This window comes from Rousettus aegyptiacus, unplaced genomic scaffold, assembly GCF_014176215.1.
Source record: "Rousettus aegyptiacus isolate mRouAeg1 unplaced genomic scaffold, mRouAeg1.p scaffold_m13_p_18, whole genome shotgun sequence".
Classification (NCBI taxonomy): domain Eukaryota; kingdom Metazoa; phylum Chordata; class Mammalia; order Chiroptera; family Pteropodidae; genus Rousettus; species Rousettus aegyptiacus.
Genome location: NW_023416293.1, coordinates 12531314 through 12656272, shown reverse-complemented (window position 1 = coordinate 12656272; position 124959 = coordinate 12531314). Strand labels below are relative to the sequence as shown.

The 124959-nt window shown below is 48.5% G+C and overlaps 4 protein-coding genes, 1 long non-coding RNA gene and 1 other non-coding gene across 20 annotated transcripts; 2 read left to right on the top strand and 4 right to left on the bottom strand.

Moving 5' to 3' along the window:
• Positions 1-14406: 14406 nt before the first annotated feature.
• On the bottom strand, positions 14407-31453 carry BROX (BRO1 domain and CAAX motif containing). Of its 5 annotated transcripts, none has more exons than XM_016165084.2 (14): positions 31311-31432; positions 29675-29868; positions 29279-29395; positions 26516-26622; positions 26097-26193; positions 22976-23071; positions 22621-22693; positions 21723-21828; positions 20946-21035; positions 19348-19433; positions 18920-19001; positions 18455-18605; positions 17451-17610; positions 14407-16638 (listed from the first exon to the last, which is right to left on the bottom strand). In XM_016165084.2, the coding sequence occupies exons 3-14, from the start codon at positions 29377-29379 to the stop codon at positions 16552-16554; spliced, it is 1236 nt and encodes a 411-aa protein (XP_016020570.1). In that variant the 5' UTR covers positions 29380-29395; positions 29675-29868; positions 31311-31432; the 3' UTR covers positions 14407-16551. The 5 variants fall into 5 exon arrangements, with proteins under 5 accessions (XP_016020570.1, XP_016020569.1, XP_016020572.1 ...); XM_016165083.2 differs by having other exon boundaries at positions 29675-29871; positions 31311-31427; XM_016165086.2 differs by lacking the exon at positions 31311-31432 and adding an exon at positions 30821-31304.
• Positions 31454-31694: 241 nt separating this feature from the next.
• AIDA (axin interactor, dorsalization associated) lies at positions 31695-52621 on the top strand. The gene is made up of 10 exons (XM_016165057.2): positions 31695-31974; positions 36011-36080; positions 42169-42222; positions 42648-42702; positions 45325-45388; positions 45623-45729; positions 47968-48090; positions 49945-50067; positions 51211-51328; positions 51455-52621. The coding sequence occupies exons 1-10, from the start codon at positions 31865-31867 to the stop codon at positions 51549-51551; spliced, it is 921 nt and encodes a 306-aa protein (XP_016020543.1). The 5' UTR covers positions 31695-31864; the 3' UTR covers positions 51552-52621.
• A 2383-nt stretch (positions 52622-55004) lies between these two features.
• On the bottom strand, positions 55005-92820 carry MIA3 (MIA SH3 domain ER export factor 3). 5 transcript variants are annotated; one of them, XM_036235464.1, is made up of 29 exons: positions 91903-92073; positions 89062-89195; positions 86176-86262; positions 80919-83352; positions 79097-79324; positions 77817-77962; positions 70664-70795; positions 68271-68292; positions 67463-67551; positions 67140-67217; positions 66950-67060; positions 65874-65945; positions 65582-65686; positions 64782-64904; positions 64573-64684; positions 63738-63793; positions 63556-63646; positions 63299-63437; positions 60557-60658; positions 59845-59905; positions 59702-59737; positions 59560-59627; positions 59339-59439; positions 59041-59172; positions 58334-58402; positions 58133-58212; positions 57954-58025; positions 56504-56654; positions 55005-55813 (listed from the first exon to the last, which is right to left on the bottom strand). In XM_036235464.1, the coding sequence occupies exons 1-29, from the start codon at positions 92033-92035 to the stop codon at positions 55527-55529; spliced, it is 5451 nt and encodes a 1816-aa protein (XP_036091357.1). In that variant the 5' UTR covers positions 92036-92073; the 3' UTR covers positions 55005-55526. The 5 variants fall into 5 exon arrangements, with proteins under 5 accessions (XP_036091357.1, XP_036091359.1, XP_036091358.1 ...); XM_036235466.1 differs by lacking the exon at positions 91903-92073 and adding an exon at positions 92659-92820 and having other exon boundaries at positions 55527-55813; XM_036235465.1 differs by lacking the exon at positions 57954-58025 and having other exon boundaries at positions 55527-55813.
• A 1247-nt stretch (positions 92821-94067) lies between these two features.
• LOC118613367 lies at positions 94068-99933 on the bottom strand. Of its 2 annotated transcripts, none has more exons than XR_004955434.1 (2): positions 97978-99933; positions 94068-96117 (listed from the first exon to the last, which is right to left on the bottom strand). It is a non-coding gene; the product is annotated as an uncharacterized LOC118613367 (long non-coding RNA). The 2 variants fall into 2 exon arrangements; XR_004955435.1 differs by having other exon boundaries at positions 97991-99933.
• A 19-nt stretch (positions 99934-99952) lies between these two features.
• TAF1A (TATA-box binding protein associated factor, RNA polymerase I subunit A) lies at positions 99953-116356 on the top strand. 6 transcript variants are annotated; one of them, XR_004955433.1, is made up of 12 exons: positions 100636-101213; positions 102102-102271; positions 105820-105933; positions 106828-107026; positions 108885-109015; positions 109990-110148; positions 110665-110731; positions 111728-111851; positions 112308-112462; positions 114770-114889; positions 115236-115389; positions 115884-116356. XR_004955433.1 is itself a non-coding variant. In XM_016165055.2 (11 exons), exons 2-11 carry the CDS (start codon positions 101093-101095, stop codon positions 114880-114882), a joined length of 1353 nt encoding a protein of 450 aa, XP_016020541.2. In that variant the 5' UTR covers positions 99953-100036; positions 101080-101092; the 3' UTR covers positions 114883-115212. The 6 variants fall into 6 exon arrangements, 5 of the variants coding, with proteins under 5 accessions (XP_016020541.2, XP_036091360.1, XP_016020542.2 ...); XM_016165055.2 differs by lacking the exons at positions 115236-115389; positions 115884-116356 and adding an exon at positions 99953-100036 and having other exon boundaries at positions 101080-101213; positions 114770-115212; XM_036235467.1 differs by lacking the exons at positions 115236-115389; positions 115884-116356 and adding an exon at positions 99965-100036 and having other exon boundaries at positions 101091-101213; positions 114770-115212.
• A 931-nt stretch (positions 116357-117287) lies between these two features.
• On the bottom strand, positions 117288-117360 carry TRNAT-UGU. Its single transcript has one exon. It is a non-coding gene; the product is annotated as a tRNA-Thr (tRNA).
• Between the last annotated feature and the right edge of the window lie 7599 nt (positions 117361-124959).

Below are 124959 nucleotides of genomic sequence, written 5' to 3'. Positions count from 1 at the left end.
CTGAGATCAGGGGGGCGACAGCACGCACAGCGACAGGGGGCGCCAGACGGGAAGACTTCGGACTCCGCTGACGGGAAATCGGGGGACTGCTCTAGGGGCACAGGCAGCAGAGTGAGTTACGGGGTCGACTGGGATGACCGATCTCGTCGTCGAAGAAAAATAACAGCTCGACAGATCACGGACAGAACACTTTACCCTCTACAGTCTCAACCCGCCACATCCAGATGTAAAAACAATGGCCGACTACTGCAACCCCGTAAAAGTGGGACGCTGAGGCTCGTACCCCTCGGGCTGCTCCATTGGGCAAACCACACCCCGATCAAGCGAGACGCCAAGCGAAGCCACAGAGAACCGTGGACTGGGCCCGGGAGGAGGAAGCGTCACCGCCAGCTACAGGAATGAGGCCGCCGCTTCTCTCCTGCTTGCTGCTGGTGTTTAATAAAGACACCACGCGCCCTTTTTCCTCTTTAAAAAGAAATAGGATAACAACTGTTGCCTTCATTTTCCTTTCCTGTTGCCAGCAGCAGAGTATGTTAGAGGATGCGGTTAGAGTATGCAGAGTAAGGATGGACATCTTGCACCAAGTCTGCGCTTGGAGGGAAAGCTGTCACCTCTGGATGGAGCAGAAGGACACAGCTTTGGGATGTCTCCCATTGGGAAGGGTAGCAGACCATTAGGGGCAGTACGTGAAATAATCAAATCACGCAGTAGAGACGAAGGAATGGGAAGGAGAGTGCGCACATGTGTGAGGGGTGTGTGTGTGCACGCGCGCACACACTAAGCCACCAAGAGGTAGAATGGACCCTCCACGAGGTGTTTCCTCGCCACTCACCACGATTCCTCATTTCGTAGGAATGGCCGCAGTACACAGGGCAATTCCTTAAAGGGCCATCTATGCACGCACAAGTGAACAAGCACCCTGGTTTGCCCAGGATCAAGGGGGATCCCAGGAGTCTGGGTCTTTGCTACTTAAACTGGGATAGTCTGGGGAAACCTGGGACAAGGTGGTCACCCTGCCATGCTCCCTGAATAACATTGATCCAGAGATTGACACACCCCAAACCTGGCTGCTTAGGCTCTTCCCCCAGCAATTTTAAATTTGGCGTAAGGGAACACAGAGAGAAGATCTCCATTAGAGCTGAATCACATAAATGGCTGCGCCTAAGGATGTATTAACAGTCTTTGTCTAGGACCCAGGACCTGCCCTGTTTTCTTTGACTGCAGGAGATAACCCTGTGTACTTCTAAAACACTTCTTTGTTTGAGTAGCCCAAGCAGGCTTCTGCTGCTTGCAAACAAAATCATCTTAAGGAGTATGCCTACATTACATCCTGGTTTAAGACAATTGCTCCCAGTCTCTGCTGAATGGGCGCTGAGCCAAATGACTCATTCTTATACCCACAGCAAACTGGAGCGGATGTAGACAACTCCGATGGGTAAAGAGGGTCTCTCGTACACAGATTTTGGAGTCACATACAGAGCTCCAGCTGGTCCTTCTTCCATGTTGATACTGAAATCTCATGGGTTCGGCATAAGTGAGATGTCCAGAGCTGGTGGATTAAAGCGGGGGAGGAATTCGAGGGAAGAGGAGAAAGACTGGATAAGGAGGAGAGAGAGAAAGAAGGGGAACAAGGAGACAGTCATCTGAGAGGCGGTCATCTTAGTTCCCGTCGTCCCAGTTTTTGATTTCCGGTCCCCTGTGAGGTCCAGCTAAACATCCCGTCATTCAAGCCTATGAAAATTCTATGTCTTTTTAGTAAATTTCCCATTTCACTTGGGTTAATTTCAGTAGGTTTCTATTTCTAACAATGAAACACCAAGACATCAATGCTGGCTCACACTATAGCATTAACCTCTTTTAACCAGAGCCCTAGGCCAGCTTCTCCCCGAAAGCCAATGACAGGAGGATTTGCATGTGTCTAATGCTGTCTGGTCCCATCTGAAAAACTCACAGTTACAACAGGGTTTGTTGGGTGGGGTAAATCATACGACCCATACATGTGTAAATCTGGATGGAGACTTTAGAAAACATGCATTGCAAATTTCTCACTACACAGAGGAGGGGACTGAAGTCCAACTAGACATACTGGTTTTCCTAATCTCGAACAGTTCAACAGTCCTGGAAACCGGACTCGTTCAAAATCTCCTCTCTCCCAGTCCAGTCGCCAGATTTCCTGGTGTGGAGAATGCAATACCCCCGGGAGGCTACAGTGAAATCCTTAAAACTGTGCCCCCGGCCTCCTCCCCCTGGCCCCTGCTCTGTGGAGTTTATCCCTATCTAGGTAATGGCACCAGCCTGTCTGCAGAATCCTGACTGTTCAGAAGACACTTGTGGGTGATAACTGACATGTTACTATGAGCCCGGAGAGAACGTGTTAAGGAAAATGTCCCTACTTTTTTTTTCCAGTCCTCACCAACTGGCTCAGACAGACAGATGATAGGTTTATTAACAAGAGCTACTAAGATTAATTGTTTGCAAAGTTTGTTGACACATTCTGTATCCTCTCTAGTCCACACGTGGGTGTTTTCCTGATTCTTTTCACCATCGGCATAAACATCAACATCATTAGCAGTTATTTCTAACACTATATCTCTTCCCTCTGCACGCGCCGTAATTTAGTGATTTGTGGCAAAAATAAACTAGTCGAGTAGGAGGCGATCGTGACAGCGTGTTCCCCCAATAATAACAGTTTTCTGGAAAATTATATTAAAGATTATGACTTAAGTGATAATTAAGATCGACCACTGCTCTCCAATCAGTCACCCTGACTCTATGGCAGAGTTTTAGAGGCGCGTTTTTTTTCCATGAGGATCTCAGTCTTCTGTGGTCCAATAACACCCCTCAGGCTAAAATGAAAGGTGACTCTACATCTAGGGTGCTGTTTCCTAAAGTGCAGGAGACCCAGAAATGTTTCGATGTGATTGAAATATCTGAGAAGATCACTTCTGATATTTGAGTCTAATTTTTTATTGCGGTAAAGCACATAAAACATAAAATCTACCTTTTAGGCCATGTTTAAACGCAAACCTAAGTGACACGAAGGGCATTCACAGTGTTGTGTAGCCATCGCCACCACCCACCTCCAGAACTTCTGCATCTTCCCCAACTGAAACTTCATGCCCATTAAACAATAACTCCCCATTGCCCCCCCCTCCCCTAAGTCTAATTCTGGTCTAATTTTATAGGTTTGTATATCCCATAAAAACATTTTCAACATGGATGGAAACCCTCTTTGAGTAAACATATTTATAAGTGGAAAAAAAACAATGTCTTATTCGCCTCTTTCGTCCTGTGGAGACACATGAAATGTGAACCCCATAGGGACACGCCGTATCATAACCAGATATTTCTACTTCACCCTCTTTACAGCCTACGTCGATGGAAATTCCCTACGTAGACGAGAAACAGAGCAGGGACACTTGGCATGATACTCATTCACGGGAAGTTGGGGTGGGTGTGTACCCAAGGACTTTCGTACGAGTTGATAATTTTAAACTCCAATCCCTGTTTGTCTTTCTGCAAAAGCGATGGGCATGCCGTCGGTCCGACTGATGCCGAAGCCTCACTTTGTTTTCTTCCCGACAAAATCGAAACCGAGCAGAAACACTCTGAAGAGGAAGCATCACCTGTTAAATTCTGACATGACTCGTAAAACAAGCCTTTCTCTTCAATAAAAATCTCACTCCATCATTTGGCAACCGAAACAGACGCACGACTCTCCTTCTAACTTGAAAATCTCACCACACCCTGTTTAACAGTCATTCCAACAGAGACGGACTGCACAGAGTTTCTGGGACGTGAGAGCTGCCCGGGCCCAGGACCCTATCTATATATGTCATCGAAGCTTCCAGTCCTTGAGGCTTCAGTGGACAGGTATGTCCTCTCCCCACGACAGGTCTGGCTTTATCACCTGAGCACAAAGGGGCACTGCCGAAACTCATCTTGCAAATATCGTTTGTAAAACAACCTCCTTCATTTTCTCCCTGCGGCTCCTCTACCTACATGGAAGAGAGATCGGTAATACCTAAAACAGACGCCAGACTGTCCATGCTGGCCTTTTTAATAGTCTCATTAGCCTTGTGGCCCCAAACACCTTTCTTATTCTTCCTCAGCTAAACACACCCTCATTCATCTGTTCATTCAACAAACATCCAGAGGACGAGAGAGAGAGAGAGAGAGAGAGACAAAAACTCCTACCTTTGTGGAGTTTGCATTCTAATGGCCAGGGACGGAGCTGGAAAATAAGCAATAAAACAATAAACAAATATGTTAACTACGTTAGGATTTAACATGTTTATTTAACACGATGATACATGTTTATTCTGGTTTAACATGTTTATTTAACGTGGTGACAAATGCTTGAGGAAAAAAATAGGGCATGGGGCAGGGGCAATGAGGATCATCAGGAAATGACGCTGGGGCAGAGGTTTGAAAAACAGCGAAATAACGGCATGTCTGGGGAAAAGTGTTTCCAGACGGACGGAACAGCCAGGACAGAGGCCCTGAGGCAGGAGCCCGCAAACCTCATCCTGGCCGCCTAGCTCTTGAGCTGGTAACGTGCTCAGAGAGTCTCTATCGCACTAAGGCTGAGACCGGACTCCCTGCCAGGCTGATCGGTCCGCTCGCTCTCTGTCTGCACCTGTCAGCCCTGCAGACATCTTTGCCATACAGGCGTTGCCTGTAGGAGGAAGCAGAGGGGCAGATGGGAAGCCTGGAGGCAGAGAAGGACCTGCTCCTTCCTGCGGACTTCCTGCTTCCCGTCAGCATCACCTATGGATGGTCCTTCATGCCGGGAATGGCCTTCACCCAGCTCTCAGAACCAGCCTCTGCGGGCCCCTTAGAACGTCTGCTGGGGAAACGCGGCCTCGGCTCGAGGCCCCAGGCCCGCGCTGCCCTTTCTTTCCACGGCTCCGAAGGCACCTGCCTTCCCACGGCGACCGCCTCTCTGTGACCTCAGTGCGCCCCGTGACCTTTCTAGCTGTCCGTTGTCCACTTGCCCAATTCCCAATACCGAATTCTCTCTGTCAAGATAACGAGCGTGGTTGCTTTTTTTTTCTGACTGGGGCTTGACTGATAAGGGAGCTGGAATGTAACTCCCACAGTCACAGACCGTGTTCCATTCCTTTCCAACTCTGAGGACTTAGCGTGAAATCTAGCACATTCGCCGCGCTCAGTCAGGATTTGCTGGGTGAACAGACATCACGTCCATTCGCTGGCACAAGTCGATCGAGACCAATGCCTCGGGACGTGACACGCAAGCCCGACTTTCTCGTTACGTACTCGGAAAGTGGCCTCAGAGCAGAACAAACGCAGGGCCCTCCTGAGACCAGCGGTGCCCACCCCCGGCCCCCGCCCAGCACCCAGGGGGAGTCTGTGCGGAATGACGAGGGCACACGCGGAGACCACTCAGGAACAAGGAGCCCGCAGGCAGGCTGCCATCACCCCGGGCTGGAGGGGGGGGGGCGGAGAGAGTGTTTGGATGAGAATTATTTACTGAGATCATTAGCATCTGGCCTGCTGCCCACCCAAACTCTGCCAAAACGCTGGTCACTTACTGACAGGGATGCAGAGCAAGACACTGAGCGGCTTATTTCAGTGTGGTCGGAAAAACGCAGAAGAACATCTCTCTGGGGACCCCCAGGCGCAGTTTAAAGACTGGGCCATATTCCTGCCAGGGAGCTTCGTTGCCATAAGGATGCAGCACGTGGTTTCCAGAAGTCGAGCGTGCAGTGTAGCGAGCATGAAATAAACAGTTCCTTAAACTCTCCCATCGCCACCCTCCCCAAGTTCTCATCTATGACTAAATCCTCCCGGAGAGAAAAAGGGGCCGGGGAAGCCGGTTAGGGCTCTCTCAGCATGGCCCGGGCACGGGCTCGATGCGAGAAGCTGACAGTCAAGGGAGTTGGAAGAGCGGCTCTGCGGGCCAGGAGGAGCCGCCGGAGCCAGCCGAGCGGCGGATGGCCCTGCGCCTCACTCGCCATCGTATCCGCAGCTCCGAGCCCGATGCCTGGCCCCTGCATCACGCCCAGGAAAACCCTTGTTGAACCAACGACGCAGAGATGGGAGAGCCACCCTCAGGGCAGGCCCTGCAGCTGGCCGGACCTCGGCTGAAATGGGGGGCCTGAAAGAAGGGGAGAGAGGAGGCAAGTCCAAGGACATTTGGTGTCTCACGACTTGACTTGCAAATCCTCTAACTGTAAATTCTGGCCAACACAATGGGCTATTCTTAAAATCAAGTCCAGAAAAATTATCTCAGGGCCTCTACCAAAAATCCAGGCGTTTTGGAGCCAGCGGAAAGGTTAATTGTTATCTTAACAAACAGCGACACCTAGTGACCAGTTCCAAAAACAACATGGGAGCTTTCCAATGCGTTTCTCAGGATTTTCACGGCCGCTCAGACACCTGGGGAAGGAAAGTGACCGATTCCGCTGGTGGGCGCAGGTCCCCGAGGACGTGGAGTCCACGTACGACACTCACTGTCACATTCAGCGTGAAACAGGCTGTGAAGGAAGGCGCGGGCCATGGGGGCTGATTCCTCCACAAGGCGCATTGCCGGGCATGTGATAACCCACTTATCAAACGCGGCTGGAGCACGTGCCCTGGGCTGGGCCCGCCAGGGGCTGAGCGGGCAGCCCTGCCCACGTGGTGCAGACACTGCGGGGTGGGGGTGGGGGGACAGAGAAGTAAACAGGCCATTGCTGCAGAGCGAGGCCGGGCAGGAGGGGAGGGAGGAGAGGCTGGAGGGAGAAGCCGAAGCCGGCTCGTGAAGGGCCTTGAACCCGCAGTCAGCAGGGCGGACTTGGCCTTGGCTCAGGTGTAAACACCCCCCAGACCTGTCAGATCGTTTGGAAAGAAAACCTCTCCCCTGGCTCGCCCTCTCCGGGTTACAGGAAGAATGCGGCGCCCCAGGAGGCCCTCCAGGCCGGCGATCGCCTGTCCATTGTGCCAGCCACGTTCCTTCGGCCCCTCAGCGCCGGCAGGGGGTCTGGGGACATACAGGGATGTACAGTCCTAGCTGTGGGGCTTGGTCCCTTGCATGAGGTAAGGAAGACACACTTCGGTTTAAGTGAAACGCTTATTCTGGGAACGGGAAGTGCTGAGAAATCGACTCAGCACAGGATCAAGAACACCAGAAGCCGGGATGCTTGGGGAAAGTCAGATTCTGCTCTGTATTGGGGAGGTATATTCCTGATTCGGTGTTAACTGTCACAGTTACACAGGAGAACAGCCTCGTTCTTAGGAGGCGGAAGTATTTCGGAGTAAATTATCATGATGTCTACAACTTGATTGGTCTGGATGGATGGATGGATGGATGGATGGATAGACACATAGATAAGTAGATGATAGAGACAAAGCAAACACACGGCAAAATGGTGAGCTAAGGTGGATGAAAGCTACAGAGATGATCCCTGTGGCATTCTTTCAGTTTTTCTGCATGTTTGATGTACTGTGCTCCTGCCACGCACCTGACACGCCAGTGCCCCAGCTGCCTTGATTGACAGGGCTGGTTTGCAAGAAAACAGGGCAGTGTACTTTGCTGCCTTAATTCTAGCGGGAATTTAATTTAATTAGCAGCTGATTTACCCAATGCACTCTGACAGCTGTGTTTGGGGAGCATCGTGGAAGCAAGAAATCACGCTCCATGGAAACCGGCATCAAAGCTAATGAAGCCCCAGCCTACGGCTCCGCGGACTTGTGTGTGCTCACTGCACACTTCCCGGATGTTACAGTAAATAACACTCCAGCAGGGGCACCAAGACTTGGGAAGTGTCTAGTGCAGGCTTGTTCCAGAGCCTTAATAAGATGAATCTGAAAATGAGGCTTTGGAGGTTGGATCAAAGGGCAGGTGTTTTTTAATGGGTTTTAAGGAGTATTAAGGAACTCAAATGAGAGCGAAGGAAAACTTACTTATTACCTGGGCCAAATGAGCAATCGCAGCAGCAGCATCAGGGACCTGCACAGCACACTCCAGAAAAAGAAACTGGTTTAACTCTTAGCAGGGAATCGCGGGGCTCCCGCCCCTGCGAAGAAGGCAGCTAGCTGCAAGAATTAACATGGATTGCAGGACCCATTGGTCCTCGACACTTCGAAGGCACTGGTGGCCCTGGATGTGTGGTCAGTTTGCTTTTGCTGTTGGCATAAAAATAATTACAGCTCATGGTTGGAGGTGGTGCAATCTGGCAGAGGACAGAAACGTTTACAGGAATAATTGAAGGGCATCATCCCGAACAAGCCTGCAGAGATGAAAAGAATGCTTGGCAGGCTGCTCGCTCAGAGAAAGACATTCAAATGATGTCTAAATGGAGACCAAGCGTGTGGGTTCCTGTGTGTGTTTGCCAAAGAGCTTCTCCGATCATTTCGAACTCCCTGCATCTCCACTCTGAAGGTTCAGGTTTAAGTGAGTTCATCGTCAGAAAGAAAAATAATAAAATTAACCTCAATTTACCTTCATTACACACAGTGAAGTGTGGCGATGACCATCGAGAATCAGAAAATCATTTAAATTTACCTCATTGATTCAAAACTTTCTGCTACATAATTCGTTTCATTGGGAGGGGGGATATTTGGGGTTTGGTGAGAACGTAGGGCTTCGGCATCTGGAAGCAGAGGTTAGGTCCCCTTTTCTCCCAATATCACTGGATCTTAGGAGTGCCCATCCATTGCTCGGCATCCACAAACTCACGAAAAGGCAGAGATGCCTGTGGAGAGGAAAAGGGTGAGGACCGGAACTCCTTCTCCAAGTTCAAAGACACAAACACGAGGTCGGATGGACTGGGGTGACACTGACCAGGGCCAGGTGACATGAACGGACAATAAGGCCCACGAGGGAACCCGCTGAATGAGCCCAGGGGTCTGGACGGGCGGCGGGAACGAGGCCGCTGCCTAGCTCGTTGCCTGGCGGTGTTGGGTCCGGTTATAGAGTACGGCTGACGGCGAGACCCTTTCTGCCGAGTCGATTTGGTATCACGATCACGCTTTGGGGAGAACGGCCATGGATATGTGAGCGCGAGAGTTCTGTCACTAAAGGGTTGTGCTCACTGGAAGCCTGAGATGTTTTTCACCAAAACGCTCACGACTAGTACTACAGAGAAGTCTTCCCCGGCACGTCCAGGACCCGGTGGAATCGGCAAGTGAGCAGTACGAGACTCGACAGTGATGGCAAATGAGACTCACACTAAGTTTGCAGGAGACGGTCGGGGACCTGGGCCGCAGCGCCACACAGTAAGGTGGGAGGCACCCAGCCCTCTGAGCCCATTCCCACTCTGAGTCCTTATGAATATTCAAGGAGGAAAAAACGTGTTAGTTATCCATTGCTCTGCAAAAGGTTACCCCAGTATTTAGCTCCGTAAAACAAACGTCTTAGGTCACAGTTTCTCCGAGGGAGGAACCCGGGAGGGGCTCACCTGGGAGCTTCGTGGGGCCAAGTCTCCCCTGAGGCTGCCAGCGGCTGTTGGCTGAGGCCACGGTCATGTGCAGGCCGGAGGAGGACCATGGCCAAGCGCTGGGTCCTGTCGGAACCCACTCGGCAGAGGCTCCAATCCACCCTGAACCCGCACGTCCCGCGAACTCTGCGTGTGGGCTGGTGGGAGCAGAGGCAGGAACGAGGGCCACCTGTCGCCCCCTTCGCGAGCCCAGGCTCAGGCCGCACTCCGAGAGGGTGGACACCTGAGCAGGTAGGCCCCGGCCGGCATCAGAACCCTGGGGGGCCCCGCTGCCCCAGGCACCCCAATGGGTGCGCACCGCCTGAGCGCAGCGCGGGTCAGGGATGTCGGGGCTCCCTACCCATCCAGGGGTCCTGTGCGGGCTCTTGGGGGACCCCACATTTCCGAAAACTTCAGGAGGGAACCTAACAAACGGCCTGTTGCCTTGTGCAGTGGCACCGGGCCGGCGGGTCCTCCAACGAGGGGCAGCTGACGGGACACCTGCCGGGCCAGGCCCGTGCACCTGGGGGGCGGGGGCAGGGGCGGGGTCCGCCGCCCGCAGGTGCCGGGGGTCCTAGATGGGCTGCGACCCGGTACTGGGCCAGGACCTGCTCCCCATCACGGGCTCTTAGGAGAAACCAGGTGTCCGCCAATGCCCGAGGCCACACTGCGCAAAGGCTGCTGTCCCCCACAAAGCCCGACAGCAAGGTCCCCCTGAAGCTAGACAGCAAGGGAGCTCGAGGCCTACTCGGGGAGACCTGGGGACCCTGGTTCCGGGGGAGCCTGGGTCCCCACCAGCAGCTCTTCCGAATCGGAAACGGCTCTCACCAGCGTTGCGGCCACCGTATGAGATCACTTTGGCGGGGCCGGAGGGGACAGCCCCGCCACCCAGGAAAACATGCGGGTGGTCAGGCTGGCCCGAGGCCGCAGGGGCCTGGAGGGCCCGCCCTCCCAAGGCCTGCTGAGGGGTGCATACTGGGAGCTGGGGATACAGGGGCTTCTGTAGCATTCAAAGGTGCTGAGCGGCAGAATTTCTGGCACCCTCTTGGGGCGCCTGAGGCATCTAAACATTTCCAAGCCCTAACCCACCCTACGGGCAAGGTTCTCACCGCCCGCAGATCGCGAGGGCAGGGCTGGCCGACAGATGCTCGGGGGACGGCTGGGAGCCTTGATGGCTGGAGAAGCCCCGGCCCCCTCTCTGCGTGGCCCCTCGCCATTCAGATGTCTGGCTCGAGCACCTTCCCAACGAGGAACTTGTAAGAGGACAAGCTGCCACGTGTAAGTGCTAATCAAGCCTCCACGTGCATCCTATTTGCGACTATTTCATTGGCCAAAGCAAGTCACATGGCCAAGCCCATGTGGGACTCTACAGGGCCGTGAATTCCAGACAGTGTGGTACTTTGGGGACCTCCAATGTAACAGCCTCTAATGGCCGTTGATCACGTATTCACAACTAATGTTCGAGTATTAACAGTTTTAAACGTGTTTTCATTTATTATCTCATTCTGTTTAACAATTATCCTTGAGGAATAAATAAATGTCACCCCTATTTACAAAGAAAGAACCTGGAGCTCGGAAATCTGGACGCCTAAAATCCCGCAATTACGAAATGGTAGAATTGACACTTGAACTTAGATTTTTTTTTTTTTTTTACTGCAAGTCCTGTGTTTTTCTATTATATCACAGAAATCTTGTTTTTGGCCAGTACAGTCTGTGTTCGTATAATATTTCCAAGTTTTGAAAATTTGTTGACAAATTTGTTAACGAAACGTCATTCCAGGACCTGCCTGCATGTGATTTTCAGGTGGAAAAATACCCTTCTAAGGGGCCTGAAGCGGGAGCAACCAGCCTGCCCATCTCGGGGCTCTCGGTGTCCCCAGAAGGGTGTCACATTGCTTATTTCGTTTTCTAGAGTACTCGTCTCACACATACCGACAATTGGATCAATTAAGACCAAAGAAGATAGCAAATCCTCCACCAAGGAATTCACATGCTGAAAAGAAAGAACGAGCCCTTGGGGAAGATGCATTAATACCGGAAGCTCAGCAGCAGCTGAGAGGCCGAGCGGAGACTGCGTGCCGCGGGCCCGGCTGCTTCACGGCCCCTGACTGCGACGGCGGACACAGGTTCCGTTTGCGCTGGACTGTCCTGCCGTCCCCCGCACGCTCACTTCTGTGTCGTTCTGCTTCCCTCCCCTGACCTGATCGCCCGGGGCCTCCTCCCTCCGAATCATCAAGCATCGTACGGCTTCGAACGGCCTCGCCCTGACTGAAGCATAAGGCTTTACACAGTCTGGAGGGCGGGGATACGGGCCTTGCTTATTTTCGAAGCCACCCAGGTGATCCCGACATGCAGGCAAGTTTGGGGACCAGGGCCCTAAGGAGAGTGGGAAAGGACGGAACTTCTAGATGGAAACAGAGAGTCGTGGTTTAGCGATCTGTTTATTTCAAGAATGGTTTCTGCTTTCTGCTTCCTGCACCCTGTTCCCTGCTTCGCCCCAAGCTAAATGCTGGAAGGTTAAGAAGGCCTAACAGTCACGGGACAGTCTACCTACTTCTTCCAAAGCCGTCTCCCAGCTCATACATTCCCAGTCCGGGTGAAGCACCCCAGCCCCCCGCCACCTGGCTCACTCCCATTACCTTACAGGCTAATGGCAGCCATTGGCTCTCGTAAGAAAATACCTTCTTCATGATAATAGTGTTGCACGTTAAACATACACCTTTTAATTCAGAGGGGCTCAAGGGAGGGGAGAGTTGGAGAGAGACTCACAGACAGCGGCCGTGGATTGAGTGGACGTTTTCCGCCACCTACTGGACATTCTAGGATGTGCTATGCACAAGTCACCTGTAATCACAGGGCCTGAACGGTGCGGAATCTCCTTATACTTATTTATAAAAATCTTGGGAGCATTGCCAAATAGCTAGACATGATTGTTTTGCAGGTGACCTTTCAGAAGGCCAGATAGTCCCTACAACGTGCTTTTTACTTTAGTTTCTTATGATCACTGTTTCTTAAAAGCCGAAAATCTAGATTATCGAGAATTGTTCCCAAGCGTATGTTGTGATTCAAAGACCTGCCATCTCCCCGCCCTTTCGACACCGGAGCCCCTCGGGGCTCGGTGATTGGACCGCCTCACCTGGCCACCACCTTCACACTCTCTCCACAGACATTCATGCCCGGCAGGTCTGTCGCCGGGTCAGACTTTCCGCCGAATCGCCGGTTCGCCGACCCTGCTGTGTACGCGGCGTCTCTCCTTGGACGTCGAACAGACACGTGGAGCCTGACCCGGCTCCATCTCCGCTCGTCCTTCCGGTGCACCCCTCCCCTTCCCGCGCCCCCCCCCCCCCACCATTCACGTCTCCTCTGTCTCTCTTCCCACTTCAATAAATGGCGACTCTGTCCTTCCAGTTCTTTCTCCGGGAACACCGGAGCCATCCTTGACTGTTCGGCTTTCATCAGACTGCACGTTAAGCCCATCGGGAAATTCTTCCGGTTTTTCCAGAACCCTAACGGCGCCGCCGCACTGCGACCCCCGGTCTGAGCCTCCCTCCCCCCACCTCATGGTTGTGGCCGCCCCCTAGTGTCCCTCCAACCGTCCACGCCCCCAAAGCAGCCAGGGTCGCTCGGTCCTGGCCCAGAGCACGTCCCTCCTCCTCTGCAAGCCGCGGCCCTTGCGATGGCCGTCGTGGCTGCGGGTCCGGCCCCCAGCGCGTTGCCAACCCCGCCGAGGACACCTCTTCCCCGCTCGTGTTACTCCAAGCCCACACTCTGTCCCCGCGGGGACCTTCCTGCCCCTGGACATCGTCCTCTCACTTTCTTGACCGAGTCTTAACTCGGGTCTCAGCTCCTCTGCAGGCGACTCCCCTTCCCTCCCCGCCTGGCTCCCCCCTCCTGAGCACTTATCGGTTGTCCAACATGCGCCACATTTCACGTACCTGTCACCCACTTCCCGTCCCTCCCCACCCGGCCCTCTGGCCAGAGTGGGCGGGGTTTCACCTGCGTGTCCCTTGCTGTATCGCCCGTCCCTGAACACCAGACCTTAATATTTAATAAATGAATCATACGTTTAGTTCACCTTAATGGATGGCGGAAGGTACTATATGATTGGAAAAATAAGGAGAGAACAGACTTGTAATTATTTCCTGATGTTAAAACGGCTACCTTTAGTCTTTTTCTCATTACATTTGCACACCATCACCTCGTCCTGACTCCTTCAGTGAAATGCACCATTACAATCTGTATCAACAAAATAACACCCTAGTTCTAGTCTTGGCACTTGACTTCAGGAAGGTTACAATACCTAAAACTTCCTTGAGTTCTTTCAGCGACGTTTGCCAACTGAACCCGGTTAAAATGCGGCAAAGAACCAGCAAACACTGGGTTCTACTGAGCGCTGTTCCGGGGGCCGCTGCTCGTCCTTCCTGCTTCCCCTACAGGTCACGGCCTTGGGGAACGCACGGATGGGACGTCCGGAAGCCCACGGAGCAGCGTTTGCCACCACTGACCTGCAAGTTCATTTTTATGCGCATGTTAAAAAAGATAAGGAATGTGGTATTTTCTGGAGCATGACTGCTTTGACAACAGAGTATTTCTGAACGTGCCTTTGTTTCTTCAAACGTTTATGTAGCACTGAAAATGCCACCTCAAGCTGCCCAAGTCCAAAGTCTCCCACAGATGACTGGACAGTGATAATAAGCTCTCTAGCTTAGCTTGTCACAGTACATGACACACATCATGCTGGATAAATACTGTGACTAACGTAGGTACGACACACGAGCCAATGGAAATGCTGCTTTGAGATCAAGAGGTAACAGGTGCTGACTAACAAATAGAAACCGAACAGGTCAAGGCGTGCTGGACATTTAATGATCTCGCAGCGTAAAACGACTGATGAAAATGTGTCATTTTAAAATGTTACTGTGAAGAATTATGATTTTGTCTTAATAAATGTAAAAATGTTCCTCAAAAAGCATATAAAGTCCAATGAAACTAAGTAAAATTACTTTTATTTTTATAAATAGATAATTCATTATACGAACAATTTCTAGCAGAATGTTAGCTGTTCATTATCTGCTTTAAGTATGAAATGTATGCAACAGTTAAGTTACATCTCTCTATAACCTTCATGCAGCTACTCTTGTTAACTTCCCAAAATTCCCAACACTATTGCAAAGACATGATAAGTAGCATATTTGTCATAAAGTGTCACCTTTGCTGCGTCAATAGAATATGATCTGCTTATGTCAAAGCTGCCAGTTATGGATTATAATACGAGAGTTTACTGAATTTTATAGAAGCAGCGAGCATATCCACGTCTTCATTCCCTATGCGGTAGTATGATCCACGGCGATGTCACTGTGAACATCAGTAACTAGGTTCTCAAACACTGGCACCTAAGAGAAACAGACCCCCCGGGCAGAGAGCAAGAGGCTGGCGCCAAGGACTGCTGGACGCTCTGTCAGGAAACGGCATGTAACAGAGAGAGGAACGATTCTGTAATCAAAATACAGTGGCATTTAATTATTATTTTTTTTTCTATAGACAGCAAAGTAAAATTAATGCTATTACTCCACGTATTCTGGAAACTGCAGCTTCAAATATTAAATGTTTTACAGCAAGGAATATTTGCAGATGTTATTTTTAGTAGCATGGCCATATATTTAAAAAATGCTCTGATTCTATGTAGCTTTTCTCAGGAGAGTAAACTATGACTTAATCACTCATTTGGATATAACATCGATTCAGAAGAGCACAATCTGTCCATTCTCCGTGACGAAATGTTCGGTCCGATTCTGACGCTTTAAGCAGATGTCAATCCTCGTGGAGCCGCGGTGCAGATCCGGGTTCATCCGTGTCAGTGCTCGGCACAGGGCCTGGCTCGCGACAAGCTCTCAGCACACGTTACTACTATTATTTCTATGAAGTGCATCAATCCATTTATAATAGGAAAATTAGCTAATGCCCCAAGAGAACGATCAGGAGATAAACCTACAGAGCTACAACTTCTTTTAATGATTACGCAGCCACTACATCCCAAGTTTGCATATGTACTAAACTGTTTCAAATATTACAAACTATTTTTAAGCTCACGCTATACCTGTCTGCTAAGTCTTTGCTATGGCCTCTGACCTAAAGCAATACCACTCTGACAGGATGTGCACATTAGAAAACCATAGAAAAACAGTGCACACCAAGATCGGACCAGGCGTTGAGCGGTCACTGCCCAAGCAAAGCAGCAGAGGGACCAGCGTAATTCAGGACAACTTAGCTCCTTTGGGTTTAAAGGTTTTCCTTTTTCTTTTTCAATTAGAGTAGGTATTCAGTATTACTTTATTAGTTTCCGGTGTACAGCCTAATGGTTTTTTCTTTACATCACGCCTTATTTGACTTCTGCAAAACCTGCCGCCCTGTCTTCTCTCTGAGAGAAACACGAGCTATGACAAGGTTCTGTCCTCTAAGGAAAAAACTCCTTAGAAAGGTTCTTGTAAAAGCCACTGTAGGTTCAGAGAGACTGGAATGAGGTGCTGGGCCACCACTGTAAGAGTGAGTTCTTGAATGGTCTCGGCAAACCAAAAACACTGATTTTTTGAGTAAATTATAGATACGGACGTACGTAAAAGATTTGATGAAGATTTTCTAATGTTTAACTATAAATAACTTTTTTTTTCCCACCAGAAAAGTTGATTGACTCAACATAACAAGTCTGTGCTACAATTAACAATATGATGAAAGAAAAAGTCTGTACAAACAGACCCCTGTCATTCTTTTAGTATCGAATAAGAAGGAAAATAAATTTTTTGTGTGAAGATACACCACACCTGAAACCACATGATTCTGGCCTACAGCATGTTATTCTGTGACTATTACCACCCAGAATTTGGGGTGGGGGGAACCCACCCCTCAAACGCGCCCTTCAGAGGCACAGTGAAGTCTCCCCGCGTTGTCCTGGTTAAAAGGAGTGTGGAGGCGAAGCGCGACCCCTCTCCGCGGAAGTCGAAAACCGAGAACAAGTACCCTGAAGGCAGAGTCCCTCTGAGCGCGCTGTCATTCTACGGGCTTCGGGGAGGTCGCGCCGCGGTGTCGCCCCGTGCGCAGCGGAGGGAGCCCGAGCGCACCCCGGCCCTGTGTTTTAGGAGACGCAGCAGCCCGTGTCCTTCTGGGGCTTGATGTCGGGTTCCTTTACAGGTTTCACCGCCTCTTCTGGCTTGGGTTTGGCCTAGAGAGGAAGAACGACAGGGCGTGAGAACGCCAGCTGAGGTTTGGAAAAGGGGCACTGTGTTTTTCCCGCTTCAGATTTTAAAGATGCACCACGAAACCGCACCGAGACGGGGCCAGCTCTTCCAGCAGCCACACGCGAGTCCCCCCAAGACGCAGCCAGAGGTGACATTTCAGTGAGGGTGGACGCCCGACGGGCAGGCAGAAACCGAGCGACGGTGCTCTACCCCCTTCTGAGGAGGGAGAGCGAGAGGCGAGCCACGCGCGGGGACCCTCATGTCTGGAGCGCACTCGTGAGGGTGACAGGCTACGTGCGCATCTCAGAGGCTGAACGGGACACGGAGAGGCCTGTTCTCGGGAAGACCGGTCCTGGTGTGGGCAGGAAACCGTATCACACCACCCGATCTCAAGGCAGGAGCCGGCTGCAGAGTAACCCCTGCGCCTTCTCCCAGGCCCTCCTTCGTGGAAGTCGAGCCTCGACACTGCCCCTCGCCCCCATCTGCGTTCGCGCACCAAGACGGGCTTCCATAAAAACGAACAGACGCAGCCTCATTTTACCCCTGGATGGCGTGCGTCGCGGGCTGCTGACTTGAGGTCACATCTCCAAGTGCCCTGCACTACGCTAGACGGGAAACAGAAACCCGGGTGAGCCCCCCTCGCAGAGCAGCTCTGACAAGCTGGAAGAGGGCAGGACGGAGTGCTGAGACAGGTCGGTGAGTCAGGGACAAGGTCAGAGGACGGCCGAGGCCCCGGGCCTCACGTCCGACGGCCCTGCGCCGGCTCCGACCCCTCCCCGAGCCCGCGCGCTCGTACGCTGTCATCCTTGGGTCGCTTGGTGAGGTCGAACGCGGCCAGCGCCTCCGGCGTCCACTGCGCGCTCGCGGGCGGAAACGCGAAGGGCACGGGCTCCACCAGGCCGTAGTTGGCTTTGAGCTCCAGCTGCGGGGCGTCGGTCGGGACTTTCTGGAAGTAGCTGCAAAGGAATTGAAACAGCGACTCACTCCTCCGTCCGTCGGCCGCGTGGCCGTCTCACTGCGTCCGAGGCCCTGCGCTAGGAAACGGCCGCTGAGTGACGCAGCGGGGACTTTCGTGCCCCGTGTCGCTTACGGAGGAGGTGACGCGAGTCATGACTCGCCGTGAGCTGCAAGGCAAAGGAGCTGAGGCTCTGGGGGACGCAGCGTCACGGGCGTGGGAAAGGAAGTCCATAACTCGGATTTTGGGGTTCGAGGATGCTTTCCAAAGGAAGTGATGGGAGTTAAACTGGGCACGTGCGAGGGTGCACAGGAGCTCGGCGCGGCCCGCCGAGATCCCAGGGGGAAGAGCCTAGAGGGGAAACGGGGACGAACAGGTTCTACCGACTGACGCGGGGGAGAAGGGCCGTTCGCACGACGCCGGTTAAACCGCCTGACGGGCGCAGCATGCGTTTCTCTGCCTGACAGGCGGCTGGCACCACGGCGCGATGAACGCGCGGGAGGGGCCGCGGCGAGGCACGGTCGGGGCGGCGCGGGCTGCGAGCCACGACTGCAGCGCGACTCTGAGATCCGCGTTCGCACATCGTCACCAGAGGCGGCACAGAAGTCGGGCCCGACACGGGCGAACTTTACGTTATCACCTGAGAGAGCGGATTAACCGCGGTCCACAGCGAAATCTCTGGGAGCAGATCACGCACACAGACCCCCAAGCGCGGAGCAGGAACAGGGCAGGCGTTTCCCGGCAACGGCCCGCGTGGACGTGAGCCTGGGCGGCTCGGACCGGGCCGCGCGCGGGTCAGCGTGCGCTGCCAGCCCGGTTTCTGTGGAGTGCCGGGCGCTACTCACATGAACCCGTTCTCCCGCTGACACTTCTCCAGGGTGTTCTTCACCAGGCTTCCGAGCTTCCTGAAGAACAAGTGTCCCGAGGGCCTGACCGTTGGCCCAGGCCCTTTGGTTTCTCCGTATTCTTTGCACAATGCTTCTGCCTTTGCGTAAACTGCACGTGACAGGGACAAAGTCGTTTGGTTAGGATTCAGGTTTGATTATTTATACTAAAAACGCTTTACACCGGGGATGGTGGAGAATTCTGCTGCTCTTTAGCTAGTGTGACAGCAACACACATAACAGTGGGGGGGGGGGGGAGGGAATTTTCTACAGATTTTAGATTTTCAAAATGTTTTATGTTTTCTCCAATTACCTCAACCCCATTCGCTTTCGTGAACTGAGCCAGAATTCCTTCTAAACGCCTCACCCCTTTATGATAAAACACGCTTTTCAAAAAAGAGTTCCTACTCCGGCACAAACACTCACGTTTCTCGGCTTCCTGGAGGGACCTGATGGCCTCGCCACATTTGTCACTGGCCAGCAGGGTCTGCCCGTGGTAACAGTAAGCCTGGTGGGGGGACGCGCGTCACTCACTCTCCCCTGACCGCTGCCCACCAGCCCCGATCCACCACACGCGCGGCAGAGGAGTGGACGCTCTGTCCACGGTCTGAGGTTTCGGGGTGATCCTTACGTTAATTTACTTGAATAAGTGGAATTATGTCATGGTTTCGAGCCAAACCAGCCTTCCGAGCCCCTGGCAGCTCCCACTCCGGCCCACGGTGGCTGCGCCAGCGGCCAGCGACCGTGGACAGCTGTCCACTGCCTGTGAAACTCAGCCTGGCGAGATGACAGACCCAGCACTCGGCGGGCAGAATGACAGTAATTTACACCGTTTCGGGGTTATAGATACTTACATAAGCTGTGTAGAAACACATTTTCAAGAGAAGATATTTTCTCCATTTAGCAGAGTAGGCAGGCTCCAAACTGGATAAAGTATGATCTAAAGTTACATTTTAAAAAGCAGAATATAATTTCACCCTGATTCACTAGAAGCCTTTAAGTTCATGTGTTCAGATGCTAAAAGCAGAATGCCATTCAAGCCTAAAACCCCAGCATTTACACATTTTTTAAAAACCTCGCTTTATTTAAAGTGATTTGTTTTTCCCATAACTCTATTTGAATTCCGTGAGACTAAATACCACGGCCCCTCTTCAATACGATGATCCACGCAACTTAAGTTTAACACAATGATAAAAACAGGTATGACTAAGAAGTTCAAGGGAAGTACGAATCACACCTCATACCATCAAATTTTAAAACTGGTGTGACAGCGAGGCCCAGAGGAGCCCCGTCGCCCAGGTGAGACGCACACGGGCTGCGCCGGCCCCACGCGCCGCCCCGTCTGGGCCTGGCGAGCCCCGCCGCCCACCTCTCAGGTCTGCGTCTCCCCCTCCATCTCCTACTCTGCTGTCTGCTCAAGCTTCATCGTCCCCTCCAGGGACCATCCTCCTAAGTGCCTGGAGAGCCACACCCATGCCTCATCCAGGGACCACAGGACCCGTGTTAAATGCAAACCCGATCGCGTCACATGACTTCATTCTCTTTTAAGTGGGTCCCCACGGTGTACTGAATAAAGGCCAAACCTCTCAGAGAGGCTTGCAAGCCACTGTGGGACCTCGCACCTCGCACGCTCACCTCCCACGCTCACCTCCCCGAGCGTTCCTCCTCTCTCGCCCTGTTTCAGCTGAGCATCTGGGTCCCGGACGAGCTGCGTCCCTCCCTCTCTCTGCACAGACTACGGGACACGCGCTCCTCCTTACGCTAACGCTTCCCAGCAAACAGAACTTCTACTTCTACTTCTACTTCGGAATACGGCTCCCACACCACACCGCCTGCCGGGGGAAAGCCTTCTCTGGCACGCCCGGGCCCTGCGGGGTTTTATCTCCCGGCCATCGCGGTGCGGTTCCGAGCCTGTCTCCTTCTCTGGACCGTGGCTCTGTTCTGATCTCTCGTTTAACCAACAACTAAAACAGTAACCATGCCATGAACTGAAGCGTGTGCATGTTTTTGAAATAAGTGAATGAAGAGAAAAATAGGCTAATGAGAAAATCTGAGTTTTAGTCCCAGCTTCCCACCTGCTAGCAGTTCAATTGTGGGCCAGTTATGTTAATTCTCTGGATTTCGGTGTCTTGTCTAAAGATAGCAACTACGAGGTTGTTGCAAAGACCAAAAAAATTTCAAAAGCAAAAGAGCTGTAAAATGATTAGACGTAACTGGTTAAAAAACATAGCATTCTCCTTTCCATTAGAAGCTATGCAGCATGTTAACTGTGAATAGCTCTAATTCTTTTATTTTCTTTTAAACAAAATTAATAAAAATATGGCAGATATTACTCCAGTTTTGCAAATAATGAAACATCTGAGAATCGTTACGGTTTGCTTGTTCCCTGTGGAGCCGAGGGGATGATCTGAACATCTGAAGGCTAACAATACAACAGGAAGAGCGCACTGACCCGCTTTCTGATAGAAATTGGCCGTTTCGAAGGCCAGCGCCGCGATCAGGCCGGGGGCATGTTTCAGCTCAATAGCTCGGGCGATTGTCACTGTAACCAGAACATGACACAATGACTATGTTGTTCCATTCACCTGCAGTCACTCTACGTTCAATTATCACAACAAAGCTTAGTCTGACAATTTGAGGTTTGAATAGTTTGTCAGAGGTTTTAACATGAAAAGCTACAGAAAATGCAAACAAACAGAATACTGAGCTTGTTGGTTTGGATACCATTTCTTTAAATAAATCACTAGCCAATATCCAGCTAATTGCAGAAAATTACCACTACAAAAGAGCATGATGTAAGAGGAAATGAATACTTTGAGGGCACTGGAGTCTGAAATAAAGAAAAACAAAAGCCTACAAAGTTTCTTGTTTTCACCTTAAGTCTTCATTTATTTCCTGCTATTGAAAGCTGAAGATTTCAAGCCAAGCTACATAATGGAAGAGGAAAAAGGAAGAGCCCGGCATGGTGGGGGTGGAAAAGATGAGTTAGGAATAAATTCTCCGCTGTCAGAAACAGCACGAAATCAAAGTCCTCTCTAAAAGAGCCATTAAACTGTGAGGCCTTTTCTTAACAAAAATTGAGGCAAATTCTAAAGGCAAAGTTATTCCTTTCTATAAATGTCTTAAACTCTGAACCTCAATTCCAGCTTATTCTGATTTTGGAAAAAGAAGAATAAAGGCTGAGAAAGACTCCTTCAAAAAACAAAAACTCTTCCAACAGGTAGGATACCTTCTTGAGCTTCAGCCTGACACTGGATAATATAAGCTTCTATCAGCCGCGCTTCTAAATCTCTCCCCTTTTCTGCAGGTGTGATAAGCTTTGGGATGTGAGCTTCCTGAGAAAGAAAATCAGAAAAGCCATATTTAGTCTAACCCAGTTGTGAAAAAAAGAAAATGGAAGCTGACACATTCAGTTTGAAGATTTATCAGAAATTTAGGGTACTAACAGAAAAATGTGACAAAAAAGGAAAACAAAACTAAGCTTACAGAGAATAAAAGCTGCTGTATACTGAAACTTTTCCAGCTTTTTAAAAAGCTTTTGTAAAAATAAGAAATCCAAGAGCAAAATCTGGGTCAGAATAGACTGGTTTGATATATGTCCTATCTTCATCTCAGAAAACGTTCAACTGAAACAGTAACCAAAGTTCCTTCTCCATGACAGCCAGAACTGTCCGTTTGCATTAATAACTGCAGATATGAAGAAGACTACATTTCTATAGCTAAGCCAGGGTCACAGCCTCTGAAGTGCTGTAAAAGCACTTTATTTTATCACGAGACAATCCAGCATCGGCCTCCAGGAGGATTTACCCCCAAGCTTAGTTTTGCAGAAGCACCAGGTAGAGGATAACGGGAAACGGTGAGAACCATCGATCGTGCTGTTTTCTCCTATCTTTTCAGAGGAGACAGAAAAATAAGCAGTGAACCACGACTTGAATTTTCTAATTGTAAAATTCACTGCTGATCTCCTGAAATGGAGACACTTAATATCTATAATTGGCCACATTCATTAACCTAAGGAAAACATACTAGTTTTTTCCATGTAATGAAATAATCTCCTCCCCCATCCTAAATAAAAATTATTCAAGAATGATAAGCATTAAGAACATATTTCATTATTATTATTTTACCTTTAAGTGTTTAAAAATCCCAGCTGCAGTTTTCAGGCTTCGATGCACCTCTTTGGCTTCGTCTTCTGTTACGCTTAAAGACAGGAGGACATCACTCAGAGGAGGAGGCCCGTCTCTGCGGTCCCGGCCCACGGCCACTGCCTCCCACGGTCACTCGCGCTTCTCACCACTACTTTTATTTTTTTCCCTTTTAACACCAGGCTCCGTGACTCTGATAACTCGGATGATGACATTATGAGGCAACCTTTCATTTAGCAGAAGTGGCACCTTTTATCAATAGCCTAGACTGTTTAATGCAGCTCCCTACACTGAAAAAATAACACACATGCACAGAAGCCCTTCCCCTCTAACTTACTTTTCTTTTCCAGCCAGTCTTGAAGCATATTTGGTATACCATAAAGCTACATTAAATCCCATGGAAATTAATTCAAAAACAGCATCCTGCTGGGCACTAGAATTAGAAATACGATCATTAAGTTTTGCCAATTAATGAGATCTCTCTACATGTCTACATGTCTATTGTACATCCAGCTCAAAATTATAAAGACTATCTGTTAACTGTGAACAGAAAATGGTCCTTGTGTTTAATATAGGCAGGGACACACACACACACACACACACACACACACACGTAATTAACAATGAATGACTGACTAAACACAATGGCTCAGGATGTACTTCATAGTAGTAAATGTGAGAATAGCAGTTATCCCCAGAGGTTATCCTGTATAGAGTAGCTTTAAAAACACAGATTTCTGGGACTTAAACCCAGAGTTAGAAAGTCTGGGAGGGGCCTGGAATCTGCATTTTTAACAAGTACCAGTTGATTCTGGAGCAGGTGGTTCTTACGCCACATGCTAAGAAAATGGAATTCAGAGGAGAGGCGGTTACAGGCCAGGATGACTACAGAAGGCCTCATGGTACCCGGTCTGGACTGTCCTTGAAAGGTGGCGCCAAGGGCAGCAGAAGGACGTCTCGGGTGAGGAATGACGCTGTGAACGCACAGGAAGTATAGAAATTTCCCCGACAGCAGGGACCCAACGCGCCTGACTGGAGCAGATGGTCTGTGAAACGAACCGAGGAACAGAAGGGCGAAAAGCCAAGCGGAAGCGGAACCGCAGGTTTTGAACGCCAAGGCGATCAGTGCGCTACGAAGAGAAAGGTCTCAAAAAATGAGCGTATCTGGTATCTGGTTTCCTGCAGATTCTATTACTTAAATATGACACAAAGATGGCAAAAGCTTATTAAGCAAGTAAGATAATACTAATTTTTAACCACTATCGTTCTGGTAAGACCCTGAAAATTCTCCATACCTTACCTCATTTATTGCAAATGATGAAGGAAACAAAAGTAATATCCTTATTCTACACATGTAATCCTGATATTAAAAAAATTTCCCAAAGGGAAGAAACTAGAATGATTTTACTTTGTATTTTTTTATTTAAGGTGCCTCCACCTTAAAAGGAATAGAGACACGTGGAGACATTTAGATTTAAAAAAACTTTTTACAAAAAAATAATTATTCAAAAATAACTTATAAGCTATCTCGTTTAACACGTTATAACATAAAAAATGACAATAACGAACTTTTTAACAGTTTCACCCTGCTGCAAAAATTTCCATGCATAGCTTAACCCTTTCCCCGTTCACCTCGAGAACTCTCGCTGGCGGGCGCTTGCAGAGGCAGCATTCGCCCCAAGACAACTCGCAGATCGCAGCCCTAGCCTCGGCCCCAAAGTCTGCCATGGAGGTTCTTGCTTTCATTATTCTCGCATCGCTCTCGTGTATGGATAGTCTTTGGAAACGACATTTACAGCTTTCTATTTTTAGCAGTTCAATGGCTGAAAACGCCAAATGCCAGAAAACGCGGTGTTCCTACGTGGGATGTTAAATGAACACGGGCAGCAAGTTGCATTGTTTTTTTGTTTTTTGTTTTTTAACGGAAAGGGGTTAATAGCTTATTCTTTTCATCGTTGAGAATTTTCAAATCAATTATATCTGGCGATCTCATAGAGATACCTAATCTGTAACTTCATCTTTAAATAATGACCGTTACGGTAAGTTATGTGAGTTTCATGAATAACTCCCTTTTAATGCGAGTTATTTCAACCTGCCTTGCTCCGAAGACTCCAATCTATTGCACCTAATGTAAATAGCAGTCGGAGTACATAGTGATACCATGCATTGTCTATTAAACAAGCAGCAAGAATAAAGTAACTTAAAAATCTCAGATGTCCAGAACATTCAGTATTATTACTTAAGGCCTTCATCACATTAATTCTTTACTGTGTCGTAAAACTATTCAAAAATGCTATCATGGAATCCAAATTTGGCATGGTGGAAAAAAAGTATCAAATTTATATAATTCAAAAACGCTTTGCATTTTGCCAAAGTTTTATAAAGTAATAATAACTTTGATTATATATAACGGAAAAAAATTTAAAGAAAAACATTCCTTAATTTTAGATGAAGCACAAAGCTGTCATAGAAAGAAAAACAAAATGAGGACTTGAAAAATCTTAGTATCTCTGACTACTAAAATGTGGGAAGGATGCCTCGTTAGTCCCCAGCTTGATAGCTAATTTGTGAATTCTACATCCAAGACTCCCAGGAAAGGAAGAACACTGACATTCGGTCAATGAGCATTCAAGACGCCTGGTGTCCGAGTCACTTTACGCAACTTTTCCTAGTTCGTTCCTCACAAAAGCTCTGTCCTCTGTACCCCAGCACAGTGGAAGCAGCAGGCGTTCGCGGAGGGAAGAGTGACAGCGCCTCTAGGGCGTGGGAAGCCAGGCCTACCCTGGTCTCCAGCGATCTCCATTTCCCTCCCTTCTGACGTTACAAAATGGTGATGCTAAAGCGAATTGAGATAAAGATGCGACCATTTAAACAGCCCGATGGTGTAAAAAAAGAAGCAAACAAAAATTTGGCATCATTATGTTTCCTGTCCTAATCAGATCTCTGTGAATTAGTTTCATAAGAGCGATGAGGAAGTTCGAGGGAAAGTTTTTAATTAGGGCAGAAAGAGTAAAGAGAAATTAGGAAGAGTGAGTCAAAAAGAGTAAGGAGCTAGGAGGAAACTAGGGAGAAAGAGAGAGAGAGACTGACCAAAGACGTCTGAACTTTCCATCAGAAAAGTAGAGGGGGAACCAGAATCCTGCTCTGCTTTGAATGTAGGCAGAGACCGGAAGCCAGCACTGGCTTCTGAACTCCCCAACCGTTCTCTGTACAAAGTCAAGACTGTTCTAGTTAATGTCTCTCGATGATCTCAGAAATAGATCTGGTCTAGGAGAAACAAATTATGCTTTTACTTAACAGAATGTATAAAGAGTTTAGGTAAAACTCTAAAACTTAACTTCCTGCTGGGAAAATGCTGATCGCATCTATATTTTATTTCTTCAAACACAGGGGCTGTGAGTTAACAGTGGCTAATACTGCCAAACTGGCTTCGACTTGTTCCTATTAGCACTGCTCACCTGGGGACCTGTCCTTGTAACGTGTCGGTCCACTTGAAATTCTGAATATATCGTAACTTGCTTTCTTGGCTAGATTCATCCAATGAATTTATGAAACCTATACAAAGATACAAAACATTTCAGTTTTAGAAGAAATATCAAGTGCTCTGCTTAGAAAATTTGTCAGATAATGACTTTTCCAGGTACCTGAACGAAACTTCTAACCCCTTCCCTCCCTGTCTGTATCTCACGCCTCCTCCTAAGGTAACATAATACGAAATACACACACGTTTAATTTTCAAAATGTTAGAAGAACCATCCTGTATTCTCATATTTCTGAATCTCGGGCATACCAAACAATACAGCCTGGAACCAAAAGGAAATGTGAACTTCTGTATAGCTGTCTTTTAGAAACTCTGAAATTCATATACATAACCAACCTTGCAAAAGGGAAAAATATGAATCCGCTGCAGTCTTCATCATTTCTGGATTACAGCTCACATCAGTGAACAGTTCAAGCAGTCGTGCTCGGGATGATCTCAAGTCACTTACGTAAGACAGAAACAGGAGAGCTGAGTGAGCCGTGTTACAGAGAATCTACGTAAAAGTGGCATTCCAAACGTAAAAGCTTTCGAACACCACACACATGTACACATCCCGGCAGGTATGAGTAAGTGCACGGGGATCACTTTGATTAGGACTGACACTGGAGGCGCCTGAAATGTCCAGTAATGATTGTTTGAAAAATTATACTAAGATAAACTGAGTCCAATTAAAGGAGTAAATTATGGATATAATTATGTAATAAAAGTATACAGCAAGTTTTAATTTAAAAAATCAAACACAAGCTCTTAAGATGAAAGGAAGGAATTAAGAGGAAATAAACTAACCGGTTTTATAGAAGAAGTTTTTGAAAAATGGAAATTTAACATCTTTGTGCATGAATTTAGTATCGCCTTAAAATTTCAAAATTTGACCTTATGTCAAAATGTACTTTAAGCAGCAAACAGTATTTTAAAAATAAAATTGTGTTCTATAATTCAATACATAGACACATAAACATTGAAAAACACGTGACCATCAGTCATTTTAAAGTGTCTCCATTCTCCTTTATTCCTCTGCAGCAAGAAATAGTGCAGTCTCATTTCCTCCTTGAAATTCTTTTCTCCCTTGATTCCAGTAACACTAAAATTTCCAAGTTCTCCTCTTATCTCTGAAAGTCCTATGTTTTTTTTCTACCTCTCCTCCTAATTATCACCTCCAAAAACGTTCAGTCTGGCTTCCCCCCGTCTCTCTTTCGAGGTCTCGCCTTTAGTACGACTTTAGATCCAATCCTAGGTCTGCATCTTCTGCTCTAACTTGGTCCTGTTCCAGTCCCACATCTAATTGCAGAAGGCAATCTGCTCAGTGAGGGTTCCAGAAACCTCACTACATGAACAATGACGGAGGACACTTGCGCATAAATGACTAAAGACTCAATTTAAACTGTCAGCACCGAGGGAATCAGGACTGCCTATCTAGAATGTAGTAGGTGCCTAGGACACAGAATGTAGTCGAATTTCTTTGCCGACTGGAAGAATACTAACATCTCCAATGTTGCAAGACTCTGAAGAGCTGTAACGTAGCAGTTGGAAGAGAGCACTGACTTAATCCTACGTGGTCCAGATGGAGTGCTTATTCACTGATACTAGCTCTAAGGAGGCCTACTCCAAGAAAGTAGATGCCAACAATCACATACGGCTGAATGAAAATGGGGCAGGATACCTCAGGAACGTCATTTTTGAGTAACTGAACTAGAAGCTGGGAAGAAGTAATTCCTGGACTAGCAAAAAATCTGAACTTTAAGGCCTTTATAGACTCATATAGTTTGCTAGCTATTTCTAGGATGGTGCTCCAGCGTCACCTGCAACCCTACTTGTATAAAGTTATAGTCATCTTAAAGTTATAGAATTTAAAAAAAATGTACTTTAGAAATATCCAATTTAGGCTGTTCATTTTATTGATTACTAAAAGCTGAGACTTGCTCAATGCTACAGATAAAAGTTAACTGGGACCAACCTCTAAGAGTCGAAGAACAGGACTAGTAAACTATAACCTGTAAATTGTGTTTGCATGGCCCAGGTTTTTATTTTATTTTATTTTATTTTATTTTATTTTATTTTATTTTATTTTGTAAAAATGAACGAAGAAAAATATGCAACATCATCTGTACACAACCCACAAAGCCTAAAATATTTATTATTAAAGAAAAAAATTTGCTCACCTCGTATTGATTTATAAGTCAGTTTTCCTACTTTTGCTTCAATTACTTCTTTCCACAAAAAGCAGCAACTCTCTTGATTTTCATTTACCATCAATGTCCTGATCATCTCATTTCTACATCTCAATACACTGAACACTTTTCGACTTCCGGAGCAAATCAGTCAATCTGGCCAGCTGACTCCTAAATCTCTCTTGCATCTCTCTCTTTTATTCCAAACTGCTCTGTTCACTATCTCTAGAACAAAAGGTTTTCAGTAGAAATGACTTTCTCTTCTCCCTTCTATCTAAATCAGGGAGCAGCAAATTTTCTTCTGTAAAAGCCAGAAGTAAATATTTTAAGCTTTCTGGGTCATAAAGTCTCTATTGGGACTACTCAACTTGCTATATAAAGGAAAGAAGACAAACGTGGCCACAGACGACATGTAAATAAGTGGGGGTGGAGTGGCTGTGTTCCAATAAAATTTTATTTATAAATATAAGTAGTGGCCCAAATCTGTTGGACCTAGTTTGCCAACCCTTGATCTAAGGTATTCGATTTATTTAAACTCCAGCTCAAGTCCTTTCTCCTATACAAATACTAGTCAGGACACGGGTCTCTCCCTCCACATGACTCAATGAATGTACTACCTGGCCAATTAACCACATCCACAAACAATGTTGTGGATCTCTGTACTATTGAAATATATAGCTGAACTCCTTTTTTCTGATTGTTTTAGCTTCTCTGGGACTCACTTACTGATCTAAATTAAGGACCCTGGCCTTGATGGCTGCCAAAGTTGAATAACCTACGATTTAACTCTTCACATCATTTGTAAGTTTATAAGAAGTCTACGGTTAGGGACAGTGTGTTACATACTTCTGTATTGCCCATGGGATCTAAATAAATACCTTGTATCCAAGGGTGGCTCAATCAATACTTGTTGAGCTTGACTGAAACTTACCTGCAAATTTTTGAAGCCGCAGGACCAGTGACTACGCCATAGTAATTAAAAGAAACGGGAGCTGTGGCTTTTAATGGGTTCCTATGAAACCAATGTGTCATTTTCTCCAGATGTTTCCTATAAACAAAAAGGTATGTAACATATAAAACTTAAATGAAATATTTAATAAAATCTGACTCCAGGATATATACACTTTCACATAAGATATATAGAAAACATACACATATAAAAATAAAATACTTCACCGCTGAAAAGACAATCTTGTTTTGTCTATACATAGTAGTCTATGTTTAGATCAGGTCTATTAAAAAATAGCATCTGGAAATTTGCCCACAATAACTGCAATGTTAAATATACTGGAGCAGTCATATTTAAACCTTAAGGCATAAAAATCACCTGGCGAGTAGGTCTTGTTAAAATGCAGGTTCTAATTTGACAGTCTGGGGTAGGACCTGTAATGCTGTTCGTTCCCAAACTACACTTCTGAGCAGCAAAGTACTAGGCTTTGGTTGGCCGGCGTAAGTGAGAAGGGCCCAGGGCCAGATGAATGTAATATCCGAAACGGAGTCCAATGGTGACCCTTGTTTAGTCTGCTAAGGTTGAGAGAAATAGGTTTTAAATTAGCTATATTTCCCACATAATATTGCTGGCTGGTTACAGCATGTTCTATAAATAGACTTTCCACATAATAGTTAATAAACACCAATAATTCATGATTAAAAAAAAACACGACACTTGATCAATAACTTAAAAACCAAAGTAACTGAAAAACTATTAAAGTGAAATGCCAACTTAAAAAAAAAATTAAGGTTAATTTTTTTGGGTTAAAAAAAAAAAGCAGTATGTCACTCTCCTAAAAGTCCTTGAGGTAGTGCAGATTTTACAGGAAGGCACAGCGGAAGACTTAAATATGGCAATTAGATTCCAGGAAGTCATTGACACAAAATCCTGATAGGGTTTAATTTGAAAGCGTTATACAATGTTGTCGATCAACTTTTCTTAATGGGAAAAAAACGTAGGCTCCACAGAATATAAAATAACTACTTTAAAAACCCCTCTTACGCTATTTACTTATTCATGACAAAACCGGTTTTGGAGAGCGCTAGATATTTAATGACAAGAAAAATGTACTGTGTACTCAATAAAAAATTGAGCAAGCTCATTTATGACTCACAACATTTAAGAAGTCCTCCTAAAAAAAATGTGTGTGTATACACACACACACACACACACATTATCCTCTGAACGGGATCCATGTAAACCTCCTGTATAACCGAAGTAAAACGAATACAGCATCTAGAGGCATCTAAGTCGAGCCTTCTAGAGATAATGGCAAACAATATGCGTGATTTTGTGACAGCAAATTTCCCACACATACACTCTCTCCCAAGGCGACCCCCCGCCGCCGAGATGGGCCCCCCCCCCCCCGCGAACCCAGAGGGTCAGCACTGCACTGTCCGCCCGGCCCCGCCCTCCCGCTTCGGGGACCCCGCACCCGCTTTCAGGAACTCGGAGGGTGGGGTCGCGGAACGCCACACCCACCTGCAGGTGCAGGGGGACCTTTGTAGGTGCAGCGCGGCGGTGGGACCGAGGCCGACACCCCACCTGGAGGGGGACCCGGTTGGCGACAGGGTCTCCTGACCCGAGCAGCGCCCCCAAGCCCGGGGCCCTGCTTCCTGTTTACCGGTCTCTCGCACCGTGCGCACCCCGCGCAGGCGCCAACCCCGGCGCCCCTCTTTCCTGGTGGGCGGTTCCGTGAAGAGCAGACACTGACCCCCTGGGAGGGAACGGACCCCCACTCAGCTCCTGAGCCCCCCGAGAATTCCGCGCATCCAGCTTACACCGGCGGTTCACGGGGCCCGCGAGGGTTTCCCTTCGTGGGTTTCAGGGTAGTAGTAGGAGGCTGCCTTTGGGGACAACTATCCGGCAGTCTATGGAGACTGTCAAAGGGGGTGCCCCACCGCTTGGGCCTTCGGGGGGACGACAGCGGCAAGACTAAGGCGGGGAACCCCCGTCCTCCCGACATACTCACCGGGCCTCCGGGGGCTGGACGGCAGGTGCTCGGGGAAGCGAGGCGGCGTCCGCGTCGGCAGGCCACGGAGGGAGGGCGCGGACAGCCGGGCCACCGAGCCTCGGCCTCGCGAGACTGCGCCTGCGCTGCCCGCGGTCACGTGACCGGGCGCCATGACAGCGGCGCGCGCCGCCGGGGGCGTGGCTGCCGCGTCACCGCGGCCGCTCGGGGCGAGGCGCTGGCCCCGCCGCTCCGCCCCGGTGCGTCCCCCCCGAGCCGCGGGCCCGTCTCCGCCGAGCAGGGGCGGGGAGGCCCGGCCGGCCCCGCCGAGGGAGGCGCCGGCGAGCGGGGCGGCCTCAACCTAACTCGGGGCGGGGCGCGGGGCGGGGCCGCGGCGGGGCGGCCGCCCCCGAGCCGCAAAGTTTGGCTGTGGCAGCAAATGGGCTTGGGCGGCTCCTCGGCGGGTGGCGGTGGTGGCCGTCGCGGTTCCTCCGGGCCCTGTTAATGTCGGGGCCAGGCCCGGGGAGGATGGCGCCCTAGAGCCCGGCCTCGCGGGGTCGGGGTGGGGGCCGGCCATGTCGGAGGTGACCCGGAGTCTGCTGCAGCGCTGGGGCGCCAGCTTCAGGAGAGGCGCCGACTTCGACTCCTGGGGCCAGCTGGTGGAGGCGATCGACGAGTACCAGATGTGAGTGCCCGAGCGCGAGCGGGCCGCCCCGGCCGCCGCGCCCGCGTCTGCCGGAGTCGCTGGTCCCGGTGTCTGCAGGGTGGGGCCCCGCGGGCACGGGCTCCGAGGCCGCCCCGGGCCCCCCCCCGGGGCTCCGCGCCCTGCCCGCCCGGCCAGCGCCGCTCCACAGGTGGCCCTTCTCCCGGGGCGCCGGCCGGGCGGGCGGTCCGCCCGGTGCCGTCCCGCGTCCCGCGGGCCCCCGGCTCCGCCGTCCGTTTCCTTTCCTCCTTCCCTCTGCCTCTCAGCGACCGCCCCTCGATTTCTCTTTCGGACTCTCCGAAGCGTACTGGGGTGGTCCCCGCCCACGTCCCAGGGACGATGAGTGGCTCTGTGCGCGGTGCCCTCCTCCTCCTGCCATGTGTGTGTAGCGCAGGGGAGGACTGACTGGTGGCGATCAGGGGGAGGGGGCCCCCCGGCGCAGCGAGGCTGGAGGTGCCTGCCTCGCCAGCCAAAAGAAGGGTCCCCTCTCGCGCCCCTTCTCCACCGCTCCTTCTGGTGAGCCGTGTTTTCCCAAGTCACCTCGATTCCGTTTCGGTTTCTGGGACTGTTATTTGCTAGGCAGTGTGGGTCCCACCCACCCCCTCGCTCGGTTATTTTGGGTGGAGTCCGCGCAGGATGTGAACAGAAGAGCAAAATGTGAATTAAGAGACCACGCGCGGGAGCCGCCACTCCCTCCCGGGGCCCCTCCTCCTTCCTGTGTGTAATGTATAGCCGCCGGGTCCACGTGAGTGAGTGCCAGTCTCTTTGATGGGCCGAAGTCCGATTCCCCTTCGGCTTCCGCCAGAAAACTTACGGGATTTTTTTTTTTTTTCAAATTAAAAGACAAGATTTATGTTCACGTAAAACCTTGCTTTGATTTTTTTTCACATTTTCCTGGAAATAACTGCCTATTAAAATGCTATTGTTTGCAACTGATGCCGTAACTTACTCTTGGTTCAAAGCAAGTTATTGTTCGAGGTTTTACGGAGTGTGAAACCACGTGTGCGTGAAGTCTAGAAAGAATACACAACTGGTATGTGGAAGAGCTAAACTATTTATCCTGTCCCTCCAATAGTTCTTTGTTTTTATCTGACCATTAAGGTAACTCATATGTGTAGATATTGTGGACCCCCATCTTACTGACTTTGAAATTGTAGTTTCAAAACAGCCGGAGAACAACCGTGTCTGGGCCATTTTGCCCCTAAAGCAGCTACTAGCATTTGACTTGCACTTCTATTTGATATCACCTGCTCTTGCAACTACTTAGCGAGAATATTCTCATTTTACAAAATGAGGAAACCAAAGCTCAGGTTAAGCAGAGGAAACCTCGGGTCACAAAGCTAGACCTCTGAAATCTGAGATTTCAAAAAAAAAAAATTCCAGATCCTGTCGGCTCTGCCACACAGTGCTCAAGACACTTTATGTAAGTTGCATTGTGTGTATGACTTGGACAAACCAGATTTCCTCCTGTACTAGAGAACATGTCTTTCCATGCTCCAGCCACAGCCGGTCAGACAGTGAGCACCTCTGTGTACCCATTCTGTGTGTTGACCAACATCGTGCGCTCCCAGATAGACAGCTGCCTCTCCTGGGTGGGACTTAGCTGTGGGCGCTCCCCGGCAGGCCTCTCGATGGAAAGTGAAGACCGTGGTCAATTAAATTACAAAGGAGAATTGAATATGCAAGCTGTTGAGCTGGAACTTCTAGAAACATCTCAATGAGAGTAATAGGCACATGCAAATCTGTTGTTGGACCTCAATACTAACTTTTGAACTTCATAATTCAGAGTAGTTCTCAAATTTAAAAAACTGCCAGTGTCACATCTGGATAGGAATGCGTAATGATTGGCTTAAATGTAAACATACAGGCTACATATAAAATGAGGTTGCAATTTAATACATTTAAAAGCGAAGGCAAATTGTTTTTTTTATTTGAATCATCTGGGAGGAAAGGCTGCGTAAAAGACGGTTTCGGGGGCTACTAAGTGCTGTGGAAGGAATTGCCGGGGTGTTGAGAGTGGAGGAGGCAGGGTCTCGGCTGATGCGAATTCCCAGGGGGGCGGCAGCGGTGTCTCGTGGCACCACAGACGGGAGCGAATTTACGGAGTCGAGGCGTCGAGGGAGGTAACGAGCATGTTCCGGGCGGCCCTAATGTAAGATTCTGTCGCTTAAACAGTTTCGTCAGCCAGCAAGTGAGAGCTGGGGGTGCAAAGACCGGCAAGGTTTGGTCTCCACCCTCAACGCACCGATGGTCTAGCGGAGCGCTTCAGAGTCTACTGCGAGTTGCTGTTGCAGGAGTATTAAGACGTGCTCCCACGTTGCTTGCCGTTTATTGAGATATAATTTATATACCATGAAATTTACATTTTGCATATGTAATTCAACCAGTTTTCTAGTGAATTGACCAAGGCGTGTAACCGTCACCACAATCGGATGCTAGAACATTTCGCTCACCGCAGACAGATCCCTTGGGCTCATTAGCAGTCACTCCATATTCGCTTAGCCCCAGGCAGCCACTCATCTGTATTCTGTCTTTACAGATTTGTCTTTTCTGGACATTTCACGTAAATCGAAGCGTGTAGTACCGGGTCTTTACAGCCCCTTTCATCTAGCGTGATATTTTTGAGGTCCATCCGGGCCGTCGCGTGTGTCAGTACGTCATTCCTCTTTACGGCCGAGTAATATTCCGTTGAATGGATGTTCTCCTTTTCGTTTATCCATTCATCAGTTGATGGACATTTTGGATATTGGTGCTTTGGGCTATTATGCATAATGTTGATGCCGTACAGGTCTTTTTGTATGTGAACATGTTTTCAGTTTTCTTAGGGCTGTACCTAGGATTTTGAAATTGCCAGGTTATGCAGTAACTCTGTTTAATGTTTCGAGGAACTGCCAAAGTGATTTCCACAATGACTGACCCATTTTACGTTCTTACCAGTACTGTCTGAGGGTTCCACTTTTTCCACATCCTTGCCAACATCTGTTATTTTTCCCTCTCTTTTGAAAAAGTATACCCATCCTAGTGGGTGGGTCATGGTTATCTCACTGTGGTTTTGATTTGTATTTCCTAATGACTAATGATATGACATTCATGTGCTCATTGGCTATTTTTATATCTTCTTTGGAGAAATGTCTGTTCAAATCCTTTGCCCATTTTTAAATTGAATTATGTGTCTTTTTATGGTATAGTTGTTAAGAGTCAATCCTTTGGTTTTTGCTGTCTCAGAAATCACTGGATTCTTACTTTTGGGTTGGATTCATAACACAGATATATGTTTGAAAACTCACTAAAGGCCTAACTGCTGTTTTCAGGTATGATGATAATTGGGCAAACAATGATTTTCATTTTTTCTTTTTTCCACGAAAAATGTTTTCAGAAGTATAGTTTTGTTATCACTTTGGCACAGCTGTAATTTGGACTAATCTTATCAGCAAATGAATGATAGATGGGTAAAGCGTCTCTGGTTGGTTCTGTCATTGGTGTGCACTGGACACGTTTAAGCAGAATCTGGACAACTGCTTGTTGGCTTGTCAGAGAGGAAATTCACCCATGCTAAAGGAAGTTGGGCTACGGCCATGCCGCCCTGAACAAGCACCTCATGTCTGATCTCGGAAGCTAAGCAGGGTCGGGCCTGGTTAGTACTTGAGTGAGAGACCACCTAGGAAGACCAGGTGCTGCAGGTGTAAAAAATAATTTTAAAAAAATAAAAGAAGTTGGGTTAGATGCCATTTGAGATTCTTTTCAGCCCTAAGATTTCTTTCTTTCTTTCTTTTTTTTTTTTGCCTGCCTAGAACTGAAATTTGCCCCACCGAAATGGTATGAAAGGATTATATCTTATTGTCATTGCCTTTGTATAAAGACTTTGATTATAAAGATAATATAGATTTGTACTTTGAAAACAGAACAAAGTGTTGCTGTACTTCACCATCTGTTTTTACAAGATTTAAATTGTTTCACCTTGTTGTGTTGAGATAGCTCGCTTTCCTGCAATCCTAAAGAATGCATGTTTTTCTTACAGATTAGCAAGACATCTACAGAAAGAGGCCCAAGCTCAGCACAATAATTCTGAATTCACTGAAGAACAAAAGGTACCATAAAATAATCTCTAGATATATCCGATTCCAGATGAAAAGGGTCCTGTCTTTTTGTGTCTATTAAGCAAAACCAGACAACAAAAACTCTCCTACTTAAGTACAAAGAGTAATACTTATGCTTTGCCAAATATTAAGTGATCAAGTAGAAATACCACATGATTTCCCACTTAATGAATTTCTCATGAATTTCTTTACTCAGCCATTTAGACTTTGCTTAACTGTCGCGGAGATCATCCACTCTGGTTTGAGGGGGTGGGCAAGTTCACAGACAAGAGTTTGATTTTGGGTAATGCGACCCTCCTCAGTACTTACTTTTAACTCTGAACTTTCTTAACTCCTCTACCTCCTCTCAGAACAAACAACCTTCAAAAAGCCACCACTAAAAAAATTAGTTCAAGAACGTGGTGTAAGAATGTGTCAGCAAAATAAATGCGTAAGGTTGCAAAATGTTTCAATGGCGCTCTTTCTCCTTGAATTAAAATTTCAATGTGTCAGGCTGATTCCTTGTTCTGTTTGAGATGCTGAAAAATGGGATACTTCAAGAAGCTTTACTTTAGGAGAGAATAAATGGGAAGAAACAATTCCCAGTTTTTCCTGGCTCAGAGTATCTAGTGCTAAATTAAATTTTAATCCTGTAGATAATGAAAAAAAATCAATGCGTCCGATTTTCCGTTGTCTCTTAAAGAAAGACATTGTGGAAACTATGGTGACTTAACCTGTTTTAATTCTTTTTCTTATTGGGCAAGGGGTGGGAGTTGGAGTGGTATATATATTTGCATACTCTTTAAGCCTAAACAAATGAATTTTAGTCCTTAGGTCTGTATTCATTCGACTCTTATTTATAGGAGTATGGAAAGAAAAAAAAAAAACAAAATTAAGGTTAACCATATTTCTTACATAAGTATGTTTGCATTTTAAAAATATTCAGAATTTACATTATCTAATGTACTTTTTTGTATTGAAAAAGAAAACACATCGCTATACTTTAAATGTGTATTTGTCTCTTTTTCTTAATAACTATTAATACCCACATTAGACTTAGAAAATTTAGGATTCGAGCCCTGAAAAATAATTACCACAGAAGAAATAATGGGTTTGCTTAAGGAAAGGAGCAAAGACTATGTCTTATCACCCCTAGAAGATTGTGAAATCTGTCCAGGAATTGATTAGGAAGTGATCAGGTGGCATCACAGTATCGGGAGTTAAAACACCTAAATTTTGAAACAGAAGTTCAAATATCTGAGCCGTGTATTAATAGCTAACAGCGTGTTATGGATGTGGAAACAATGTGAAGCCTTTGGGGATTAAAACTTTAACGACCCTGATATTTTAATCACCTATTTGCTTTGTCTCCAACTTCTGTCCCTTAGGTGTAGGGACTATGAGCAACGTCACATATGAAGTGATCAGACCTAAATAAAACACACTAAATGTTTTTTTAAATGCCATCAAGAAATGAGCTTTGTTATGTGATGATTAGATTAGTGAGAAAAAAATAACGTTTTCTTAATTTTCTTGAGCTTTCTAAGGCGAAGCTGGTGTTTGGCAATCCTCTTTATTTATTCCTTAATTACCGTTGTTTCTTAGCCACCTGGCTGCCGTCTCCTTTCAGCTAACACAGACCCGCAGATCTCACACTTTCCAAGGCCCAGGGGGCAGCGTGGCCCAGATGAGGGAGCCTGTGTCTGGAGTCGGAGGACTCCGTCTCCAGTACTGGCCCTGGCCCTGCGGCTTCATTTCCTTATGTAGAAATGAGGGGTGAAATAACCCTAAACGATGGCAGCAGGGATCTCTAAATCTTCTAATACCTCTACCTTGGAGGTGTCCTGTACCCCTCTGCCCTGGGGGCCCAATTTGTGCGGTATTCGTTGTTTATGATACCTGCCAAAGAGGAGGCACTTGTGGCTGCCAGTTGTGACTACAGAGAGCCTGTGCCCTCCTGCCTGTCCTTGGGCTTGGAGAAGAACCTCCGAATCACCACGTGCTACGTTCTGAATATGAGGCAAGTTGTGTGCATTCACAAATTCAGTTTTCTTTACAGATAACAGGTGAAACATTCCCAGCGGGCCAGAAAACTCATGTTGACAAATCGGCCTTATTTGAATGTCACATAAGGAAGAAATTCGAGGCTCCAAGTTACTAAGTGATTAGAAAACAAAGGCTTCCCTGGTGTGATCTGGAGGACATTTGCTCTGAAAAAGTCCTAGATCTACTTTCACAGAGAGAGTTTGCGGCTTGTGAGGGCTTTTCATGTGCTAATGTATAGGTGGAATCTTTAGAGAGTTTGGGTAATGGAGTAGTTCTTAAATTTGTTTGCCTTTGGCATTTTTTCTTCTCCCTTTATAGAACATTTCATTAGGTCTCCTGTTCTGAAAGAACACATTATGGGAAATTCTGAAACCAACTGTTAGGTCTGCAGAATTAATGGAACGCCAGGCTTGGCACATCAGCCAGAGTAGAGTAAACTCGATTGCATTTTCCTCAAAAGAGGAAAATGGAGAATGTTCTTACATTATTCTCAGCAAAATCGTTCTTTACGTTTCGTATTTGGATTATCTTTATGCTTTTGTCATTTTCAGTGTTTTTGTTAACAGTGACAAATTTGAGAATTATGCCATTCTCTAGTTTGTGGGACTTTGAAAGATTTTTCACAAACCAGCCCTATTTCTAGAGTGCTTGCTTTATGAAGCTTTTTACTGTGTAGCTCACAGTATGCTTTAAAAAATATTACATGCTTTATTGGAGCTTAGGTAATTGATATTTATTTGCATATGATTATTTTAAGACAAGAGAAATCCTAATTCTTGAGAGAATGAAATACATATCTTCACAGTATTTATTTTGTCTACAGAACTCTAAAGTAGGACTGCTGATCTCTCTAAGCTTTACTAATTGGTAATAAAAAATCTTCATATGGATTTTCTGTTCATAGTATTCTTAAGAGATTTTCAGTGGAAAGTAAGAGAATTCGTGATTCTTATTTGATCCTCCCTCGTGATGAGTTGACTTCGCTTTCAGTTCTCAGTAGTTTTGTCATAGTAACGACTGGGCTTAGCAGCCAAAGGACAGCTGCCAAGGCTTTCGTGCCATTGAGCTCCCTCCTTTGGCGACGTAGATTTCCTCATGTAAGTTTCTGGGCGAAACAGAACATCCTGTCTCCTGATGCTTAGAAAGTCTTCCCTGTTCGGAATCAGTGTCGGTAGTGATGAGGATCCCCGAGAATCCCCGCGCTGTGTGCGTGTTCTCTGCGTTACGGTCTCCCCTTTCCACTGCCCCCCCTTTCTCGCCCTTCCCCCTGCCTCCCTTCAGCTAGGGAGTTGATAACTGGCTATTTAAATCTAAAAAATTAAGTTTGGTTTGTGACTAGACTACTTCAACTGTATGAATTTTTGAAACCTATTACTTTGAACGTGTATTAGCAAAATTAATTTAGCTCTTGAGTTGTCTAATTTTTATTTCACCTTTTTCTTCTGTTCTTTTCGAGTTGTCAGTTTTCCTAGCAATGACAAAGTAAAATAGCCAGTATTCTGAATATGAAAATATTTTCCATTTCTATACCATATCAGGCACGAGCAATTAATTTGAATGAAGTGCCAATAATTTAAATGTTTCTAAAATTAAACTTCACTTACCTTCAGTGCTTAGTCTTAATGCACATTAGTTAGTAGTCAGAACTTAGGATCTGGCACAAGTGACCTTGTGCTTCTCAATTAGTTTTCTGAACCATTTGTTTCTAAGAAAGGTGAAACAATTACAGTAGCAAGCACTGGGTTTTGACATCTAAATACTACGTGTTTTAGAAGCCATTGCTACATCTGAAAATGATAGCGTTTCATTTCTTTTTTAATGCTGCTGTTGGGTGTGGTCCCTTAACATAGTTATGAATAATGCCTGTCGGCATTTTGCCATAGTTCAGTAGAGTCTGTGTAAAAAGCTGTCACTTCTGCTTAACTGGAAGAAATGTTTAAGTTTAAAATGCGTTATTAGTGGACTCTGTTGTTAAACTACGTTTTACCTTAAAAGTTAAAAGCATCAATCAAATGGATTTTAGAGTAAAGAAGGAAAAGAAGTTAACTAATGTTTTTAGAGACTTACTCATTGATACATCTCACTTAATACAGACGAAATCCTTTTTAAAAACCATTTTTTAAAGAACATAAAAAGTGTATTATTGCTCTGTTGTATATATTGCTGGTGTGTAGAAGGCATTGATCCTAGGGCACGTTCAATTTTCCTATCTATAGAATGATGGTATCTAATTCATAGGTTATAGTGATGATTAAATGAATTAATGTTTGTATATTCACTTAGGAGAGCCTGTCACTTAGTTAAATGCTCAGTAGTTATTAACCGTTACTATTACCGTATTATTATATTTGCATTTAAAATGATTTACTAGTTTCGTCAGACTTGAGTGTTGTGTTTGAACAACAGTGATTTGGGGCTGATGAGATTTTATGTAGGAAAGGCTCGCTATTTCCTACACAACGGCTATTCGAGAGGGTAAATAAGTCTGAGTATCTCGAACCCTTTTTAAGTTGCTGTATTTAAATGTAATAATTAACTGTAAATTTTCAGAATAAAATCGGGTATTTTCTAAACTCTCATTGAGATAAGAAGCCTTTTCAGATTGTGACGATAGGTGAGTATTGTTTCTGCTCCTTGGCCAGGAGTTGTATCTTGCTGAGTTGTGGTCTGTTTTGTGGACATGATAATGGCATAGCACCCGCCAACCTCCGTGCCAGAGGGCAGGACGGCGCTTGTCACCAGAGGGCAGGACGGCACTTGTCACTCCTCTCTGCCCCTCATTTATCTTGCCAAGAAAATCGACAGAAGAGAAAACCACCACATCCAGTTTACTAAACTTTTGCAAGTCGTCAGCATATTTCGAAATCACGTCATCTGTTTCCAGAATATGTCTTTGTGAAGGGATTGCAAATATTATACCACAATACTTCACTTTTATGGTTTGTATTTACTCCTAATAAGTACTTAAGAAATGTCTGTCCCAGGAGGGCTTGATGGTGTCCTGCAGACAGGTGTTTCTCCTGCCGGTCTCTTTTCCAGCCTGGTCCCTCACGGTTTGTTCTGATCGTCACCTCCCCGGAGAGTTGAAATAGCCTGACTGATCTTCCCTTGATCCTTCGCGCTGTTCTGCTTCAGCCCATGGGTGCTGTTGCCACAACAGTCTTCTCAAAGGACGTCCCTGATGGTCATCCTTTGCCGCCGCAGTGAAACCTTCCTGGGCCAGTCATCGGAGGTCCCCTTCAGAATGACCCCCGTCTCCTTCACACGTCACATGTCAAGCCTGTCTCCCCCGATTTCAGTTTGCAGCTGTAAACAACTGAACCATGACAGTTTCTAAACTCTTTAGTCTTAAAAACCCTCCCGGTCCCTGGAGCTTGATCCCTAACATAGTCATGTCGTGTTCCTTCGGAAGGTGCAGTGGCTCACGTCGCTGAAACTGGTAGAATCAGGTGTCTGCTTTATGTCACAGAGATTCCATACGTGTCTTACGTAATGGGATGTGAGCTTTTTAAGGGACAGGACTACGCTCTGTCACTCATGTCCATTTTATAGCTTACGTTCTGTAAGACAGATCTGACTGCAGTTTGCCACCTTTTGTCACACTACTGAGTTTACTTAGTATTTGCCTGTGTATTTAATCCAATGATCAAGATTAAACACAGTCAACGCTAAATTATACGATTACGCTGACTTTCAGATAGTCTTATTTTAAAATCTTTCAGTGAATTTTAGGTTTTGCGGAGAAAAAGAGAAGACAAAGCTTGGGAGGGAAGACGTCAGAAGTCCTTTTCATGGCCCTTCAAATCGTATCATAAAGCTGCCATCGAAGCAACCTTGATTTAAAATCGGTTGTGGGACGTGAGGTGGCCCCTTCTCTCCCTTATCTCAGCCTTTGCTTCCTGTTTCTCTTCTTTAGAATCTGCAAGATGCTAAAAAGAACTAAAATTTAACTTGTTTTTTAAAATTGTACATCTTTTATCCATAAAAATTACCTTGCTGATTTTGAGAGCTCACAGTTATATACGGTATTTATAGCTTTCTCTTTTTCCTACAGAAAACCATAGGCAAGATTGCAACGTGCTTGGAATTACGAAGTGCAGCTTTACAGGTAAACAGGTTTATCCCTATTTTTCTGGCATAAACCAATTGCAAAAGCTGCAAAATTAAGGAAAAGAAATTATTATAAACTATTCAGATAAAACATTAGTCATGCCTTCTAAAAGCAGTATTGTCTCTAAGGGTCTATAACACTAGGAATTTATGGGTTAAGCTCATATTAAAAGATTTAGTTCATATTTTATAAACTATAGAAATAAAAGGTATGCCTTTCATTATTTTTTCTGTTATTTTTAGCCTGAATGTTCCCCAAAGTCAAGAACAAAAACCACTTTGGGACTTCTCTTTCCTATTTTGAAAGCAGGAAATAGATGCATTTAATTTGGCTACGTTTTGAATATTTTTGCCACTTAAAAGACACAGAGTGTAGTGAAATCTTTATAACAAAAAGATGTAACGTGCATGTTTTAAATTCAGTCCACACAGTCGCAAGAAGAATTTAAACTGGAGGACCTGAAGAAGCTAGAACCAAGTAAGTTTCATTTGATAGTTTTTAGTGATACGCCTTTCAAAAAAAATTTATTAGAGACATTCATATGACTTAGCATAAATGGTTATTTGATTTATTTCTGTTCATATCCAGCCCTATGTGATTCTTTCATGCTTTTATAATTCCTACAATATTTGTAGTAACTATTATTTGGTTTACCTCTATTTAGAATATGAAAAATTATTAGATTCTGTGTTCTACCTACATCTATATGTTTTAGCCTTTATTTTGTTTTAATTACTTTGAACGAGAATAATTACTTAGGTAAGCATTTACAGTAGCATCTGCTGGAGAACTTTACGCTATAATCATTGATGCCCATTTATACTCTGTCATCCGAAGCTATAGTGCATCTGTTTGTGCTGCTCTGCAAATATTGTAACATATTGCTTCAAATGTTTTGGTGTTTAGGATGCTGCCAAATAAAGCTTTTTTGGTGATTTAAATGAAAGGTCTCTTAGAGGGAATGTTTGCGATATCGGCAAAAGCACAAGTATGGAATATCGCCACGGTGTTAGGACGGTTTTTCTTCACCCCAGAAAGAAACCCGGTGCTGGTCGGCACTCCCCCAGCTACCCCAGCTCCCTAACAACTCCCAGCCAAGGCAACTGCGAATCTAATTTCTGCCTCCGTAAATTAGCCTGCTGTGGACATTTCCTATAAATGCGATGATATATGTGGTCTTGTGCAATTGGCTATATGTACCGTTATTTTAAGAAAAGCACACTGGTGGCTGTGATGGTTATTTAATGGTTATATAATGGTTCTAAAGGAAATTATAATGCCCAATTTTTTTAAAAAATAATAATTAGGATTTTGGTTCCTTATTTAGGTACTGGTTTCCATTAAGTTTTTTTTTTTTTCAGTTTGTTTTCTAATAAAATTTAGAACCTTAGATATGTGGAATGACTATAAACCATTTATCCCCAGATATTTGTTACCTCTTCTGTAAACATGCTCGCTTATCCTGCTCCTTCCAGGGTCTCTGGTGGTGACAATGGCTACCATTTTTTAGAGTAGCAGCTGTACACCTGTTCTCTTCCTAGCGCCAGCCAAGCCGGGGCCCGCCTCGGGGCCTGTGTTGTTGCTCAGGCCGGGCCCCTGAACTCGGAAATCCCTGGCCCCAGGGCTGCTCCGGACAGCCCTCGCCATGCCGGGTCAGGGCTCCGGTGTTGCCTGCACGGTCCCCCCGAGCTCACGTCCTCCCCGTCCTCCTCCTGCACCACCATCCCGTCCGTGGCCTTCACGGCACGGAGCGTGGTCCCGCGCTGTCTTGTTAGTTCGTCAGCACATTCACAGTGTGAGTTTCCAGACTCGGGTCTCAGACTCGCCTGCGAAGGCAGGAGCTCCTGGCTTGGCCACCACCATGTCTTTAGCACCTAAAGCACTATGGGACATGATGGGCACTCACTGCACATTTGTTGAGAAGAAGAAAGACAGAGGAGGGATGAGGGTGAGAGCTGGCGGGAGGGAGAGAGAGAATTAGAATCATGAAATCTAGACACAAGGCTTGGACTTGGCCTTCGCTCTCACCGATGCGCTCAGTGGGGGAGCGTGTATTTCAAGACATGTGGTAAACAAGCCTTACACCCATGGGAGTAAGCCGTGCGATGTCACCTGCGCACTGGGGTGACAGCGTGGAGCCCAAAACCAGGCCGCGGGGCTGAGTGTGGAATCATCGCAACCCGTTGCATCTCCCAGTCACCGCCACTGCCGCACCTTCGGGTGGTCGCAGCCGGTCACTGGGAAGCCGGAGGCTGCGTGAGGAGCCCTGGATGCCGGGCCCGGAGCTCCGCAAGGCGTCTGCACTACGGCGCCTCTGCAGGTGCGGGCAGAACTCTTACCTCTCTCTCTAAGTTCACGCGCCACGATGTAATCGTCGACCACAGCCGTGAGACCGGAGGTGGGGCCATGTCGTTAGGACTTCCCTTGGGGATAGATCTCTCCTGTGTATGTGTGTATGTGTGTACGTGTGTACGTGTGTATGCAACAACTTTTACATAAGTGATGTGCGTAGATAAGTTACACGTGTGTGTAATGAACGTTGTATATGAGAATTATAACCAGATTTAGCAAACGTTACCAGTTTCATGGAGTTGAGGGAAAATCTGATCAGGGCACAGAATAAGACAAGGTCATGTACCTCCGACCGATCAACTTTGATGTCTTTTAGTTGACATGCTGCAGGAAGGAGGCGTTCTTATCTCCGGGCCTCGTCTCACCTGGGCCCTTGCACTCGTAACTATTTTGGGGATCATTTCCCACGAGGTTCATTTTCCATGAGGGCTCTGAGACTCGAACTTACTTTCCTTAGATATCCGTAGTGTATTCTAGGTACCAGTATCAGAGATAGTGCTCTAAGTTACTAGAGATCTGATAGTGCTCTAAGTTACTGGTACTTAGAATACACTACGGATATCTTCATTCTATTAAGACTTGCAAGTCAATGGACAAGTGCATTGTGATTTTGGATGATGCTAAGACTAGGAATTTTTAAAAAGTTAATTTTTAAATGCATAGTAAAATTGATTTAAAGTCATTTATGGTAAAATTTTCAATTTTGGTTTATGAAAGAATTCATGTGTCTTTCTCTTTTTCTTCTAGTCTTAAAGAATATTCTTACATATAATAAAGAATTCCCATTCGATGTTCAGCCTGTTCCCTTAAGGTAAAATAAATAAGCACTAGTATTTGTCCCCTTATTTTGTCGTCTTCTTTTACACCCATTTCAGATATTCCTAGATTTTTCATATCAACGCTGATATCATTAACATCAATATGGCAACATATTTATGTCAGTGTTTTTTACGTCAACATCTGACCCGGGAAGGGAGCAGCTCGCGGCTTCTCTAGCATATTTAGTTTTGCAGCTTGCTGTTTTTTTCTGTCCTTTTGCCTGTAGAAGAATTTTAGCACCTGGCGAAGAAGAACACTTGGAATTTGAGGAAGATGAAGAGGAGGGCGGAGCTGGAGCAGGGTCTCCCGACTCCTTTCCCGCCAGAGTCCCTGGTGGGTACCACTGTCCGCGGACGTGCGTCGCGTAACACAGTCCCGGGCAGGGTGCCGGGGTGCATTGTGGTGCTCGCTCGCAGGAAGTGCGTCCTCCCCGGGGCTCTGCCGGTCTGCAGCCGGTTTCGTGGCCGTGTTTCGGCAGAGGCCGTCGGAGAAGTGTGGTCTGAAAGCGTCTCACGGTCAGCGTCGGGGCTCCACCCTCCCGCTCGCTGACGCACTAGGAGCACCCGGCACGCGGGGTCCTCCCCGTCACCGCAAGAGAACGCGAGCAGTCAGTGAAGGGGAAAGGCACACGAGCGGGGAAGCCAGCAGCGGCTTCCAGGAGCCCTTTCCCCAGGGCTCACACGCTTGTGCTTAACTCCGCCAGCAGCAAAGCGCGGCAACACGTGTGCACTGTTGTCCTCTGGCGACGCCCCTTGGAGACTCAGTGCCCAGGGCTGTCACTGGGCCTGATCACGTGGCCCCTCCGCCTAGCACTGGCCCAGACTCCAGACGAGCAGGGGAGGGCAGATACTCAGCATAATCCATCCTGGTGCTTGGCAGCCTAGGCCTAGTGACCTCCTTACCGGAGGCGGGTGGGAGCCCGGCTGGGAGCCCTCCCCAAACCCAGGTTCCCCGACTGGCCTCGGCCAGGCAGGTCTTCCGGAGAGCAGCAGTGAGCACCGCTCTAATGGATCAAGTTGTCATCAAAGCAGGACCCAGGGGAATGGCACTGCGCAAATGCCCTTTATTTTTCCCCTCTTGCTTTGGGAAAGCGAATCACGGGCGGCCAGCCTGTGTTACTTAGGAGATCGGCGAGGCTCTCCGTGTAGATAATCCAGGGCAGGCACCTTTCTCGGCTTCTTGCCGATCCCCGTTGCTGCTTTACTCCGTACTGTTCGGGCTTTCGTTTCGGATAAACTGGCTCACTTCAGGGAGGGCAGCGATGCGCTGTCCGGTAGACCCCAGAGCGTTAAGGCTGGATGCAGTCGCGTGCCGTCCAGGGCGGTCCGTGGGGAATAAAGTGCAGCACTGCGCAGCGTCTTTAATGCTCCTTCGGGACGAGGCGCTGTGCAGCGCAGACGGCACGGGCTTGACCCAGCCGAGCAGACGCTCCCCGTGCTGCGGTCTGCACTGTTACCAGCTTCCCGGGAACAAGTTACTGGGCAGGACGAGGGGCCACGGACGGGCCAGCTGCACGCGGGACGGCGTTGACTGCGGGCGGCTGCGGCAGCCCGCAGGGGCCTCGGCGCCTGCCCTGCCCACGCGGCAGAGGCCCTCACGCCCACCGCGGGGCTGCTCTCTGCTTGGTCAGCGTTTTCACCCAGTTTCCAGAACATTCTGGAGTGAACTGCTGTTTCATAAGCTTCGCCATTTTTGTGGTGTCGTCCAGAACGTTCCATTTTCTCTGCAAGTGTTTTGACACTAACCTCTCTGTGAAGAGGGCCGTGAGCTGTGACGGGGTCAGGGTTTTCTGTCTCGCACGAGGAGAGCCAGCTGTGACGGGCACCTCAGTGCGTCCGCCAGCACAGTGCTCCGGAGCCGGAGGTGAGGACTGGACGTCAGTCCATCTGGGCCTTTGCGCCAGAAAAGTTTCTTGATTTTCACCATCAGTAGATCTTACAAACGCTAGAGAAGCTGTTTTTATAGCTTATCACAAAACCTCGTCAGCATCACCTGCAACGTCATCAGTATATCAACCCGATACCCGTTCATCGCCGCGCACTTCACCCCCCTTTGCCCAGTTTGCCCTCCTCCCTCGCCCCTCCCTTAGTTGGACGCTATTTCGTCCATCCATAGCAACGGAAAGATGTGTTGATCGATTCTGGTATTAAATTTCCTAAACTTTAGGATCATACGACAAAGTCTTACAAAGCTGCTTCTCTCTCTATCCTGTCACTTCGTATTGAGAGAAGTGTGTTGTGTATGAATTTATGTAAAGTGCACGTATTATACGAGCACGTTATCACGCACCTTATTAAGTGTCTCATACTTTGTAATTGGGCTTCCTGGACTGAGTTGAATTTTTAACAAACTCGAATTAGCAGTTTCTGCTTTCGTGTTGAGTATGAGGGGTGAGAGTCCCGATGTATCTCGTGTGTAATTAAATCTTTGAAAAGAGCGTTTGGGAGTTTGAGAAACCAGAATAACGCGGCTCGGCGCTAAGCCGGTGGGGGGCGGGGTCTCCTCTGAGCTGTTAGACGGGGCTCGGGAGCGACGGGCGGGGCCGTGCTCACTGCAGTGTCCCCCGTGCAGGCACCCTGCTGCCGCGGCTGCCGGCGGAGCCGGGGATGACGGCGCTCACCATCAGGGTCGAGAAGATCGGGCTGAAGGACGCGGGGCAGTGCATCGACCCCTACATCACGGTCAGCGTGAAGGGTGAGTGGCGCCGCTGCTCGCCGGGGCGCTGGCGGGTCGGGCTCCGGCGGCCGCGGCGGCTCATTTTAATTCCACAGCGGGGCAGGATTTCTCAGGAGGCCGTCGTTCCGTCACGGAACATTCCCGAGAGATTTACTAAAAATATGTTCCTGTTATAATTTACACTCATGTTGCTGTAGAGTTTTTCACTGTCCTTTTATTCTTACAATGCCGTCGGGGGCGCGCCCTAGACACACACAGCCCTTAGCAGTGGGTACGCCCTCCAGGGAACAGGTTTAAAAACGCCCCCGCCTCCCAGGTGTGCCGTTTTCTTTGCAAAGCCCAGTGTCCCCCGTTTCCCGAGCCCTGCTCGATGCCCTCACTCCTGGCAGGAGGGGTTACACAGGGATGCGCCCTGCACAGGTGTGAGAGGCAGGACGTCAGTGGCTCCTGAGAGGGACGGGGCAGTGGGACACGTCCAGCAACGGCCACACCCCGAGCCTTGACAGGAGCCGAATTTCTCGCCCTGGATTACGTTACCGCGGTTATCGCGCCAGACTGTTCTCAGATTTGCTTTTCTCTGCCATCCAGCTTGGCAAACCCTCGGCAGATCCCTGAAACCAGCCTTTTCAGTCTTCGGTCTATGGGGAGACCACAGGGGTTGAATTCTTTTGTTGCCACTGCCAAGCATCTTATGCAGCACTTCATTGTAAAACACTCAGCGATCTTTTGAAAAAAATTACCGGGTGATTGAGTGTGACGTTCTGACCTGATGGCGCAGCTAACCCTGCCCACGGCGAGCCTGCGGCTGGGGGCGGACCAGAGCAGCACGCGGCCCCGGACGGAGGGAGTTTCACCAGTGACGGAAGTAATTTCAGATCCACTTCGGTTCGTTAGTACCAAATAAAAGAGAAAGGAATTCGGCTGCAGAGAGCAATTTCAACATGAAGAGACCACGATCCACGGCTCGAACTCTGTGCTACTTACGCGATCCGTTATCAAGTCCGCGGCCAGCCGGGGGTGTTCGTGCCGCGCGTGGTTTTGTAGGCGGGTCTGAGTCGGGAATGCACACTGTGGGACTGGAGCCTGGCGCTAGCGTGGTGCCGTGGTGCTTTCACACGCACTTTTACCTGCCTCTGTGTAAATACCGTTAGGAAGTGAAACGGTCAAGCGTCCCGAATCGTTTTGATTTCTCTAAGCTGGGTCTGGGGGTGATCCAGAAACACTGAGAAGTCCTCAGACGAGTCCACGTTGAGTCTGATTAAACTGGGAGAGTCCGGGCGCCAGGCACTTAGAACGACACCCCGTGTGCCGCCTGGTTGTTGTGAGTCAGGTCACATGTGGCAAACACACCCAGATGCAGGCGGCACAGGAGAAAGTACGCGCGTGTGCAAGGGTTTCACGGGCAGCTCTCGCCCCTTGTCTGGCCCTCTGACCCACATACAGCGGGAATTCCGAGCGTGGCAGGTTTCAGGCTTCCCGGGCCACGCGCTCGATCGTGGTGGGGGACCGCTGTGGGCTGCTGCTCGCATTGCAGGTTTTTGTCGCACACGAAGATGCAGTGGCCTGTTCCCTAAGACAGACGCAAAGTCCTCTTCACCTCTTAGTGATAAGCGTCAAGCTGCGTTTGGGGTTTCCCGTGGACCCCGTCACGGAGGGCGCCCTCCTTCTGTCCATGAGGCCTCCCCTCACCCCACCCCCCTCGGAAGCCAGAAGGTCTGCGGGTTCCGGCCAGCACCAGAGGGGACTTCCTGTCAGCCCGCGGGTCTCAGCCTCTGCCAGGCCTCTTTAGCGAACGGGACCCTTCGCAGTGCGTTTGCCGGTTTTGCGCCTGTGAATTTGCACGCTCCTAAGCAGACACTTTCTCCCCTCCAGATCTGAACGGCATAGACTTAACCCCTGTGCAAGATACTCCCGTGGCTTCAAGAAAAGAAGATACGTACGTTCATTTTAATGTGGACATTGAGCTCCAGAAGCACGTTGAAAAATTAACCAAAGGTCAGTGATTGTAAATACGCGGCCTCCTGCGGCCGGAGCCCTCGTCTCACTCGCGTAGTGTGCCCGGCGCCGCGCTCGGGCGGCAGGAGCGGACGGCGCGCAGCGCTCGTTGGTTGGAAGGAAACACAGATGTGGGGGTTAAGGGTCGCCTTACCTAGCTGGGTGATGACTCACACCGTAAAACGTTCGCTGCTGGCGAAGTCTGCCCGTGGCTCACAGCCGTTCCTCCTGTCATGCTACGGGGCCCCCGGGCAAGGCCGCAGAGGCTCACGTCCCTAACAGTCCAAAGAGCCAGTCTGGGCGGCCTTTTTCCCAGCTCACTTCATCGGGTGGGTGGAAAGAGACCGCACCTTGCGGTCAGCCGGCAGGAGGGCGGGAAAGGACAAAACGCTTCCAAGCTGCATGCGTTTCTGTGTTAAACGCGTCTCTGTGCCTTTTGCACAGTGGGAACGTCAGCGTTCTCTGACGGAAAGGCTTCCGGGTCCCTTTGTCACCCGAGATCCAGTCGCAGCTTTTGAAACTGGCAGACTCTGCCGCAAGCCCGCGCAGGGCACGTTGGAGCCGCCGCCGCGTCCTGTGAAACGCGCCTTCTGCACACGCAGGGCAGCGAAACTCCCCCGCTGGGCTCCGTTGCTGGGAAACGGTTCTGGCGCGGGGGTGGGCGGTGCGTCACGGGCTCTTTTCCTGCGTTTCCGTTGGGTCGCCCCATGTTCTTAATGACTTGATTTGCAAGGTGTTGAAAAAGTAGAACTGTATTCAAAATCTGACTCCATTTTCTGCAGCTTTGAATGAATCACGTCCAGTTCTTGGAGTTGGAACTGACGTTAGCGCTAACAGGGATGCTCTCCTCACGTTTACAGGAATTCCAGCTGGTCTTTCTAGGCTGTTCTCATTTCACATTTTGTTCTTGAACCAGTTAGCTCAGGAAGTTCCGCTGGACTTCTAGAACCGGGTGATACGGAGAGCTGCCGCTCCGTTCCGATGCTGAGTCTGGGGGGGCAGCCACAGCCACATCACCGTCTGGCGAGGATGGCTCCGTAGTCACGCCAGGCGTCGCTAACCCAGGCGCTCCCGGCGATCGGGGAGCGGCGCGGGCTGGGACGGCGCTGTCCGTGGCTGACGCGGTCTGCTCTGACCCCGCAGGCGCAGCTGTCTTCTTCGAATTCAAGCACTACAAGCCGAAAAAAAGGTTCACCAGCACCAAGTGCTTCGCTTTCATGGAGATGGACGAAATCAAACCCGGGCCGATTGTCATAGAGCTGTAAGTGACGCGCACATCGCCTCGGTACTAATCGAATGGGGACTAGGATTTCCTTTTAGCATGTGCCCTTGGAACATGTCGGGTATCACAGTATCTTAAACAGTGGTTTTTCTATTGTGGTTATAGATACAAGAAACCCACTGACTTTAAAAGAAAGAAATTGCAATTATTGACCAAGAAACCACTGTATCTTCATCTCCATCAAACTTTGCACAAGGAATGACCGTGACCTGAGGAACCTGGAGCGTCCGTGAGCTGGCCCACTCCCCGGAAACCGCCGCAGCTCTGTGCGGCATCTTCACCCTTCAGCAGGCAGGAGCGAGCCGGCCGGCCCGGGCGCGTCCGCCGCCTGGCGCGGCACCGCCGCCGGCGTGAGACTCCTTGGGGACCAGGCTTGCTGGAGGTTTCGAAACGTTCTCACTTTCCTGTTGATTGTGCAATTAATCGTCTCTCTTCTGATCTACCACCACTCCCGCCCCGCCTCCTGGAACAGCACTGTTTGGGTAGGACGGCTCACCTTCAGACTAAATGCAGCAGTAAGAGTGTGCTAGAGTTTACACGCCTGTTCACTTCTGCTCCAGTATGCTCTGTGGGGTTTTTGGGTTAATGTCAAGCTTCGGGCCGACGTGGGTAGGATAGCATGGAACTGCTTCGAGAGGGGCTGGAACCGGTCGCGCTGTCCGCGAAGGTCATCCTGGGAACTGGCAGGCCGCCGCTCGCAGACCCTGAACTCGCCCCGATCTCGGCGTCCTGCTCGTGTGCCTTGCCCGGGTCAGTATCCCGGCGGGTGTGTTCCTGGCTGTCGCGGTCTTGTCCGGATGGCCAGATCGTTTTTCTGAACGTGAGCATATTTTTAGTCATCTCGATTCACTGTTCTTCTCCATCACATTGTTATTCTTTCTGATGGAGATTCTGGGGTAAACGTGGCACAAACTCAGAATAAGTACAGAGTTTTAGATGGGTTTACAGTGTCATGTAATCAACACATGATTCGAGTCAGACGCTGACATGATTCTGCAGGAGTAACTGCTGTTTCTCTGACAAGTGATTGTGAAACCTGGAAACCTGCATTCACACATCTCTTCCAGTGTGGAGTATGCAAAATTTGGAGCTATTGGGTTTTTTTGTTTGTTTGTTTTTTACATAGATAGATAGGATTGCCATTTATTTTCTATTTAGATGTTATCAACATTCATCCATATGGAAATATGCAGGTCATTACCTTATTATAATTTGACTATTTTACATTACTTTTGACTTAATGGGGCATAAATAAAACTTTCATGGTACACATGAGGTGGCTCTTCAATACAGAACGTTGAGATCCGGGTTTCTGGGGGTTCGATGTGGAGCCCACACATGGAAGAGTCACTTTTTTAAGTGACCAGTGCCGGCACCATGAGAACGCAGTGCTGGTACTTGGCCTATTTTTAAACTAGCACAACAACGCTAGTCATACCACTCAGCGTGTTAGTTTTTTAAAATAAGTAACCGCAGTTAAGTGGGTCTGGCCCTTGTGCTTCACGATACCTAGTCTTTGCTTTTAACTAAGACAGATGTTAAAAACTACACGAACCTGAAAGAATTCTCAACCCAAATGCATCTTGATCAGATTAACTCTAAAGAATGATTGAATTCACAGTAGCCTGGGGGTGGGGAGGGTGAGGAATTTGCCTTAAATGACTTGATTTACTCAGCTCCCCCCCCCCCCGTGGTCCACGTGGGGGGGGGGTTTCTCAGGCCGCAGCACTCTACCCTGTGGGGTGCTCAGTACCTTCCACTTGATGCTGCTAAGACCTAACGTATCATCCCTCAAAACGCCCATTAAAATGGAGCAAAACTGATACTGTTCTCTCTCTCATAGACCATAAGACATAATTGTCAAAGGGGCCATGTGTATGAAGCATCTGCCGTTGTTCACGTACGTCTGGTTTATTTGAACCACAGACGCCTTTCATCAGCATCAAAGCTTAAACTGAGCACTGTGAGGTGAGCTTTAATTCAGACCCGAATGAAATGACAAGTGATTGTCTTGAAGAAACAGAATACTCCGCATCCCACCCAGTGTTTAAATTCACTAAAAAAAAAAAAATCAGCCGTCGAGCGAGCATCGCGCCTGTAGCAGGCGGGCGGGCTTTGAGGCTGAAACGCCGCTTCTTGAGTGAGACGATTTTAACTATGCCTGACACAGTGAGCTGCAGGTGACTTGACACAGGTGTCGCTTTTGAGATGGCCGAGTCCAGTGTAGCTGAGGGGCGGTACAGCCACCCCCTCCACCTCCTGGTTATCGGCAGCTGGCCCGGGCAGCGGCGCCATCACAGGGCTCAGAGGCGGCAGCCACGGCAGTGTCTGTCAGAAGATGGCACCGAGATCCTCTGCGCATGAGCGACTTTCCAGTAATATGAACTAGACTACCCCCCCCCCCCCCCCGCAAAATAAAAAAGCTTTAGAGGGTAAAAAGACTCCAGCTTTGACCTGAAGATAGATTTAATTTCCCTTTCCCATTTGATTATCTTCCTAGCTGGTATAATCTATATTTAAATGCTATTTAAAATTAGAAATTATATTAACGTTACCATTTTGTCCTGCAGGAATTGAAACATTCAGAAGTTACTTGTGACTTAATCTCACTTCACATGGTTAAAAATAACCTGTGCTATTAAGTATGCAGTTTTCCTTTTAAATTTCGTCTGTTCTTGGTACTAAGCTGGAAGACCTGGAGATGGAATTCTCCTCCTGACGAACTTGTCTCCCATGAACTGGGGAGGAGCCGTCTTCTTTCGGAGGTCCTTATCTTTCTAAAATGGTGTCCCTTTTCAGTAGTTTTGTAGAAAGAAAAATTTTTGTTTCACGGTGAAGCTTTTGCTTCTTTTTACAGGTTGTTCTTAGTGGAGTAAAAGTAACAGGTCTGGTAATACTGTTCCATCATGAAGCTTCCAAGAACGGGAGTACAGTCAGGCAGTGAGCGAGAATATCAGCTTTTTAGAATTCTGATTTAATATAAATCTTAAATTTCGTAAAACGTGCTATCAAGTTACTATAAGTTAAAGTATCAGAAGAGTCAGTCCCTAAGGAACATTTTTTAAGACATATTATGTTAATGGCTATAGGAAGACTTTTAGGTATGGTGTAATCTCAGCTTCTCAGATTCACCGATTTTTAAACGTAAGTTCAAATATTAATCGTGGAGTAACAGCAGCCAACAAGAATCAGGTGTAGCCCAGGTTGCTGACCTAGGCAAGTGACGAGCCTTACGACCCCTAACGCATCCTTTCTCATAGCAGTCCACTCTTCTGATCTCTTTTGCCATATTCTTTGAAAATCAGTGGCAAGGCACAGGAGAAATAACAGACCACATTTTTTAATAAAAGAAGTTTCCTTTTATAGTCCTGACACATCGTTTCCATTTTTCTGTTTTGCACCCCCAATGCCGGAATGGTGAGCACAGAGTGTCAGGTCACATGAGTCTTCTGTGCCGTGAACTCGCCCAGGAAACGGACGAGGTGTTACAAGCGCCCGGGAGCGCGCGCGTGCTGTGTGGCCGGGCCCACCGACCTGTCTGGGGGCCCGGGGACTCGGGGCGGGGAACGGCCGCTTCCACTCTGGGAGCCCACGTTTACCTGGTTCCGAACGGCACAGGCCTCGTGAGAACACCGTCCAATGAATCCACAGACACTTGGGAAGTAGTAACCAAAGTTTTATGAACTAGTACTACAAATAACGTCAGCAAGGGGCGACAGTTTAGTGATCTTTTAGTAAACGTTTTTAGCGTAACAGTCTTTGCGACCCATATTTTTTAAAAATCGAGTTTATAAACACCACTGCTCTCCATTCAACTGGTGTACGTACACTAAAAATAGGATAATAAATGGAAATACACGTTCTTAAGCATTTCCACAGGAAATGTTCATATTTTTCACGACAGTCTAAATCACTGAACAGTTACATATGCTGCATTAACTAAAATGCGGGATTTTTTATTGCACATTTCAAAGCTGGAAGGAGGCTCTAGCTGACCAGGATTTTTATTTAGGAGGGAAATGATATTTTTTAATTGCTTGGCTCAAAAATGCACACTGCCAGGGCAGGGCAGCTTAGTTCGAAAAACAAACTCTTTGAAATCGACTTTGGCATTCTGAAGCCTGTAGTGCATAGTGCACGGTCCACTTTCTCCCAGGCTCGGCGTCAGCGGTCACGGTCACGGGCTCTGTTTCAAAGCCGGCGAAGAGTCCTGGCTGCGGCTCTCGGGCGCAGGCGGGGGCGCGTCTCTTGCAGCAGGGGGCGGGGGATACTCCTGGGGGCCGTGAGCCGGCGCTGGCAATCGGGTTCCAGGGAAAAAGTACTCCCTTGGGCCATGAGAGCCGAGAGGTCTAAAATGCGTGTGTCCCGGCAGGAATTCCCGAGGGTCGAGCGGCAGGTCCCGCGCCCCGGGCGGGACGCCTGGTGGGTATTCCCTCAGGCCCAGCGGCGGACGGAAACCTGGACCTGGGAAAACAAATCGCGTCACGCACACAGATGTGAACGTGCCTGAAGTCATGTGACACCGCCCGCGTGTTCATCTTAAACTTCTCACAACCCCAGGAGTCGGGTGCCGCACCCCACTTCACAGATCAGGCAAACGGGCTCAGCGAGCGCAAGCCACGTGGCCGCTGGCGAGATTCGGGCTAACGTGTAGCACAGACGCTCTGCTGAGGGCCCCGCCTGCTGCGTGGCGGCCACACCCCCATGTGGCACCCGGTGTGGCCGCGAGGTGCTGGCCCCCGGGAGGCCTTCGCGCTCCGCCGCCTCACGAGGGTCAGCAGGGGCTCTGATGCTGCGGAAGCCGGCCTGCGCCTTCCCGCCGCCTTCCCTCTCCCCCCAGGAGCGAGCCAGGGGGCCGCGTACCCCTCACGTCTGTGCCCTGCACGACCCTGGAAGCTCCCGGACTTTGGGGAGCTGGTTCTATCTGCTACAGGGCCTGGCGTGTGGCCACGGCCGTTCGGCGAGCGCCTGCAGAGGCGACGTGCCCGGCCTGCTGTCCACGGCCCCGTCCCGTCTGCAGGAGCCCCCACTGCCCGTCTCGACGCAGGCGGAGCAGGCGGCGCCCACTGGGTCCCTACAGAGCGAGTGCTGACATGGCAGCAAAGGACAGAAAAGAGCACGCGCCACGCGTCAGCCCCCACTGCTCACTCGTACCGAACGGCGGAGGAAGTGGCCGAGGCCCGAAAGGCCCGCAGAGCTGCGGCGGCGGTCCGTACCGGATGGGCGGCAGCAGGGGGCCTCCCACGGGGGAGCTCAGGAGGGGCGCCCCTGGGAAAGGAGGCGGGCCCTTTGCCGCCGCGTTCACCTGCAGGGCAGAAACAGGAACGTTCTGAAATGCTCTGTCCCAGCGGCGCCCGCACGAGCGGAGCCCCAGGCGCAGCGGTCGGGCGCCCGCCCGCGCGTCCCCGCGGGCCGCTCGGGCAGCTCAGGAGGGTGGCACGAGGCTGAAGGCTTCCCCTGTCGTCGGAGCCCTGCGGTACCAGCACGGGGACTCTGTCCAAAGACAGGAGCCCCCAGACACAACCACCGCGCCCCACGCCGCCATCTGCGCGCAGGCCGCCGGTCCCCGGTCCCCGCACCCCGCCAGCACCCCAGCTGCGCCCACCCCCACGCCGGGACCGGAGAGCACGGGGGAGGGGAGTCTGCTCTCTACCCACGTGACCAGCTGCTGTTCAGCTCATCTCTCACTCCCAGATCGCTAGATCTGGGTGCGATCGTCTCGTCTTCGATGCAGAACAGCCCCGGAGAGCCGCAGGTAACGTGCCGGAGGCCTCGGCAGCCCGCCAGGGAGTCTGAGCCCGTGCCGCGCCCTCCCAGCTCGGCCGCCCCCCGACGGAGGGGTCCGCTCACTGAAGCCTCCCGCTTCTGCAAGGTTGTGGGTCTGACCCCGGCTGCACACGTTCCACGTACAAGTCAGGCAGACACAGCGCTAACTCCCCCTCGCTCACCAGTGACACTGTGCTGCGTGTCACGAGGCACTAAGCCCTTCCCACAGGGAACCCCAGGGAAATTCTCAATTAAACGACAGGTACTTCGATTTCAACCTAGAGCAGCACTGTGAGGTCGATCAGAGAACTTCTGGCCGTAACGGCAACTCAGTGACAAGAGAGCCACCCTCACGTGGACATAACTTAGGGCCACTGCTGGGAGCTGGCACAAAACAATTACAGATCTCCACCATTCGTCACGTCACTTCTGGCAAACGCTCGTCCACTTCCAAGCTGTGATCTGACTACTCAGGTGGGCTGTGCCTGGCAGACGCTGCAGGTAAATAGCGCACTTCCCAACGAGTACGTAATGACAACAAATTACGGGACGGATGGTAAGTGTACTTTATCCTAGAGCGCTCAACACTGAAGCACACAACATGAAGACAGAACGACACTTGGATTCTTTAGTTAACTGCAACGGATGTTCTAAGCAGGTTAGTCACCTAACCCAACGGACAGAGAAGACCATCACCAACCAGCTGGCCCGACTTCAGTGACCTGGCAATGCTTCCAGGCCCAAGGCGACAGCGAGCTCAGTGTCACCGTCAGTGCGAAGCGAGCAGATCACACACGCCAGCTCAAAGCCCGTCAGCCCTCGCCTGCCGAGTACTCACTGCGACTGGGTGCTCAGCCAGAGACGGGATGCTGCGGACAGATGGGCCTTCAGGCTCGTGGAGCACAATTTGCTTTTTTAAAAAATTAACGAGATAGTACAGATGTAACGAACATACAGGAGGTGGCTGAGGCAAGGAGGGTGCGGAAGAAGGAGGTCAATGTCTCCTGAGGCACTCACCTTGCCCTCGTCCGTCGCCTTGGACGGGGAGGAGCTTCTCGAGCTGCTGTTCGTCATGGGCGCGGCACCCGATGCTGGCTCTGCCGAAGGCCAGAAACGGAGTTAGACTCATCCCAACTTGTGTACTCAGGGCAGAATAAGAAGTCTGCGACCCGCTTCCCCCACCATTCCAGACCCTCTGAAGACACCCGGGCCCCTTACCGGAGGCAGAGGGCTTCCCGGGCGCCTCAGATGACCAGCGGGGACGAGGTAGAGGTCCGTCCGCTGAACCTGGGGAAAGAAAGAACGGGGCCCTTGCATGGCTTTTCCAGAAGACATGAGCCACTGTGGGCAGGTCAGGGGCCACCTCTACCCAGAGAGCTGTCCCCCGGTGCCGAGGGGAAATCCCATTCATAGTGGATGCTGCGCGCTGCGGTGCGGGCCCGGCGCGCGGGCTGCTTGCCTCCAGTTCCCATGCAGTGACGGCCACATCTTACCGAGCGTCATAAACACACCCACGGACACACACAGACGCACGGCGTTTCGTATTATGGCACTGAGGACGGCTGCATGCCGCAGAAATGACAGTCTTAAGGCTACTTTCATAATAGTGAAGTGAGGAATGCCGCAGAAATTTGATTTAAAGACGAAGGTTTATATATATCACGGTAAAAAATTAAAAAAGCGAAACTACTTTTACATATCTACATAAAAACAAATTTTTACGTATTTATATATGTTAATGGATGTGTCTGCTCTAAAGCAGATCTTGCAGTAGAATATTTAAAATAGTCACCAAGAAAAATAAGAAAATATCTTCTCTTCTTTGGACAGACCCAAATTCTGGAATGTCGTTCACATTAGAATTCGCAGATGAAGGGGAGAAAACCTCTCGAAAGAGTTTCCTGCAAAGGAACGTGCGCACTCACCAAGGTCACGTCTGGGCACATCTCCTCGGCCGAGCGTGGCAGACAGCGGCCTCACGGGCAGGTCCGGAGGCGGGGAGCACTCGCCCCCACTCACAGGCGACGGGCCGAAAGAGCCGTTCTGGCTCAGGGGACCTGCAGGCGACAGTCGGCTCTTACTACTTTAGGGCCCCTCTTCTCTTCACAGTAGGTTCCTGGGATCATTTCCAGGGGACTGTAACCCATTACACACAGAAATAAAAAGTAATTTATACATTCTGCACCAAAAGAACAGATCGCTGCCCTCTGAAATGCTCCCCACCTCTCCGCGGGGGGTTCTGGGCGCTGGGTCTCCCTGGCATTGGTTTCACAATCACAGGTTCTTCCTGTAGCATTGCCATCTTCTGGGTTAATTCCAATAATCTGGAATAGACAGGAAGACTGGACTTAAACGTGCAATAGAAAACGAATCCCTCGTTCCTATCTGCGGCACGGCCTAGAAGCCTAAGACGCAGGGACGGGGCAGGCGTCAGAATCACGTACTTGTGCCTCAGGTTGGCAGCTTCCCTTTTCTCTTCAGCCATAGCTCTTTCTGCGGCACGAGCTTTGAGCTGTTGGAGGAAAAAATATCCAAACTCAGCTGCTGTAGACTACGCACAAAATAAAGGGAAGGACAAAATCTTACCCAGTTATCGTGAGCTTTCTTCTCATGAGTAGCAATCTGAAAGAGGCAACACATCGGATTATGTTTAGGGAGTCACCGTAGTAGCCGCTGTCACAGTCTACATTAGACACCAAAGAATTCCGCAGCTGTAGGGCGATGCTTACCTGGTTTTTAAATGCGCGCTCTGTCTTCTGTAGCTCGTCCTCCATTTCTTCGATTCTCCGCCTAAGAATCACACTTTTATCAATTAAAGTTCAACTGAGTAACATTTTAGACAATCTCACAGTATCTCCTTTACTCTAACTGTACCAAACTGGTCCCTTACAGACTTCGTCCATACGTATAAAACATCTCCCGCGGTTCCAGTGAGAATACAACGTGATGAGAACTGACACCCCGTAACTTCCCTCCTTCCTTATAAATGGCTGGCGACTCCGAGTTGATGCATCGTCATTTCCTTAACTGTTCTTCTGTGTGTTCTCACATAATTCTGTATCCTCCTCCATAAAACTTTTTCTTCCTTTAATTACATCCACAAAAATTTTCCCAGAGCTGTGACTCCTGGGCCCATCAATGGCACAGTCATGTTAATGGTACCCCGTACAGCAACCTGCCTTCCTAGCAGACTTACTCCTGTAAAACCCCCAGAACTGTCGGCCTGAACTGAGTTCCCTTCCAGTCTTGCCAGAGTTGGGTGTTAAGAAAATTCCTGTGAAACATTTTTCACTTTAACTCATAATGTATGTTTTTCTTATGTGAATTAAATGTACTCGCGTTCCTGGATGATTTATTTATGCTTCTGTGCTATTTTGTTCTAGGAAGGGTAAAAACGCTCCGAGACCACGAGCCGGCAGCCGCTGCCGACGCTGAGCTCACTTGTAGGTTTTCACTTCCTCCGCCGCCAGGACCGCCTTTTCGTCCGCAGCCGACAGCCGCTGCTCCCGCTCCTGCCGCTCGTATTCTTCTTGGCTCAGCTTCCTAAGGTAGAAATCGGTCGTCAGGGGACAGTGTCTGTCTCGGCCCGCAGTCTGTGTGCACGCCTCTACTTGAACGCTGGCCTTCCGTGCTCTCTAAAATGCACAGACGTACGAAGTCCCAGGAAGGAACTCAAACCTGCCACTCGGGGACAACTGTCATCTCTGGCCTACTGGCAAATCACCCGCTTTTTCTAAATTCTCCTCATAATTCTGTACTAATAAATAAAATAGATGTTTAAAACAAACAAACAAAAAAACCAATGTGCCCGTGGGCAGCTTTCTTGAGCCTGAGACGACGAAAGCTCGTCTGACTCCAGTGGGAAAAGCCAGGGCTCATCGAGCTAACACGCTTAAGCTTATTAGGATAAAGCAGGGGATAATTCTCTCATTTGCACCCTGGGGAGACCGGGAATTACTGCTCTCTGTTCTGGAAGGACTATTTCTCCATCCGGGCCTGGGTCCGCGATACCGACGGCCAGCCACGGGGCCTCTGAAGACCCGTGTTTCCCGCGGGGAGGCGCGGGACACTTCCGCACTCGGCCAGGGGCTCCCGGCAGCTGCGCTCAGCGCCCGGGGTGCCTGCGGCACGCAAAACGACTCCGGCTGTCCCGTGATCGGGGTGTCATCTACTGGGAGCTGACGCTGACTCGATCACCTCCCAGCTCGAGGTGTCAGTCTGCTGTAACAAACTGCAGAGGTGGCAACGCTTAATGGTGTAAAACGCTGTCTTTTTGTTACCCTTGGATCCCTTTGCCCGTAGTTCTGATTCAAAAGATACTTAGCCTGAAACTTAGTTTTCTAAGAGCCAGACTCGAGTAAGGGGGATCAATAATGCCAAAGAGGAAAGGTTTGCGTCTCCTTTCACAGCCGCCATCTGGCGCGGCGCCAGCAGTCTGAGAGGCTCTGCGGCCCTGGGCACCTGGTGAGATGCCGAGGTTACAGGCCGGGCAGGCGCTCTCCCTGCACCAACGGGTCGCGCCTGACGCGAGAGCAGAGCAGCCCCTGACTCGGGCTTGGGCACAGGAGCGAGGACAGTAAAGACCAGAGAGGGCTCTGCTGCCGTAACGCACAGGCCGGCGTGAGGAGACTGAGCGCAGCGGGCGCGCTGGACGCAACATCCCGAACGTGTGGGCGGCGCGGCCGCGCTGGCCTGTGCGCGACAAGGCGACGTGTGAGGCCCAGAGGCAGGAGGAGGACTCCGCATCCCGGCGAGCCTGGCGGCTAAAGCCGCCTCCCCGGGGCTCGTCCAGGCCCTGCAGACGAGGCGGAGACAGAGGAGGCTGAGCAGAGCTCTCAACAGAGCCCGGGTTCAAAGAAAAATGAGAGGCGTTCGAGGCTGTCAGTGAGGGCGACCCCTGGGCACTCAGGCTGCGATGAGAGAGAGCTGTGCTCTGGGAGCGCCAAAGCGGCCACGGTGCCCCTGGAGGGGCTGAGGCCTTTTCAAATGATCCTAATTGCTGACTGGATGAAAGCAGGGGCCACATGCCAGAAATAAACGTGACTCTTTCCTGAATGTCATCCTGGACACCTCCAATTTCCTCTATAGTGAGCACGTACAGTACCCGTCACTCAGTCAAAACTGGTGGGGCACTCTGAAAAACCTGCGGCCGAAATCTGAAAGACAGAAGAAATGGACCTGTCGGGTATCCACACAGTAGAATTATCGCATAGACTTTAAAATAACTGTGCCTTGTATATTTCAGGAAGTAAATGTCAAATTACAAATCTTAGCAGAGAAAAATAAACTATGGAACTGAACCAGTAACTGAAACTCAGAGTTCGACGAATGATTTCGGCAGCAGATCTGATGACTGAAGCGAGTGTTTAGCACACTGGAAGACAGCCGGGCAAATATATCCAGAAGAAAGCAAAGACAGGTAAGAATGTAGAAGACACGGGAAATCCTACACCGAGCAGAAAATCCTTAAGAAATGGAGTCAAAATAAAACTGTTTCCATACAAAGACAGACCGATCAAATGTGTCACTGAAGGACGTTCTTCGAGTAGAATGAAAGGATCCCAAGCAGGAGCTGCCTGACTCCAAAGCTGAGACGCATATTTCGGAAGGTTAATCCCTAAGTATACTGACCAAACAGGTTGTTTCTATGTTAAAAGTCTCGACATTCTCGCCGCAATTACATCACCTGATGTTTACTGTGTCTGACTATGTTAAGTCCTAAACTTATGCTACACCTTCAATAACTAAACATTCCTTTTGAAGTACTTGCTAAAAATCATTCATATACATCACTCGGAATTTTTAAAGGCTATAGTAAAAAACTAGAACAAATACAAGACAAATCAGAGTTACGTAAGTAACCCCGAAGAAAGAAGGTAAATAAGTAGAGCCATAGGAAGGGTATGGACCTGCAAAACAAAACCAACCAAACCCCACTTCTACAGCAAGCAGTGCCTGTAAGTGCCAAGAAACCACTCCCCCCTCAAATGAATTACAGGCAGCAACTTCTGACAATGGGCTAAAATGGAAAGAAAAATGCAAGTTGTGGAAAATGAGGTAGAAAGGAAAAAAGGTAGATGGAAAAACTGAAGTAATCTTTAAGAAGGAGACAAAATCATCCAGAGGAGAACACACGCTCCGTCAAACGGCAACACTGGCAGCCGCCGACCGCGAAAACCGTACTTCTGCAGGGCCATCTCCTTCTGCTGGTAGAGCTCGTTGAGGATCTCCACCTTCTGCCTCAGGGTCTTACACTCGTCTTCCAGCCCAGCTTTGGCGGACTGCAGCGAATCGCGATCGTCTTCCAACTTCTTTATCTGGTCTGTGACGGATAAAACGTGTGAGCTCTGTATGCGCACAGGACTTGAGACCTTGTGACGGGAAAAGCTGCTCCTTCTCTCCCCGCACCATTCTCTGTCTGTCCCGTACTTGGCACCCACCTTCCAGGTTACACTTGGTGGACATGGAGGCTCTGAGCTTTAACTGTAAAAGTTTGAGGTCCTCTTCCACCACCGATATTGCCGTTTGTGTCTAAAAGGGGCAGGAGAGAGAGGCGTTCCTTACAAGTGAGGCACAGTAGGACCTCGCAGGCGCTTCCGGGAGTCTGGGGGAAGGACTGTACCCGAGAAATGTCCATCATCTGCTTAATCTGATTCTTCAGCTTCTCACTCCGGTCAGCTGAAAAACAAAAGGTTTTTATTTTTTTTTCCTCCCTTGCTTTTTAACTATATTTTCTTGACTTCCCCCGAACTAAATAATTACCACATTCAAAGTAAAAACAATAGAACTGATGAGGCTCCTTGACTTTTAAGAACTGCAAAAAGTGAACGTACAGTCAAGACATCTGTACGAGACAGAAACGCTGCCTGTGCTGCTCCTAAACAAAGACGGTGTGAGGTCAGCAACTCCTGCTGTTCCGAACCTTTGCCACCGGCCAAGGGTCTGATTTAGAGACCCGGCCTCCCGTCCTCCCCTGGAATCTGCCACCAGGTGTGGTTTCCGACGCCCGCTCCGCAGGCAATTTCCGACTTGTGAAACTGTGTCCAGAAACAGCTCCCTCAACCAGAAACGTGGCTGTGCTTTGGCCTCTGCTCCGTGACCCTAGTCAGGAGCGGCTCCCACCACCTTGCTACTTTTGAAAACGGCGTGAAACCTTAAAGCCACAGAACTACAGAGGTGATGAGCATCAAATTCGAATGTCACTGAGAAACAAGTCTCTCCTGCTGAGCAGTGTCTGGCACTCAGGGGCCTAAGGCACAACTTGTGCTCCGGGGCTCGCAGCTCGTTCCCACGGCTCACCGCGCGCCCACGGCTGCCCCACGGTGCCCACGGACACGGACGTCTCTGCAAACTCAGTGACGTGCTCTACAATTCGGTCAGCTGAGACACAGTGCCAGTGCACCCACTTAAAGACAGAAAGGCCAGACGAGGTCCAACCGCCCCGAAACCGATCTCACCTCCTACTTCCCCATTTGCTAATTCATCTGACTCGTTTCCTCCTTTATCTTGACCCTCGGATTCGGATTCACAGTCTAACCGATTCAACTGCGTGATGCAATTAGTCAAAGCCTGGGAATGAAGCGAAACGGTATTGGAAAGCAGCTTGCGATGTGGACTGCGTAAGAATTCATGAGGACCGAGCGTGGCACCAGGAGAATGAACTTACGTTAACACTATCGTCTCTGCGAGTCAGAGTGACTTCCAGATCTTTCTGACATGACTCAAACGATCTGATTTGCTCACTGAGCTCTGCATGTGATTTGCTCCAGTCTTTGATTTCCTGCTGCAGCTGAAAAGTTAAAACACGTAACTTTGCAAAGCTTAGGACGTCTATGCTGTGACATCAGGACCACGAGAACGAGCCAGGCAAGCAGAAGCCATGCCCCTCTCTTGCCTGTCACGAAGGGCTAAGGCCTTGGCTTAGGGACGGGGGGAGCGCTTCCAACCCTCGGGACAGCAGTGAGAACATAAGAGCTGAGTTAATCGAGTCTATTGTAGCCTTCAGAAACTGCAGCCGGTTCAAATAACTCACTTCCAGTAGGAAGAGAAAGGCACACCTCACTGTCTCCGAAGTCCAGACTCCAGATTATATAACCGTCCGTTGGTCAGCAATGCAGTAACTGCTCAAAGGAGGGTAATAAACACCCAGCTCTTTGGTCTACGAGGCAAATCCATCGCCCCCTTGAGGTTATTACGGTATTACAGTTGATAACTGGTTGGTGTTTGACAAGACAAAGACGAAACACTCTGGTGGCTACGAGAAATTGTACAGAACTGAAAATCCAGAACAGGTGGAGAATGTGCACGTCCTCAATTTGGGGGGCACGGTTTAAACTTTGCATACCTAAGAATAAAGTCCTGCGTACATATTTCGTTTCCTTAAAAACAGACCTGAGAAAAGACATACACGAGGTATGGCATTCGGTTCTCTAGTTGGCACAACCTGAGACGTTAACTTTTCTTTACCTGCTCCTTCTTCTTCTTAAGCCTGGTGTTTTCTTCTTGAACCCGATGGCATTCAGACTTCACCTTCTCTTCACTGAGTTTGGCTTCATTAAGGGCAATTTGAACCTAACGCAAAAACACTTTTACTAATGAATTAATTGCAAAGATAAACAAAAAAAGTTACACTTTTCCAGTTAGGCGCAATACGGTTTTCATTTTTTGTTTTGCATATTCTAGCACACATCAAATGTTTATTCCTCAATAAAACTAAGATATCATAGTATTATCTTACAGCAATTACAGGCAGCTTTACCTCTGAAAGTTCTGAGGAATTCATTGCAATAACATCCTTTAACTTCTCTAAAGACTTCTTGTTTTCCAGTATCTGCCATGTGGAAAAAGAACATAAAACGTATTAGGATTTCAGTACAAACACTAGGATGTATGCTAAAAAGAAGAAACATTGGCAAAACACATCCCAGAGCCATCCCTACCTAAAATGTAAAAACAGCTAATCCACGTTTAGGGAAAGTCAAGAATGTAAAGAGATGAGGGAAGAAGAAAACAATCGGAGGCATAAACCTTTCATGCCACCCACAGCCTTCCTGGCCATGGGAGAACGCGGTAGATGGCCAGACGGAAGGCGAAGGCAAAGGAAATGAAAACTCTTTCAAGTAAACCAGTTCGAATCAATGGTTCTTCCTAGTGCTCGAGAAAAAAATCCCCAAGGTCACTTTAAAGATGCTCTTGCCTGAACTAGAAATGGTTGGACTTGAGGGAGAACAGACAGGTCTCCCACGCAGACTTCCACTTAAGTTACGAAGATCCTGCCTCCTCAAGGAGGTGGGGCTTCTTCACTCTAACTGAGGGTGGCGCACAGTATCTTCCTCCCAGAGTGCAGCGCGCAGAGGGGGGAAAGGGGTAACTTCACAGTGGAGAGACCACGACCGGCGACGGAGCTTAACGTGCGCCATGCACCATCCGGGAAACACTCTCTATCATTGTTGCGACTTTTGTGTAATTCTAACACTGTTCTAATGGTAAAAGTTTATTTTAAAAAAGAACCGCGCAAACCAGAACATAAGAACTGTTTGAACTGGGCTACAGTTTCTTAGCTGCTCTACACGTTTCAGAGGGTCGAGCCAGGCGATGTGGAAATTATCCAGGGCTGAGGACAAACATACCACCTAGGACCATAAAAATAATACCAACACTAGCATTTAAAATGCTTTAAAAGTGGACAGAGACAGGTGCAATTTGCCTAGCTCCCGATCTTACTCTAGTCACAGCATGGGAAAATGCAGAGTTCGACTCACTCAATCTACAAAGTAGTTTGGGAAAAGAAGTCTGAACTCCTAATGATGGGACCATTAGCAGCAAAACGCTTACCAAGTCCTGATTCTTGGCATTCTGATCTCTCTCAGAGTCTAACATAACACGCAGACTTTTAGCTGTATCATTCAGACTCTCATTAGTTTCTTCTAGTTTCCTGATTTTATCCTATAGAAAATATTAATATTAATATGTTATTTTTTGTTTGTTTTTAGAATGTGATCTCAAAAAGAGAAGGAAGTTTTACCTTAAATTTAATTGCTTCATCAGAGAGAATTATATTTTGTTTCTTGGTTTCCTGAACATGTTTCTTTGATTCCTTGATCTATATAACATAAAGTATTCAGAATACAGAAATATTAATTGTTGTGCCATCAAAACTTATCCCCGAGTAGGTGACCCCCTTAATAAAGAAAGCACTGCATTACACATATGATGACTACTTCAGATTTGGGTGGTTTATAGGAAACAACTGAATGTTAAAATATAATTTAAAAAGTATAAACTATAAAAAGGGGAAATAATTCAAGTTGGAAGCATGGGAGGGGAGAACTAAAAGAATAATTATACCTTCTGTTCATAATCTGACAGTTTCTGTACAAGTTCTGCATTTTCTTTCGTGATATTCTTCAACTTCTCAGAAATTTGCTGTTCAGTGACTGAAAATGGGAAGGACATCCATAATATTATTATGATCACTAAAAAACCCCGAATTACCAAATGTATCAACAGCAAAGACGTCTATGAAAAGAACTTCCGAGTGTGGTAACTATTAGCCTTTAAAAAGCAATCTGTAGTTAGCAGTAAATGTATAATATTAAAATTTAAGAAAACTATAATAAGAACCCACCCTTACTTCAATGTGATTCCAATTTAAATTTATATTAAAGGTAGGAAATACAGTAAAATATTTTAGCTCGATATCCCTCCGCCTTCATGAAGCACCTTTCTCCTTACAAAATTTGATCGTTTCGAATATATGTCATTTGGAAAGCGAAATGAAGTATGAACATATTGATTTACATCTCATATTCTTCCAATCATCAACTCACATATACACAATATTAAACCATTAGCACAGAACACTGTTCACACATAACAAATTTGCATTACATCAACATTTAGTCAATCTGCCCCAAATTAAACTAATCGTCTTCTTATTCCTAAAGTCTGTTCCACCTCATCTTTTATCTCAGTTGGTGGCATCGCCATCTACTCTGTTATCCAAGCCAGCAACCTAGGATTCGTAAAATGTTCAGGAGTTAATAAGTCAATCAGTCATCAGACCTCACTGTATCTACTTTTAGCTTGTAAAACTCATATCGAACACTAATAATGAAATAACAGTATGAACAACGAAATAAGCCTGAATATTTACCTTGGTACACTCTATTCTTTACCTATAAGAGAGAAAAATAAAATTAAATTTGATATCAAAACATTATATTAATAGAAATATTATAGTTCCTAATGTAAGTATCAAATCCTAACTACATGAAAATTTAATGAGTGGGTTTAGCCTCATGATTCATACGATTAAAAAAATAAAAGATCAAAAAGCATTTCAAGTGTAATTGGTAGTGACACTTCATAGTTTCTAATAGATAAAAGCACTAAGGTAAATACGTCATTTTGCACCGAGAGATACATTTACACATCCATTAAATGAGTACCAACTTTATGAAATAAACACCTAAATTTAACAATGGAAATAGATAACGTTTTCATATTAAATATACTAATGCTTCATTTACCCAAAATCACTTGAAAACCCCAAATAATGACTGTTCAAAAAGAGTCTAAGGAAACAAAATTAAAGGTGTAGTTTTTGTACTGAGCTATGCCTCTTTCTCTCACCAGAAGACATCTTAGAAATTTTATTCTGAGTTGACTATTGGCTGAATTTAGAAATCTAAGAAGCTGTATCATCTGATTTTCCCGACCCCCTAAAAGCAGTGGTCACGTAAACCTCAAGGGAAAAGAGACCGTCACAGGAAAGGGCACGAGTAACAAGAGAAAGGGTGGCTAGCGCCTAAGCCGCCTTCTAAAGACAGCACTCACTACAGGATAATAAAATCTAAGCAGTGCTCACTGTAAAAGAAGTGTTACCAAACGTCTCTGTGAGCCAGAATGTACTCCCTTTCAAGTGTCATAAAGGATGACGAAATACTCAGGTCGGCCCACGAGTCGCCCACGCTCCCTCGCCACTACTACAGAGTCTAACAGCGCTCGTACCACTGTCGTTATAGGAAAACGCATTCAGAGCCCCGACATGGAAAGAAAAGACCATGCCTGTAATGACGCGGCCTCGAAAACGAGACAGTGAGCTTCCCTTGCCCTCCTTACGCCCAAGTCAACGGGCAGGAGAACACGGGAAGCAGCGAGAAGCAGACAATGGAGAGCAGAGGCCACGGTCCCAGAAGGCAAGTGCTGAGGCAGGGAAGCAGCAGTCAGGACACAGCCTGCGCAGCCCTGTGACGATCTGAACAGGTGTGAGCGTGTTTTTAAGATGGGAGGAGCAGGAGTCGGGAACAGAAAACGTTTTCCCCTTTTCTCCCTCCACTCGCTCTTCCTAGTCTCCCTTCTTCTTCTTTTATATAAGGAAAAACCCCAAAGGTTAGAGGAGTCTTCACAGGAATCCAGGCCAAAGGCTCTTTGTAAAGTGATTTTACAATCGTGTGCAAGGAGCGAAAGTTCATGAGCAATGATTTGTCTGATAAAAATCAAGAAATCAGAAAGAAAGTAATAATTTCAGAAAGCTATGCATCCAATGCTTTGGCCACTTTAACTGTAAAGCGTCAAGCGAAACTGAAAGCTTCTCATCTGCAGAGCTCACTGACACGGAACAATTTTCCTCAATTGTGTGAGGAAACCACAAAACAGAACATGAAATACAAACCTAGGTGTGAGTATGTATGCTCATTCATGCATTGATAAGCATAAAAGATAAATTCTGCCCAGAGAAAGACTCTAAGGAATAAAAACTTTAATAATGTGTCCTTGGATACCATATAATCTGTATTTCAAAATGAAAAGATGTTTTTCGAGCATAATAGCACATGATAAAATGAGGAAATCTGTAAAACCTATAAGAAAAAGCCTAGAAACTTACCTTATCTCCTAGATATGAGTGTTTACCATTTTGTTGTATTTCCCTGTAACGTTTTTCCTGTGTGTGGTATCTGCTTTTTCCCACTTATTAAATTATGAGAAAATTCTGTACCCCAAAATCTTTGTAATACATAAATTTTAAGAGATGACTAATATCTCATTATATGGATGTATAATCATTTTCCCTTATATGGATCATCCGGGTTGTATCAAGTTTTCGCTCTAGTAAATACTGTTCCATTAAATGCCCTCATAAAAGATCTTTAATGCATGACTGCTTATTTCTGTAGGATAGATGACTAGATATGGTATTATATAAAAGGAAAGGAACATTTTAAGGGTTCCGATACATATTATTTAACTGCTTTCAGGATGGCCCTGAGAATTTCAATTACGCTAACAATGTATACTTGTAGGCACAAACATACTTAATCTTTAGGTTTTGATATAAGGGAATTTATAAAGCTTTCCCATTGAGATTCTACATGTTATCTTGTTCACTTAACTCTTTACCCACAAAGATTATACTGAATTATCTTACAAGGCTAGCTCAGATTACGTGCATGAATTTGTGTTCCTGTTAGTAACTGAAAAAGAAACAAAAGGATAAAACATCCCTTGTACTTATGAGTTAGGGCTAAGTTAATTTAATTTACTCACGACAAGGATAGTTCTCCAGAAGAAAATGACAAATGACACAATCCCCAAGAAGGCAGTGACAAGCACAGGCTTCCATGGCAGTCCATAGAAATCAGGCCCGGGCTGCACATCATCAGGCAACGCAGCAACCAGCTGCAACAGAAATATCAGAAACAATGGGAAACCATAAAGAAATTTACAACAGAGCAGCGACAAAGAAACGTCCCCAGAAGTTCTAAATCAATCTCCGTCAGATAACTACCCCCTCAAAAATCTTCAATAGCTTCCACTGCTTCAATCAAGGTAGGATACTGGCAGCCTCCCACTTGTCCTGGTTGAAGTGTTTTTAAACGTTAAAATCTAAACGTCTTTGAGTTGTGCACATTATTTCCAGTTTGCAATAGGTCACATTACAACCTGTTGTCTAACACATGGTTAGACTCCCTGTGGATCACACTCTCTTCTCTTAGTCAATTTTTAGGATTTTAAAAGCCACATAAAACGGGGGGGAAAAATACTATAGAAGTTATCAACGTCTATGGCTATAAATAAAACCAAAAACACAATAACACAAATAATGTGCTTTACCTCTAAGATTTTAAATCTTAATTCTGTTCCTCTCTTACATAAAGACAAAAATGCTGGGGAAATTCGGACAGCTCCTGATAACTGGTATAGGCTGCTCTGAATTTAACTGTCATCTGTAAAACTCAGTGCCTTAAATTTAAATGCTTCCTCGCGGGCAGTGCATTAGAAACCCGCCTCCTCCCAGTTTTCACTGCCTTCTACAAGTACACATGTAACTATCAGATTGGCCCCCTCCCCCAACAATGCCGGGGCCAGTGGAGCAGGACTGGCAGGGACGTGATGATCGCTGCTATGCCCGTGACCGTATCCAGAGGTAACACAGTGCCCGGCGCATCCGCAGCGCTCGGCGCACAGGAGCAGGCGAGGAAACACACGCCCTCCCGCGGCCCCTGGGCCCGCACCGCAGCGCCCTGCCCGCCGCGGGCCTCACGCGCGCCGTCTCCCCGCCCCGTCCGCCACGGCACCCGCTCCGCTCAGAACTCGTCCGCCCCGGCCAGAGGTGGGGGCCCTCCCCGCGACGGGGGCCGTCACCTCCAGGAGCCTGGCTATGAAGGCTGCGTAGAGCACCGACAGGGGTCCCAGAAGCCCCGCGTTCCCCGGGGAAGCGGTGACGGAGGGCACAGTGGCAGGTACTGCGTCCATTGCGGGGGGACAGCGGAGCGGCGGCGACGCTTCCCCGGGGCTCGGCACTGGACACCCCCTCTTTCGCCGCTTCCTCCTTCCGAAGGGACCGGCTCAGGGGGCGGACACCCAGAGTGAACTTCGCCTTCCCCCGCCGCGGCCGCCTTCCGCCCTACGCCCCCTGCGCGGCACGGCGCCAGGCCCCGCCCCCGGTGGGCGGGGCCACGCGGAGGAAACCAACGAGCGCGCGCGGCGGGGGGAGAACGAGACCTGAGCGGCAGAAACCAAGTCGGGGGGCAGGGGGTGGGGGCGGGAAGGCGCGACGCTCACCCGACCTGGACCTGGGAGAGAAGGCGGGTGGTGAGGAAACCCCAGCTACCCGGACGAGCGTGGGCGGGGACGGGGACAGGTGGCGGATCACACCTGCACGGAGCCGGATCCGTGGTCACTGCGCAGAGCCTCGGGCTCCTGACCTGAAGGCCCGTCGGCGCCGCCACCCTCCTCCGGTGCCCGTTCTCCGGGTGCCCTGCTCGCTTTCCCCTCCTGACCTCCGGGGGCTCACGCTGGCTCACATTCTTACTGACGCCCCTTTAAAAGGCCACATTCCAAGGAATGTCATCATCACACCGATGCCACCGGGTTCAGTCCTGGGTCCCACATTTGATGGTTACGCGACTCGTGGAAAGGGACAAGGATTATGAATAGTCCGGAAATCACGTTCTAAAAGTTGAAGAAACTGGGGACATTAACCTGGAGAAAAAACAATATTGGCTGCTCTTCAAAGGTATGTCTTTGAGTTGAATATAAAGTAAATTTAGAAGAATAAAGCAAGAACAAGCAGGGAAATCCTGAAAAATAAGGAATGGGGGGAAGGTGAAGGCGGGCTCTGTAATTAAGAGAGGGTGGTACTGTTCCCTGAATACAGACAGATCACGGAACAGAATAGAAAATCCGGAAATAGCCCCCAGGGCACTGGAAATTCGGGATAAAATGAAAGTCAACTGGGGAAAAAGACTTTTTAATAAGTGGTGTTGGCATACCTAAATAACCATATGGAAAATGATACAATGATCTTCTTGTCATTGTTCATAAGGATAAATTCTAAATGGACCAGAAAACTGAATGTAAAAATGAAAACAAATACTAGAAAAAATATTGGGGAATTTCTCCATGTATTATGAGTGGGCAAAGACCTAAGTGTCTCAGAATTCAAGGGAAAAGATTTGTAAACATGATTACTTAAAACTGAAAAAAACTTGTACAACCCCTGCACCCCCAAAATGCAAAATAAGCTATGTGACAAAACAACCTGACCAAAAATATTTGTAACATACATAGGCAAAGGATGAATATTCCTAAAATAGAAACTTAAATGGCCAGCAAACCTACAGAAAAAGGGGCTGAAAAAAATGAGTAGTTTTCGGGAAAATAGGAATAACTGATAAAACATAAGGAAACACGCCCTGCCTCACTCACAATAAAAGAAATACAAATTAAACCTACACCTGGATCCTACTTCTCTCTCATATTGGCAAGATTCAAACATGCGACGACATGCTCTGTTGGTGAGAGAATGTAGAGGAACAGCTGCTCTCACACATTGCTGACCATTACATGAAATAATACAGCCCCGATGAATAGCATGTGGCAACGTCTCCCCAGATGACCTGTGTATTCACCCACTGATGCAACATTCCCACTTCTGAAGACCCATCTCAAAGATAAAGGAGATGCAACAAGAAACGTTGAAAAGATACAAAAGATACATGCACACAACTGTTATTACAACACTACAGTAACAAACTGACCAACAGAAGAGTTATTGAGTACACTAAAGTATAAGAACGGAAAAAAAAAAAAAAAGTAATTCTGTATACTGCTACGGTATGTTTTCCAGAATGTTCTTCCTGATATTCTGCCTTCTTTGGGATCAAATGAATCTTCTTAATGATTCTAATTTATCTCCTTTGTTGGCCTATTCGCTTACTAGCTTTAACTATTTTGTTATGTTACTGGTCCCTTTAGGGTTAAGAGTATACGTCTTTAACTTATCACAGATTACCTTCAAGTGACCCTAAACTACTTAATATATATAATAAGAACTTTTCAAGGGTTATTGCCATTTTTCCCTCTCCTGACCTTTATGTTGTTGTCATCATACATTTTTTCTGAGCCCCATCCTATTTATAATATTTTCCCTTTAAACACATAGTTAACTTTTAAAGATATTTAAATAATAGGATAATGGCTTTGTATGTTTATGTATCTGGTTACCATATGGTTACCGTATCTGCCATTCTTCATTCCTTCGTGCGTCTCCACTACTCCTCATTCATGCCTAAAGGTCTTCCTTGGACATTGCCAAGGTGCAGGTGTGCTGGTGAACTCGTTCATCTCTTACATGTTGGGGAAAAAATCTTCATGTAATCTTTGTTTTTGAAAAATTATTTGCTGGGTATAATACTGTGGGGTCAACAGTATTATTTTCTTCAAGCACAGTAAAGGGTGCTACTCTGCAGTACTCTCCCGTACCTGGCCTTAGTTCCTCTCTATGTGAAGTGTCTTTTTTCTTGGAATTTATACTTAATCTTTAGGTTTTGATATAAGGGCATTTATAAAGCTTTCCCATTGGGATTTCCAAAATTGGAGGAAAAAATACAAATGTAAGATAAATAAGGTTAAATAAAAACCCTCTAGCTCTCTGAATTTTTAATGTATCTATATGGCATCATAATGAACATCAAAAAATTCCCGTTTCCTAGCTTTGTCTTCTGAAAAGGCTCAGAGATGACGGCCAACTCAAAAGTAATCTTAGTACCCAGAATATGGTCTCTAAATACGATTTCCCATTCAAAGGAACCAGGGCTCCTTAGAGAAATAGCTCCTTCCAGACCTGGGCCGGATGTACAAGAGCTTGGAACATCTGGTCACACTAAAAAAGCAAGGAAGGTATCGAACACTAGGTGGTGTGAAAGGGCCCAAGAGCCGAGCTGAAGAGGATCCTCCAAGTCAAAAATGGGAGAAATCGAGCATCAATAAGAATAATAACTACAGTGGGTAGAAACAGAAAATATTTAAACACTCATGACATCATAATGACTCTTAGAAAACAGACAGACAGACACACACACACACACACACACACACACACACACACAAACCTTTCAGTCATCTTTAGATAATGCCAAGAAGATGACTCATTATTTTGAAAACGAAATAGATTCAAAGATTTGTATTGCCTTACCTATACAAACCAAATCTTAGTGTAAAGGATACTTGATTATGAGCTTTTCTTTGTAGAGGAATCCCAGTCTTTAAATGAAGCAGGAACAACACAGTCAGGCTGTCACCATATTGCAGCCTGTACCGACAGATCTGGTCAGCATCACCAACGACGAGTAACATCAAAACAGGGGCATCCGAACACCAGTGCCTCCTGATGGGCGTATACAGCATGTCCTATTACGTATTCTTGCCAAACAAAATTAAACCTGAATCTGACTACCAGGTCCCAGGAAATGTGAAGAACCAGAGAGACATGTTCCATTACACCAGGGGGATGTAATTAGCAAAATGCAGAAGCCTCAACATTTGTTGATATCAGTTCTTCCCAACCCCTCTGCAGATGCGACACAGTAAGTCAAAATCTCAAGATTTTTTGTAGAAATTGATAAGTTGATTCTAAAATTCATATGGAAATGCAAAGAAACTGAAATATACAAAACAATTTTGTAAAAGAACTACGCAATTGCAAGGTTTTCTATAAAGCTATTCTAATTTAAAAAAAAAAAAAAGTGAGATTATTTTAGGGTGGAAATGTAGATGAACGAAACAGAACAGAGTCCAGAAAGACACACACATCTATGGTCAATTGATTTCAACTCAAAAGTGTCGAAGTAACTTGGGGGAAAAAGTGCTATGGGAACAACTGGATATCCGCAGAAGGAAAACGTAAAATGACACTGTTCACAGAATTAACTCAAAATGGAACGCGGACCTAAACATGAAAGGTGTAACTATAAAACTTCGAGAAGGAAACATGAGCAAACATTTGCATCGTTGGAACTGAGTAAGAGTCCTTAGGCGGGAAAGAAAAAGCACTAACCATAAAAGTGAAAGTGAATTAAACGGAGTTCATCAAAACTAAAAATTTACTCTTCCAAACACAAAGCTAAGAAACCTGAAAGTCCAGGGCGTGGCCTGGGATGACATGCTGGGCAGAGGGGCGGGGCGTGTCCCGGAGGGACGGCGGCTCAGAGCACTGCGGCTTTAACACTTTGGAACTGTTTCTGGAACTTTACATTTAATATCTGAACTGCAAATGATCACAGGTAACCGAAACCAGAAAGCAAAACTGTGGATAAGGGCGAAACAACTGTATATGTTTGTCCGAGCTCACTGAGCTGTGTTCCTAAAATGGGTACATTTTACTGTGTGTAATTTCTACCTCATTAAAGTTGACTTAAAACATATGTCAGCTTCTAACATCTGGATTTCAACAAATCCTGATGGGAATAAGAACGATTTTAAAAAGGGGGCGGGATTCTGAACATGCCAAGCCCTGGGCGATATTAAGGAATCACTTAAGCTGGCTGCCGGGCCCATGGATTCATTGTACTATTCTGCTTGAAACTTCCCGTGATATAGCACTTAAACACTTAAAGCACAACTTCAGCTGCTGAAAGGATGACTGCGTAGGAGAGGAATTAGAAGACGTCCCGTGGAGGCACAGGTGGAGTGACCGTGGGCGGAGCTGGCTGGGACGGCGCTGGGGAGCCTGGTGCGGCAGGGTGCTCACACCGGGGCTGCTGATGCCCGACGCTGTACCTGCACGGGTCGTTCGCACCTTCACCTGCTGGCCGCCACCACGACGACCGTGGAGAGAACTGAAAACGGCCTGAGGTTCAGAGTTTAGTAATTTGCTCAAACTTCTAAATGATGTATCTGAGATTTGAAACCAGATTATCCTGGCTCAAAACCCATGCACTTTACGAAACAAAAAATAACCCTGTTTGCTACACGTCTCAAAACAGAACCTGGAGGAAAATATTTTTGTCGGGGAGGATACTTTTCTCTCTAGCGCCAAAGGCAACTTAGCCTCCAACTTTTGAAAGCTCACTCATTCTCATAATTTACCAAAACATCCCATTTCAACAAATACCACAAGGGGGAGCCAAGTCCTAAAATCCTCAGCTTCCAGACAGATTAAAGAGCTCCTTTGGATCAAGACTCCCTTTAGAAAGACAAGTCTGAATGGATACTTGGCCATAAGTGGCTCTTTCTAAGAAACAAATCTGACCGTACCTTTTCCTGCTTAAAACCTTCGGCGGGTCCGTACCCCAAACAACCTCACGCGTGCTGTGACAGCTTCCTCTGAGTCTGCCCGCCTCCCTGGAACACTCCAGGTGCTCCCCTGGCTCCCCAGATGACCTCTCCACGTCTCCTCCTCTGAACTGCTGTTCCTCCTGTCTGGGCGCGCGCGGCCCCCCCCCCGCCCCCGCAGCCCTCTCCCCAACAACAAATGACACATCAGACTCCCGCTGGTCCTTCCTCTCTGCTCAAACGCGTGGCATCAGCTCACTTCCGAACTGCCCTGAGCACCCTCCCGCCAGGAGTCCACTCGCCCAGCATGTTGCTCTACGGCAGGTAAATACTTCTCTTTCTGCCCACAGGACACTATGTTTCGAGTGAACGTCTCCATCTGCTTGCTAGACTAAAGGCCCTTGAGCGGAAGAAGCGCGTTTTGTAGGTGTGCACGTGCCCACGTCTGGCGAGCAGCAAATCCACTGTAGGTGCTAAAGGGATCTGAGAACCATCGAGGTCGTGCACCTGTGGCTTGCTTCAAAGGCTGTCTTCAGAGGGTCGGGAGAAATTTCATAAAGACATTCTAAGATCTTCACCTCATGCTCAAAAACTGTAACCATCAACATACTATCTAAAAAAAAAATATAAATGTCAAACTTACCGTCTTAGTTAAATAGTACATGGATGAATATATTACGAGAATTGCATTTTCCAAGGGCGCAACGCGGGCTGGCTCGCCAGCACCTGCCTCTTCCTGCTCTTTGCCATCGGCAGCATCCGCAGGAATGCTGTCGGTCGTGATGATCCCTAAAACCGAGGGGGGAACCAACACGTTACACCATGCTTTAGAGGAAGAATTGTCTCTCTTCATCTCAGTATTAACTGAGTTCCTGTGAAATCTTACTAACTGTGCCCAGATACAGGGTTCTCTTAAAGACAGTTCTATCTAGAAAAAGATTCAGAACTCCCATTGGAGCCATCACACCCTTCGGCTATAAAATTAACACGTCTCCAGCAGCACACTCCACCCCTCCTCCAGAGCTGAATTCCTGTCCCTGCTGTGGCTCCTCCTGTGCTCCGAAAGCGGCAGGGGGACCAGCCCGGGAATGCCAGGCCCTGCGGGTCGCAGGGTAATGCCATACCTGTGCTTCTAGCCTGTGAGGTTTAAACACAGACGGTAATGATGTCACGTCGCCAGTCTGGATAGATACAACACCACAACCAGCTGGCCTGACTTACTGGTAAAATGCGTGAGCTACACACAGATCAGAAAGCTGCTGGGCAAGATTATGGTGGTCGTTTTTTTTTTTTTTTAAGACAACTTTCTCAATACAGATGGAATAAGTCGCTCTCCCACTGGGTGGTCACTGTGCAACGTGATTAAGTTACTATTCACAGGGTGGTCTGTGCAGGACTACCCACGAGTTCTGTGCTGTTTCCTGTCATCGTGTAGTATAAGATACCTAGGAATAAACACCCTCGTCCCGAGTCACGGTACTCTACGTGGGGCAGGGACACAGAATTTGTGAGTTACAGAGCACTGGTTCTCAAACTCGAACACTGAAAAGACTGGAATTTCCTGGAGGGCTTGTTAAGCAGATTGCTGGTTTCCACCCCCAGAGTTTCTGATTGCTGCCGGTCTGCTTGAAAACTGGTTTTAGTGCATAAGGCTTTTTAAAGATAGCATTTTAGATTAAAATTAGTCGTATAAGCCAATGCTGGCCTATCATGGGTTTGTCACTCGGTTACTGCCTCTGGCCTGTTTCCTTTCACTGGGCTCCATCTGGCTTAGCTCCTGCTTTCCTCGGCCAGTTCTGGGACTTCTTGTTTTTGAAGCTCGTCCACACCTGTGTTACTCTCCCCTCTACTTCCTACCTTAACCCATCTCCCGGGTCTTCTTTGCGATGTGCTTCTATCACAAAGGGAAACTGGCAAACGTACCTGAGTCTATAGCTTCCTCAGTATTTGGCTTCTCTGACGCATCTGAGACGTTCATGTCACTGGTCATGGATTGATCCCAGGGGCCGAGCCCTTCGGGATTTTGCATTTGAAGATCATCTGTGTTCTCTTGGGGGAAATTTTCTTGATCATCTGTGTTCTCTTGGAGGAAACTTTCTTGATCATCTGTGTTCTCTTGGGGGAAGCTGTCTTCCAGCGGTGGTTGTACCTCTACAGGGGAGAATGCACTGGGCTGGCAAAGCTCGCTGATGCTGCCCGCTGATGCTGCCCGTTCAGCTACCAGATAAGCAGCCCCCGCCCCCATCATGCAGCCCCAGGCGCCTCGCCACTGCCCTCCGGTGCCGGCAGCCCAGGGAGCCGGGGACTAAGAGTTTCCATTGCTTTTGTCTCACTTCAGATGGCTGATCTACATAATACAATTTACGAAAATAAAAATAAAAAAGCCCACCTTATTCCAAAATATTTTATAAATATTTACGGTAGCGACCTCAATAACCTAACTGCCCTTGGCAAACTGACATATGCCCACCCAGATAAACGTGCAAGAGAATCCTGGTCAAGAGCAAAAATATGAAACATCCCTTGTACACAGAAGTAACGTGCTCTTTTACAAACAAGTGTGCAGGTCTCCCAGCGCCAGACAGAAGGGCGCATCACACAAAGGCGGCCTGCCGGACTGGCTTTCCAATATTTTCAAAATACCTCTAAAAGTCAAAAAAGAGAACACCTGTTTCTGTCCCTAAGCGGCACGGGGCGTAGCCCAATGCGACCCACAATGAAGGTGAATTTTCTGAAACCTCATAATTTGCCCTGAAAATCTGAGTTTTACATTCTAATTCAAAATATATTTACTTCGATGAAATGCAAAGGTGTTTGCCTCCCTGAACTGTCAGGAGAAACTGGCACTCTGGAGGGAGACATCTATCCCGTCACTCCGTCTACCTGGTCCTCTGCCACGTGGGGTGAAGGGCACAGGAACAGGGCAGAGCCGGAACTGGGAAGCAGCTTACGTGAGGGTACTGGCTGCGGGTCGGGTCAGTGACTGCTGGCCGAATGGCTTCTGCGTGTCAAGTGCCCTGGGAGAAGGCTGCGACCTGGGCCACTGCTTGAGGAGTCTAAATGCAAAGTCCCCAGTGCTCAGAATTTCACTAACCTAGGTGACAGCTCCAAAGAGGCGGGGAAGAACATGACGCCCACAAAAGATGACAGTGTGGGGGAGTGAAGACTGTCAGGCATCGGTTTAAAAACGATCCCAGTCCACCCTTGGTCTGATAGCGGTTATTTCAAAATTAAGAAGTTGTGTTCAAAAAGAGCCCTTTCGCAATTTTACATGAAACTTATGTTCTGTCCCCAGGGTGAGTGTGTACGTCGCTTTCTTGTTTATATCCTTATCTTACGAGGCTTCAACAAATTCACCTTCATTGTGGGTCACATTGGGCGACGCCCTGTTCCGCTCAGGGACAGAAACAGGCGTTCTGTTGTTTGACTCTTAGAGGTACCTTGGAAACATTCGAAAGGCGGCCGCGCAAGCCGCCCGTGTGTGATGCGCTTCCCTGGGCGGCGCTGGGAGACCAGCACACTCGTTCCTAGAGTTTCCTTTCGAAAATGCCACGGTTCTCAACTGTCCCGAGGGGAAGCCGGGGTAAGAAGCCGTCACGCGGGCCTCAGGGCAGGCAGGAGGGGCCCGGCGGACGTGTCGCCGCGAGACACGCTGTACGAGGGGCCTGGCCGCCCACGCAGGGTGGACCCCGGGCCCCGCGCGCACCCCCAGCCCCGCGCCCGGCCGCCCCGGCAGGTGCCTCACCTTCGGCCTCTGGCGGCTGCGGCGTGGCCAGCGGCGCGGCGTCCTCCCCCGCGGCGTGCGTGTACCTGACAAAGTAGATCAGGTCCTGGACGTCGTCCAGCACCGCGGCGGCGGCGGCGGCGGCCGCGTCCTCATCCTCCGCCCCCGGGCCGCCGGGGCGGCGCGCGCGCGCGTCCAGCATGGCCTCGGCGGCGCGCAGGATCTGCGCCTCGGCCGCGCGCAGCGCCCGGTCGCGCGCCTTCTCGGCGTCGTGGGGCGCGCTGTCCCGCTGCGCCGCCCGCAGCCGCCGCGCCGCGTCCTGGAGCATGGCCTCCAGCGCCCCGGCGTCCAGGTGCGCCCGCAGCCGCTGCAGCGCCGGCCCTTCGTCCAGGTAGCTGCGGATGATGCGCAGGTCGCCCCCGTGCGCCGCCCCCGGGCCCCCCGCGCCCTCCCGGCCCCCGGGCTGCTCTGCGAGGCCGGAGGCGCCCGGGCGCCCCTCGGGGCCGAGGTCTGCGCGGTCCTCGGCGTCCGCGCCCTGCAGCGCCGCCCCGAGCTCCGGGGTCAGGAGCTGTGCGGTCGCGTCTGCACGCGGGCCGCCTGGCCCCGTATCCGTGTCCGGCCCCGTGTCCGTGTCCGGCCCCGCAGCAGCGGCAGCTCCCGCGCCGGCGCGGCCCGGCTCCTCCTCTCCAGCCCGCTGCGCGCTCGCGGCGTTTTCATCCTCCAGCAGCTCTTCTGGGCCGTCGTCGCCCTCATCGTCGCCCTCGTCGTCGTCGTCGTCATCCCGCACCTCTCGGTTTTCCACGTGGGCGCCCGGCCGCGGCTGCGCAGACGTGGCCTGGGTCAGCGCGGGCCCCGCCCCCGCCACTGCGGCCGCGCCCCTCTCCTGCGGCCTGGACGGACGTCCCCCGAGAGCGGCGCCCTCTGCTTCGCCAGGAGAGAACCGCGGCTGGTCGTGCGTCTTCCACTCCTCACGCCGCCGCTCCTCTGGAGGCATGTGCGGCTCCGGTCCATTTACCGAAACGCCCGCTTCCTCCTCCGCACGGTCCTGGGATGACGCGTTACGCTGCTCGTCCCCCAAGGGCGGCGGAGCGCCCGAGCTTTCCCGCCCAAGCCTCTCCTCCTTCGTTTGGTTCCCTGCACCTCTTCGTTCCGACCCACTCTCCGAGCCACCTTCCAGAAGCTGCTCTCCAGGCTTCTCTTCGTGGAGCATCTCCTTTGAGACACGAACCACTGTTCCTTTTGGGTCACTTTCTTCGGTATCAAAGGCTGATCTCAATGCTGCTCCGTCCTGTTCAGTTACTGAGTCGCGGTTACTGCTCCGAGCAGAACCGCGCGGAGCCTCGCCTTCTGGCTTTCCATCCTCTGGCTCTTTCTTACTCCCCACCAGGTCCGTCTTGGATTTCTCAACTGTCCTCCCCTTTCCTTTACCGCGAAGTCCTGTGTCCACTTCTGGGCCTTTGTCCTTGTCTGTGTCAAGGCCTCCTATGATCGAAAGGCCATCCTCGGCCTTGTCAGAGTCAACATAATCTGGTGCTAACTGTGCGATCCCCGATTTGCTGTCTGGGACTAATGCATCATCGTTCTCTTTTTCCTCTGGACTAGAATTCTCTAAATCCATGCCTGTTTGCTGTTCACTTTCTGTGACGGTGGAGAGAGCGGCATCCTTCCAGGCTGTCAGTATGTTTTTAGCATCGTTTTCGATGCCGAGGGGCTGAACTCCCTCGGCCTCATCCTCTTCGCTTGAATTCTGCTCTTTATCTGTTGAATATTTCTCAACTCCAGATTTCAATGGCGTTGTCGAGTCTTCTTCACCTGTGAAGGTTAGTAACGGTAGCTCATCGAAGTTTTCTTGATTCTCTTCTTCCTTCTCAACTATGTAATACTCATCATCCAAATCCTCATCAAAATCATCTTCTAAGGAAGTAACGAGTCTGGTTGTCTCATCGTCAGAAACAAGTGCATCTGCGGTTGAGCCAAATTTGGTTTTCAGGTCTAAAGTCATTTCTTTTTTCAAAAGTTTATATGTGTCAATCTTCTCTTGTTCGTTTGTGACCTGAGAGCTATTGCTGGTTTTGTTGTTTTTACTTTCTGGCACTTTCAGCTTGTCTTGTAGCATTTCTTCAAACTGTTCGAATGAAGGCTGCTTTCCCTGAGGGTCGTCTGTCCGACCGTTTGTGTGATGGGGGTTCTTCAGGGGCTCGTGTCTCTCCTCAAGTTCCTCAGTGTTTCTGGAGAGTTCGCTTTCACTCTCCTCTGGATTGGCTTCTGCTGGGTCAGAGTCAGGGTCACTGTCCTCAGATACTCCCGGGTTTTCCACATGCTGAGAAGTTTTTTCTATAGCTTTCTCAGAGTCTCCAGGTGCAGACTCGGGCAATTTCAAAAATCCTAAAAGTTCTTCTATATTGTAATTATCAAAATCATCTTTTCCCCCATCAAAACAAACAAAATCTGTCTCCTGTAAGGAAAAGAAAAACATTGGGGTGTTACTCGCTAAATGTCACAAGAGCAGACTCTTACCCATGCTGACGACAGAGACAGCCTCAAATCCAAGTTTGGCTCTGGAGGGACTTTTGCGCCAACAGTGGGCAATGACTGTTCTTGGGTAGTCAGGGGACAGGAGGCTGGAGCCCCTTTTTCCTTGGCTTCCTGCCTCCCCAAGGAAGGACTCCTACCTGAGTAATACTCCTGGCTTCCCTTCATTCTCTCCTCCCCAAGCAAGGAAAAGGGGGCTCCAGCCTTTTTCTGTTTGGGCCCAGCTGGAGGTCCTGGGTTTCTCAGTGTGTTCTGAGCTCAAGTGGGGAAAAGTAAGATGTCACTGGTTGGGTCCCCAGACTTCTAACAGCTATGCCTGAGGTTCGGGGAATTCACCACATAACGATTGTCCGGGAGAAGCCGGAAGGCCATCTGGCTTCCCTGACACCCTGCTCCCCACCTGTGCTTCTCTGCTCACCCGGCCAGAACCGGGCAGGATCACCTTGCCGTCAGGCTCTGCCACAGGCCACAGACCTCAGGCTGTTTGACACAGTCGCAGCCGGAGTGGGGTGTCGCTTGCAAAGTAAGCGATGCTAGAGTCATCTGTGCCTGTTGCTTTCTTCTGTATTGTCTATGTTGGGAATTTATGCATTGCTTTTGATTACTGTTCCGTCCTTGGGGATGGAGGGGAGTGTTAGAGGGAAAGGCAACTTTTCCGAGAATGGGGCACAAAGAAATATGAGTAATAAGGAATTAATCAAACAACTTGATCGAAGGAGAAAGCAAGATTTGCTTCCTGAGCAGGCCGCTGTGTCAGTGCTTATGTGGAAGGCCCGTTAGGCCCACAGAGGCCGGGGCGGGGACGGGGGGGGGGGCGGAACTTAGTGGCTGAAACAGTGATTCTTACTGGACATTACTGTTTGACTATTGCTATGGGCACGCAGACCTTTGATTATAGGAACATAACATTCTAAACACGCTTGCTGCTTCTGTAACCCCGCTTACGCACCTGACCTGTGAGTTGACAGGTCGTGAATAGAAGAAAAAGAGACCCCTGTGTTTAGACGGACTGAAGAATGGGATTTGGGGCTTAAAAACCCTGCACCTCTACGTTTTCGGGGAGATAACAAAATAAAGCTGCCTCGCATCAAGGCTCGCTGCCCGTCGGTTTTCCTTCGCCGACTCCACGTACCCTTCGGCCCTGGAGCTGGCTGGAGCTGGTCTCCGGCGAGGCTCTACGTCTACACAGGATTGTGGCTCATCTTTCCCTTGGGTCAGGAAGGATAAACCAGCTTAAGAAGTATCTTACTGAAGAACAGGTGCGCGGGAAGGGACAAAGGCTGGCGTCAAGGGGCTCCCCACCTCACCATTACCACACGCGTAACCTGAACACAAGGGACATGCTCTACCCTAACTCCGGGTTCTTGGTGTCACTGTGACCTGTTTTCAGGACCACCCGGAGATCTATATTCTTCCTTTCCTCCATCAAAAACCAGGCTGACGTAAAAGGGGGCACGCACACAGAGAAAAGCTGAAAGTCCAACGAAGACCGTTTTCTGCCCCTAACTCAGCTTGCCCGTCCCCCCGGGGAGGGCGCATGTGCTCCTCGGGTTAGCACGCGTGTTTCTGGGCCACTTGCTTGCCGCCGAGGGAAGCGTGCCCTGGGAGGTGCAGTGAGGAGGCGGGGTCCCCAGCGAGCCAGGTCCCTGCCACCAGTGACCTGCTGTCCCACACTGAAGTCCCGGAAGCCTCTGCATTCAACGAGCCCAGAGAGGCGAACGGGCGGATTTTATGACCCCCGAGGTTGCTGGGAAATGTGAACAGCAGCAACGGCCCTGAGACTTCGCCCGCTCTGCTGGCAGCGCCCAGAGCTGCTCGGACAGGTCCGAATGACGGTGGGCTTCGCTCACTGTAAAATTTAAAATTCCAGGAAACAATCGGCTGAATGAGGATCCCAGAACACAAGACCCTGGTGGCGACAGCTGTTCTACGTCCGTGCGCCCTAGCGGGACACCTTAATGAGTGTGCAGTCAGTACCTTGTGGATCTGGGACAGGACCGCGTCTGAAACCCTCACGGTCCCTTCTCCACGTCTGTGACTATAAGCCCTCAAATCACTAAAGATTTCATAAGAAAAGCCTCGTGAGTTTGCATTTCTGGCCTAGTACATAAGTTAGGGTTTGACCAAGTTAGCCTGATTTCTATATAATTAAACTGTCTAGCAGCTATTCACTGAGTTTTCAAATTGAGACACTTTCTCCTTTTGCTTGTAAAAAGAATTTTTTTACCTCGTAAATTTAATAACTAAATGCAAAGACACTGAATTCTTAATTTTATTCTCATATAGGCAACAAAGAAAAGCTCTGTCTAGAATACAGCTTTATATAAGAAGACTTGCTTTAATGTATTAGCTAACTCTCAGATGATGATATAGTCCCCTATAAATTCTCTTCAAACTTTTCTCTTTTCCATTTTTAAAGGTATCTGACTTTAAATCTGATACATAAATGTTGACATTTTTTGACCAAGACATATTCAAAGACTTTCAAAAATATAGCACATCCCTGAATAACGTCTTGTTCAATGTTATTTTGTTTTAACATTGATGAGATGCAGAGGAACTTAACTCTTGCTTATGTTAAATAGCCTGTGATAAAGCTGGCTTCATTATATGTTGTTTCCTATAAAGGTGAAGGATCTATCAACAATGCTAAGTGAGAATTTACTGTAGTTAATAACTAATGAGTTTATAAGCCAAATTATAATTGAGAACCAACAAAAAACAAAAAAAAAAACTTGCAACTTACATCTGCTGGGACTTTCAGCTCTTCTTTAATATATTCATGGACTACCTGAATAAAATCCTTCGGAAAATATCCAAAAATAAGCCCGACCTACATAAAAGAATGGATAAAAGAAACAAATATCAACCAAAGTTCTGAACAAGAAACATGAATGAGAGACTTCTTCGTAGTAGAAGGAAATACGCATGTACATAGGCAGATCAATAAAACCACGGGAGATACGATCACTATTATGATTGCAGAGACTATTATTCCAATAACAATCGAGTATAGAATACTGTAAAGCCAGCTTTTCTATGGCCACTCAAGTTTCCTTGCAACGTTCAGCTTAATTCTAAACACAGGGAACATAAAGATAGGTTTTGAAGTCGATAAAAGATCTGCACAAGTGAAGATTGTTGTATGTTACGTGGTTAAAACTATGCATGTCGAAGCTGTTGGAAATGCAATTCTAGACCATCTCTGGCAGGCGTCACCTGCATGGGTCACAGCGCTGCTCATAAAGGCCAAGTGATAAACACCAGCCACGAAAATTCATAAGTAAAAAATACAAGATTTCTGAAATGTATGACCAGCATAACAAAAGGCAAGTAGTTACTGATGTTATGGGCTGTACTTGCTTTTTCAAAAACGAGATTTTTGAGTCTCTGAGGAGAAAATAAAGTTCACACTAATCTACACATCAAGCTTTAATTTTATGCAAAGCAAACCTCTGTGGATCATCCCCATTAATGTACAGCACTGATCACTAAGGTGTTAAGTGCGTCCCCTTGAGAAACACGCGCTTCTCTTACGAGCTACGGCCTGAAAGGCCAGGGTGGATCTCTTCCCAGTCATTAAAGGAGACTGATACGCAGATCAAATGCACAGAAAGAAAAAAAGGCTCTTATCACTAACTCCTAAAATATCCTCATTATGAGTGCTTTTGTTATATCAGGCAGCGAGCTGAAAGCCAGTCTTAGTGTCAGGGGCCTTGGAGAGTAGATAAAACAGGGCAATTAAAAACTGCCACATTGGCAGATAAAGTCTGAAACTCTAAGAAACCAAAAAAGACTGCAGGATGAAAACAAAGCGATGGAAACAAGAATCATCTCAAAGACTAAGAAGAGAGATTTTTTAATTTCCTAAAGTATGAGGTTTGCCAGTTGAGAGGGGAGACTGAGGGAAAATATACTTTTTTTCCTTCTCAGGAAAATTTTATTAAAAGAGAATCTGGAAAAGGAAAAGGAATCAAGAGATCTGTCGCGAAAGGAAGTATCTGTGCGTAATCTCTGTCACTGGAGACCACGGGTTACATAAAACTCCGTGTTTTTACACTGGGTGGTGTCCCTTTACTTAGGATCTGACAGAAACAGTGCTGTGAAATCACGGCCCTCGTGACCGGAAGTGATCTTTACATCTCATTTAGCTTCCACACGGCATCTCTGCCAAGGACCTGCTAATTTGATTTGAACGCAGTTTCCAGAGAAGGGATTCTTCCGCGAGCTGCTACCAGGACAGAAGTGATGAAGTGCCACCGCCTTGGAATACTCAGAAGGAAGATGGGTGACCCAGGGCCCTGCCTTCGCTGAGCTTTTAACTTTCCGGGAGCTAAGTCCGCGCACACAGTAACTGCAACGCAACGCGGTGGGAAACCATTCCACGCGAGCAGGGCAAACAGAGTGCCACCTGCACAGTCCTCGGACAGCAAGGGTCCCTTCTGGCTGGGTGCCGAGGGCGTGTGTCCCAAAGGGCTGGGCCCCAGAGAGACGGCGGGCTGTCTCGATGTGACCAGAGTCATGAACTTGACGGCAAGTCAAGGTCACCTATCCCGATGCTCAAACTTAACCACTAGATGAAAAACGCAGCTAGGGACGTGGAAAAGAACTCCCAGGAGTAAAGATGAGTAAGAAGTCTCCCGTGGTAGACCTGAACGAGGCAGGGCAGACGATTCTCTGTACGGGGAGGCTGAGCTGGGATTCTGCCTTTCCGGATTCCTCCCCTTTCTTCCCTGTGGAGCTTCCTTAAGTCTTATTTTCTGTTGTTTGGTGTTTAATGAAAGTTTTCAGTTGGGACTGGGTGTTTCTCTAAATTTGGACAGTCCTAAGGCAATGGAGGACTCTTACTACTTTCAGTAAATAAACAGTCTACACATCACACTCTTTAAAAAGGAGAGGACAGTAACTCATAAGCCTCTCAATCAGGTCACTCTCCATTCAAAACATCAATGCAAGAAGCTGTCGCCACTCTGCTCATCTGCTGTCTGGGCACCCAGAGGACTGGGTTCCCAGGAGAGCTGCTGGGGAGCCATCGGGAACAAGTGTCTGAAGAGCAAGAAAAGACCCGGAAGTTGCAGACGAAATAAACAAGAAAGCAGAATGAAAATGACATGCAGATGAAATAAACTAGAAAGCAGAGTGAAAATGACGTTTTGCTTTTCTAACAGACTAAGAATGGCACACGTGTTCCCAGAACTGCCAGTTTTTCACAGAAATTAATAATTCAGAAAAAATGGGATGCGCACAAAATCATCGTGAAGCGGGAATGCCCGAAATGCCATCTCGCGGTTTCCAGGAGTGAGTCTGATGCTCGCGAATCCCTCCTTTTTGAAGCCATGAACTTAAAACTTTGCAGGTTTCACCACTTCGACCTTTACTACGGATGGAACGTCCATGGCCGATCAGACCCAGAACTTGAGCCTGAGTCGGTTCTACTTCAGACACTGCTGTTGAGCCCCTTCCCGTGCCAGGCCTGACCGATGCCGGCCGGGGGCCGAGGGCCATCTTCTTCAGTCTAGCAGAGGTGACAGGTTAACGCCATCCAAGTCCCCAAGAAAATAATTATTTAAATCTACTGCGCTGAAGAAGCCAATAAAAAGTCGGAAAAGAAATACGTCAAACCTTTACTTACAGTTCCAGCCCAAACTTCCGGCGCTACCCCTGCCAGTTTGTAGTACACGTACACTGGGTCGCCCTTCTTAAAATTCACAAAACGGCAGTCCGGGCCTGTGAAATCTTCCAAAGCCTTACCCCGGTACATCAACACTGCGTGGAAAGAGAGAAAGGACCAGATGTCAGGATTCGGCTGCCACAGTCCCTACTGGTTGATTAGGAAATAGAAGAACTCCCTGTGAACAGCAGTCGCCTTTAGCCGGTACTTTCCGGAACCAGCCACTTTTGGTTCATATGCTCAAAGCATCTAAAGTCTTCAGTGCTTCATCGATCAGGACCCCTGCAAGCAGGCAGCAGAGAATTTCTCTGCGAGGAATGCTGAGAAAAAGCGAGGTGCACACCGCCGCACGCGCCTGGTCTCAGGCGAAACTCTTGGTCCCCTCTCTAACCGTCTGGTCCTCAATCTCTGCTGTTTCGTAATCATAAAAAAGCTTCATTTTGCAGCCGGGTAAATGTAAGCGCAGATGCTGACTAGCTTGAGCATGGCTACATGCTGAGGTAATTGGGAACTGGGGAGAGCACCAGGAACCCCTAAGGGGTCAATTAACTCGCACTAACCGCTAACACGCACAGTCTTGAGGTGGCTCTAACTGCTACCATGCGGACGCACACCGTCAATTCCATTTGGGCCAAGTTGCTTTCTCTTTACAATATCTGGATAAATTAACGGGAAAAGATGTCACCCTGTTATGGATCAGAGCACATCAGAAGGTAGAATTTTCTGAAAGTAAATACTGTTGACTGTACCCAGCATTAAGAAGGTTTCAAAACGAAGTCAAAATACCCTATTTACTTACTTCTACTTATTTATACCAACAAAACTGAAAGTGGATATCACATGTGGCAGGGGACAAGCAAAACTGTGAGACTTGTTCAGTAGTTACTTTCAGTCTAATGATGCAGGACTTAGATCACACTAGCCCTAGGAACTGGTAGAAGCAGTGTTTTTTTTTACTGGCCAGATACACAGTTTGTGATGTAAGGTGAAATGGACGATAAATGCAATTAAATAGAGAAAAAGAAGATAAACTGGAAATAAACTCCCTAAAAGCCAATCAGCAACAGATACATTAAAACGTATCTTTAAATACAAATTTGAGGGACAGACATATAGGTTTGAAGGGGGTTTTTGGATTCTGAAGATGAAATCTGATTATTTTAATACACATAGACATCCTAATTCAGATATAACTAGGTAAGAGGCGAAGCTGAAGGTGATGGACAATTTGAGACTGAGGACTCTATCAGACTGGAAATGCCCATGTTTCTCTTGTTCCTCCTTAGACGAGATTATTCAAGATTTATAACAAGAGATGAGCGCATCATGCATCCCGTGGAATGGCTGAGAAGGCCACGCCACGCTACGCGGTCCCAGCGCCTGCTCCGGCTGCTGCCTGCTGTGTCTGGTTACATCTGTTTGGGCTCGCGCCATTTCTCAAGGTATGTGACAACTAAGGGCCTCTCCAACACCATGTCCCCAAACGATGAGAGTCTCCAGGCACCTGGTTTTGAGGAACTCAGGCAGGGCAGTCCTTGAAAGCAAAGAATAACAAACATTCTTCCATAGCCGGCCCTGCTTGCTAATAACCTGGGTTTGCCCCCAAACAAATAAAGGAAGAAATTGTGGAAGTTGACCTGCTTTTGTAGTGTTTATTTACGCTGGCCCTAGGGTTTACCTCCAGGAATGGCTTGACACAAATCAAAGACTGCCTTCTTTTCTTTAATGGTGTTGCAGTAATACAAGCTCTTCCAAATGATGAAATTTGTTTCTGAAGAACACCAATTAGAATGAAATGGTCAAACTGTAGTCCTACAGCCTTTTCAGAATGAACATCTTTCTATATATATCCATTACGGTTGATGAACGACTGATTCCGAAGCGGTTATAAGTTACAAGGTTATCTGAGACCAGCCTGGCGGCTGTAAGACCCTGGTTGGGCAAACACATAGGAAGACATTCCAACGACACAAGTGACTAAGGCTAAAGGTAGGTGGGTTTCTAAAACCCTTGGAGTATTTATTATTGTTACTTCAATAATCCTCTTCTTCATCTAAGTCTGGAGATCTCCGCTCTGCGCGCCCCCCACCCCCCCGTCCCATACCGCGGAACAATTCTGCTTCCTGCGCAAAGAGGAGGCGGCCGCGGGTCCCAGGTGGCCGATGCAGGCTCGGCCTCTTTCCAGAACCGCACATTTCGGCCTTGCTGGTGCTCCCCCCCACCCCGCTCCCCCCCCACCCCCGCCTGCCTGGCTGCCTGCGAGGAGACTTCCAAGCACAGAAATGACAGGATCGAGGAAGAGCCGGGGCGGAGACCTGGGAATGCGCCGCGAGCCTGGATCCGGGCTCACCCCAAACCTGAACTACAACGTCTGTTCAAAGGCGGTTGCGCCCCACGTCCGAGTGAGGCAGCAGGGCGAAGAGGCCACGCCGGGCGCTTTTCCCCGCCACCAGCCGGAGGCAGGGACACTGCCCAGCGGGCCCCGAGCGCATCTACCCCGGGCCGCAGCCCCCGAGGTCCCCGCGGCGGGGACGGGGAGGCGCCCGGAGGCGGCGTGGGGAGCCCTGGCCGCGCGGCGCGCACCCCGTCTCCGCTCTGCGCCGGGCGGGCCGGGGGAGCGCACGCTTGTGGCTGCCGCCGGGGAAACGGGCGCCGCCTCCGGCCCTCGGCCCCCGCCTCGGCCAGCAAAGGGAGAAGACGCCGCCGGCGGGGCCGCGGGGCAGGCGGGGGGGACCGCGGCTCGCCGCTGCCCCCGCCCAGGCGCCCCCTGCCCGCCCGGCCCGCGACCCCTCGGCCACTCACAGCTGCACTCGTCGTCCGCGCACAGTTTGTGCTCCGCGAAGCGCCGGTTCGCGTCCGGCTCCGGGTGGCCCCGCGCCCGCCAGGGCGGCCCGAGCAGGAGCAGCCAGAGGAGCAGCCGGGGCGCCGCAGCCATGTTGTGGTGGCCGCGGGGAGCCGGTGACGCGCCGGGGCGGCCGGGCGGTGCGGGGGGCGGCGCGGGGGGCGGCGCGGGGGGGCGGAGCGGGAGCCGGGGCCGCGCCGGAGGCCGCCAGGCGGCGCGGGGGGCGGCGCGGGGGGCGGCGCGGGGGGCGGCGCGGGGGGCGGTGCGGGGGGCGGAGCGGGGGGCGGAGCGGGAGCCGGGGCCGCGCCGGAGGCCGCCAGGCGGCGCGGGGGGCGGTGCGGGGGGCGGAGCGCGGCGAGGGGGCGGTGCGGGGGGCGGAGTCGTCCCCGGCGGACACGTCAGCGCGCGCTGGGCCGGGACGCGGGCTGGGCCGGGATGCCCGGGTCCCCGAGGACCAGGACCGCGGCTCCGCTCCTCTCCCCGCTGCCCTGGCAACCGACACTGTCGTCCCCGCCGCCCAATCGTCTGCCTTGGCCCCTGCCGCTCCGCGGTCGACCCGCCGCGCGATCCCATCCCTCGCGCTCCCCTCTTTGCGCCTTCGGATCCCCTAACCTCGCGACATCCCACCAACAGGTCCTTCTGGCACCTCCTCGCAGCTTCTGGGGTCCGGTCTGGCCCCAACCAGCCCATCTGCACCCCCGTTCTTGGTTCCGTACCTCCTTTGCCGAACTGCCGAATGCCACCCACGCTTCGCCGCCGTGAGGGCCCGGTTCCAGGCTCCCTCTCCTCAGACCCCCGGGGGCTCGTGGGGCCCCGTCCCGTGATGCCCTTGGGTCAGGAAGCGGGCGTGTGAGTGGAACGGTGCGTTGGTGAGGTGTGTGACAGCCGGTGCCCGGCTTGGTCTTCTCCGGAGCCCTGGGGGACAGAGGTGGGCAATGGGTCCCAGCGCCGAGATCCTCAGATTCTTGGGTCTTTATCCACGGCAGAATAAGTAATTTAATCCGACACCAATGTGTTGACTTTCCATTTTATGCTACCATTTCATTTCAGGCATTGGACAAAGTACTAGGGTGGTGGGCAGACATATATGTAGGTCAGAGACAAGCTATCTGGCCTTTGTCTAAGAAAGTCCACACTTTAGTGGAAACAAACTGGCATAAGACTCCTGAATGGATGTCAGAGTAGGAAACAGCTAATTCGTGGCAGCAAACATTTATTGAATGCTTTCTTTAGGACCAGGTGTCATTTTGAAAGTCTTAGATTTACCAATTCATTTAATCTTCACACAACAGTACCTCACAAAGGTGGATCCCGTTACTATCTATCTTCATTTTTGAGATGAGTAAATTGAGGCATTCAAACTCTAGTGGTGAGGGAGCTGATTCAAACCCACTTGGTACCCCTCCCTTGGAATCAAAACTTTAAAGCCTGTCAGGGAACATGCAATTCCTATACTCCCTTTCTGATTAGGGGCAGCAAAATCTGTTTAAAGCACAATGGAACTGAATGGTCTACATGTGCAATTAAGGGGGAAGGGGACACAAGCCTGCGAGTCACCCAGGAACCAGTGGCTGCCACGCTGTGGCCCCAGCTGGAACACTCTGCATTGTTTGTGACCAGGGGCTTCTCACTGCGGTCTCTGCTGAGGTTACTCACCAAACCCATCAGTTGGCCTCTCGAGAACTAACTGGGAACTAACTGCTTCTTTCAAAACGAGAGTAAGCAATGTGGCTTCTCTGTGTGACCCACAGTGTTGAATAAAGGGCACAATGGGCTCTTCCCAGAGGTGCTCTGAGACGTCCCACTGGTCGGGCGCCGTGCCCACGCTGTCTGGTAACGCACCACGGACAAGGTCACCGAGCACAGCATCGGTGGCGCCCTCCGGAGTTCTTCATTTCTTTTCTTTGTGTTTGTTTTAGGGTCCTAGGTGCGTCTAACAGGCACCTCTAACTTCGTGTGTTAAAAACCAGACTTTATTTTCCCTCTCGAACCCTGCTCCCTTTCGTCTTCCCTACCTCAGTGGCACTCTAATTCCTGTTTTCCAGGCGCTCAAGTCAAAAACGTACAGATCATTCTCAACATTTCTTTCTCTCACACCCCAAGTCCAATTCATCAGACAGTCCTGTGCACTCTTTAATAGCTTTATTGGGGTATAACTGACATACAATAAACTGCACACGCTTCAAGTGTACAGGACGAGACCATCACCACAATCAGGGCAACTGACACACCCATCACCCCTCACAGCGGCCGTGCTCCTTTGTAGTGCCTCCCCTCCTCTCCTGCCAGTCTCCAAACAGCCTTCCATTGCAATAGATCGATTTGCAATTTCTATAATTTGATATAAATGGAATCGTACAGCATGTACTATTTTTTCCCTCAAGGTAAGCCAAGTGAAACACCTAGAATGTGACCACGTCTCGCCATCTCCTATGCTAACACCGCGGGCCCAGCCACCTGATCGCTCAGGTGACAGACAGCAGTGCCTCCTACCCCTCCCCCCGCCTCTGCTCTGGCCTTCCTACAGTCTGTTTGTTGTCTCGGTAGCAGCTGGAGTGACTGTTTGGCGGTACGCACGTGGTCACGTCCAAACCCTCCGCTCCTCTGCCATGGCTCCCCGCCTCCGAGTAAAATGCAACGACTTCAGCGTGGCCTGCACTGTCGCATTTCATCCCTGTCAGCCCCGTTTCCTAACAGCCTCCCCGGCACTGCTCCACACGCAGCGAACCCACTCCTGCCGCGGAGCATTCGCACTCGCAACCCCCGCTCGCCCGGGACAGCTCTCCCAGTCCGCCTGGCTACCCAGCTCGGTCACTCCGCCGGGCCTGTAACAGCAAGTCTCACGGGAGGGGCCGCCCCTGATCGCTGTCCACCAGGCAGGGCGCTGCCCGTGATGACGCAGCCCATCGTCCTGCTTTATTTTTCTTTAGGGCGCTTACCCCCTGCCTTACACTTGCTTATCTATTTGATTCCCCCGCCCTCACCCCCCAAATATAAGCTCCGTGGCAGCAAAGAATTTGTTTTGTTCAATGCTGTAAATAAGTGCCTAGGAACATGTCAGAAATACATGAAGTGCTCAACAAGTGCTCTGCTGGATGAAACCATGACTCCTCACATATTATAAACATATTACACATTTAGCCCGCACCGAGGCTCCATCTGTAAACAGCACCACAGGGACCAAGCCGTGAAAGGAAGGCATTTCGAGTCTTCCTCTCCGCAGCAACCTCAGCCCTGGGGACAGAACCTGGAATATAGTTATTGTTGACTGCAAGCATGTTTGTTGCGGAGGAAGTGAATGAAATCGCACTGTACTTTTTTCCTATATACCAAAATATTAAAGCACAAATGTAATTTTAATTTTTCTTATTCCTATTTAGAATAGAATTAAAGACAATTCATTGGTGGAAAAATCAAAATTCCAAAATGACCTAATTGAAATCAATATTACTTTACTAATATTTTCTTTGACTAATCTTCAGAGATGCTTTTATATGAAGGATGAGAGCTCTCAGTTATTGAAGAACTGACTGCTTAGTTTGTAGATTTTCCAGGGTTTTGGTTTATCTCCATTCTTTAAGTTGTTTGTTATTATTGCCTTAAAGAGATATTAACAAGTTGGTGGATAATCGGAAGAAATTTCTCAGCTGCCCACAATGAGAGTAGAGTTGGTAATTCTTCCTGCCGGCATATGCATAATCATAGTGGATGAATCAGTGTTCATTTTTAATAGCATTCGAATACAAGGCACTGATGCTTAGCCTTCACTCTGATCGTAAGTGTATTATTTGTTAACATCTCAAATGAAATTTTCGTTGGGCGAAGGTTGAGTAAGAGTTAAAAAAAATAAATGTGTAGTTGGGGGGAGGCATCAAAATATAAGATATGAAGGGTTCCTGATCACAGATAATTTGTAATCTGATTGCAAATGTCAAGACAGATTCATCCGAAACAACCGGAAGACAGCATAACAACATGTCACTGTAAGCTTCCCATGGTGCCTGCCTGCGGAACGTCCAGCAGGCGCAACACTCAGATTACCAGGAAGAACCCAGTCTGTTGCAAATGACGAAACCGCTTAGAGTCCAGAGAACGGTGAAGACATTTACTGAGGACTATGGCTTCCAGCCAAGATGAAGTAACAGGGATCAGATTTACCCTTCCATGTTAAATATCTGAAAAAAAAAAACTGGATAAATTATGAATCAATAATTTTCAGATATTGGATTACAAGCAGTATGGGACGATGATCCCTATGAGAAATGAAACAAATGAGGTGAGTGCTACGACTGCTTCAGCTCACTCCATGGATAAATTTCCAGGCAATACTCAGAGAAAGGAAACTCAAACAAGTGATCTCCTTGAGTTGAAAAGACATATTTGAAAGTTTGAGGAGGTTGAGGCAACTGAGATTCGCAGGGAATGACACAGGAGAGGAGAGAGCAGCATGGAAAAGCGAGAACGTCACGGACGGAGAGCTCCGGGGACCTGCAGGTTTCTCTCAACCTTGAACCACCCGAGGGATCAGAGTGGGGAACAGTCTGTGCTCCCATCAGCCAGAGTGGAAAGCCTGTAATAAACAGAGCTTCAGGTAGAGTACTTGGCAAAGGAGAAAATATCAGCCTAAGATTGAAAGCCGTTTTATGAAAGCTTACGGACAAGCCACGAAAAGATCAAAATGTTTACAAGTAAGTTAACTGCATTCTAGAACAAAGCTCGAGAATATTTAAAAGAATACAAAATATCCGGACCCCAACAAGATAAATTTACAACGTCTGGAGTACAATAAACAATTATGAGCCATGGCAACTCCTAAAAGATAAACAAATGCCTCTTGCTAATACTCATCACCTCTCTCAGTGAGAATGGGGGGATGGGAGGCAGAAAAGAACCCTGCCACACAATAAGAGCTAAAATGTGTTTTGGTACAAATTCTGAGCACTAAAGAGTTACAAGAAGGAGGATAGTAAATGATGGTGGTGGGCCTCGAGTTAGGTCTTGGTGAGTAGGAGTTAGCTTCTAAAAAGAAAAGGATGGGGAGGTGAAGAAAGCAACATAAGACAAAAGAAAACGGAAAGTAGCTTTTAAAGGACAATGAGGAGACCTAATATTACCTGAGTGAAATGATCCCATTACAGAGGAGTGGGAGATAAATTTGGGTGGCTAGGGTAGATCAGATTATAAAAGCCCCTGAAAATCGAGCACAAGAATTTAGACTTAGCAGAGTGAAAACCAGAAAGCTATCAGGCTATAAGGGATCATAAAACCGAAATGGGTCTTAAGTGTCTTGTTCTGAAAGTCAAGGAGATTGGAGTTTTGTGCTGAGCATGGCTAGTAGGGTTAAATCCTCCCCCATAATTAAAAAGCCAAGCCAAAGTCATGTCAAAGGGTATGGCCTACTGGGAGTGAGTCATATACCAGGCAGGGTCTTCTATCAGCATGCAGTATTTGTCTAGTCTTGGCAAATATTATTCCAATTTCTATTGTACAAAGAAAGAAACTCAAACACCTGATATTGCCACTAACATATAGGCTTATATCTAAGTTCCTGTTTCCGGTTCTGCCTAATTTACCTTGGCACTGTCTTCACAGAAGTCAAATATTTGGTGCTTTGAAACAAACGCAGAACAAGTTCTAGGGTAGGGCCTGTACAAATCAATCTCCGCAGTGTAGACTGTTTGGCTTCATCCATTACAGTTTTCAGATAAGGATTACTTCCTTACGGGACAACAGTGGTGGCAGGGAATGCTGTCAGAAGCATTAAACTGGGTCTCAGAAGACTAACTGTATGACTCTAGGGAAGTCATCGATTTTTCTGAGTCTTTGATTCCTCATCTATAAAATTGAGGCTAATGTTAACACTTCATAGTGGTAAATATAAAAGGCAACATCAATTAAGGTTGCTCATTTATGTTGTTTAAATAATTAAATGGCAACATGTCTGGCTCTTAGCCAACAGGTATGGTTGATGGCTCAACAAGAGCCTCAGCAAACCAATGACTGTGACAAAGGAGACAGGTTTAGACAGCACCTACCCTGGAAACTCACTTTTTACTAAGTCAGTATCGCAGGTAACATCCTCCCAAGCTGTGCCTGGCAGGTCAAAAGCGTCTCTTGAAGGATGCACTAAGAACTGAGAGGGAGAAACAGTTCTTGAGGATAACACACAGCCACAGCCCACTTGTTAACAGATCACATGTGGAGACAAACCTCCTGAATCTCCAGTGTTTCGATTGATACATTCAGTATAGAATTAGGAACAGGAACAGAAATACCATTATGAAGACTACTCAAAACACCAAGCAATTGCATGCAGAAAGGATAAGAGTTCCCTGCAAGGATGAAAGTTCATTCCTATTTGAATCTACACGGGATGTGAAATAGTATGTAATATATAAGAGGATGAATGAATGACGTCAAAGCAGAATGGTTAAGCAGAGGATCTAACTTGGTACTCCCCTTCTGCTCATTCTCCTGCTGTCCAATAGCAATATAATGGCAGCTACAATGTAATTTAAAATTTCTACAGGTCACATTAGAAAGATGAAACAAATCAGATGAAATTAATTTTAATAATACAATTTATTTAACTGAGTATATCCGAAATGGTACTATTTCAACTTGTAACCAACTAAAGATGATCGATGAGACATTTTACATTATTTTATATGAAATCTTTGAAATCTGGTGTGTATTTTATACTTACAGCACATCTGAAGTCAGACGGTGCACATTTAAAGACAGCACAGTTCTAAAAAGCAAGGATTAAAAATTAACACCAGATCCATACCACATAATTGTACATATCTGTATGTTATTTTGCTTTAAAGAAAAGCAAAGCTTAAAATTGTTTTGGAATTTAAAATATTTTTGGCCAAGGGAACTTCTGTGGAAGGAAAAAGAATGATGGTGGTTATCTCAAAACCCCCAATTTTTTGTTTGTTGGTGATCGAAGGTTGAGATTTTTGTTGGGATATCCGAGAATTTCATTGCCACTTCAGATAAATCTGAAGTCCTTAATAGAAAGTATAAGCTATAGTTATCATTACACTCCTACGCTAGTCTTGCTTTTATCCTTTATTTCTCATAGTTATCTTACATTTACTGTTCTTGACAAACATAAAGAAACCAAGAACGACATTTAAATGTGGAATAAAACGATGTGACTGCATTAGGGAAATACAGTCACAGGTAAGAGACCAGAGCATGTTACTGGCTTAGGCAAACATTTCTTGCTAAAGCTCTCTTGGCATTTTGGGTGGGATATAGTCCTCAAAACTGAAGGCAAAACAGATCTTTTCAGAACAGGACAAACTGAGAGAATGCAACATTAACAATCTACACCATAAGCAATGTTAAAAAAATTTCAGGATGAAAGGTAATGATTCAATTACCCTTCACATTTAGCCATTTTACTTTCGACTCTTATTTCACAAAACGTTTTGTCAAGTTTCCCCATGAAAAGGGACCCCAGATGGGCCGGCGGAAGCACAAATGCTGAAAGCAAAAAAAGACATTCTTGCCCCAATTTTGTGCGGGTAGTCAAGTCACCTAAATTCAAAGTTAACATTTAAAAAGAAGAAAAAAGATTTCAAGGAAGTGACTAAAAGGTTACGCGGCTTATTTTGTCAGGACCACCAGGCACCCCTCTCAGGCTCGCCCAGGGCGCTCGAGCGCCAAGCAAAAACCTAAAGGTCATCGCACGGTGAATTACCCGGGTTAAGTGACGTTTTGCTTTTTTGTTTATCTCATCCCGCCGCCCTCCCCTCGTCCCCATGTCTACTTGCGATTAGAGTCTCCCATTTTCCCTGCTGGGCTAGACAAAATGTAAATCTGGAGCCAACGCAACGGGAGGCGGCAGTCCAAGGTCACTTCCGGGTCACTTCCGGGGTCGAGGCGCGGACAGCGGTGGCCCCGCCTCCGAAGGCGGGGTTAGGTGCGGGGATGCGTCTGAGCGCGGCCTGAGAGCCGAGGCCGACTTTGCGCATGCTCACACGAAGCCCCCGCTGACTCCGCTTCCGGTGCGTGTGCTCGTGAGTTTCCGGACCCGGGAGGCTGGGTTCTGTGTAACCAAAGCGCTCCGGGTTTCGGCAGGTAGGAGCCGCTGACATCGTCGCATCAGTCACTGCCGTCGTCCAGCGTGGAGCCTGAAGGGCTGTGCTGGGAGTCACCCGTGTTCTGCTGTTTTCTCCCGATGCTCCGACAGCACGAGCTCTGAGAATGAGGCCGAGGGTGGAGACGCCCTGGTTACCATGGCTGCCTGGCCTCAGCTTGGCCTTGGAGACTTTGGGAGGGGAGAGCCGTTTCTCTAAGGACGCCCTTAAAGTACACGGGCATCGGGTTCAAATTCACCTGCTCTCGAAAACCCATGCTCCTAACCATAGAATTTGATTTTTAAAAATTTGCCCTGGCCGCGATGGAGGGGAGCAAGATTTAAGGCCAGGTCATAGTTACAAAGCTCATGCAGTAGTGTAGACACAGGAGTGTAGACACAGTTCGAAGTTGTCCTGAGCGAGCTGGTGGTGTGCGCTTGCGGAGAAGAGGGCAGATGAGGGAAGTCCTTGCAGGTGGGATCCGCAGGACCTGTGATCAGCTGGAGGGGCCGGGAGCGTCTTGAGGATTAAGTCCCAGCTCAGCTTGGCGTATGGCCGGCCTCTTTATAGATTCGTTTCCCAACGTCGCTTCTGCTCCTCCACAAAGACCGCCCCCCCCCCCCCCCCACCGTTTCTGGTCCTAACCTTTCCTGTGACTGTGAGGCCAGGTCTCATTACTGCACTAAGCCACTCAGTTTTCCAGCATGAAAATGGGAGAAAAATAATAGTACTTACCTCGGAGTGTCAGTAACGATTAGATTAGATGATTTATATAGAAAGGGCCCCCAAATGTTAACTGTTACTGTTATTATTGTATTGTTTTGTTATTATGCATCATTTTGCTTTTTCTTTCTCTAGATGAATTTTTTTTTTAAGGGATCGTTTATTTTGGCTGTTGCTGATACAGTTAAATTTATTTCTTTAAAGGAACTACCAGACAATTTTGCTGGTCAAATAATATTTATTAGATTAAAAATGGCTGTTTTTCTGTATAACTCAGAAGGCTGTGGATTAAGATGTACAGAAAGTAACTGATCTTCTCAGTTTGGAATTAGGTATGAGTGATTTCAGCGAAGACTTGATAAGGCCCCTGACAGAGGACGACCCCGGGGGAACCCGTGTGCCCTCTGGTACAGGAATGTATATTCCTTGGCTCCAAAAGCATATAGAAAGTGTGGGTAAGTAAAATAACACACAACCGTTTTACCGTCAGTGCAAAGAGGTTAAGATTCAATGAGTATAGAAAATGAATAACCGAGCTGGATCTTTTTTCAATATAATTGTATGTGAGGGTTTTTTACACTGTAGCAAAAAAGAAATGATAAAAAAATAATTTCTTTTTCCTTTTAGGATTCTTTTCCTTTGTTTAATAACAGATAGTCTGTGTTATGGGAGATACACATTTTTCCTCAGTAATACGTACTGAGCGCTTATATCCCTGGCATTAGCTAAATATTGGGGCTACATAGATGAAGACGATACCATTTCTGCCACTGAGGAGTACGTACCTAGGAGGTATTTTCAAGAAGTTTCCTTAGAATTGCACTGAAATAATTCCTTATAGAATCGACCAATAATAGGTTTCAAAGAAAGAATATTTTCCCCCATTTTCATCTAATGTAAATACAAGTGAGTTTTTCCATGGGATAAATTCTCTACTAGAATATATAAAAGAAGCTATTTTCTCCGCGTTGCCATGTTGGTGGTACATTTCTGGGAATGCGTTTGGATCAGTACTTTTCTTACTGTCCTCAGATACATCTTTTTCAGCCCAGCCCTCTTTCCCCTTTCTGAGACTCCTGGGCTCCTAGAATTTAGCTCCTAATCTAAATTTCATCTCGTGTAATTATCTCAGCAGATTAATCCTCAGTAAATCTACATGCTAGGCATTTTAAGGTGAAGAAACTAATTCTCAAAGAAGTTAAACTCTAAGTGCTGGTCTCAGGAGTCAAAAAGCCACTAATACCCACTAGTCTACTTGTTAAAACTTCTGGTTATCAGAAGTAAGTTTATTGCCATGGAATTGTGGTCACTGTGGGTACTCATCTCATCTCTACTCTTTACAGCGACTGGAGGGAAAAAAGAGAAGGATTTTGCTCAGACAACAAATGCTTGTTTACATTTCATCCAAGAAGCTCTGCTGAAGCATCAGTGGCAGCAGGCTGCGGAATACATGCACAGTTATTTTCAGATCTTGGAAGATTCAGACAGCTGCAAAAGGCAGGCCGCACCGGAGGTGAGTGGGGGGTGAGCCTGCAGGAGGAGATCACCGGGGTCTGGGGCGCCAGCCTCTTAAGCCCCACCGAGAAGAGCTTTGCAGGATCTCAGATGGATTTTACTGAACGCTGCTAAAAGTAGTTTTGGATGGAGAGTTTGTGTTGGGACATCATTTATGCACTTCTTTTTACCTATTATGATTTTAAAGGAGACTAAAAGTAGTTTGAACTCTGAATTCTCAGTGTCCCTAATATTCACTCATTCCAGTATTTCTCCCTTCTTTCCCTGTGTCAAGATTTCCCCCTTCTATAGAATGTTTCCTGTGGTCATACAAACGTAATTTCTTCCATCCTAAAATCATCTCTTGATCCCCCACCTTCCACGGGCTGTGCCCCAGTTCTCCACTCTCCCTTCCAGCAAAACTCCTCGAAAGCACGTGCATCCCTGCTCTCCCCAGACCCTCTCCAGTCATGCTTCTCAATCGCCATCACCATTTCTACCAAATTGCTTGGTCAAGGTCAACAGTGATCTCCATGTTGCTAAATCCAGTTGCCAGTCCTCAGCACTCATCTGACTTGATCTGTCGGCATTATTTAAGGTCGTCGGTCATCCCTGCCTGTGTGAGAAAATCTTCAGTCCTCTTCCTCATTTGAAGTCACTCTTGATCTCATTCAGTTTCTTAACCTTAAACTTGGTCTATATGCTGACAGTTCCTTCCCAATTGTATATCTGAGGCCCTGACATCTCTCTTTAGGTCCAGATTCTGCTCTGGATAACTAGTGGTCATATTGTGCTAACATCTAAAAGAGATCTTCTGATCTTTACCATCAAACCTAGTTTTCCTTATCTCTGCTGATGGTTATTTTATGTGTTTAATTGCCAGGGCCAAACTGGAGTTATCTTTCTTTCTTACCCCACATGCAAACCATCGGAAAGTCCTGTTGGCTTGACTTTCATAACATACCTACATTCTGAACACCTTCCGCCACCTCCACTGCCGCAACTCGATCCAAGCCACTGTCATCCCTCTTAGATGACTGTTTGACTCCTCCGTCCCTAGTCTGTCTTCAGCATAGCAACTACAGTGATCCTTTTAAAACAAAAATAGCTTTGTCGAGGTATAACTAACACACCATACAATTCACCCATGTAGGTTGTACAATTCAGTGGGTTTTTTTTGTATATTCACAGAGATGTGCAGCCATTACCATGATTTCAATTTAGGACATTTTTGTTTCCCCAACAGGAAACTCTGTACCCACTTGCAGCCACCCCTTTTTCCTCTTTACCCCCCAGTTCCCAGCAACCACTAACCTAGTACTTTCTATTCTGGACATTTCATCGAAGTGGACTCATATAATATATGGCCTTTGCGAATGATCTCTTTCATGAAGATAATGATTTCAAAGTTTATGTATGGAGCATGTATTAATACTTCTTTCCTTTTTATTGCAAAGTAATGTTCCACAGTGCAGGTTTACTACATTTTATCCATTAGTCGGTAGCTAGATATTTGGGTTGTTTCCACTCTTTGGTTGCTGTGAGTAATGCTGCTGTGCACATCACACACGACTTTCTGTACAGGCGTTTGCTGTAGTTTCCCTTGGGCGTGTGTGTACCTGGGAGTGCAGTCTCTGGGTCACGTGGCAACGGGTTCACCTCTCGAGGAACCGCCAGACTGTGTACGAAGCGATTCCGTCATTTCCTTTCCCTCCGGGAGTGTGTGAGGGTTCCCGTTTCTCCACATCCTTGCCAGCATTTGTCATCGTCTGTCTTTTTAATGATAGCTGTCCCAGCGGTGGCGGAGTGGTGTCTCCTTGTGGTTTTGATTTGCTCCAAGCCCTGTCACTAAGGACTAATGATGCAGCACGATCCTTTTAAGGCAGATCATGTCGCTCTGCTGAAACCCCGTGGTGGCCTCCCGTTTCACCCGGAGGGAAAGCCGCAGCCCTGACCGCCTGCAGACGCTGCCTGAGCCGCCCCCTCCCCTCCCGTCCCCTCCGCTCCCGGACTCTCCCTCTCCTGTTTTCTCTTCCAGCCTCCCTGCCTCCTCGCTCTTGCCGGAGGCCACGTCCACTCCAGCCCGCTTGATTTTGCCCCAGCTCTTTACTCGGAATGGGCTTCGGATGTCCCTGTGGCTGCCCTCCATCAAGTCACGTTTTCAACCAGGCCTGTCCTGACTGTGTAAAATTGCAGCCGCGTGCCAGCCCTTCTCCAGCTGTCACCCCCGTTCCCCTTTCCCACTGCATCCTTTTCCCGTAATACTTGCCCATTTATTATGTTTCTTGGTTATTGTCTGTCGCTCTACAATAGAAAGTAAATTCAGCAAGGACAGGGGTCTGGAACAGTGCCTGGCATACACTGTTAAATTTGTTCAGTAAGAGGCAGCTTATCCACAAATAACATCATGTGAATATCTCAGGTAGCTTTTAGTACTACAGCAACCATTGCATCAGTTAGATATGTAATAGAGCCAAAGACCCAAAAGAAAAAAAATGTAACCATCGATTGAAAATTGAGTTTATGGAATGCAGTTCTGTGCATCTTTAAAACATGAGACAAGTTAGAGGCTCTTTTTCTCCAGAGTTTGTTTTGTAAACAAAGGAATTGAATCAGTGGTTTCTAGATAGTTCTTTGGCTCTATTTGAATTGCTTAGGCTTTTGTTGACAATATAGATTCTTGTGCTCGCACCCCGGTTCTGAAACAGAGTCTGACTCTCTAGAATATTTATTTTTAGCGGGTGTCCCAGATAATTCTTACGTACAACTCAGTTTAAGAACAACTGTGATAGATAATCTCCAAGTTTTCTTTAAGCTCCAAATACTACACTTTGGTATTCTACAAATGAAATCTTGATCTGAGCTGGAAAGGTGAGTATTAATGATTATACCAAACAACCAATGCATGTGTTTATAGAAGGAATCGTTTTAAAATCCACTTAAATTTACTTGAAGGTCAATATTATTGAAATACTTTAAATTGGGAAAAGAGAAAACGAGATTCACTCCCATGAAAAAGAACTCCAAGTTCTGTCACCAAAGTGTTGGTGTCTGGGGAGAAAATGTGTTTTACTAAAATTTGTCCATAGCTGGTGAAAATTCTTAAATTGGAGTTCTGAATGTGGATAACACGGCCCTTAGTTGTAGAGCGTGATGAGGTCTCAGGAGGCATTTAGTCCACTGCTCCCATTTCGCAGGTAATAAAGCTGAGACCAAGAGCAGCATAGAAGCCAATGTTACTAGAACCTGAGTTTTCTGATTTTCATTATCTATGCTAATTAAAAGTCTTTATTTTCAATGTGTATCTTAACTGCCTGCCTTCTTTAGACTAACTTAAAAATGGCACTATTATACTTTTCGAGTATTTTGATTGATGGAAAAGATTTTATCACATAAGATATGTTGTTATTGTACTGGGTGAAGTACAGTGAAATGTTCACAGTGGTATCTAGGAAAAGCAATTATAGGTTGCTTTTCAGTGTTGTAAACAGAAAAAGTAGCTATCGTAGGCAGGCAGTGCTTGAGGCAAGGTTTTTACCTTTTTGTTCGTGATTTATGTTTTGACAGATTATTTGGAAGCTCGGAAGTGAAATTCTCTACTATCATCCCAAAAGCGGCGTGGAGACTTTTAATACCTTTGCTGACAGGATGAAAAATATTGGTGTCATGAATTACCTGAAGGTGAGAATATAGGCCTTGGGAACTTACGTTTGCGGTGTTTGTTTTTAAAAATCGCTCGTCTCAGCGATAAGGTGAGCAGTCAGGGGAGCGGCCTGGATATGAACAAGGGAAGCTGAAGGGAGGCGCTGGGAGGACCGTGCGCCAGTCGGTCCCCTGTCACCCACCTGTTCTCCACCTCCTCTTCGCATAGCTCGAATTCCAGTACCTTTGGTTATTAAGTCATTTGAGCTTCCTAGGAATTGGCACCTTTGGAAGAAGACAGAGCTAAACAAATCGGGAATGTGAACTTGTGAAAATGTGTCCCCCAGCTTTATTGAGCTATAATTAACGTATAACGTCTAAGTTCAACGCGAACGGCGTGATGATTCGATACACGTCTGCACTGTGACATAGTGATCACAGTAAGGCGAGTCGACATCCTCCATCACGTGATGACCATTCTGTCGCTGTGAACGCGAACGCTCTACCTTCGTAGCAACTTTGGAGCGTAGGCTCCATCGTTATTAACTGTGCATTAGATTCCCGGAACTTACCCTCCGCTTGGACCAGCATCTCGCCATCCCCTCCGCCCTCCGCCCTCATCCCCTCCACCTCCTCACCCCATTCAGCTCCACTCACGGAGCCAGGACCTCTGTCTCCAAAGGCCCCGTTTTTTTCGACTTCGTCACACTGTCTTCCGTTTGGAAGCTCGTAAACCCACCTCTCGTTTGCACGGTGCGCTGTGTGTATCTTTCCTCGTTGCTAGGTGGAACGTTTTAACGGCAGGGACGATGCCCTTACATCATTTGTGTCCTGCCCAGGCCTCAGCCCAGCATGTATCACGTTCGCCGCGCTTTTTGATGAGCGGCTCCCCGGTGACCCGTGTCAGTGGGCATTTCCTTGTCACTGTTGCAGATCTCCTTACAGCACGCGCTGTACCTTCTGCATCACGGAATGCTGGGCGATGCCAGCAGAAGTCTCAGCCAGGCAGAGACGTGGCGATACGGCGAGAAGTCATCCTCCCAGGAAGTACTCATCAACCTGATTCAGGCCTATAAAGGGCTCTTGCAATACTATACTTGGTCTAAAAAGAAGATGGAATTGTCTGAGCTCGGTGAGTGAGTGCGCGTGAACTTTTTCAAGGCGTCAGACCGAATCAGAGGGACAGAGGGGCCTTAAGGAGTAACCGAAGCCCCTGCTTCCCCGCCTGGCTCTAGCCAGAGAGTACAGAGCACTTAACGTTTCCACCGATGCGAAATTCTTGACCATTTTTAAATAATATTTCTGACATCAAAAAACTTTGTAGACCTAAACGAGATGACTGGTAAGTTTATGACCAGTTTAGGTTTATCGCTTTTACAGTGGGATGTCCAAGGAAGGTCCCAGCTTTCTGCGGCAGGCCTTACTGCACGTGATAGACACTTCCTGCATGTTTCCAATGGGATTTAGTTTGTTTTATAACGTTGTTTCTCAGAATATGTTTAAAGAATTGCGCAAGATGAAGTTGTTTCATTTCCATGCAAAGGTCATAATGGACAGTTTTCTGGATTTACGGAGTGTGCCAAAAAGTGACCTTGTGCCCTTACTTCTCAAACTGAGTTCCCCTTCTCTCACTCTCGGTGGTGATGGTCTCCTCTCCCCGCCCCATGTTTGTGGTCTTTAGAGGTACAGAATCTCTGCATTTTCTTTTTTCTTGTATGTACAGTTTTTCTCTGGCACTTCCCTAGAATTAACCCCAGAATTTCTTCTAATTTTCTCATTATCTAAATTTCAGTCCTGTTATTTACGACGTCGTAGGTGATAAGAGTGTTTCCTTATTATGCTTATGAGATGAGCAGTTATTCCTTAGTGTCTAGTCACAAATCTCAAAATTCCCCTCCGTTCCTGTCTTTGATCTCTCCCAAGACACTCCTGAAATGCCGTCTTCCTCAGGCTGGGCTTGCGAGACCTTTGCGCAGTCTCCTTCCTTACACGCCCTCTGCCCTTCAAGCCTCTTCAGGCCCCCGTCCCTGTCCTGGAAACCTCACAGATCCGCCACACGTTCAGCCGATGCCATGTGGCTCTTCATCTCTTGCTTTTGAATTGTTCTCCATTTTTTCACTTGGATTTTATGTGCTGTCTCCTCCCGTGGACCAGGTTTTTGAGTCACATATCTGTCCTGTTTCTTTCGTTAACTTTGCCGTAATGCCTCTTTTAAAGAGGTTTACTGATATTAATTGATCAGATAGGTTTTAAAGTCTGCATTTACTTTCCTTGCACACAGGCAGGGGATGAAAGTACTTGGGACCGTGGGGAGATGAATCAGCAACTTTCCGTTGCCGACACTCGTTATGTAGCCACAAGGGACGAAGACGAGATGGCGCGTGGGGCTCTGTAGATGATTTTCAACCTCAAACGTCTGTTTAATGAGGAAGACGTTAAGGACTAGTTCTGTGTAACCAAACCCATAAGAGCCTTACGTAGAGACGTAAAACCTAAGAGTGCTTGTTTCTGGAATTCCATTTACTGTCCTCTGACTGGGGCCGGCTGGGTCGCCGGAACCATGGAGAGTGGGACCACGGGAAAGCGGGCCGCTGCAGTGGCCTCGGCAGTCACACCGTGACTCCGGACTGGCTCTCGGGGATGGCGTGTGGTCCTTTGCGTATGTCGCTGGCTTCAGTTTGTGTATATTTTGTTGAGGAGTTTTGCAACCGTAGTCATAAGCAATACTGTTCTTCAGTTTTCTCGCGTCGTCTTTGTCAGGTTTTGGTATCGGGTTAATAGTGACCTCATAAAATGCACTGGGAAGTCTTCCTTCTGGTCTTTTTTGAGGGGAAGAGTTTGTAAGAATTAGTATTATCCTTTAAATGTCTGTTAGAATTCACCAGTGAAACCATCAGGCCCTGAGCTTTTCTTGTGGGTAGTTATTGATGACTGACTCAGCAGGAGTCCTTGATACTGAAGGACTTTCAAAAATCTTTGTCTTTGTGCAGACGAGGACGATTATGCGTACAACACAGCATCCCAGAATATGCTCAGCCACAGCTGGAAGACGTCTATAAACCTTTGTGCATTGATTCAAATTCCTGGAGTTTGGGACCCTTTTGTGAAGAGTTATGTAGAGGCAAGTAGACGTTTCATAAAGTTTTATTAGTTTCATTTTGTTATAAGTGTAATCTTTATTGATTAGAAGGAAACTTATTAAAATATCGGTAAAAAAATTGTTAAAAAAAGAATGTGATGTCTTTTTTTGGTCTGTACAATTTTTGTTTATTTTCCTAGTGTACTGTAAATGTTACTTTGTGTCTATTTTCACCACTGGATACTGTGTCATGGCCAAATATTTATATAATAAATAGCAGTTGTAAACGTCAATTCTATATTTTTATTGAATTTAAAAGAAAAGCAGAAAGAACTTTTATAATTTGATGGGATATAGAAGGGAAGGGGACAAAAGTTTGAAATTAGGTCACTGCACATGGGATGGCTTTTAGGAAGCTCACAAAGATGTCCTGTTATCTCAAAGTCACTGTGTAAGGACAGAGGGCCGGGCACCAGGAAAAAGATACGTCAGAATAATTTGGCTTTTGAACATTTCATGAGTGCTAAAGTGACATTTGTGTTGTCAGAAAATAATCTCAAACCATATGCCAGAGGATCTGGAAATTCGACTGAAAGGAAAGGAATTAAAGGAATTATAGCTCCCACGCAGGTGGGATTCCCGTGCAGGCCTTGCGCGGCCTGAGCTGCATAGGGCGCAGCGGTCAGCTGCACCATGTGGTCTCCTTTCGGTTGGGCGCTCTACTTTCAGCACCTTCTTTTGGGGACAGTTCCTGTGTGCTGAAGTCGCTGCATTTTTCAGTAAGAAAATATGATAAGGGAAACCTTGGTCCTTTGTTGTAAGCGACCTTCTGTGCTCCCGAGAGGGCGCATCAGCTGGTAAAGCAGAAACTGGCCTTGCCATCATCCCCTATGCAGCAAATACTGTTTTTCAGCTTAATGACTTTTCGCACACATCAGTAAAGTTCAGTTGCGCCTTCTCTTTCGCATAGCTGCCTGACAGAACTGGGCTAAGAGATTGTGACTTATTTTCTGCAGATGCTGGAATTCTATGGCGATCAGGATGGAGCCCGAGAGGTGCTCACCAATTATGCCTACGATGAAAAGTTCCCCTCGAATCCGAACGCACACGTCTACCTGTACGACTTCCTAAAGAGAGAAAAGGCGCCGAGAGAGAAGCTCATAAGCGTGCTCAAGGTGCAGAGTTTCTGCTCGCACGTGTGAACAGGGCTGGGGATCTGCGCGGAAGCGTTCCGAGGGCAGCGCTTGCCAGCTTTCATGTTAAAGCACCCAGAGAAAACGACGGTGTCTGCGTGGGTACCGAGGGAAACGGGAGGCTGCAGACTCCAGGCAGAACCCCCACCACTACCAGCCCCACAACCCCTGCCCCACGGGGACGAGGGGAGGGGGTCAGCAACCTTTTGCCATCCTGGTCGGAGAGTTTTGTACCGCTATTTAAAAAAAAAAAAAATCACCTTTTAATTTACATGTAGTAAACCCTGTATTTTAAGTGTGCACTCAGATGCATTCTAGTGGATACGTCCATCCATGTAACCACCGTGATAACAGCTGGATGAGAGCAAAGTGTCTTTTAAATCCTCGATTCGTTTACTGAGGGAATATTCGACAGTAAGGACGTTCATTGAAAGTAAGCTGAAATTTGAGAAATGCCTTTCGAATGTGTAAAAATCGCAAAATTACTATTTCTTTCAGATTCTGTATCAGATCGTACCATCTCATAAACTGATGTTAGAATTCCACAGGTTACTGAGAAAATCAGGTACGCCGTGTTCGTGTTATCTCTCTGTGCAGGCAGGCCGTAGACGGGGGGTTAGCAAACCACGGCCTGTGGCCGAATCCATCACTCACCTGTGGTCGTGAGTCAGGTTCTCCCGGAGCCCGGCCACGTCCGTTCACGCACCCGCTGTCTGTGGCGGCTTTGGCTCCACAGCAGCAGAGACGCATGGGGAGCGGCCGCACGGCTCACAGAGCTCGCCGTCTGGCCCTCCGCAGAAACGGGCAGCTTGCGCCTGCTTCAGAGCGTGAGGCAGCATCAGCAGAGAGGTGGCTTTAACTCACACTGTGCGCCCCACTCTGTCGCCACTGCCCCTCAGCTCGGTACCTGCGTAGCAAGAAATCAGCCGAAGTCCGGTGGGTACGGGGACCGCCTCAGCGCCTCTCCTACCAGGAGGACAGAAGTAAAGTACCCAAGTGGGGGAGGCACTTTAAATGATGTTCTCGGTGACGTGCAGTCGACCCCTGAACGTGTGGGTCCGCTTACACGCGGGTGCTTTTCAGTAAATACTGTAAACCTATTTTCTCTTCCTTGCGATTTTCTTAACAACGTTTTCTTCTCTCTAGGTTACTTGATTGTAAGAATGCTGTTTCATACATATAACAGACAAAACATGTTACTTGGCTGTCTATGCTATCGGCATGGCCTCCAGTCAACAGTAGGCTGTTAGTACAGGTTTTGGGGAGTCAGCAGTTACCCGTGAATTTTCGACTGTGGGGGCGGGCAGTGCCCCTAACTCCCACGTTGTTCAAGGTCCACTGCACAGCCCATTTAGAGGTCAGACTGACACCCCGACTTTGTTAGCCTGGACTACATTGTGGAGTTTTTCAGATTCATCGTAGAGTGCGCACGATGAACTGTTTTAAGCGGTTGAGCAGACAGGGAGGCTCACGATCCGCTCATCCGTCCCCAGCGGGGTGCGTCGCGTCAGCTCTGTGCGCTTCGGCCTCGCGTCAGGCCCGATCCCTGTCGCCATTGCAGGACGGGAGGAGCACCGCAGGCTGGCGCTGGAGGTGCTGTTCGCGGTCTTAGATTTTGCGGGATGCACGAAAAACCTCACCGCTTGGAGATATCTGGCAAAATATCTCAGAGAGACCTTAATGGGGTAAGTAAGGGCCATACAGTATTCATTACTGGATTGGCGTGCGTAATATTTTCCAGTAATCTAGCCGATATCTGTCAATCAAGTAAACTTCTTTGCTTATGTTGTTGGGTTTGTCGAACTGGGTCTTCCGCTGTTTTCTGGCGGGCACAGCAGAAGCCAGGAAATACAGTCCCAAGGAAGCCGAGGCGCAGAGGGCTGAGCAGCTCGCCCGGGACCTGGGGGTCGAGTCCCGGATGTGGACCTCCGAGTCCGTGCCGTCGGCCACTGTGCCGAGCTGGCCGCTTTGTCCAGCGAGACGGAGGAGAGCCCGGGCCGCATGTCATGCCTGTGCCCTGCATGGCCGCCTGCAGAAGCTGGGCCGGGGACGTCTCTGTTGTCGTCTGTCGTCTTTCCCGGCCCGGACCGCGGAGACCGGCCCATCGCTCACCTCCCATTCCGACATGTTTGTTTTTTCAGGAGCCATCCGGCCTGGGCGCGGGAGGAGTGGGCCTCCCGGAAAAGCTGGTGGCCGAGCTTTCACTTCAGCTACTTCTGGGCAAAGAGCGATTGGAAGGAGGATAACGCTTTGGCTTACCAGAAAGCCGTGGTAGCTGGAATGCTGTTAGGAAAAGGTACATGTTCTTGTTTCCTTTTGACCTAGACGTGGCTCTTAGACGATTTTTAAATTTCAAAGTACGACCATTCATTCACCCGGTAGCGTGTCCAGTGCAGTACCTAAGGGTACGAGGTGACTCCTGGGTTGGGGCCAGTCGACCTGCTAGTAAGGAAGGCCCACACGTTAGAGATGATTCCACACTGACCGTGCTTGGTTTTTATGCTCTGACTTGAGTGTCTTTCGGGGTCATTAGGACTGTGTTCGCAGCAATGACCACCTGGCCGTGCTGTGTAGAGAGTTGACTGAGATTGTCGACATTGTTAGGAGTAGAGAAACATTCTTCATCGACCTCCGTGTTTTGTCCTGGCTCTGTGTTATATTTTCTTATCTGTCCCTGTAAGGATGGAGCTTTCCTCCCCTTAAGAAAAAAGTGTACCTACCAGTAATTACATTCAAAAATCCTCTTACAAGAGGGAACATGATCTTTGCGGAGTATTTTGGCTGTTAAAACTCTGACCTGCTCTGTACTGAAGCATGAACAGGTAGCCCATCTTCAAACGAGACTGCCACGCACGTGCTCAGAGATGAAGAACGTGAACTTCGCAGTCACCACGAGTCAGCGCTTCATCGCTAGAGCATTAGTCTCCTGAAGAGATTCTGCGGGTCAGTGTTAGATGAGATTTATATTATTTTGGAATTAGTATTCTCAGCGAATGTTTCAGGTGGTTACTAAGGTTACAGTAAATAAAGTTGCAGGATATAAAATCAATGTACAAAAATCTCTTACATTCCTATATTTTAACAGCAAAATATCAGAAAAAGGAATGATGAAAAAATCCCATTTGCAATTGTAACAAAAAGGCTAAAATACTTAGGAATAAACTTAACAAAGGAAGTGAAGGACCTGTACACTGAAAAATACGAGACATTGTTGAAAGAAATTAAAGAAGACACAAAGAAGTGGAAAGATATTCTGTGTTCGTGTGTTGGAAGAGTTAACATAGCTAAAATGGCCATAACACCTGAAGCAATATACGGATTTAATGCAGTCCCCACAACAAATCCTCATGTTTGTATGAACCACAGAAGACCCCGCATAACTGAAGCAATCCTGAGAAAAAAGAACAAAGTCAGAGGTATCACACTGCCTGACTTCAGGTTATCCTACAAAGCTGCAATAATCAAAATAGTACGAGAATGGCAGAAAAATAGACACACAGACCAGTGGAACAGAAAAGCCAAGAAATACACACACACACACACACACACACACACACACATACACACATACACACACACGTGTATATATATGCAACTGATTTTTGACGAAGGAGCCTAAAACATACCGTGGAGGAAAGAAAGCCTCTTCAATAAATGGTGCTGGGAGAATCAGAAAGCCACATGCAAAAGCATGAAACTAGACTGCTGTCTGACACTACACATAGAAATGAACTCAAAATGGATTTAAGATTTGAATATAAAACCTGAAACAAATTACATAGAAGAGACTTAGGCACTAGACTTATAGACCTTGTTCTCAGAGGCGTTTTTGTGAACTTGACCCCAAAAGCAAGGGAAGTAACAGCAAAAATGAATGGAACTACATCCAACCAAGAAGCTGCACAACAAAAGAAACTGTCAACAAAACGAAAAGGTAACCAACCGAATGGGAGAAGATATCTACAAACGATACCTCTGATAAGGGGCTAATATCCGAAATACATGAAGAACTCAACAACAACAACAATAAAAAACCAACAGCCCGATTAGAAATGGGCAGAAGAGCTGAACTTCCAGCAAGCACTAGGCATCTTTGGCAGAGCTATGTGGTCACCGATCACCAGCTGCTCGTTAGGCTGCTGGAGTGACTTAGGAACTTTCTGATCTCTTCTGACGTGGGATTCGTTTATTCCCATCTTTTATTCCCATCAGGGCCTTCTGCATAGAACCTTGTTACAGACACCTCTGGCTGCTTTACAAGCTAATGAGTGGGAAAGCTACGATAATTTGCTTTTGGAGAAGGCTCATTTAATGTATGGATGTTTATAATATGCATGTCAACTGGGGAGGCGGGGTTGAAAACAAGCTACGGTGTATGCTGTAATTATGGTGGGTTAGAAACATCTTTGCAGGAAGAAATGCATTTCATTGGTGATGGCTCTGGGGAATGTGCTTAGGACATACTGGTATAGGTAATAAATTTCATTCTATTCCCATAATCATTAGTATGCCAGAGTCGAAGCAAAATTTTTAAAATGTAGAAATATATTTGAAGAATTTGATAAGTATTAAAACGTTTTCTTTCTTTTGCTTTGTCTTTTAGGTTGTAGATACTTTCGGTATATTTCAAAACAGGATCATCAAGTTTTAAGGAAGAAAATTAAGCGGATGAAGAAATTAGTGAAAAAATGCAGTATTGTGAATCCAGGACTCTGAAATGGATGTGAGTTATTTCAGATCAGTAGCTACAGTGTAGTAGGTCATTAGACAGTTAAGGAATGTATTTATTTATTTGGTGTTCCAAGTTTTATAGCTACAGAAAAGTTATTTTTATATTTTATTTTCTTGTACTATGAGTTACAGTTAGAGAAACTGTCTCACTGCCTTTGCTTTTTGTTAATAAATATTTTTCCTTTTTGTACCATAAAATATATTTATTAAAGAATAATCTTCAAAAAATGTATATTTGTTTAACCAGAGAATAGAGCTCTTAATAGCAGTTATTGCTCTTTGCAGATAATAAAACGTAACTGTGGCACTGTTAAAGCGAATCTATATTCTTCTTTTAGGGTCTCAGTGATTCGCGTTAGATTTACACCACGAAAAATAAGTTGGTGATGAGTTCTCTCGAGCAGTTTTGGAAACAATGTAGAAGAGGACTCCTCTGTCTCTTTTGGTGTTAAGACATGGCAGTTTGGGGCTGAGCGGCCTTCTTATAGAGAGGTACCTTTGACTCCAGAGGAGTAATTTGGGTCACGGAGGTCAAGGGGGCGACCGTCGTCAGCTGGCCCCGGCCTGACTGCACAGCGCTGTGGGCCGGTGGTTGGCTTGGTGCAGCAGTGGCCACAGGCGCACTTTGGAAGTCCTGTGTCCTCTCCTTCGTCTTGGAAACCAGCTTCCTGAGAGCCTCGGCTGTTGGAAAGTTCAGGAAATTGAAAACTGCACACATGCCCATTCTTGCTCTTTTCAGAGACTGGCTAGAAGAGGGGGAATGAGGAGGAAGGTTGGGGGCTGGTAATGGCTGGAGGAATTTTGGGCTGGAATGCTTCAAAAGCATTTTTCCCCCCTAACTGTTACTTGACGACATAGTAACCCAGAGAAAATAGTCTTGGTATTGAGGTGTTTGAGGATCTGAAATGGTTTTGTAAATAAACATTTGTTGGCAGTGAAGTGCTGACCTTTAGGTTATAATTATGGGTGTTTTTCTTGCTTCACAGGGGCCTATTTCCTGAAGGCACTCTGAACATTCCACACTATTCCTAGCAGCAGATACCCTGACCGCAGACAGGCAAAAGAACCAACAAAAGTATGAGCTAAAATCTTGCAAGCCAAGATAGCAAGCCTTAACGGTGGCGTCACTCCCAAAGCTAACTCAATTTAAGAAATGCTTTCTCTTGTTCTTTGTGGAGCTTAGATCACGTTGGGAGATATGTAGTTTCATCCCGAGCAATGCCATGCTGCCTGTCACACACATTGCTGGCTTTGGGAGACCTAGAGATGAAAGACACTGCCTACCATATCACAGCTCACTTGGTGTCAGCACAGGTTAGGAATTAACCTGAACTCAAGGTGCCAGGACTCTGGCTTCCTACACCTGCCCCATCCAACGGAAATGTGAGAGCTGCGAATGGGAGCCACATATGTAATTTAAAAATGCTTAGTAGCCACATTAAAAACCGTGTAAAGTTAATGTAATTATACATTTTATTTAATCCAGTGTATCTACAGCATTGTCATTTCGCCGTGTAATCAGTTAAAAAATTACCAACGGGATAGTTCACACTGTTCTGGAACCGAATTTTCCGAGTCCGGCGTGTTCGGCTGTTCCCGCACATCGCAGTCGGGATCCGCCACCCTGCGGGCGCTCGGAGGCCGCTTCCCAGGCCGTCCTTTGGCGAGCGCGAGCTCTGCGACGCGGGGCTTGGTGGCGCATTCAGAAGGGGCTCCTCACGTGGCGGGGGAGGACGGAGGGCCGAGGGCGGCCGCCAAGCACCGGCCTCCCCGGAGGCCCGGGCGGTTCGTTTTCGGGAACCGCCCCCATCCCAGGGCGTGGTCCCCGATGCCCAGCCGCTACGTGGCAGCGCAGCGAGCACTCGCTTCCGGGCCCCGCCCGGCAGTCGGCCCCGCCCCCGGGCCCGCGGCCCCGCCCCCGGCACGCTGGCCCCGCCCCGCGAAGCGGCTTACGCTGCTGTCGCCGCAGGAGAGGCGGGGGCGCTGGAGCCGCAGCGCCGCCCGCCGGCCGCGCGCCGGGATTGCAGGGGCCGCGCGCGCGAGCTCCAGGCGGGGGCGCCCGCGTCGCCTCCGGTGCGGGCCGGGCCTGCGTCCCGCTGCTGGAATCCGGCCGGTGCGACCCACGCTCCCGGCCCCGGGCGCCGGCCGGCAGCTTCGGGGCACCGGGGCGCCCGGGACGGCCTTTCTCTTCGTTTCCCTGCGCTTCGCGGCGGCCAGGAGTTGCTCTTCCTGGTCGCACCTGGAGCACGGCGAGGATGCCGGTCCCCGGCGCTTCAGGAGGAGTGACTTTTCACCTGCCGGAGTGTCGCTGCCAGCGGTGACTTTTCCGTTTTGGAGTCTCTGTCCCATATTTCCACAGAATAACTTTTTTTCAAAAAGAAGTCACCAAGAGGCCCCAGCGAGGATCGAACTCGCGACCCCTGGTTTACAAGACCAGTGCTCTAACCACTGAGCTATGGAGCCCGCTCCTTACCTGGCGTCATGTAAGTCCAGGACGTGGGAACCGGGCGCGCTTCGGCCGGCAGGGAGCGAGCGGCCGACCCCAGGCGCCCCCAGCAGCGATGCTTAGAGAGACCGAAACGCAAAAAAAAACCGAAACAGAACGCAACAAATACATCCACCCCCACCTCAAAGTCCTGTGTGTAGGATGAGCGAGCACTGCAGCGGCGAGTCGCGCGTGCCCGCAAGGGCTGGGGGACATGCGGAAACGAAGTTATTCGCGTATGTGAACGTGGGCGCCCGCGCGCCCTGGGAAAGCCTCATCCGTTTCTACGACACATCGAGTCAAGTCCAGGACTTACGGGGCAGCCAGGCTCGCGCTGTCTACGCTTCCTGTCAATTCGGCGGATCGCGGGGCCCGGATGCGTTCGTCCAGTCGGCGCGTCCCCACGGGGCACCCCCCGAGCCGCCGGACCGCGGACACAGCGCGGGCAGATCGAGCTCAGCGGTGGGCGCCACGGAGCGGCGCCTCGGCCCCTCGGCCCCTCGGGCTCGACCAACGACTCGACTCGCGGCGGGAGGCATGTCTGGGCGCGGCGCGGCGCCGCAGGTAGGTGGCCCTCGGGCCCGCAGGCCTCCCGCGCGCCCCCCTCAGGCGCGTCCGCGCACGGCCGCTTTCCCAGGGGGCCCTTTCTGGGCCCGTTTGAAGCCCTGTCGCCCTCCCGCCCGTGTCTCTTCTGCTCCATCCTTCTAGGTAATGTGCTTCTTCTTCTTCTTTTTTTTTTTCTGTCTCTCCCTGTCAGAATGTCAGCTCTTCGAGGCCAGAGGTTTTTGTTTTATTCCCTGCTGTATTCTGAGCCCCTGGAATGGTGTGTTGCACATAGTAGGTGCTCAATAAATGCTGAGCGAGTGACAATGACCTGTCATCCTGTTGCTCGATCGATCCAAACGCGCATTCAGTGTGGATCGCAGCAGGTAGTCAGTGGCTTCGCGGAGCAGAGGGCACGTTTGCCCAGGTGCGGGACAGTCGCCGTGAACGAGATCGTCTCATCCGGCTCTCGGGCCCTCTTTAGTGTTGGAGGGGACAGGTACACCCCCAGCGCCGTGTTCTTGGTGTCCAGTGTGGCAAAGGGCGAGATTTCATCCTTTTATATTGCTGAATAATATTCCACTGTATAACGTACCACATTTTTATCCGTTCACCTATTGGTGGACATCTGGGTCGGCTGTTGTAAGTAACGCTGCTGTGAACATAGGGCCACATATATCTTTTTGAATTAGTATTTTCGTTTTATGCATAAACATAAATACCCAGGAGTGGAATTGCTTCATAAGGCAGCTCTATTTTTATTCTTTTTGAGGAATCTCCGCGCTGTTTTCCGTAGTGGCTGCATGAATTTACAGTCTCGCCAACAGTGCTCAGGGGGTCCCTTTTCTCCACGGTGTCCCTAGTATTTGTTATGTGTCGATTTATTGATGACGGCCATTCTGACAGGTGTCAGGGGATATCTCACTGTGATTTTAATTTGCACTTCCCTGATGATTAATGATGTTGAGACTTTTTTCATATATCTGTTGGCATCTGTATACTTTTTGGGGAGAAATGTCTATTCAGGTCCTCTGCCCATATTTTAATTGGATGTTTGTCCTTTTGGTATTAAGTTTATGGGTTCCTTATATATTTTGGATATTAATCTCTCATTGGGTGTATTTATATGTGAATAGCTTCTCCCCTTCAGTAGGCTGCCTTTTCATTTTATTGATGGTTTCCTTCACTGTGCAAAATCTTTTTAGCTTGAAGTGGTTCCATTTGTTTATTTTTCTTCTGGTTTCCTTTGCTTGAGGAGAAATGTGAAAAAAGATATTGCCAAGAGTGGTGTCAAAAAGTTTGCTGTCCATGTTTTCTTCTAGGAGTTTTATGGCTTCGGGTTGAACATCTAAGCCTTTAATCCATTTGAGGTTTATTTTTGTATATGGTGTAAGAAAGTGGTCCAGTTTCATTTTTCTTTGCATGGACTGTCCAAGTGACAACATATTGAAAAGACCGTCTTTACTCCATTGCATATCGTTGCTTCCTTTGCCGTATCTTAATTGACTTTATAACCGAAGAATTGTTTCTGGGCTCTCTATTCTATTTCATTGATCTCTGTGTTTGTTTTTACGCCCGTACCATATGTTTTAGTTTTTGTAGCTTTGTAGTATAGTTTGATATCAGGAAGCATAATGCTTCCCACTTTGTTTTTTTTTCAACATTTCTTTGACGATTCGGGGTCTTTTGTAGTTCCCTATAAATTTTAGGATTAGCTGTTCTAATTCTGAAAAGAATGCCTTTAATAATTTAATAGGGATTGCATTGAATATGTATATTGCTTTAGGTAGTAAAGACATTTTAACAATATTAACCCTTCCGATCCATGAGCAGGGTATATATTTCCATTTATTTGTATCTTGTTCAACTACTTTCTTCAGTGTCTTAACGTTTTCAGAGTACAGAGCATTCGCCTCTTTGGTTAAATTTATTCCAAAGTATTTTATACTTTTTTATTTTATACTTTTTGATACAATCGTAGATGAGATTGTTTTCTTTTCTTCATTTCTTCTGATCGTCCATTATTGGTGTATAGAAACATAACAGATTTCTGCACTCATAGAGGGCCGAACTGTCCCCTTCTCCAGCAGTTACCCTGCCCGGCGGCGCCGAGGTCGAGAAGCCCCGTCCTAGACGTCTGGGTAGGGAGCCCAAAGGCCAGACCGTTGGGGGCAGCGGGGCTTCGCGGATCCCGCCCTGGCAATCAGGCGGGGGACAGACAGTCCCATCTCTGCGCTCGGTCGCCCCGGAGGCCGGACTCTGCACCCCTTTACCTGCGAGGCTCTGTGGCGGCCTGCAGGCCGCAGGCACACGGGGCTGCAGAGGCCCCGCAGGTGCGGCGAGGCAGCTCGCGCCCTCCCGCTCACCGACGCTGGTGTGAAAGCTAGATGAGGCCACGACGGTGGCTCCGGTCCCCACAGGAGGGCCGCCTTCCTCCACGGTTCTGCTGTGGGCCCCTGGGAGGCGCACGAACCCCCCTCTCCCCTGAGTCCATCATTAATGACAGCCGCCGACGCCGGGGGGTCTGACACCGCACTGGCGAGCGGAAAGTGTCCTCAGCTTCCTCGCTGGAGCGTCGTGTCCCGACTCAGTTATTTTAAAAGTCAGATGAATCCGATGCTGCCGGGCCAGCTCCGACGTGTGAGGCGAGAAGACGGCGCGTGAAACAGCGAAACAGCGGCCGGGCGGCTCGCGGCGCTGCAGTCCCGCGGGCGGGCGCTAGGGGGAGCCGCTGCCCCACGGGAGGGCGCGCTGCGCCCGCGGCCAGGTCGGTGCTGTCCGCCGGGCAGCGGCACGTGCGAAGAGCAGAGCCGCAGGGGACCGAGCGGCCCGCGAAGCGAGCGCTGCCACGGCGGGCGGGCGCGTTTTCTCGCTCGGTCGCATGGAAAACGGCGCCTGCTGCCTCCGGGCTTCGGCCGCAGATGCGAGCGAGAGGAGCGCACGGTTCCGTGGGAGCGCGCGGCAGGCCCGGACCCCGGGGCGGCCCGAGCGCCCCGGCGCCGGCGTGGGCCGCGGTCCCGCTGGCGTCCGATGTCGCTCCCCGGCCCGGGGGGCCCGCTGCCGGCCTTCCGGGCCTGTTTCCACCAGTTAGGATGGGAATCTCTGTTGTCACCTGCGAAGGTAGGCCACGTGTGGGTCGCAGGGGGCGACGGTGGGCGTGGGTTACGGTGACGGGGCCTCTCTGGCCCACTTGTAAGGGGGACCCACGGGCCCTGCGGCGAGCTCCCCGCCATCTCGCCACTCGCCTCCACGACACCGCTGTGACGACCCGGGTGGGTCAGGGCCTTAGAAAGGGAGGCGGTGTGGGGTGGGGGGCGGTACGGGGCGGGGGACGGTAGCTTTGGCTTCAGGAGTCCTGCGCCCCAGCACTGCCACCGAGCCCTTTGACCTTGGAGACGTCCTTTCGCTGGTGCCTCGGTTCCCTGGTCTGTAAAGTAGGCACGGACGAGCAGGAAGGTCGCACGGGCCCACCCGCCCCACGCGAGTCGGCGCCGCTCTGGGGCTGAGAGGCTCGCAGGTGAAGTGGCCCCGCAGCTGCGTGTCCGTGTCCGGGGCCATCCCCACCGCTCTGATCCTCGTTCTGCTTGCGGTTGTCAGGCTTGGGCTCCACCCGCGCTGGATACATCCTTACAGTTTATTCTCCTGTTCTTCCGTTTACTGATTATAATTAATTGATGAGCCCCGTCCTGGAGGGAGCAGCAGGCGGGGTGCCGGCCTTTTAGGAACATTAGTTTCCCCAGTTTATCGCTCGCGAGCACCTGCAGGGCGACTGTTGTCCCACGCGGGGTTCATCCCAGCTCACGAAGGTGAATCAGCCCCGGAAGTCATAGGGCAGGTGCGCGCTGGTGTCGGGAGCCTGACTCGGGCTCCTGAGATCGCAGGTGGGCAGGAAACTGAGCTGCCACCTACGAGGGAGACGCTGCCATTCCCCCGAGGTCACGAGGTGTCTCGAGGCTGCTCCAGAAAAAACATGCGGTCGTTAATGGCAGTCCCCAGGACACACGGACACACGCACCCCGCATGCAGGTACAGAGCTTTATTTTTGCCCCGAGTTGCACACATTCATCATTCGGAAATAACCGTGGACCAACGGGCTGTCCCACAGGGTGGCTCTCCCAAGAGCCGGTGGGGCGGGGTGTGAGCCTGCCGGTCCCGGCCTGACGGCGTGAACCCCCATCTTCCCCCACGGGGATTAGACCAGGCAGGACCCCTAACCACGGGGCTCTTAAACTGGGGCCTCTGGGCCAGAGACTCTGTAGGATTGAACACGCACCGTCTGGCAGAGACAAGGTGGCGGGCCTGCCAGAATCCCAGGTTTGGCACCGGACCCTTGGACGCCTGCAGAAACCTTCAGGGCGAAGGCTGAGATTCGCGTGTGCGCCCCCTGCCTCCCACAGGTGTGGGCTAAGTCGGGTTGCTAGTGCAGGTGGCACATAAGGTGGATAATTGATTCTCTTCTCATGAATATTCATTTGAGGCTACTTCTCCATCTGCTCTGTAATTTCGAAATGGCCACTGAGTGCCGAGCGGGAGCGCGCCTGTCCCCTGCCTTCTAGGTCACCCCTCTTCCTCCCGGAGACCAGGGCTGAGCTTGTCACGTGCGGAGGGCCCGAGCGGAGAGCGCGGGGTCGGTCGTCAGGGCTCGGGGATTTTCCAGGCTGCGTATCCCTAATCGCAGCGAGCTGTTCGGAGCCATGTGACGGACCGACTCTCAGCGAGGCCGTCTGCGTGGCAGTGCGGGGTGGCATGATGTTTAGTCCCTCGTGCAGCATCCGAGCTAAGTCGCAGAGAGGAGCGTCTCTGGGGGCCGCAGTGACCGCGTCTCAGGGGAGGGAAGATGCTCTGACTCCCTTCCTGTGGTTCGGGGGTCCAGAGGTGACTATGTCGAAGCCACGTCTCTGCCACAGAAAAGGCGGTTTACCTGGTGTTCCTTCCAGAACTGGACATTGCACAGCTCTTCCCCGTCAATGAAATGTGCTCATCGATATTCCTAATAGATTAAGAGTAGGTACAATTGCCATCTGGAGGACAGAAATACCTTAGATAGCTTCCTGGATCACTACGGACGGACAAACTATGTTCACCAAAGTGATAAAATAAGATGCATTTCAGGGTCCAATTCTGGGACCAATTACAAGGGTGGGTTTTTTTTTCCCCCCAACACCACCAAGCAATGCCTGGACACCAGGTGGCTGCCCTACGATTGATCTGGCTTCTGACACAGTCTCCTTGGGGACAGTGTCAGATCCCACGGGGCAAGGGCTCGGCCCCACGAGACCGCCCTGCAGTTCAAGCCCGGATTGTCCCCATGCTTCTGACGGGGTGCAAATCAGAGCTTCCCGCCCCCTCCCGAGACTTGATTAATGTGCCGGTCACAGGACGTGGGAAGCCAGCGTAGTCCCTGGGTTACCGGTTTGTTACCGAGGACATTAAAGTGTGCAGGTCAGCAGCCAGGTGGAGAGACACAGGGCAAGGTGGGAGCAGAGGGTCCTCTGTCCCTGTGGACTTTGGGACCTGCTGCAATGGCACGTCGGGCAGGGCTGTTCTAGTCCTCAGCCCGGAAGTGCTCCAAACCTCACCCCTTTGGGTGTCCACGGAGGCGTCCTGCATAGGCAGGACTGACTCGGTCTCTGGCCAGTGGCGGCTGATTCGGCCTCCATCCCTCCTCCCTTCCTGAAAGTCAGAGGCTGGGACTGAAGGGTCCAGCCCTCTGTGCAGATCGGTTCCCCTGGCAACCAGCCAGATGAGGCCAGGCGGTGACTACCAGACGCGGGGGTTCAGGGAGCAAGGCTCCGGCACGCATCTTTCCCTGTTTGTACGACACAGCGGTAGCTCCTCCGATGGGGCGTGTCAGCCGGCTGGACCACAGTCCCCAGTGTGAGTAAAACACGTGCCATGAGGCGTTTTGCAGCTACCGTTAGTTCTCAGTCAGGTGACTCTAAGTAAGGAAAGTATGCTGATCACGTGGGTGGGCCTCGCCAAATCAGGTGGAGGCCTTCGAAGCAGACCTGAGGCTTCTCCCAGCACAGTCGGGGATTCTGCCCTGGGTTCCAGCCTGACAGACGGACAGACGGACTCCCCTGCTGACGCTCTGCCTTCCGGAGGAGGCGCGCGCTCAGCCAGCCCCCCACAATTGCTCCTCCTGGTTCTGCTTCTCTGGGCGAAGCTTGGCAGAGACAGTTGGTCTTCGTACCCGTTCAGAGCTGCTCTTCCCACGTCCGAGCGGAGAGCGATGGCCGCGGAACCCTCAGAATAAAAAGGAAAATGCTCTACATGACATCCCTGGGCCACACCTTCTGGCGACCTTCACCTGCCCCGCCTGCCCCGGCAGCCGCCGCTCCTTCCTCGGCATCTGCGTGTTGGTGAGTTTGGCTTTCGTTGTTGTAGTTGCCGCCGGTTGTTTTTAGGTTCCACGTGCAAGGGAGATCATGCGGCGTCTGTCGTCCTCTGCCCACCTCGCCTCGCGTAGCATCGTACCCGTGGGGCCCGTCCACTCGGGGCCCATGGCGAGATTTCCTTCTTCTTTACGGCTTGCTGACCTTCCCCTGTGTGCAGTGGACACGTTTCCTCCATCCGCCCATCGGCGGGCAGTCGGACTGTCTACGTTTTCTGGCGATCGTGGATAATGCTGTCATGAGCGTGGGGTGCAGATGTCTTTTCAAGGCAGGGTTTTCTTTCTTTTTTTTTTCTTTTTTTCGAGATAAATACACAGCAGTGGAATTGCTGGATCATATTGGTAGTTCTACTTTTAATTTTCGGAGGAACTTCCGTACTGTTTTCCATTGTTAGTTCAGTGCAGTGGCTGCACCAATTTACATTCCTGCCAACAGGGCACAAGGGTTCCCCTCTCTCCCCATCCTCGCCGGCCCTCGGTGTTGCTGGTCTTTTTAATAACAGCCATTCTCACAGGTGTGGGTGATATCTCATTTCCCCGATGATCAGGGGCGTTGAGCATCTTCTCTGGGACCTATTGACCATCTGTATGTCGTCTTTGCAAGAATGTCTCCCTCAGATTCTCTGCCCATTTTTTAAAT

Coding starts and splice junctions, on each gene's coding strand:
- AIDA (XM_016165057.2), top strand. CDS start 31,865: ATGTCGGAGGTGACCCGGAGTCTGCTGCAGCGCTGGGGCGCCAGCTTC. Junction 36,081..42,168: donor AATTCACTGAAGAACAAAAG/GTACCATAAAAT, acceptor TTTTTCCTACAG/AAAACCATAGGCAAGATTGC. Junction 45,730..47,967: donor CTTTCCCGCCAGAGTCCCTG/GTGGGTACCACT, acceptor TCCCCCGTGCAG/GCACCCTGCTGCCGCGGCTG.
- MIA3 (XM_036235464.1), bottom strand. CDS start 92,035: ATGGCTGCGGCGCCCCGGCTGCTCCTCTGGCTGCTCCTGCTCGGGCCG. Junction 77,963..79,096: donor TGAGGAAGCTATAGACTCAG/GTACGTTTGCCA, acceptor CCTCGGTTTTAG/GGATCATCACGACCGACAGC. Junction 67,552..68,270: donor AAAGAATAGAGTGTACCAAG/GTAAATATTCAG, acceptor TCCCATTTTCAG/TCACTGAACAGCAAATTTCT.
- TAF1A (XM_016165053.2), top strand. CDS start 101,093: ATGAGTGATTTCAGCGAAGACTTGATAAGGCCCCTGACAGAGGACGAC. Junction 101,214..102,101: donor AAAGCATATAGAAAGTGTGG/GTAAGTAAAATA, acceptor TACTCTTTACAG/CGACTGGAGGGAAAAAAGAG. Junction 105,934..106,827: donor GTGTCATGAATTACCTGAAG/GTGAGAATATAG, acceptor TCACTGTTGCAG/ATCTCCTTACAGCACGCGCT.
- BROX (XM_016165082.2), bottom strand. CDS start 29,379: ATGACACATTGGTTTCATAGGAACCCATTAAAAGCCACAGCTCCCGTT. Junction 19,002..19,347: donor TGTGTTTCTACACAGCTTAT/GTAAGTATCTAT, acceptor TCCCCCCACCAG/GCTTACTGTTACCACGGGCA. Junction 18,606..18,919: donor CCTCCAGGAAGCCGAGAAAC/GTGAGTGTTTGT, acceptor TGTCACGTGCAG/TTTACGCAAAGGCAGAAGCA.